The 144179-nt window shown below is 43.5% G+C and overlaps 4 protein-coding genes and 2 long non-coding RNA genes across 6 annotated transcripts; all 6 read right to left on the bottom strand.

The window, feature by feature from the left end:
* Positions 1-49471: 49471 nt before the first annotated feature.
* On the bottom strand, positions 49472-50557 carry LOC139830968 (uncharacterized). Its single transcript, XR_011744605.1, has 2 exons — positions 50422-50557; positions 49472-49864 (listed from the first exon to the last, which is right to left on the bottom strand). It is a non-coding gene; the product is annotated as an uncharacterized lncRNA (long non-coding RNA).
* A 2694-nt stretch (positions 50558-53251) lies between these two features.
* LOC127298821 (uncharacterized) lies at positions 53252-55019 on the bottom strand. The gene is made up of 2 exons (XR_007850151.2): positions 54687-55019; positions 53252-54570 (listed from the first exon to the last, which is right to left on the bottom strand). It is a non-coding gene; the product is annotated as an uncharacterized lncRNA (long non-coding RNA).
* Positions 55020-63262: 8243 nt separating this feature from the next.
* Positions 63263-67820, bottom strand: LOC127298822 (uncharacterized). The gene is made up of 11 exons (XM_051328683.2): positions 67600-67820; positions 67084-67230; positions 66848-66979; positions 66565-66704; positions 66305-66391; positions 66020-66148; positions 65225-65377; positions 64509-64610; positions 63942-64112; positions 63762-63841; positions 63263-63625 (listed from the first exon to the last, which is right to left on the bottom strand). Exons 1-11 carry the CDS (start codon positions 67664-67666, stop codon positions 63589-63591), a joined length of 1245 nt encoding a protein of 414 aa, XP_051184643.1. The 5' UTR covers positions 67667-67820; the 3' UTR covers positions 63263-63588.
* An 11322-nt stretch (positions 67821-79142) lies between these two features.
* LOC127298827 (uncharacterized) lies at positions 79143-86992 on the bottom strand. The gene is made up of 11 exons (XM_071819753.1): positions 86844-86992; positions 86462-86608; positions 85494-85625; positions 85251-85390; positions 84981-85067; positions 84722-84850; positions 81142-81301; positions 80515-80609; positions 79912-80082; positions 79733-79812; positions 79143-79567 (listed from the first exon to the last, which is right to left on the bottom strand). The coding sequence occupies exons 1-11, from the start codon at positions 86908-86910 to the stop codon at positions 79450-79452; spliced, it is 1326 nt and encodes a 441-aa protein (XP_071675854.1). The 5' UTR covers positions 86911-86992; the 3' UTR covers positions 79143-79449.
* On the bottom strand, positions 81850-83307 carry LOC139830967 (hsp70-Hsp90 organizing protein 3-like). Its single transcript, XM_071819752.1, has 4 exons — positions 83176-83307; positions 82543-82713; positions 82371-82450; positions 81850-82217 (listed from the first exon to the last, which is right to left on the bottom strand). Exons 2-4 carry the CDS (start codon positions 82681-82683, stop codon positions 82178-82180), a joined length of 261 nt encoding a protein of 86 aa, XP_071675853.1. The 5' UTR covers positions 82684-82713; positions 83176-83307; the 3' UTR covers positions 81850-82177.
* An 18632-nt stretch (positions 86993-105624) lies between the features above and the next one.
* LOC127303185 (mavicyanin-like) lies at positions 105625-106268 on the bottom strand. Its single transcript, XM_051333946.1, has 2 exons — positions 106039-106268; positions 105625-105947 (listed from the first exon to the last, which is right to left on the bottom strand). The coding sequence occupies exons 1-2, from the start codon at positions 106205-106207 to the stop codon at positions 105625-105627; spliced, it is 492 nt and encodes a 163-aa protein (XP_051189906.1). The 5' UTR covers positions 106208-106268.
* Between the last annotated feature and the right edge of the window lie 37911 nt (positions 106269-144179).

Below are 144179 nucleotides of genomic sequence, written 5' to 3'. Positions count from 1 at the left end.
TCGACGTTGGTATTCTACCTAGCCCTTCAGATTTATAATAAAGAACTTTATAATTGTTGTTTTGTTCTGGTCAAATGAAAACAATAAGTTGTTCGAGTTATGACCGTACTCCATGTACGATGGATAAGTTATTATAAATCTTAATGGTGACATTGACGCGAAAATTCCATAAGGCAAATGATTTGAATTCCACTTATTTGTGGAACCGCCATTTAGGTCATGTTAGAAAGGAACGCATGAAGAAACTCCATGCAAATGCAATTTTGGAGTTATTCCATTTTTGAATCGTTCGGCGCTTGCAAATCTCTTCTAAAGAAAATGACTAAAATATCGTTCATAGGCCAAGAGTTGAACGGGTAACTAGCTTAAGTGGAAACATACATGATGATGTATATGGCTCATTAGGCGTAGTTGTGTGCGGAAGATTCTTTTACTTCATGAAAATTTTCAACAATGAATTGAGTGTATATATAAGGATATATTTATTCAATAAGGAAGAAGTTTGAAACTTTTGAATGGATTCAAATAAATTTCAGCATGAAGTGGAACTTATCGTAATAGAAAAGTCAAATATCTATGAATGGATCATGGTGGAAATATTTGAATTACGAGTTTTAGCGAACATCTAAGAGAGTTACGAAATTGTTCCACAACTCACATTTCTAAGAACACCATAGTTATGATGGAGTATTCAAAAGACGTATCCAAACCTTGTTGGATTAATGATGAAATAAAATAAAATAAATGCCATTATATTTTGTGGTTTATGCTTTAGAGACTACCGCTTTTACACTAAATAGAGCGTCATCATAATCCGTTGAAATGACACCATATGAGTTATGACGTGGGTATAAACTCTAATAGTCCTTTCTTAAATTTCTGTATGCATAGCATAAGTAAATGAGTTTACAACCAAAACCGGATGAATGTCTTTGTTGTTGTCCCAGAGAATAAATTGGGAATTCTTTCCACTATGAAGTCAAAGATAAAAGTGTTTGTTGATGTTAATTGCTTATTTCCAAGAAATTGTTTCTAGCGAAGTATTTGAGTGGGAGGACAATGAAACTTGATAACGTTGATGAACCTGAGCATGATGATCAGAGTAGCGCAGCATCGGAAATGGTTCCGGAAGCGGCCACGACGATCATGGCTCCCATGTCTACAAAGTGTTGTAGTCATGGAGATCGAAGTACCTATTGAAACTTGCAGGTATGGTTTACTTTGTGATCAAATAAATGATTTGTGAACAAATGATTGATTTTGAACAATAATAAACCAACTACATACAAAGAATTTATGATGGACCCTGACTCCGTTAAAATGGCAGAGTGCCATGAAATCCAAGATAGGTGAATACTTTTTGAAAGTAAATGGATCTATAAAATTCATGGACTTGGATACAATATTCTTGAAGAAGCTCGACTTGTCAAAAAGTTGTTTATGACAAAGTTCAAAGAGTTGACTACGATAAGATTAGATCTTCTGTAGTGATGCTTATAGTCTATACGGATTATTCTAGTAATCACTACATATTTCTTTTATGGGATATAGGATGGCAGAAATATATTGCTTACCAGAAGTGTGTATTGAGGATGTATACAAGATACAACCAAGAGTTTTGTTGGTCCGTGGAATACTAGATAGGTATACAGACTTCAACAGGATGAAGTGAGTATCACCGAGTTGGAATCTTCACCGAATGAAATAATCAAAGAGTTTTGATTTCATCAGAAACGATTAAGATGCTTGCATTTGCAAGAAATTAAGTGGGATCGCTGAGATATAGTTATAATATTATATGTGGATGACATATCATTGATTATAAATGACGTAATTATGTACTTGATGTGATTAAAAGGTTTCATTGAGAATTAACTTCAATGAAAGGATAGGACTAAAAACATATTTAGCATCAAGATCTATGAAGATAGATTGAAGCACATAATAAGTTTAAATCTAAGTACATAGAGTGAATATTGAAGTAGTTTAATATGAAAACGTCAAGAAGGTGTTCTTTTCCATGTGGAGGTTTTAACAAGATTTGAGTGTGTTTGACACTTAATGAGTAAAAACACATGAAGTGATTTTAGATCACGAATAATATGTACACAATCAGATGTCCTATGCTCTAAAGTGTTACGAGCATATACCATAATGATTCATGTGATGATCATTGGACAACAGTAAGAATATCCCCGAGTGCTTTAGAAGAACCAATGATATATATAGTTTTATATGGGGTAATGACAAACAAATCGCTATAAGTTGTTGCACCGATATTAGTTTGGTCACATATAAAAATAAATTTCAAATCTCAATTAGGCTAAGTGTACATTAAAAGGTAGCACAATGCTAGATTTAGATGAGTTCTAAATATTGTGACAGATTCTACAAACGAAGGCAGAGTATGTCATTGTTTTGACAATGACCGAGGATGTTCGAATCAAGGAGTTCTTAGAGAACTTGGTGTAGTTCCGGTAGTGCCAGAACTTTGAAGCTATATTGTGTGTGACAATATTAGTGACATATTTCAGACCGTGGAATTAAGGCTCCACCAGAAGACTAAGCATATACGATTAATGCCGACTCATTTGGAAAATGAATGATGTGTGGAGACGCAAATGAATTGCAAAATACATACGTTTCTGAGTGTGTCAGATTCGTTGACTGAAACCTCTCCCGTGAGCAAAACATGATAAGCAACAAAAGGCCAAGGTGTTATATCTTTACAAATGTAAACTAGATTATTGACTCTAGTGCAAATGGGATACTATTAGAGATATGCCCGAGAGGCAATAATAAAGTAGTTATTGTTATATCTTAGTGTTCATGATAAATGTTTACACCCCATGCTATAATTGTATTAACCGGAAATATTAATACATGTGTGTTGTGTAAACAACTAGAGACCCTAGTAATCCTCTTGTTAAACTAGCTTGTTGATTAATAGATGATCATGGTTTCCTGATCATGAACATTGGATGTTGTTAATAACAAGGTTATGTCATTGGGTGAATGATATAATGAACACACATCCATAATAAGCGTAGCATAAGATCAAGTCATTAAGTTCATCTTGCTATAAGCTTTCGATACATAGTAACCTAGTCCTTTGACCATGAGATCATGTAAATCACTTATACCGGATGGCTATTTTGATTACATCAAACGCCACTACGTAAATGGGTGGTTATAAAGATGTGATTGAGTATTCGGAAAGTATGAGTTGAGGCATATGGATCAAGAGTGGGATTTTTCCATCCCGATGACGAATAGATATACTCTGGGCCCTCTCGGTGGAATGTCGTCTAATTAGCTTGCAAGCATGTGACAAGGTCACAAGAGATGACATATCACGGTACGAGTAAAGAGTACTTGTCGGTAACAATGTTGAACTAGGTATGGAGATACCGATGATCAAACCTCGGACAAGTAAAGTATCACGCGACAAAGGGAATTGGTATCGTATGTTAATGGTTCAGTCGATCACTAAGTTATCGTTGAATGTGTGGAAGCTATTATGGATCTCCAGGTCCCTCTATTGGTTATTTATCGGCGAGGAGTATCGATCATGTCCGCATAGTTCACGAACCGTAAGGTGACGCACTTAATGTTCGATGTCGTATAAGTAGATTCAGAATATGAGATGGAGACCGAGTGTTTTTCGGCGTCCCGGATGGGATCCAGGACATCACGAGGAGGTCCGCAATGTCCTGGAGAATAATATTCATATAAGGGAAGTTAATTTATGGGGTTCGGAAAAGTTCGGGATTTTTCCGGTGGAAGATCGAGAAGGTTCTATAATGTTCCGGAGGTTCCACGACCCTAGGAGGGGCCACATGGGCTGAGAGGGTGATGCCCAACCCTAATGGGCCGGGCGCACAAGCCCCTCAAGGCCCAGGCCGGCCACCCCTTTAGCGTTTCCCCAAAAACCCTAGGGGGGAAGAGATCTCCCCCCTCTTTTGGCCGCCGACCCTGGGCTTGGAGGAGGGGCCAAGGCAAACCCTGGCCAGCCTCCCCCCTATATAAAGAGGGGAGGGGGCGCAGCTCTCCTTCACCCTCCAACCCTGGCCGCCCCTCTCCTCCTCCACCATACCTCCTGCTCCGGCTTAGGCGAAGCCCTGCAGGAATTCTCCTCCTCCTCCACCACCACGCCGTCATGCTGCTGGGATTCCGAGGAGATCTACCACACCTCCGTTGCTCGCTGGAACGGGGAGAGGAAGGACTTCATCGACACCGTACGTGCGACCGAGTACGGAAGTGCTGCCGGATTGCAGCACCAGAACGATCAACTGCATCAACCACGAGATCTGATCTCATAAGGCTTTGGATCTTCGGGGGTTAGTCTCTCATCTCTCTCGTTGCTCCGATCTTCATAGATTAGATCTTGGCTTTTCCTAGATTGGATCTTGGTTTTCTTCTTCTTCACGGTAGAATTTTTATTTTCTATGCAACGAACCCATCAAGAAATACTTCTTTGTATCCATAAGGCCTACCCAAAAGTGTGAATCTCCTGGTTTCCAAAGAACCTAAGATAGAGCCTTCGAGTCAATGTACTTTCTTTTTAGGAGTGTTTGAAACTTCCTCCTCGGTAAGTAGCTTAGAGAGTCATTTACCAAGTAAGGCCCTATTCTTGACCTGGAGATCTTGGATGCCCAGTCCTCCATGGTCTTTGGGGCGGCAAAGCACACTTCACTTAGCTAATTGATATTTACGCTTCTCTCTATCCCCTTGCCAGAAAAATCTAGATCGGAAATAATCCAATCGTTTTAAGACCCCTCTAGGAAGTTCGAAGAAAGATATCATATACAGTACCATATTACTTAGTACCACGTTTATGTGAACTAATCTTCCTCCCAAGGATAGTAATTTTCCTTTCCAACTACTTAATCTAGCATGTAGTCTTTCCTCGACCATTTTCCATTCGGCATTGGTTAGTCTCCGATAATGAATCGGAATACCCAAGTTCCTAATTGGAAATTGGCATTGCCCACAGCCAAACAACTCAGCTGCAAGATTATCTTGGGCCTCACCAAAACAAAACAACTCACTTTTATGGAAATTAGTTTTTAGACCCGAAAGTTGCTCAAATACTGAAAGAATTAACTTTAGATTTCGAGCTTTTTCAATGTCATGATCCATAAAAAGAATTGTGTCGTCTGCATATTGAAGGATGGACAATCCTCCATCAAGAAGATGATTAGGAAGGACCCCTTCAATCTGGCCCTCTGACTTTGCATGTTCAATCATAACAGCAAGCATATCCGCCACTATATTAAATAGCACTGGCGATAATGGATCTCCCGTCTTAGCCCCTTCTTGGGTTGAAAGTATTTTCCCACGTCATCATTTACTTTAATGGCAACACTCCCTCCCGAGACAAAACTATTGATCAACGCACACCACTCATCAGAGAAACCTTTCATTCTGAGAGTTTGTTGCAAGAAAGACCACTTAACCTTATCATATGCATAGGCTTTTTCAAAGTCAATCTTTAAAATCACACCATTCAACTTATTTCTATGCAATTCATGAACAATTTCATGGAGGACTATAACCCCATCGAGGATGTTCCATCCTTGCATAAAAGCAGTTTGTGAAGGCCTAATCACATGATCTGCCACTGTGTTGAGCCGGATCATGGCCACCTTAATGAATATTTTAAAACTGAGAAGTCAAATAGGACGGTATTGTTGGATCCTTTCTGCTTCATTAAACTTCAGCAATAAAATAATTTCACCAAAGTTGAGCCTAAACAGCTCCAACTGACCAACATGAAGATCTACGAAAAGAGCCAGCAGGTCAAACTTGATGGCATCCCAGAAATTGTGATAAAATTCAGCTAGAAAGCCATCAGGACCAGGGGCTTTATTATGCTCCATTTGGAAAACAACATTTCTTACTTCCTCCTCAGTGTAAGGAGATGTGAGAAAATTATTATTCGTTTGAGAGACTTGAGGAATATCATCCGTTCTAGCCTCATCAAACGAGAAATTTCCTTCCTCGGGCGCACCAAAAAGTCCCTTATAATAGCTCGTAATATACGACTTTAGCTGTTCATGACCCTCGATAGTACCCTCATCCAGCACAAGAGTACGAATAAGTTTTTTCCTACGTCTGCCATTGGCAACACAATGAAAGTACCTTGTATTCGAATCTCCCCCCAGAATAAATTGGGCCTTAGATCGTTGGTACCACTTCAGCTCCTCTTCACGCAGTAGTTTTGCAATTTCCGCATTCAATTGGATTTTTTGCTCAATCTCTTGTGCGGAAAGAGGCCGAACTTCTGCTTTAGCTTCGAGGTCATCTAATAGATGATAGTCGTTGCTTTTATTTTTTTTAAGAATCCCAGTTGTGTGCCGTTCCCAGCCACAGAGGTGTTTGCGTACATCACACATTTTGTTATTCCACCTCTGTACAGGAGACAAACCTCCAACCGGTATTTCCCATATCCTTTTAACCATGGTCTGAAAACCATCCCGATTTAACCAACCGAGTTCAAAGGATCCAGCTATTTAGGGATGGTTTTACTTTCAATAACACATCGTTTGTTCCTTTCCTTTGTAATCCTGCACATGAACAATAAATACCATATATACACACATCAGATGGAATGGAGATAATGAGCCAAGTCGCATAGGCATAGCAACTAGCACTACACCTTCATGAAACTAACACTTTAAAGATTGCATGTCAAACTAGGTTCACTGCAAGCTTTCTTCTACCACTTCTTAAAATTATCAAGAATATACATGACTGCAGAAAGACCAACGTGTCGACAAATTGTTTACTTAACCAGTAATTACCATATGACAATCATCATGCTGCAATAACCCCTTCAACCTTCAAATACCGCGGTCTATGGCTGCAAGCTAATGGACCCATAGCTCAGAGCCTCAGACACTCCTCGACAGACTTTTCCTATTTCTCCTAATTGATTGTGGTTACCGTGGGTGTCCTCGAAATCAAGTACATGATCGTTGCAAGTGAACTTCCGATGTATGACGAGTTAATAAAGTTACACTAAAATTTATACTTTTTCATACTTACAATATTAAAGAATATATAACCTTGGTAGAATTGTTAACCACACATCAAATTTTCTAAACATTAATTGTTCCGTTCTTCGTTTTATAGTTTCAATGTAAATCAGGGAAAAAATATCGGAGTTGTTGCTAAATTTAGAGCGTACTTTGTAATAAAGCTACATTTTCTCCTTTTAAAGACATTGCCAGTTAACAAGATATTGAAATAGAATCACCATTAATACAAAAACAAAATAAAAAATCTGAATAGAACGTGTCCTTGATTTATGTTTTGACAAACGGGTGAATTATGTACTGTAATTTTTATTTCTATGTCAGTATCCTTCGCCATTTCAGTATTATTATATATATTGGCAGAGATTCAAAGCATATGCCTAATAAATATATTAATAGCGGCTGTAGTGTATGATTAGGTAGAGTATAAATTGAATTTTTGACATGATTATAAATTGAATTGAATTGTAGAAACATGTAGAGTATAAATATCTTAAGAGATTTATAGAAACATGTAGAGTATAAATATCTCAAGAGAGTTATAGAAACATGTAGAGTATAAATTGAATTGTTGCCATGATTATTTTCTTGTGGTCAAATATGTCTTACAAGCGATAATGAGTTTAGTAATAAGTTAACATGTTGACGTTGAATACTTGTTGTTCAAATGGCATGGCTTAGAGGTAAAATTGACAAACAAACGATATAGTGGGTTCTACTAGTTTTGCATATACTTCCCGTCCCTAAAAAAGCTGCTCAATTTTGTCTAGATTCGGATGTTTGTAGATATATTTTAATTATAAATACATCTGTATCTAAAAAAAATATATGCAACTGCTTTTTTAGATGGAGGGAGTATAAGATTTGATTAATTGACATGGTCACCAAAACGCTATCAATGTGGTGTTGTTAGTTTTAAACGACGATGTCCTTGTCTCTATTTTATACCCTTGATTAAATTTTTAAACAATGGGAATTTCGCTCTTACCTTTGCAATGAAGATAAACTGTTATAGAACAACTAGTTAAAAGAAGAGAGTTATTTAAACAACAAGATAGACATGAAGTTTGACTTCATCAAACACTTACACCACTTTTTAAATGGCATCCGTTAACGGTCTTGCCTTTTAATAACCAATATAAACCTTATTCATATATCTTTGAATCATGTCAGATGCTCTACTTAATCTTTGTCTTTCACTTTTCATGGCTAACCGAATTCTTGGGTGCCTCCCTTTCATACATTTTTCATGGAGCATATGTATTGAAATATCCATGATCCTTAGCTTACTCGTTGATTACTATGCACCGACAACGAGCCACAGTGCTGAATCACGGACAACGAACTTAACTCAGGTGAATCAAGCTGAATACTCCCTCCAATTCATATTAATTTTTCTCTAATATGTATGTATCTAGATGCATTTTAGTTCTAGATACATCCATATTAGCGACGAGTAATATGAATTGGAGAAATTTCAGAGGACATTGCTTGCTTGACATTCGTAGCTGGATCTACTTTTTTTTTCTCATCCGCTGAAAATTTAAGTTTATTTCCAGTTCTATCAACCTTTTTTTCTTTTTCGAATAAGTTCTATCAACCTTGTTAGAGTTCTCATCCCGCGTCTTTGAATCCGCATCATCTCCATTATCCCCATCATCTGTACGCAGCAAGAGTTGGCTGCCTAACCTTCTATATACATAACAACCTAAATTATCCGTTAGCTAAAACACGTTCAACGTGGTAGACACGTTGTTTATGGAATCATACATAGTGTCCTGCTCCCGCGCAGCGAGGTTTTTTCAGCCAATATCACCGGTCCAAGACCCGCTCCCGCCTCGGTTCATGCACTCATCCCGATCCGAAGACTACTAGGCGGGACAATATTCCCCCACCGTTCCATCTACCGCGGTCGTGCCTCACTTGTTCGCGACCATGATCATCGACGCCAGGCTCGTGGAGCGCACGGTCGCCGTGGCGTTATGGCGGCTCTCCTGCCGTCATCGCCACCGCTCAGCCACATGCGGGCGGTAACGAAGACGAGCGACCTGGAGCTAGTCCCTGTGGATGGCGGAGCCTCGATCGGGGCAGGACAGCGTGCACTCGGAACGGAGGATCATCAGGGGCCAGAGCTGTAAGCCTTCTCGTCATTGTCTCTTCTTCTCCGATCCCATGCTGCTTGTGTTGCATGATCCTCCCATTCCCGTTGAAGTAGAGCAATGGTGCACCCGGCCTCCTCGATCTCTTCGTCATAATTTTTTTAAATGCATTTTCGTCTTTTTTAGGGCGCTGACCAATATTATTCACAAGGAGATTGGTTGGACAATTAGACCCTACGTGTACATGGAGCCCACGTTTGAAAATCAAGCACGTAACCCATCTCCATCTGCCAGGTTTGACTTGGTCCTCAAAAGAAAATTCCGTATTATCAAAAACTAAATTCCGTTAAGAGTAGTTCTTCTATTCAAAAAACAAATCGACGCTGATAATATGATTCCCAACAACCATTATTCTTCCATCAAATGAAAAAAAATACTGCCAGCGATTGCTACTGTAGACGCAGATCCAGTGGGATGCCATGACACCCTTGCAAATTATAGATACTCTTTTATCTAGTAATAGTTATGGTAGTTCTATGTATATATTTTTTTGCGGGGTAAAAAAGAAGTTCTATGTATATATTAGGTACAAATAAATTGAATTGACAACTATTTGTTGTCAAAACTCTAAACTAGTGAAATACCAAATCTATTTCAGGCTAAACATGAAGTGTAATAGAGAACCAATTTAAACTTGACACCTTTATTGATATTATCCTAAATCCAAACGTCGCTGCTACAGGGCAGCGATGCATGAACGCACTTGAGATCATGCATATGCAAGGGATGTTCATGGCGAATAGCATGTTGGCTTTGGGCTTTGGCTAAGTTTTGTTTTTGTATATCCAAATACGTATGTAAACTTAACAATTAAGTTAAAAACGATTTTATTTTTCTAAACATCTTGTATTGTACATGCTCTTAGCAATCAACTCTAAAGCTATAGCAGATGTAAGCGGGCTCCTATTTTCGTAAAGTAGATGTTATCATCTAACGTTGTTGCTCGAACCAGCCACTGCCGGATTCATGCATCCTACGACACGATCGAAAAAACGGTTGAGTAAAATGCACCCACGAGGTCACACGCCACATCCTTTAAACTTGTCCCCCTCGCAGAAGAAGAAAATTGAACTTGTCAGGATGGTGCAAGTTAGTCCTCAAACTCAGAACCTATACACCAAACGTCCTCAAACATTCCACCGCAAAAACAAAAAGTCCTCAAACATTGTACTTTTTTCAATAAAGAGCATATATTAATATCTTGTATTAAACTTGCCAGGATGGTGCATTGTCAGGATGGTGCAAGTTAGTCCTCAAACTCAGAACCTATACACCAAACGTCCTCAAACATTCCTCCGCAATAGCAAAAAGTCCTCGAGCATTGTACTTTTTTTTCGATAAAGAGCATATATTAATACCGCGGAGATACCAATCACACAGCCTCCGCAACATCATGTCCTAATGACATAAATGATGCACGCATCCAAAAAAAAAAGAATTCCAGAAAAGAAAGGTACCGCTACAGAGATCTATAACTTGAAACAACAACACTCACACCACCAAGACAACACCAGAAGCTCAGCTTCTCCATAAGCGACGCCTCCAAGAAGAAAACATTGCACAAACACTGTCGTCGCCCGATCATAGATCTTAGATTTTCATCCTGGAGAAAGTCATCTCTCTCAAAACAATGCATTCAACAAGAACATTGTCAGGCATAACCAATTAATGCAAGACCTTGGATTTTCACCCTGAAAGATAAGACTCTAAACTTCTCCTGTGCAGTCGCCCCCACATAACATTCGCTATTACAAGTCATGAATCGCCAAGCAAATTTCACCTCAGCACCAAGATCCGATCATCATAGCTATTCCACCGGTCTCGGCTTGATGACCTTCTCCGCTAGCACCATGGAAAGAAAACGAGCTCCATGATATTAACAACCAACAGAGCTTTGAAGTGCCCCCTCTAAAACCAAACGACCAGATAAAAAACATGGGTGTGCACGACCGAAACCACCCAATCCAGCAATCTTCAGGCATTATTCGCACAATGAATTTCGCCGGCAGGGCCTTCCGGAACACGACAATCCACCCAGACTAGTTGGAACAAGCATCCGACAGATCTTCAAACTTGGTCCGAGAAGAATCCTAGAACCGCCACCTTTATTCTTCAACGTGGACGAACATGCCCCCACGCCGCCATCCGCCACCCGACGACGACAAATGAGGTATGCCTCGCTAAGCAATCGCCGCCAAGCCCATGGCGACTGCAGAGAAGAAGCCTCGGCAGCAGGCTGCGGTCCCCGGCCAGGAACCTGGCAGCGCTGCATGGTCCGAAGCAGAACGGCCATGCCCTCTAGGCCCAGACCGGGCCCGCGCCGTCGCTAGATCGAAGCGCCGCCGCCGCCCAAACGTCGGCGTCTCGCATCCCGCCGCCTTGTTGCCTCCTCCGCCGTGCCAAGCTCACCCGCCGCCGCACCTCCCCGCTCAGATGCACCGCCGGACTTGCCGCCTCCTCTGCCCCTCCACCGGTGACGGCAGCGTGGAGAGGGACGGGGTCGGGGTAGATGGGTCTCCTCCGAAGCCGCCAGAGGGGGAGCGACCCGGGAGGGAGAGGCGTGTCTCCCATCCCTCTGCTATGAGAAAGACGCAAGCATTGTACTTGAAGGTACCAAGAGGTACAGGTACCGATTAATTATGTCTGTTGATATTAGAAGGGTGTCATTCGCAACTAAAAAAAAGGTATGACGGGTATCCTTCTGAAGCATCACGTCTTCGCGAGGGCAAGTATGGCGTTGTTAGTGCTCCCACGAGGGAGGATGGCAAAATAGGGAAATTTTTGGAACATGGGTACTGCGGGATCCGATTAAACTTACTCTCATACTAAGTCACATAGTTATCCGATCACTAAGTTATAAAAATTTCGGAGGAGGAAGGGTGGAGGTAGGGTTTCATTAGACTATTCATCGGAAATTTGTTATTATTGCCTAAGCTACATACTTTTAAATTTGGGTATGAAAAAAAAAAACAAAGACGTAATACAGGCATCCGATCCTCTACATGCAGAAATTTTGTTTGGAATTTTTAGATAAAAATACCGATTTTAAGCCTCTCTTTTACCAGATATCATAAAATCCAGGTGCCACTACGTATTTCTAGGTAAAGATGCTAACTCCTGGCCGAATTCGTCCTCCTACAGAGGCATTGCAGTCGTCGGGTTGGTCCGCTCTCAGTCTCTAGGTCATGAATAGGGGACGTGGTGTGGCTGATAGTGCTCGTGCCGACTAGCCATTGGATTGCACTCCAGCTCAGGCCCGATGCATAGGGATGGGTTGTCCGCCTAGACGTAAACACAGTCCAAATTTTTTGGATGCATTTGGACGGACGTTCGCCGTTGCATCACGTAACCGCTCGCTTCTCCCACGAGCCTGACTGGCAGCGGGTGCAGAGCCTATTCCGAGAGCATCGTTTTCGCGGTCTTCGCTTCCGCGTCTACGTTGTAGCCTTCGTCATTAATGGCGTCACCTCGTCTTCTGCAAATGCATCAGGCCTGGGGCGGCGGCTAGCCTTCTACGCCGTTATTAATGTCATCGTGTCCCGCCGCGTTCGGCCTTTAAAAGGCGACGGGCATCATCCCTGCCATCGCCCACACCACCGCCATCTCCAGTACCACAACCACTACCATGTGTCGCCGCATCACCATGGGGAAGAAGAAGAACGACTTCGAGGCGTCCGACATCGGCATGAAGAAGGAGGAGCGGCTGAACAGGGTGTCGCTCACCGTCGACATGGCGTGGTTGATACACGAAAAAGGGATGCCCTGCGGCAACTGGCGGGACGTGCACCTGCCGGCCAGCGCCTGGCGCCTCAGCCACCGTTGGGTGTCTATCCCGCTCATGCCTGCGCGCGATCCAGAGTAGACCATGGAGATCCGGCATAGGCGGTCCTACCTGCCGCTGGACCTCCGCGCCGACTCCGCCTACGCCATCGACTCCGATCGATGTCTCAACTGGCGCATGATTGAGATGGATCCGAGGAGGAAGACGGGGTTCCTCGGTGACAGGGTGATGTGTGCATTACCCTTCGGGTAACTAGTATTGCGCTACCTCTTGCAGCCCAACCAGGGGCCCATGAAGAATATCCATCGACCAAGGTGGGCCGCTATGTCGGTTCCAAGGAAGGAGACTTGCCAATCAAGGTAAGAAGACGAAGAAACAAGGAAAGTTTAGACATAAGACTCTTTGTAACTTAGTCGTACCCGGACAAATCTCTCGAGACCTGGCTCACTATATAAGGGCCAGGAGAGGGTCTGCCGAGGAACACACAATAATAGTAAATCATAGCCACCGCAAGTCTAGAGCTAGGTCATCGTAGAACTTAGTCTCTCGACGAGATCATAGTCGATACCTTCGGTACCCCATTGTAACCCAATATTATCATAATCAAGATCAGACAGGCAGGACGTAAGGGTTTTACCTCATCGAGGGCCCCGAACCTGGGTAAATCTCTCTCCTCGCTTGTTTGATAACCGATGTCTCGTGTCATCCTACAGGATTCCATCTACCCTAAGCCCCAAACGGAGGGCATTGCCGGGGAGTACCCTCGACAATTGGCGCCATCTGTGGGAAACCTATCGGTACAAGGCATGTCATCGGCAGTCCCGGTCACGTCTGCGGCATTCGTACTGGAATCGCCAACACCGCCAAGTCCAAGAAACTCGGTTCGTTGCGGATCCTTCGAGTTCACACCGCGCACTGAAGCCTCGCATCGATCTTTTCGGAGCCGCGCGGCAGCATGGATACAACTTTCGGTGGTGTTCACTTCATCATCGACTCCAGAGGATTTCTTCGACTTCCCAGTTCAAACGCGCCAAGCCTAAGAATTTCGGTCCCAGATAATATCGCTTCACCAGCAACTTTGGCAGCCTCGCCTAGGGATAAAAGTGAGAGCAGTCAAAACAGTTTCGGTAGCAGAGAGGAGCAACGAAAGAGACGAAGGGATCTACGCCGTGAAGAAGAGGAGAGAGCTGCGAGCCGTCTTCGACAGTGCGAACGGGGATGCTGCAATATGCAGTCAAGCAAGAACCGTCTTCGCACACCTTACTTATCGGCCACGGAGCAACTTGAAGCACCGTGTTACTTGCACTCCTACATTGACCCAAAGGATAACCTCGAGAAGGCTACCCATCTGCTCAGAAATTGTCGACAGTTCCTTGAAGTCCAGCAGTTTTGCGATGACCTAAGGGCTGAGGTAACGACAAAAGCTCATTCGGCGGAGAAAAGGGCGGCAGCTTGCAGTCACCCACAACAGCAGCAATACCTACCGGAAGAAGATGTGTACATACCAACCGAAGTATACCCAGCGTCCCGGGGACAGGTCAACATGATCCATAAAACTAGCTTCTCCAAGAGGGAAGCCAAGAAGTTCTCACGGGAAGTAAAGTACGCAGAGGTTGCTATGGCGGAGGTACCCGAGTATATCGACTGGTCAGATCAAAGCATATTATTTAGCAAAGCGGATCACCCGACGACTGTTCCAAGGCCTGGTCACGCTGCTTTAGTTCTCGAGGCACATATTGGAGGATACAATATGAGCAAGGTATTCATGGATGGAGGAAGTGGCCTGAACCTACTATTTGCAAGCACAATGAAGGCAATGTGTTTAACGGTTGATATGCTAAAAGAATCTGATACAGATTTCCATTGCATTATCCCGACCCAACCCGCTTATCCCCTTGGCAAGATATCGCCGGATGTAGTCTTCGGCACATCCAGCAATTTCAGGAAAGAGAAACTCAAATTCGAAGTAGTCGATTGGGAGTCACAATATCACGCCATCCTTGGAAGGCCAGCATTTGCCAAGTTCATGGTGGTTCCTCACTATGCATACTTAAAGTTGAAGATGCCAGGCAATAACGGGACAGCCATAACCGTTCACGGAAGTTTTTCTCGTTCCGATAACTGCGACAGGAATTTTCAGAAGATCTCTTCAAAATTTGGGGTTAAGGAAGAGCTCAATGCACTCGACGTTGTCAAAGAACACACACAACCTCCTGCCGATAATCGGAGTGTAAAATCCGACGAATTCGACGTTGCCAAGTAAGCAAAGAAACATCAACCCTCTGACCCGAAGAGAACAGTCAACACGTCGTCAGATCTTGCTGTCGCATAGGAAGGCGCGCTCATCGAGTTCCTCCGTGAGGGCTGGGAAATATTTGCATGCGAACCATACGACATGTCAGTATTCCCAGGGAACTCGCTGAGCACACCCTCAATGTTGACCCTAAAGCTAAACCCGTACAGCAGACGTTACGTCGTTTCTCGGAACCAAAAAGAAAAGCTATTGGCGAAGAAGTTAATCGGCTCCACAAGGCTGGTTTTATTCGGGAGCTTAAGGAAGCCGAGTGGGTAGCCAACCCAGTCATGGTGCCAAAGAAAGATACAACAGGACTTCGTATGTGTATCGACTACACAAGTCTCAACAAGCATTGTCCAAAGGATCATTTCCCGTTGCCTCGCATCGATCAAATAGTCGACTCCACAGCCGGCTGCGATCGCCTCTCCTTCCTCGATGCTTATTCAGGGTATAATTAGATCAAGCCCAAAAAAGAAGACCAAGAGTTAACCGCGTTCATAACTCCACATGGCGTTTGCTGTTACAATGTTATGACATTTGGACTGAAAAATACAGGTGCAACTTATCAGCGGTGCATACAAGCTTGCCTTGGAGAGCAAATTGATCGGAATATTGAAGTCTACATCGATGACATCGTGGTTAAAACCAAAAACGCGGCTACACCCTCATCGATGATCTGAGAGAAACTTTCGACAATCTCGACAGATACAAAATAAAGCTGAATCCGAAGAAAATCTTCTTTGGAGTACCAGGAGGCCAAGTACTTGGGTATTTTATTTTAGCCAGAGGAATAGAAGCCAGCCCTTTAAAAATCAAAGTCATCCTCGACATGGAACCGCCAAAGAATTTGCATCAGGTGCAGCAGTTGGCAGGACGGTTAGCAGCGCTTAGCAGATTCATTGCAAAATTGGGAGAAAAGGCTTTGCCCTTTTATCATCTCATGAAGAAGTTAGAAAAGTTCGAGTGGACAGTTGAGGCACAGGAATCTTTTGATAATCTAAAGAAGATCTTGTCAACATCTCTATTACTCGTAACTCCACAGGAAAAAGAACCAATGCTTATGTACATAGCTGCAACGGTGCAGGTCTTTAGCACGGTTCTAGTTGTCGAGCGAGAAGAGGCAGGGAAAGTTCATGGTGTACAACGACCTGTTTACTACCTCAGCGAGGTACTCACACCAGCGAAGCAGCGATATCCTCCTCACCAGAAGCTGGCATATGCCATGTGGAGGACAGCGCGCAAGCTACGTCATTACTTTGCAGAATATTCGATCATCGTGGTAACCGAAGCACCATTGAAGAATATACTCACCAACCCGGAGGCTACGGGCAGAGTATCTCAATGGGCTATCGAGATAGCGCCACATGATATAACTTATGTCAATCGAACAACAATTAAATCTCAGGTTCTTTCCGATTTCTTGGCTGATTGGATTCAATCGTAAATTCTGGCAGCACCCGACATGTCTGGATCCTGGACGATGTATTTTGATGGATCGAAGCGGAGTACAGGTGCAAGAGCCGTAGTAGTATTGATCTCACCACAGGGAGATAAAATGAGATATATTCTAAGGATGAAGTTTCCACTGCCGACAAATAACGAAGCAGAGTATGAAGCACTGTTACATGGGATGCGTATGGCTAAGGCATGTGGAGCAACTCGATTGGAAATTTATGGAGATTCAAATCTTGTGGTACAGCAGTCGATGAATTTATGTGACGCGGTTAGTGACAACATGATTGCTTACCGTCAAATATACCAGTCCATGGAAGCCAAATTTGAAAGATGCGAGCTAAAATACATCGGCAAGGCTAGCAAAGAGGAAGTCGATACTTTGGCCATCATAGGGTCCACGTGTTCCCCTATTCCAGATGGAGTCTTCTATGAAGTAATTGCTCAAAGATCCATTAAAGAGAAAACTTCGGCACCTTCAGAAGTGTCGACTGATGCCTCGGATACTATGCCCCAAGGAGGTGTCGAAGGTTCTACACTGCAATCTGCAAAGCAAGTTCTTCTCCTTGAACCTCTTTGGACTGAGCCAGTTCGGTCCACCTCCGCCGCCTGCTCGCGCTACTGCGCCTCGTCGAGCACGGCAGCCCCCCTCACCTGCGCCTCCGCGATTGACTTCTACAACAAGGAGGACAAAGACGACAGCGACGACTTCGTCGGCAGCGTCTTCCACGACTGGCAGACGTGCATGGAGGAGGGCCGGGAGTTCCACCTGCCGGACACGATGACCGACAAGGAGATCTAGAGGCTCGACATCCTCGTGTCGGAGGTGCCGCACTCGCCTCTGCCCTGGTACACCACCGACTTAATGCAGGCAGGCCTCACAGAGGATGAGGCCCTTGAACAGGCGATGCAGAACTCGGCCCCACACCCGCCGCCGTCTCCACCTTCGTCGTTCAATCTGTGGGCTGCTCCACCTCCACCTCCACCACCGGGAGCACCAGCGTATGCTCCGCCGGTTGCCAACTGACCGTGGGCAATCCCGGAATTCGTTGTGATCGACGACGATGACGAGGAGTAGGCTAGGGTAGCAGGCGCTACATGGATCTTTTAGTTTTTTCCTTCATTCCCTATGTACATTATTATTTTTTTAAAGGAAAATTGATTTTTTTTGCGTCGGGCCGCATCCCCAGATGTAAACGGACGCGCAGTCGAATTCGACCATTTCGACCAACGCAAATAGACGTAGAGGTTAATTTAGACATCCGTTTTACGTCAGGCTTGGTTTGGATTTTTATCTAGAACCGGAATGGCCTTGGTTAGGATATGTGTTTGGAAGCAGTACTCTCATCGTCAAGTACAACAAATGAAAAGGAAAAAAAAGGATGCGACTACGTTTAGGACGTTCTGCATTTGGCCACTTGCCCACTTGATAGAACGTTCGGACAACCCAACCGCCGTGTCTTAATCATCTATCAGTGATGTGTCCGCTGTGTGTAACCATCTTGCATGTATGGTCACTTATTTATTTTCAGAAGTTTCATTGGAAAGAGGCATCTGTCAATTAATATTGAATCAACTCGTTGTTCACAGGAAGAACTGAAGGATTATCTTAAAAATACAGAACTCTCATTACATGAAGTAAAGAAGTTCTGTAAAATAAGTTTTGGTATGCCAAGTACACAATATCCTAGTATACTTCTTGAAAAAGAAAGCTTCCTGTAGCACATAAGCTTTGGTACGTATCATTTTCGGGCAACAAAAGATGCAATCTGCATGGTGTTAAGGCCATCTCCAACGTTACCACCTATAAATCGGTTCGATTTGTTCTATTTGGGTGGCCACACGAACGTGGGAGGAGAGGTCAGCGTCCGCATGACCATTTGGGTGACGCGCTCCACTCAACGTGGACATCCAACCCATTTGTCCCAATAAAAATAATAATTAAATATAGATAAACTAGTTTAATAATTAATATAGGCCTTAATTGGACTATATTACAAAGCTAGACCTTAAAAAGGCAAGATTAACATTAAAAAAAACACTAGCTAGTGTTTGGATGTCAATGCCGCTCGCCACAAGTGCACGGCCTACTCCCAGTAGTCCTCGCTATCGGTGTTGCTCTCGATGGCGATGACAGTGGGCTCCGCAGGGTCGTGGCTTTGGCGACTTGTGGCAGCGGATGCCGCCGGGGCCTCTAGCTAAGGAGACCAGAGCGCCTCCTCCCATGGAGACTGCGGGTTCGAAGGGGTAGCCGGCCTCCGCAGCCTCGCTAGCCGTGTCGCCTCCTTCTCCCGTTGGGCCGCCGCAGCCTCATCCTCTCCTAAAAGAGTCAGGCCTGGCACTCCTCCTCCTCCTGCGCGGCGGCACGACGAGTGGCCTCCTTCATCTCCCACACGCCATCTGGAGGAAGGCCCGCTCCTCGGCATCCTCCTGCGCCCGCCTAGTCGCCTGCTCGAGAGCGGGGCAGCGAAGCACCTCCACAAGGTGCGGCCAGACCGCCAGCTCCTCGAGGACGGACGCCTCAATGGCGACGCGTAGTTCGGTGTCCTCCTCTTCCTCGTTGGAAAGTGGCGGTGGCAAGACGGCTCGGGGCTGGCTCGTTGACGAAGAGGGTGCATGCGCGCCGGGCCGGCTCTTTGATGACGAGGGTGTGCCGGGCCGACGGTGCTCCCGGCCGATGCCGGTGGATCACGGGCGCGACACGAAGAAGGTGCGGCGGCGCGTGTTGTGCTCTGTCGTGAACTATAGGTCCCAGTGGCGAGACCCCTCGACGTAGGTTGGGTCGTTGATGATGTTCGGTGGCAGGTGCGCACACCGCCACTGGATCTCGGCTCGGCGGGCGCGGCCGGAAGCAGGCACGGGTGGCACCGGAACCTGATCTAGGCTTAGGTGCCAGCCGTGAGGGAGGTTGACGTCGCCCCACGACATTGGGGCGCCGTCCTCCCAAAAACTTCTGCGCTACCTTGACGCTGACATAGATGTTGTCGCGCTAGGCGGCCGGTGGCCGGTTCGACCCCGCCTCGTGGTCGTTCGTTGCGCCTTCTTGGGGGTCATGGCTTCTGTGTTGTTGGCGCGGAGAGCGAGCGCGTGGAGAAGTGGAGTAGGGACTGGCATGGGGACTATAAGTCTCCCGTCGGTCCCATTTAATAGGACCCACGGAATCACTCTGCCACTGAGATGTGGCCCCTCGGAGACCAGCATGCAGACAAGGGCATGTACGGCCACGCAAGGCAGGCCCAAATTTGAGCCGGCTTTGGGTATTATCTATGTGAAAATATGTACTGTTAAATGGAAATATGAACTTTATAAAGTAGCATGGAGTATAATGTATGGCTCGGATTTTCAGTTCATTTTCTAGTACTAACAGGCTGCTGTTTTGCTGAACTGAACCGTTAACTGAATTTTGTTTTTGTGTGCAGTTGTCTGTCTGAAGTGCCAGCTCCAGGACGCTACATCCTGCGTTGATCGGAGGAGGCTGTCAGAGGGTTACACCGTTACAGAGCAGCGGCCGGAGCTCGCTCCCATCCCTATCACCACGGCGGCGCCGGCGACAGTGGCAGAGCTGCGCCCAAGAAGGTGTCGAATTCTAACTGCGATGTGAGGACGAACTGATGCCATTTCAACAATGATCGCTTGCTGGCCCTTGGATTTGGATGGACGGTGAATGTAATTCATCAAGGCAAGCCGTGCTGCCTTTGTCTTCACCAAGACGCCATTCCTCGGGTGAGCTACCTAGACGAATCGGAGTCTCGGAGAGTCGGAGGAGTCAAGCACGAGAACCAACGACGCGCTCGTCCGCTGCCGCCACCGCCGACGACGATGACGATAACGAAGATGATCCTGGCCTCCTCCGCCCAACCCTTCCGCCGCCCCACCTCCGTCGCCAAGCCCCTCTGCTTCCCCCATGGCTTGGCCCGCGCCGTCTCGAACCCCGCGGCCTCCCGCCCCTCCGTCAGAGCGCGCATGGCGGTGCCGCTGCGGGCGGAGGACGTGCCGCGCCGAATCGACTTCGTTCGCCCCCTGGACACCACGCTCCTCGACGGGGAGCAATCCCCGGAGGACATCATGAGCAGCAACGAGAAGCCCCTCGCCGTCGTTACTATCAAGGTGGGCTTCTCGGTCAACTCGCCTGAATACCTCGAGGCGGTGCAATCCATGGTCATTGAGGTGGCGAACACACCCGCCGTGGACGGTGTCCACGGGGAGGATGGTCATGTGCCGGGCAGTAGGAACCCGCACATCGATATCAGCCTTGCTACCAGCAAGATCTTGAAGCTGCCTGTGCCTGTGAAGCCCGAGCACGAGCAGGTGGTGGACATGGCTAAGGAGGCTGCTTCCTTGGACGAGGCGACTATCAATGGTACCGGTGAAAGAGCCAGAAATGTTTTCTTCGACGTGGTGAGTACTGATTTTGCGCATTAATTCTAGGTCGTGATTGAACTAATTTGCATTAATTCTCACTAGTAGAAAAAGGGGCAACCGTCTGGAGCTTTCGTACCGGTTCTATTACGAACCGGTAGTAAAGGGGGGTTTTATACCGGTTTGTGTGCCCAGTCGGGCAAGGAGCATTTGTACCGGTTCGTGAGGGGCTTTAAATGCTGGGTTCGTGTTACGAACCGGTATGAAAGGTCTTCCGCCCGAATGGCAGACCCATGTGGGTCCAGGGCTGGACCTTTGGTACCGGTTCCTAACACGAACCGGTACGAAAGGGTGCCCCTATATTATTCACATCGCGCGCACAGCCTGGCCCTGCTCTTATTTTCTCCTCTCTCACATTTCTACAAAATTTGCACCTCTCACACTCCAAAAAATATCTATTTTTTCTCCACCATTTTAACATGATTAAGGGCATACATCTATCCAAGGGTTAGCAATATCATCCTTCCTTCCGGCGTTCCTAATTTAGCACATTTCTTTGGTAGTTTTAACTCGTACTATTTTTCTAGTGCTAGCAAGGTGTTCGATGAAATGCCTAAGTTAGGGATTTTATTTTTTTATATGCAATTTGAGCTGAAATTATGGTATATTTTGTAGGTTTTAATTAGTATCATCCCCGTCCTCACCGCCGTCGATCGCTAGCGTCGTCCCCTAGCCGGCACCGTACAACCTCGGTGAGCCTCTTCTTTTTTATAAAAAAATATTAGTTTTATGTGATGAACTTGAATATTAATTAAGTTGGTCACTCATATATCCACGATGTTGTGTACTGAATGATTTTTGATATACATATAAAATGCAGATGAGTCGACAATGGATGTACGGTGACCGGTGCCATCCCGAGTTCATTAATGGCATGCATTATTTTCTCAACGTGGCTGAGGCAAACAGGCGGTCGAATGGTTTCATGTATTGTCCATGTAGTTCCTGTAAGAATATGAAGGATTACTCTACCTCGAAGACCCTTCACGTCCACCTGCTGGAGAACGGTTTCATGCCCAGCTATAATTGTTGGACCAAGCACGGAGAAAGAGGGGTTATATTGGAAGACAATGAAGAAGAAGGGGATAGTGACAACTATCCCTTATTCACTGAACACAGTGATAGTAGAATGGGGGAAGACGAAGCTGAAGAAGAGCCCATTTTCGATGAGCCAATTTTTGATGATCCGGATGACGATTTGGGTCGGGCCATTCTTGATGCGAAGATGAACTGCGGAAATGAAAAGGAGAGGTTGAAGTTGGAGAAAATGTTAGAGGATCACAACAAACTGTTGTACCCAAATTGCGAAAATGGTCAGAATTAGCTGGGTACCACGCTGGAATTGCTGCAGTGGAAGGCAGAGAATGGTACTTCTGACAAGGGATTTGAAAAATTGCTGAAAATAATAAAGAAGATGCTTCCAGGGGAGAACGTGTTGCCCTCTAGCACGTACGAAGCAAAGAAGGTTGTCTGCCCTCTAGGATTAGAGGTGCAGAAGATACATGCATGCATCAATGACTGCATCCTCTACCGCGGGGAGTACGAGAATTTGAATGCATGCCCGGTATGTAGTGCATTGAGGTATAAGATCAGGCGAGATGACCCTGGCGATGTTGAGGGTGAGTCCACCCCCAGGAAGAGGGTTCCTGCGAAGGTGATGTGGTATGCTCCTATAATACCACGGTTGAAACGTTTGTTCCAGAACAAAGAGCATGCCAAGTTGTTGCGATGGCACAAAGAGGACCGTAAGAAAGATGTGATGCTGAGACACCCCGCTGACGGGTCGCAGTGGAGAAAAATCGACAGAGAGTTCAAGTCATTTTCAGATGACGCAAGGAACTTAAGATTTGGTCTAAGTACAGATGGCTTTAATCCTTTCGGGGAGCAGAGCTCCAGTCATAGCACCTGGCCAGTGACTCTATGTATCTATAACCTTCCTCCTTGGTTGTGCATGAAGCGGAAGTTCATTATGATGCCAGTGCTCATCCAGGGCCCGAAGCAACCCGGCAACGACATTGATGTGTACCTGAGGCCATTGGTTGAAGAACTTTTAGAGTTGTGGCGTGACGAAGGTGTACCTGTGTGGGATGAGCACGAACAAAAGGAATTTAACCTACGAGCGTTGTTATTTGTAACCATCAATGATTGGCCTGCTCTTGGTAACATTTCAGGGCAGTCAAACAAGGGATACAATGCATGCACACACTGTTTAGGTGAGATAATTATTTGGGAAACAAGAATGTGTACCTGGGGCATCGTCGATTTCTTCCAAAACAACATCGCGTAAGAAAGAGAGGAAAGCATTTCGGAGGTGAGGCAGATAACCGAACGAAGCCTACCCGCCCTACTGGGGAAGTTATATATGATATGGTCAAGGATTTAAAAGTGGTCTTTGGAAAGGGTCCCGGCGGACAATCTGTTCCGCATGATGTTGACGGACACGTACCCATGTGGAAGAAGAAGTCGACATTTTGGGAGCTACCCTATCGGAAATTCTTAGAGGTTCACTCGCAATCGACGTGATGCACGTGACGAAAACTATTAGCTTGAACCTGCTAAACTTCTTGGGCGTGTATGGGAGGACAAATGATACACCGTATGCACGGCAGGACCATCAAAGTAACCACGAAGGAAACAACCCGAATCCGCAGAAGTATCAAGGTCCTGCCAGCTACGCTCTTACCAAAGAGGAGAAGGAGATCTTTTTTGAAGTCCCGAGTAGCATCAAGGTCCCGTCTGGCTTCTCGTCGAATATAAAGGGAATAATAAACATGTCGGAGAAAAAGTTTCAAAACCTAAAGTCTCATGACTGCCACGTGATTATGACACAATTACTTCCGGTTGCATTGAGGGGGCTTCTGCCGGAAAATGTTCGAGTACCCATTGTGAAGCTATGTGCGTTCCTCAATGCAATTTCTCAGAAGGTGATCAATCCACTTACTCTACAAAATTTACAGAAGGATGTGGTCCAATGTCTAGTCAGCTTCGAGTTGGTGTTCCCACCATCCTTCTTCAATATTATGACACATCTCCTAGTTCACCTGGTCGAAGAGATTGGCGTTCTCGGTCCTGTATTTCTACACAACATGTTCCCCTTTGAGAGATTCATGGGAGTCTTAAAGAAGTACGTTCATAACCGTGCTAGGCCAGAAGGAAGCATCTCCAAGGGCTATGGAACAGAGGAGGTCATTGAGTTTTGTGTTGACTTTATTCCTGACCTTAAGCCGATCGGTGTTCCTGAATCGCGCTATGAGGAGACTGCGTGGAAAAGGCACGCTAGGAAAGAAATCAAGAACGTGTATGGACGGACATTCTTTCACTCAAGCACACTACACAGTTCTACATAATTCCATCTTGGTGGCTCCGTACAAAGAGGAACACAAGGATATCTTATGCTCTAAATACCCGGAGCAACGTGAAGATTGGATTGCTGGAGAACACATGAAGACTTTCGGCGGTTGGTTGCAAACACGTCTCATGAATGTCACTGATGACGAGCAGCTGTACTTGTTGGCCAAGCAACCATCTTCGACTATATCGACTTTTCAAGGGTACGAGATTAATGGGAACACATTTTACACGTTCGCCCAAGACAAAAAGAGCACCAACCAAAACAGTGGTGTCCGCTTTGATGCAAAAGATGACAATGGGAACAAGGTCACATATTATGGGTACATAGAGGAGATATGGGAACTTGACTATGGACCTAATTTCAAGGTCCCTTTGTTCCGGTGCAAATGGTTCAACCTGAAAGACGGAGTACAGTAGACCCGCGGTACGGAATGACTACAGTGGATCTCAAGAATCTAGGGTACGACACCGAACCATTCGTCCTAGCCAGTGAGGTGGCTCAGGTTTTTTATGTGAAGGACATGTCTAGCAAACCGAAAAAAAGAAAAGAAAGGCAAGAGGACACATCATACGTTGAGCCAAAGCGGCACATAGTTCTTTCAGGAAAAAGAAACATCGTGGGAGTAGAGGACAAGACAGACATGTCAGAAGATTATAATAAGTTTGATGATATTCCACCCTTCAAGGTAAAAATTGACCCAAGCATCATCTTAAATAATGAAGATTGTCCATGGTTGCGTCGCAGTCAGAAGAAAGGGAAACAGACGAAGAAAACTCGGAAGACTAGCTAGATATAGGGATCATAACTTGTGTATCTCAATATGGAAATCACTTTTACCAGCTCCCCGAGGATCATAACTCGTCGGGTTATATACCAGCTCCCTGGAGCTTCTGTTTGTTGGGTGTATACTAGCAGCTTGCGAGCGGGACTCCTAGCTTGCTTGCGGGAAGAGTTACTCGGGCGGAGCTTCCGAAGTTGTCTAAGACGGCCGTCCATCTAAGACATCTTCGAGAAACTCCGCCGGAGAGGCTGTTTCCTTCGAGGTCGCCATCGTCGGGTTATATACCAGCTCCCTAGAGCTTCTGTTTGTTGGGTGTATACTAGCAGCTTGCGAGCGGGACTCCTAACTTGCTTGCGGGAAGAGTTACTCGGGCGGAGCTTCCGAAGATGTCTAAGACGGCCGTCCATCTAAGACATCTTCGAGAAACTCCGCCGGAGAGGCTCTTTCCTTCTTGGTCGTTGCATCTTCTCTCTTTGTTCTCTCTACTCTCACCGGAGGGGCTATATATAGCGCCCCTCCCCCCAGATGAAACCACCCCAGATAAGGCAAACACCAGATAAGCCTCCCCTAGATTTAGCCCCCCCCATCTTTAGCACCGGTTCGAGCAGGGCGTCCTTATCCTGCCGACAGCTTTAGTACCGGTTGCACCCACCAGCCGGTACTAAATGTTTCCCACGCGTCCTTATCCCACCGACAGGGCGTCGTGCGCTACACACTTTAGCTCATCGAGCAGGGCGTCCTTATCCCGCCGACAGCTTTAGTACCGGTTGCACCCACCAGCCGGTACTAAATATTTCCCACGCGTCCTTATCCCACCGACAGGGCGTCGTGCGCTACACACTTTAGCTCATCGAGCATGGCGTCATTATCCTGCCGACAGCTTTAGTACCGGTTGCACCCACCAACCGGTACTAGAGGTTACCCACGCGTCCTTATCCCACCGACAGGGCGTCGTGCGCTACATACTTTATCTCATCGAGCAGGGCGTCCTTATCCTGCCGACAGCTTTAGTACCGGTTGCACCCACCAACCGGTACTAAAGGTTTGCCTCTGTCTTCCCGCCTATTTTCTTCCCGCGCTTTCCACCGGTTCCCGCCTCTGTCTTCCCGCCATTTTTTCACTATATATATGTAGACTTGGCCACCATTTACATATCACATCTAGACTCATATCTGCAAACCTCATCATTCTCTCCCATGGCTTCCATCGTATCTCTCACCCCCCGGGAGGCGGAGGCGCTTTGCGCCTCGAACTACCCCTGTCCGCCGGGCTACCGCGTCCCGACCGGCTGGTTGCTAAGCGTCGGAGGCGTACCGGTCCCTCCAGTCCCTCTAGGTGTGGCGCGCGAGATGGCCATCACGAACCACTACTACTTCGAGCTCACGCCAGAGCAGCGGAGGAATCCCCAGTGGCATCCCGACTACAGCCCGACTTGGGAAAGCTTCTTCATCAATCGGCGTGAGAGGGCGCTTGCCAGGCACGAGGAGGGCGGCCCGCCTCCTTCGAACTTCAACGAGGCCGGCCGTCGGCTGTGGTGGCGCGACCGGACTCTCCAGGGCGTCATGGCCTACCGTGGCCCCCGCCTGCGCTACCCTCAGTCCCAGCCCACGCGTGCTCACCCGCCGATGTTTGAGTACCGCGACCCCGATGCCAGCGACGATGATGACGGTGACTACGACGACTACAGTGGCGACTACTACAGGGCTAGGCACGAGTATGACTGAATGACTCCAACAGTAGAATCTGGCTGTATCTTTAATTTTCAGTTAAGCTATGTACTTTTAATTCGAGTTCAATCGTAATAAAAATTTATTCCGGCCCTTTCTTTCCCGCCTTTTTTCTCCCACGCGCGGCATCGTGGCGGGAAATTTTCCCACGCGAAAATGAACATAAAGGAAAAAGAAAAAGAAACAGAAAAGAAAAAGAAAAAGAAACAGAAAATAAGAAATAGAAATAGAAAATAAGAAATAGAAAAAGAAATAGAAAATAAGAAATAGAAAAGAAAAAGAAACAGAAAAGAAAAAGAAACAGAAAAGAAAAAGAAACAGAAAAGAAAAAGAAACAGAAAAAGAAAATAAGAAATAGAAATAGAAAATAAGAAATAGAAAAAGAAATAGAAAATAAGAAATAGAAAAGAAAAAGAAAAGAAAAAGAAACAGAAAAGAAAAAGAAAAAGAAAAAAAAGAAACAGTAAATAAGAAATAGAAAAATGAACATAAAGGAAAAAAGAAAAGAAAAGAAAAAGAAACAGTAAATAAGAAATAGAAAATAAAAAATAGAAAAAGAAAAGAAACAGAAAAGAAAAAGAAAAGAAACAGAAAAGAAACATACAAGAAAAGAAAAAAAGAACAGAAAAAAAACAGAAAAGAAAGAAGAAACATAATAGAAAAAGAAATAGAAAAGAAACATCAAAAGAAAAGAAAACAGTAAAAGAAAAAACAAAACAAAAAAAACCTTTGGTACCGGTTGGTACCACCAACCGGTACGAAAGGTCTTTCGTACCGGTTGGTGGTACCAACCGGTACCAAAGGGGTTCGCCTCAATTACACTTAGCCGCGCAGGGAAAATCCCCCAAACCAACACATCGTCGACACGCACACGAGACCGCGCCGCCGCGCCACGCCTTCGCCGCCGTCGCGCACCACGCCTTCGCCGCCGCCGCGCCACGCCTTCGCCGCTGCCGCGCCACGCCGTCGCCGTCGTCCACGCCGTCGCGCACCACGCCGTCGCCACGCCGCGCCTCTGCGGTATGTGCGGCCCCGCCCGTCGCCTCCCTCCCCTTCTCCGGCGCCATTGGCCGCCGCCGATGCGCCGCCACCGCGCGAGACCGTGGCCGCCGCCGCTACGAGCCACGCCGCCGTGAAGGAGTACTGCTGGAGGCCGTCGCCGTCTGCGCCACGCCGCCGCACACCACCGGTCGACGCCGCACACAAGGTGCTCGACGGAATGGCCAGGCGAGCGCGAGCACGACGTCGACCCAGTGGCAGGCCTCGGTGGCAGGCGCGGAGCGCCAGGCGAGCGCGAGCACGGCGTCAGACGTCGCCTTGCCGGTGTCTGCGGCCGCGGCGGCTCCCCCTCATGTCGCACGACACGCCCCGCCATTGGCACGGTGGTGGCGCGGACGAGATGTTGGTTGCGGTGGTGGTGGTGCTTGTCCAGGACGCCAGGGCCCGTGAGGGGTCGCCCATGATGAGCGACCTGAAGGACAGCAGCGCGTGGCAGTCCGCCGTGGTGGCAGCAGGCTCGGGAGCACCGTGTACCGTGTGGCCGGCGACGGAGCACGCAAGGAACACGACGACAGCGAGCAGGTGTGACGCGAGGGGTGGTGCTGCCATGGCTGTGCGATGGTGAGGTAGCAAGCTAGCGAGGTGGTGTGGAGTGTGCACTGGGCGCAGCAGAGAGCATAGCACGTATGGCAGAGATAGTAAGAGATTTGGCTTCAGTGTTGGTTGCCTATAAACACGAACCCGTGGCCACGAGCGACGCGTCGTCCTCTGCAAGAATCTTGTCAGCGAGACGATGAGTTTTCTGAGGGGCCACCTGCAGCGTCACGCGGCCCTCCTCTTGTTTCGTTTCCATGAAGACTAATGGGTCAATGGGTATTGAGTAGGATGACTACCTTGGGTCAATGGGTCAATGGGAGAGGTCTCGCGTGCTGGAGGAGGCGCCGGTGGGGGAGGGGATAGGTTGAGGAGGCGTCCGGGGGAGAGCTTGGCACGGAAGAGGCGCAGGTCGTCGGTGAGGTCAACTAGTATGTAGCTCAACTCTGAACTTGGGTGCCATTTGTGTGTTCGTAGTTACATGTGAACTCGCAAAGACTTCGGGATTAGCTCGCCAGTGTTGTGTTCGTTGTTATCCATAATGTTCATATATTGCCAAAACGCATCCATTCTACATTATTTGAGCAGTGAATTTCGAAGTTGATTTTGTCTCTGCAAATGAACTGCAAGATTTCTTAAGGGCATGCTTGTGTTTTTGTTTGGCATATTCATTTCAAAAGGAGGGCATATGTGTTTGTATTTCACATGATTATGCTATTAATTGCTTTCTTCATTTTGCAGTGACATTGAGGTATGGAGGACGGCACCTTCGTCCGAGATGAGGAGGGGGAAGAAGCGGTGCAGCAATTGATCTATGAGAGTGCCCGTGGTCCGGAACCCGACGATGGAGATGACAACGAGTACCAAGACTTTCTGAATGATTTCGGCGAGGGACTTGAGTCTGAACAAGTTAGAAAAGACAATGAAGTGTCCATCACAAACTCCGGCGAGGTGTATATCTATGTATCAATTAGTCTCGTGTTCATCGATCCCTAGATGCATTCATTTATTTGTATTGCACCTATTAACGAATAATTTTTTCTTTTAGCCTTCCGCATCATCGAGCAAGTCTATTAAAACAAAACGAGGCCCGACGAGAGTGTTAAAGGGCGAGGGCAGGTTAGCCCTCACGGCATTTAAGGCTAATGGTGAACCGGAGCATCCCAAAGAGTTCTGCCGCAAATTTACAAATCAAGCCGGAGTTCTTGTTAGGGACCATGTACCGATCAGCATTCAAGAGTGGAATAAGCCGAAGAAAGCGGGGACTGGAGCTAGTTATGTCAACGACACGATGAAAACTTTTCTTTGGGACACTCTACTGACACGATTCAGCCTACCGGAAGACATGACGGAAGGCCAGAAGAATAAAGTCAGGGGAATGGACATGGAAGAAGATGGCCATACAATTCCAGACCTGGAAGAAAAATTTATGGGATAAATATAAGAATGAAGATCCAGTTTTCGATGATACTCTAGTGAAGATAAAAGATCACTGGCCCGCATTTAAGGAGTATAAGCAATCGTCTACTTTTGTGTCCCGATCGGAGACAAATACGAAAAATGCTGCAAAGAAGAAACTTTGGCATCATTTGGGGTCAGGTGGCTACAAGACTGCCATTCCGAAGTGGACAGCGTTTGAGAATAAACTGATGGACGCAGGAATCACTCCACAGACATGGGACTGGCCCGAACGGTCCAAGTTCTGGTTGTTCGCGCATGGGGCAGGGTTGGACCCAAATACAGGGTTGATCGTTGCGAAGGGAAAATGGAAGGAAAAGATTGAGGCAATCGTACCGAAGCTTATAGATGCAATTGATAAGGTCAGAAAGGGAGAGTACATTCCCGATAGAGAGAATGACGAGCTTACACTCGCTCTGGGGAATCCTGAACACGTTGGACGGGTACGAGCTCGCCTGTGTCTCACCATGAAGGAAGCATTCCCGGAGTCCGCTGACACTTATAGAAGCCGTTCGCGGAAGAAGAAGAAGGACGCCGACATGTTAACAGAATTGTTAAATAGGGTGGAGGCGCTTGAGAAAAATCAGAGGGCACCTGATCAGCCGCTGTTTCTACAGGATCCACAAGCCGGTGCTGCCCCATCTCAGCGAAGAAGCAGTGTCGGTTCCTCGCATCTTGACGGATGTGGAGGAAGCTACCCCGTTGATTATGTCACGGAGAAGACAGATTGCGAGCTACATATGTTAATCAGGACCGCGTCCGTTAAGGTGGCGGTCGGCTATGTGTACCCAAGTGAAGATGGAGCAATGCACCATCATATGCCCATTCCACCTGGTTGTGTTCGTGTCGGGGTGGATGAAGTTGTTTCGGGTTTTGAAAAATTTGAGCTTGATATTCCTAGAGGTGAAGATGAGAGGACACTGGCCGATGTCAAGCACGGTTTCGCCCTATGGCCGAAGAAGTACGTCGTCCTTTTACAAAGGCCACCGACTCCTACACATGAGCAGCAAATGCCATCGACTCCTACACATGAGAGGACACATGAGCAGCCAAGTCCAGACCTACCTGAGAGGGACCCCAGCGTGAGTCCACCACCTCGAGATCCTCTGTGTAAGACAGCGCCCGTTAAGCGGAACGGTACGCCGCCTAGGAAGAAAGCTAGAAAGGAGAAACCACTGCCGCCTATTGAGAAGTTACCTTGGGAAAAAACTCCCAAGGAAAACCAGGCAGCCGTTCAAGCCGAGGTGAAAAAAATTTTTGCACCGAAAGTGCCAGAGATACCTTTCGAGAAGACACTAGATCCGATGAAAGTTGTGCGTACCGTTGAGAATCTATATGACCCTGTACCATCGCCGCCATCTGACTATAGGCGTTCTATTGAAAGGTCGTATGACAGCATGATCGAGGCGACAAAACCCGTTCAATCGGGTGTCAAGGAGTTAAAAGGGATACACCAAGTCTACCAGCTCGGACAACAACCCGTTCAATCGGCCCCCCATCTCGTGGTGTATGACGAGAAAGCCGTTCAAAGTTCTCGACAATACACCGATTACCCCTCAGCTGAAGTACAATATAAATATGTTCAAGGGAAAGATTTGGTCGAGAATCTCAGGAAGCTACCAACAAGAATGCGTAACTTGCATACGTGGTACCAAGTTGCCACAAAGGGAGGGATCGAGACTATCATGGTGCGAGTTAAGGAAGAGCACTACTTCCAAGAATACTCTGTGAGCGTTGACTTCTGCGACCTTTTCCAGTTATACAATCTTCGGGCCCTCGACAAATCTATCATCAGTTGCTATTGTCTGTAAGTGATTTATTTATATAATTTGAGAAGTCTTTAGCTAAGCTCCTTCATTATCTGCAAATTATAATCTTTTGTGCGCTATGTTATGCAGATCGAAGATGCTCGAATGCAAAAGGGATGAAATCACGGACATTGGGTTCATTGACCCGGACACAATGCATGTCAGGACCATAGAAGAACCCCTCTATAACAAGGATACACCGGAGACTTTGCTAAGGTTTTTGAAGCGACAACGTGACAAAAAGATAATACTTTGGCCTTACAACTTCCAGTGAGTGTTACTCTCTTATAACACATTCTATTTTGCTCACCATATGTTAAAATATTAACTGATGACTTATATATATGACACTACATATTTAAACTTGCGTAGGTTTCACTTTATTCTTATCGTCATTAAAATGTACGAAGGAGAAGTTGAAGTCTTTGACTCACTAACCAAAGAGCCTATACTATACAAGTCTTGTTTTCTTATGCTCAAAAGGTAATTCAAATTCTTATCGGTTTTTTTGTGAATTTCCTGATATCAACAGATTGATAACTCTTTTGTGCATTTTCTTTTGTCGGGCAGCGTATGGGAAACTTTCATCAAGGAAGATCAGTCCTTTCAATGGGCACCGAAGCTGATATGGCGTGCGAACAAAGTAAGTAGTAGTTACCTAGGTCCACACACCTTTATCATACTTGATTATTGTTTGACTGAATTATATTCTTGTACAGAAATGCGCGAAACAACCACAGGGGACTGATCTATGTGGATACTATGTTTGCGAGTACATCCACAGAATTGTCAGCGAGAGAGCGAATAATGAAAGAAATAAAGAGGTACGAAAACAATATTCACAAATTTATTTTGTTACCATAAGTTGTGCTGAGTTTCATGTATTCATTTGTATCTTATTCTTTTACAGTTGAGAAGAAAGCGGGAGAAGATCTCAATCGAGGAGCGCTTCAAAGCAATTGGCGAGGAATTGTCGGGATTTTTCCTTCGGGAAGTCATACCACCATCCGGAGAGTTCCACTATGCATAAAGATCTCCCGCTCCTTGATTGCTTTGTGTATCTATAGTTCGACTCGGAGTGTACCACTATGGTACATGTAATAGATAGTATTCCTCGGAGAGTACCACTACGCATGAAGATCGATCTTCATGCATGTACTACTTTATTCTGGTGCATCGACTTGATATATGCATCGAAGAGTACTACATATGCAATTACATGTGTGTTATATTATATGCACCAACTTGATATGCATCACCTTGATCTTCATGTACTACGTAAACCCAAACGCGTTTCTGGTGTATCGACGTGATACGAAACGCTCCGATACCCATAAACCCCTCCTAAAACCCTAAACCCTGAATTCTCTGCCGCGGCAGAGATTTCTGCATTTTCTCTGCCGCGGCAGACAACCTTTGGTACCGGTTTGTAATACAAACCGGTACCAAAGCTCCCTCGCCGTGCGCTCTCCTGGGCTCCCACGTGGAGGCGCCATTAATACCGGTTCGTAAGGAACCGGTACGAAAGGGGGGGGGGCCTTTTGTACCGGATCTTTTATACCGGTTCAAAAACCGGTACGAATGCCCCTTAAGAACCGGTATAGATGAGCGTTTTTCTACTAGTGTCTAGACCGTGATTATTTTGCGCATAAATTTCAGTTGCAAATTTGCAACTCATGTTACAACTTATGACTAGCACGAATTAAGATGCAAATCAAATGATGTAAGACTTAGCTAATCACAAAGTTAGTTCTCGGCTAGTTGAGGACTAGCAAACCTTAATTTTAACTTTATGTTGAGCTTTTATAGCAAGTCTAGTTAGATGTTGGCTATAAGCAATATGTCATGTCACATATATCCAATCTATAGCTAAAATATACAATAATTAGCTATAAGAATATATTAATTTATGAATACATGGTTCACATTTCACTCTCACAATGTGCCTATGAGCATGTTCTAGGGTTGGTTCTTGCATATTCCCTTCGTCCTTAAATAAGTGTATGTTAGGATATATCTTAAGTCAAAATTTATTAACTTTGACCATCTCCCTAGAAGAATGTAGCAACATTTATGATTCTAAATTAAGATCATTAGATTTATCTTGACGTGTTGTTTCAAAATATAGCAATTTGATATCGGTAAAAGTTTAATCAAACTTGAAAATATTTGAGTTCCAAGAAAGGGAAACGTACACTTATTTGCGGACGGAAAAAGTAATAGCTTACTTACCTTCTATCTTCTCTTCTCTTTCTTCCAACTAAACACTAATATACTGAACTTTATTGTACTTGCTCTTATAATGAAGAGTTTTTTAGGCCTTTCACAATGTAGTTTTCATATGAACAATTAACGGGAAGTAGCATAGAGTAATATCATGCATATGTTTATACTAGTACTTTCATAGTATCATAGTACATGGATGAATTAATTAGCTTGTAACTAATTTATCTTGAAAAGTGTGAGGTAACATAGTTACTACTCCACCACAACAACCTCTCTCTTTATATAATGACATGTTATGTCATCAAATGTTTAGTTAGCAATTCACTATTTCCTTTGTTCACAATTAGTTCACGTTCTGAGTTTAGTCAAGGTTAAACTTTGTAAAGTTTAACAAAAAAAATAGAAAAAATATCAACATCCATAATATAAAAGTTATAGTAGTTAAATCACCATAAGCTATATTTTCATACTATGTGCATTTGGTGTTATAATTATTGGTATTTTCTACTATAATTTTGGTCAAATTTAATGCTGCTTGACTTTAAAATGTGCAAAACGCAATCTAATAAACAGAGCGAGTAGTTGCATGTTACTAATTTATTTACTCCCACTATTATGTCTTTCACACTGCATTGTTTCTTAGCTATGCATGTTAAGAGAGAAGTACCCCCAATGCATTGTTTACTAGTGTTATATTTAAATTTTAATGATTTTTGGCTCATGCATGCACGTTATTGGGCTATTAATATCTTTTTCTACGACCTTGTGTAAGTATTGTATCTTAGCTAAGATACAACACCACTTTCTATCATCATTTAATATGGTTCCACATGAGCAAAATACCTAGTATATCGCACTAAGAAATACCCATTGTGAAATACTTGAGTATTCTTTCTTAAATGTTGTTTCTTAGAATGGTTGAATTTAATGATTTCACTCTCATGCGGGTGTGTGATTTGACTAACCAATATTTTTTTGCTTATAACCACACATGCAAGGTTGTATTATAGTATATGTTACTAATTTCATAGCGCATAGTAACATAGATGTAGCATACCATGCATTAGTGCATTAATTAGCTTATATATTTATTTTATCTTGAAAAATGTGATGTTATGATAACATATCTTAGTCCACAATCATCTCTCTATTCATTTAATGACATGCCATGCTATCAAAATTCCTAGTTGGCAATGCATATAACTATCTTAGTTACTCTTGCTATGAGTAGTCACTTAGACTGCTCATAGTGGGAGTAACTTAGGTAGTAACGTCACATACTCCAAGGTATTTTGGTGACATAGCATAACAATAAATGAAGGAAGAGAGGGAGGTGGTAACTAGCTATGTTACCATAACATCACACACCCCAAGACAAAATGAGTCTACAAATTAATAAATGAGACTTTGCATGATACCACCTCTAGGTTACTTTCCACTATGAAGATAGTAACATGGATTAGTAACTTATGCATGACACCACCTTATGTTACTCCCCACTATGAGTAGCCTTACCGCATTAGCAAACTAGCTAGGATACCGGGTTAAGAATCACTCATTTGAAAGACCTTAATTATTGGGTAGTGAAAAGATATGAGTGTGACATGATAAGGCATTACTATTTGCTACATAGATAGTAATATGTATTGATTACTCTTCAGGTTGTCATTGAAATTAGATGTTGCACTGGAGTTAATATCCGAGAATGTAGTACTATGACAAGCAAAATGGTACATATTGCTGTCTTTCATCTTGTACCTTTTCTGTTCTGTTGTCATTTACACTTCTCGGGCAACTTGGATTTTCGGTTAACATTGTGTAACTATACTAGGTACAAGAGCAGAGTGGACTTCATGCACAGACACATAAAACCACCATTGGTGCCAATGCCATTACTAAAGAAAGTGGAATCCATCAGGTACCTGAATCTGCAGTCTCTTTCACCAGTATTACCATTGAGTTCTGATTGGCCTTTTAATGGAGATGGTTAGTTTTCGCTTTCATGGCGTGGAACCATTTGGTTTTGTTCACAGTGTTTTCGTTGCTGTATTTTACCTGTTCACATATCAAGCATTGTATAATAGAATTGTAAAGTTTCTGTTTTATTTCATTTGCAGGATTTAAATGCGATGCGTACATTCAAAGGAACTACTGAAGCTGGTTCAACACATGAAATTGTGTTCGACAATGGCAAGCTCAGGTAGCATGCAAATCTATCTTTGCCCCTTAGTTGATGTTCTGCAAAATTTCCATGTGATGTATCATAATTCATAAGTATATTTTTCTTTTCTCTTGAACTATATGCTAACTTGATATGGTATGACTGTATCTTATCTTCCAACTAATAAACCTGAAATATTTGGATTTTTAATATGCAAATAAATATGGGCACTATCAAATTCATGTACAAAGGCCACACCGCTGCGCTTTTCCTTGGTACTATAATTTAGTCAACCTAAATCATTAGCCCAGTGGTGGGAATACCGTGTGTCTCCCTACCAGCCAGAGTTTGAGTCCCAGTGGCCAATAGCCTGACTTAAATTGGGTGGGTGGAACTCTCCCTCTCTTAAATCTCTTATCCATTCTTCCCTCATATACTTCTGAATTCATTCAACTAGAGGTTCCAACTGTACTTCTTCTAAAATATGAGACTGATTTGCTTGTCATCCGTTCCCTCCTTACTCAGCTTAACCTGATATAGAAATAATGTTTGAATACATTTGGATAAATTATACGATTGTAATTTAGGCGATTTGAGATTCCTAACAATAATTGGTGTATATTTTGTTGCAGCGGAAGTCATACTTTTGGAACTAAACTAGTGGAGGTATTTCTCGGATAATTTGGTCTTGTTTCTAGTTTATTCTTCACCATTTATTTTTCTTTTCTAGAGTACCTCTGCTAGGTAATTACCTGCAAATTCTATTGGGCTCGTAGTTGTTTGTTTAATTTTTAAATTCTGTGTTGTGCAGCCACCCGCGTCGTTGGATTCGCACCTTCACACCATTTTCAATTTCATTGACCTTGTGGTGGGGGTGATTTGCCGTTGCTGGTTCATCACTGGCATCGTGCAGCAATTGCCTTTTAGTTTCATATGGCAGATGGCGCAGCCATGCCTGCGGGTCATCGCCTTCTCCGGGCTTGGCATCACACTTGCTCTAGGCTTCGCAGCGATGTGTCATGGGATGATGGTGGTCCTTAAGGCGAAGTCCACGTCCCACTCAGCATAATGTCCATGTATGTCGCCAAGTCAGCCTGTCATTGTTGTGTTGTTGTATCATGTATGTGTGAAGTATCCTGTGCTGTTGTAACCAATGTTGTCTCTGTGATTTGTGGCCAAGCTAACTATTCAGTAGATGGAATATGTGGAATACAACGGGAAGAGAGTAACAAGGCGTAGTACGCACAGGTGGCCACTAATTCTGCTGTGAAGGGCATTGTGTAATGTGCCATAAGGAACACTATGTATGTTTCAATATATGTGATTTGCGAGCAATATTGTCGTCTCGAACCATGTAGCCTATCTGTGGCATTTGTGATCAATATTAGAGTTGCAGGCAGATTAGTTCCAGTCCATTAGAGTGGAATTAAAGGCATCTGCAGCTTCGCACAACCCCGACACAAAATGCCATAACCTGAAAATGGATCTGCAGCTTCCCACAGCCTCAACACGTGCACAACTTAGTTCGTCGCAATCTAATATACACTCAGTATATACAATTGCCCAAGTTCATCAGAAATTCAAATCCATTTTCTCTCAAGATTCACACAGCCTGAACACCTAGATTAACGTGAAACTTTCAGAGCTCTAATCCAAAGCTAGCACGAGATGATCTTGCAACAATCCCTAAAACCGACGAGTTGCTGTTGAGGGAGGAGAGGATGATGGGGATGAGGGAGTATTGTGGTGACCGTGGATGAAGAGGAACGCGGGGTGGTGGTGGGCGTCAGCGATGACCTTGAAGATGGGGGATTGGGGGCAGAAGCAAAGGATCTTGGATAACAGCTGTTGTATGTGTGAAATATTCTGAAATAATCGATGTTGTCGACATTAACTGTCAGTGAGATCTTGGTGTCGATGTCATGATTGTGACCAGGTTTGCGTTCACTCAGCCTATTCATTCGAAATGCCCACATCTGTCTCTGTCAATCACATCACATCACTTATATACATTGTTCGAAATTAAGGAAGAATTTCACTAAGAAGTCGTTTGGTATCCATTATTTGGGCTTGAAATCCTAGAATTCATTTTGAAATTCCATAGGTGGGCTATTTGGTTGCCACAGAATTGGGCCATCATTTCATTTAGGAAATCCAGCAAAATGACGCCATAGGTAAACACGATTCCGAGCTGAGACCTGTCATTTGCGTTTCTCTATGGAAGCCATTTACAAATTTAATATTAAATTCTGCTGTCATTTGCAATTCCTGTGGCAACCAAACAAGTGTCCATTTCTGAAATTACAATGTAAATAAAATAAATACATGTATTTATTTCAAAATGCTACAAACGAAATGAAAGCATGACTTCCAAACGACTTCTAAGTTCATGTGGGACATAGGGACCCCCCATCAAATCATCATGATTGTGTTCAGACAAGTTCATGATTTGTGTTTAGATATCTTACTACAACTGTATCTTACTACAACTGTACTAGCACATATTACAACACAGCCTCTTTCTAAGCTAGGTTGGATAATGGCTTAAAATTATGGCACGCGCTAGGCGTCGGTTGCTTGATCCACGCCCCATGATCGTTTTCTCCAGCGTCCGTTGGATCAGAATCGTACAATCAGGCTGCTTCCTCACGTCTCTTTCTCTGCTACCGCTTGCATGTTGTGTGAGTCGCGATGGCACGCCGCTTTTGGTGCTGCTTGCATGCCCGTTGCTAGCCAAAGTAGATGGAGCCCAATCATGTGTAACTCCTCTGCCTCTATTGCATTAAAGAAGTAAAACTGCTATTTCTACATGCATAAGCTACACATAAAAAGGATGACATCCACGTTAAACAAGCTACACACCCATGGCTTGAGAAACAGAGTAATAAAATAAAAACTCCCATGTTTTGTGCAATAATAAATCATTAAACAACAATTATTTTTTTGCAAAAATGGTAGACAAAAAAAATTAATAATATTATTAACAACATAATTGAGCAATTACAACAAAAAATCATATGTTTGCGTCAATGAAAAGTGGTTAAACAACAATTAATTTGCTACAAATTGAATTACAACCAAAAAGTCGCAAACTATTTCAACAAAATTCCTAAATGATTACAACAACAAAAATCATGTGTTGCACCATTTTTTTTTTAACAAGGAAGGTCCCGAAGGACCGAGAGCTGCATTAAGTCAACACGGTTACAGACCAAATTACAGAAAGGGCCTCGAAATAACATGAAATAACAGACCAGCCCTTCAATTTTGCATACAGGACCCTAACGTAAAAACTGAAAACGCGATCAGGTCCCTGGTCGTCGCCGGAGAACGGGCTTCGCCATCGACTGCCTTCCACGCCACCGGGGAACAAGCCACTTGGGGCGCAGATGGCCGGAACTGTCGACGACGAGCCGGAGAAAAGCCTCCCTGTGGAGGAAGATCTCCTGGAGAAGGGCCGCCCTTCGGCCATATGATGCAGAGGCAGGGCGATGACGCCGGCAGAAGTCCCCCGCTGATGAGCATCCCAGGAAGAACACCACCTCAACGGCGGTGCTGATGAAGCAAACGTAGCTCCAAAGAACTTGATACACCGCCGCCAGTACAGGGAAGCGGCAACACCATCGCTGCCCTCGCCCTCGCCGCCACAGCCGGCCGAGAGGAACAGCTTTGGCGCGCTACCTCCGCACCAGCAGCAGCAAGGATAAGACCTCCATGAAGTTGACGCGTTGGTGACGGCGCGGCTGAGCTCTTCCTCGCCTCCACGGCCGGCCAGGAACTCCTCCACGACGTTGATCGCCGGCGTGCATGCGCTTTCCCCCTCGCCTCCAAGGCCGGCCAGGAAAAAACACCGCCCACCACCGTCGCGTTGCGGCAGAAGGTACACCGCCACTCCTTTATTGAAGGGAGCGTCAATCTTCTTCTCCGCTCTCCCCTCCGACCACCGGAGAAGAAGAGGAAGCAAGAGAGACCCTACATCGGCTGAGATCCAGGCGGCCAGATCCCTTCCACCGCTCCTACTACCGGGCATCAAGCCCTCTACCGGCATATAGCCACTAAACCTAGCTACTCTATCTACTCCGGCACCTCCCCTCCACCCATCTCTACCGGCGGCGCCGGCGAGATCGGCTTTGGTTTGGCCCAGCCCCTTTGAGGGAGCTCTAGCGAGGAGAGAGGAAGAAAGGGGGGAAATGAATGCCTTTGTGTTGCACCATTTTAAAAGCATATAAACATCATCGAAAAATAGGATGAAAACACAGCTTGTGGAAATAGCCATAAAAGATTACAACATCTCACGTCTTTTTTCACAACAAAATTTATACGAGTTTGTTATATTTTTTAGCCACTTATGTAAGGTTAGAAAAATCAAGGAAAATATAAATTATAGTAAACGACTGTATAACAATGGCAACATCATGTGTGTACTTTTACATCAAAATGCACACGAATTTGCTATAAATCTTAACACACATATACATATAACTTTTGTAACATCTGGCGTCTGCTTTCTCAACAAATCTCATACAGGTTTGTTACATTATTAGATAACTTATGCAACATCCAATAATCTGGGAAAATAAGCTTTTGTGTCAAACGCTTAGATAAACACTACAACTTCTTCCTATGCTTTTTCCACAAAACTTGTACGCATTTGTTACAAAAATAACTAAATTAAACTTAACAATGTGTGGACATAGCAAAAAATTAACACTACATGCATAGAAGTACATTGGTTCTAGCCCACTGCAAGCATGGATGCTGCCACTAGTGGCAGAAGAAAAAACTCATCCATCAAATTTTGTCGGGTCAACCACGTGAAGGCCATAGCAGTGTCCAGACTAGTTCTGCATGCATGCTGGTAGTAGGAGCAAAAGAACCTTAGTCATAAGACTAGTCACAATGGAAAGTATCATACACTAGTATCATGCACATGATACTAGTTTATGATACTACCCCACAATGCATAGTATCATAACATAGTATCATAGTATCATTATATTTAATATTTTATAGAATCTCATGCAAATTTGTGTACATGACGTGTTTGCCATTAAGTTTTTCTAGTTTTACGTGCTATGCTACGGTATCATATTATGATACCACTGTCATCTCGCACCTCATTAATTGGTGCGCCACATCAGATTTTTGTCAACATGGCATGCATGATATTACCTATGATACTCCTACTGAGGCTAGTCTAAAACAGTGGTCAGGTCCACCACGTGAATGCCAAAACGTTGCATGCAGGATTCTTCCAGCTAAAGAGGAATTGCAACATTTAATTAGCAAAAGTAGCGTGGGGTCCGCCAGGGAAACAATGCGTACTGGAGGAAGCGCGGGCTCGCGGCGACCGATCTTTTTCGCCCGGTCGGTGGGCGGATTGTAAGCATTTTCCTTATGGCAATAATGATTTGTGTTGTGGACCATGCAGATCCATATCAGAATAAATCACGCCTAGAGAAGCATGTCTTTTTTTTGTAGATAAGAGGGACAAGGCTAAGTTCAACAACTATTTTCTATGGGACACCTTTTGTGAATCCTAAAAATATTTCCAAAACCATCTTTGGTCAGGATTTGCGGGTTTGCTTGTTCGCATATGTCATGGGAGAGTTTTTGCTTCACGATTCATTGTCTGGATTTAGACGGATCGGTTAATCATGAAGACAAAGAGTTGCAATAGATATCGAAGATGAAAGCAATAAGGACTTCGGTGAAACAACCGACATTGGATCACATGCACAGGGTCACCCGGTGATCCACTAACCCTAGATGATGTGAAAGCAGCGTGAGTTTCCCATTTTTCATGGCTCCACAAATTGCTTGTGACACCCGTGCATCTACCTTGAGGTGGCACCCATGCTTTTCATAGGTAAACTAGTTCCGCTCTTGTGTGGTCAAAGAGTGACATACAACGTGGCCATTGTACCCCATTGTCGGTTAGTCTTAGATTGATTTGCGAACCCAACTGAGTTAAAGGATTCGCAAATTGATCTAATACTGGTTTTATCAACCCAAAAGTCAAGACTTCGTAAAAATAACCACTTAAAAACTTTCGCAAATTAACACCAGTTTTAAATTATAGCATGACAAAATAAAACATTGATTGGTTGGATTAGTTGTGCTAACAGTCTTTTTAACAGCCAGACCCACTGTTAGACATGGCGCTAGATAAGGGTCAAAGCCGGACCCACTATCAGACAGGGCGCTTGATAAGAGCCAAATCCGGACCCAATGTCAGACATGGAGCAGTATTTTTTTCCTTGTTTTTCATCGACGGGGCCATGAGGCAATGACGGTGCAGCACCATCATTGCCATCGATGGGGGTTGTACCTACCTCCACCTCGCCGCATGGGAGAGAAAAACTGGTCGTTGCACATGAGCTGCTCGACCAAATGCACATGAGAGATAGTCTAGGTGGAGATGCTGATGGGTGGGCCCTACCGTTAGTTGAATAGTAAAATCTAATGGTGTTACAAGTTCCTGCCACGTAAGCACTTACAGTAGACCCAACCAGTCATAAACGGTGTCCAAACTGGTTTACAAATGGATTAGTGCTTTCTTCACAGTGTAAGTCAAAATCGGTGGCAATTTGCGAAAATTTTGAATAACGGTGTTTTGTATACGAAAAGCTTGTAATCATGGTGGTTTTTTGCATTTTTCTTGCTTTTAGAAGATGTACTCTTTAAATATGTTTGCAGTCCCCTTCGCAAAAAAAAAAAAATGTTTGCAGTCCGTTGCCGAGGAGAAGGGCTAGCAACGGGCATGCAAGCAGCGCCGAAAGTGACGTGCCATCGCACCTCACACATCATGCAAGCAGTAGCAGAGAAAGAAACGTGAGGAAGCAGCCTGATTGTATGATTCTGATCCAACGGACGCAGGAGCAACCGATCATGGGGCGCGGATCAGGCGACCGACACCTAGCGCGTGCCTTGCTATAACCTTGAAAAGGTTGCAGAACTTCACCTATTCCCGCTTGTCTACATAAAAGTGAAAAACACATGCTCGTCTTGATTTATACGTTGGTCTCCTTGTTTCTTTTTATACCATTGTTGTATACATATGAAATTGGCTGTAATTCGAAAATCTGCTGGTTTTGTATGATTTGTTCCTCGTTGTTTGCTCTCCCATATTATTCATCAGCGGATGGTTTATCCTAAAGCCAGCAAATAGTTGGTTTAGCTCCAAACAACTGGTAATGCAGACAAGATAGAGCGAAGTTCATGATGCTGATGCTGCCGGAATAGATAGGAGTAGTTGCTACTTGCTAACCTCCTGGCCCAAACTTGCAACATCTGAGGTGAGCACGGTTGGAAACTAGCCAGTCCATTCATCGGTCTGATGCATACTATCGACTTACCCTAACAGTGCCCCTTGCCACCGGCTGCTCTTCTGACGACTGCCTGACACAAGATCAACCAGAAACGCATATTCACGGCTCCAAGGATCCAATCCCTTGGACCAACAGTTCGGCGTGATTTTGCAGCGTGTCATAATCCTGACAATAAACATGTGGCTTTCCTTTATTGAATCACTTGGCAATGCTGGCAAAACATGTTTGGCGGTTACTATGTGAACCTGATTTTTTATGCGTGAGAGTTCTGTGAGGAAAGTGTTAAGCGGATGGTAAATTTTTTGAAGGCCGAAATGATGAGTGGAGCTTCCTTTACTTAGAAAAGTATTTTGGTCGGCATTCAAACTTTCAATAAGGTTCAAAGGTTGCATATGGCGAGTGGGAGCTTTGGTTTCGGCAAAGGTAGAAATATCAGCATGGAAATCTCTTCATGATATTGTTGCTTGCCATGGCGTGTTGGGATTCGCCCACGGATTAATCACATCAAACTAGACGAACAAACGCGGAGACAAAATTTATCGCCAAGGGTGCGTGTCGCACCCTCTAAACTATTCTTTATTGATTTTCTGATTTTCTTCTCGGTACAACTTGCGGTACAAACGTTCAGCCAGGACGTGTATATATACACGCACCACCTGACCCAGGACCTAAACCTCCTAAACCTACTTAGACACGAACTACTACATCGACACGAACACACCATCCAGCTAGCTTATGTGCAAGCCGAGCCTGACTCTAATAGATCGACTAAACTAGTACTAGTGCTTCACGTGGGACTAACCAGCCTTGCCTGCTAACACTACCGACTCTAATTAATAACTCCAACTCTATTAAACTTTCCTAATTAGACTCTAATACACTAAGGAAAGATTATTATTTCTAACAATCTCTCCCTAATCTTTACTCTTGTATCTTCCCGTGCTCCTCAGATCAAGATTACCGCAGCTTCACGTCACATCTTCATAGTCTTCATTGTCATGTCCGTACAGTCAGTATGACCACGCAGGAAACATGCAGTGCACTTCCTTTGCTCTGCAATGTTTTGCCACCGCCATTGCCGGCCATCCCGCACTCGGTTCGCACATAGTGCCAGCGCTATTGCGGTCCTCGCACTCGGTTCGCACCATACTCCTCTTGTACTTGTTTACAGTAGCTTCTCCTCCTACTGCACACACACCTCCTCGCTTTACGGTAGCTTTCCCTACCACCGTCCGCCTTTGGCATCGCACCGAACCCTGCTGGCCGCAACCAGGACGCTCCACGAGGACATGGACATAACTCACGGAACACCGTGCACACCTCACACACTTGACGTGCTTCAACTGCAACAAATCTTCACGGAGACGAGCACTTGGACACAACGACGACACTGACACGACGACGACCGCACGTGTAGACGTGCACACACTTGACTCTTTGACTCATCCGACTTCTCCGAAGATGATCTTGACGAGGCTCCCGGCACCGCAACTCGGCACCACCTCTCCCGTCAACAATCATCCACCTCCACCGTCTCGCCAATGACAACACCCTGTCGCCCCTTCCATGTCGCTCCACCAAGCGACGATCGCCCGCCGCCATGCTGACGACAGCTTGCTTGCCCTCTCCACCCGGCCGCTCCGCCGAGCGACGGTCGCCCGCCCCGAGGCGCTAGTAGAGTCGCCTCCCCGGGGCAAGCGTAGCTTCAAATCTTCGACCTCGCTCTGATACCAATTGTTGGGATTCGCCCACGGATTAATCACATCAAACTAGACGAACAAACGCGGAGACAAAATTTATCGCCAAGGGTGCGTGTCGCACCCTCTAAACTATTCTTTATTGATTTTCTGATTTTCTTCTCGGTACAACTTGCGGTACAAACGTTCAGCCAGGACGTGTATATATACACGCACCACCTGACCCAGGACCTAAACCTCCTAAACCTACTTAGACACGAACTACTACATCGACACGAACACACCATCCAGCTAGCTTATGTGCAAGCCGAGCCTGACTCTAATAGATCGACTAAACTAGTACTAGTGCTTCACGTGGGACTAACCAGCCTTGCCTGCTAACACTACCGACTCTAATTAATAACTCCAACTCTATTAAACTTTCCTAATTAGACTCTAATACACTAAGGAAAGATTATTATTTCTAACATGGCGTTCCTGCAAATAGACGTATACCAGTATCTAGTCAATGCCCACGATGTGACATTCAATGTGAAGATATACGGCATACTATATTGGTTGTGATCATGCTTTGGAAGTTTGGAGGGAACTTGGACTAGCATATAAGATAGAAGATACACTGCTAGTTGACAGAGTTGGATGTGTTATTTTTGAAGAATTGATAGTGAATGAGAAGGCGCAAGATACAAGGGGGTTGATTCTTACGGCATCCTGGTATATATGGTGGATGCCGCTAACTTGTGCATTGTGAGAAAGCTTCTACAAGTCAATTGATGTGATGTTAAGAATTATTTTCTCTTGCGGTTTATCTACAGATGTACCGCTACGTTCCGTTTGTGGTCTGCGCTGCAGAAGATGGAGAATCGCGACCTCTTTACGGAGGTATGTACACGGTTGGAGGACACGACGAGGGATACTTTTTCCCTACATGGGTAACAGCATAATCTACGGATTGGGCATCCACCTTCTTCTTAGGCATTTTACAGTTGCTCATATTTTTGATATGTAATTCGCCTTATTAGCTGCCACATCAAACTTTTGAGACTACTTAAACGGCTGTGTGCATCTTAGCTATGCAGAGGTCGGGTGTAATTGCTTTCATAAGTAATAAAGCGTCCATTACGAAAAAAAAATGATGTGATGTCCATTCAAGTAATTACATCAAATAATATAAGCGAATTGACAAAGAATTCGATGAATAATAAGAGTGTGTGGACGAAAGTGAAACCTATGGATGGTGGGCGGTGCCAGGGCTCTACGTCGGCTACCTTTACATGCTAGATCTCATGGCGATAATTTAGCCCAGAACCTGTAGGCCTAAAAAGTTAGCCTTGTACAGTTTTTTTTTTTTGTTTTTCCCTGAACTTCTTTGTAGCCTTGCTACACCTTATATGCTCCCATCTTCTCGACGGCTTCTTCTAATATATAATGACGCATGCTTAGGTATGTGTTCGATAAAAAAAAAGTGAAACAAAGACATGTGATGGTCAAAGTCGATGCAAGTTCTAATCTAAAAAAAATCATACAGGTGTAATAGGATTGGTCATCAGAGATGATCATGGGTGATTTGTCACTCCATGCAATGATCTGGTCCAATATACCATCGATGCAATCAGCAGAGGCATTGCATTAGCCAATGAGGTGGGTTGTACATATTATTATTCAATTCGATTGTTCACAAGTGATTTTGAAACCCTTTGGACATGAAGTTTTCCTTTACAGTGGTGGCTACTCTTTTTGATGATATATACATCCAAGCACTACATTTTCTAGTTGTGAGTTCAGTTTCTGTATTAGGGAGATGGGTGATCGTTGATGATATCTACACCCGAGTACTAGGTTTTCTAGTTGTTAGTTTAGTTTATGTAATAGGGAAATTGGTTATCCAGAGAGACAGATTCACTCGCTCTAATGTGTTTGGGTGAGATCTTTTACGGTAGGGACAGAGAAGCGTCAACCGTCCAACCACCCAAATCTAAGCGCTGAGATTGATCAATACTTGTCACGTAAAGGAGTAGTATTTTTTTAGAGAAGAGTAAAATAGGTAAATTCCTGCCCACTAAAGGCTACTTTCAGGATATAGAAATTTGTCCACCCGGTTAGGTTTGAACCCCGATCCTATTTCATTTCTGCTGACAAACGGATTCCTTTTTTGCTCTCTTGACTTGCCATCTATTTTCGTGTCAAAAAATTAGAAAATGCCACGCGGCCATGGAAAACTGCCTCAATGGAGACTCTGCGTGAGCTTTCACGGCTCGCCGCCGACGCAGACTGAGATCGCCATGAAAATGCGCTGTTCCTTTGCCCTTTCTTCCTAAAGGCATCTCTAACGGGAGACGTAAACGGAAACTGGGTGATCATTTGCGTTCGCGTGGTCGAAACGTCTGGGACCAGGTTCAGCAGCTCGACGCATAGTGTGTGAGCTGTTCGCAGAGATGCAAACCTGGCGCAAATATGAGCGTCGGATCCGTCACTACGGACGCCGCCGAGTGTCTGCTCGCGTCTGACGAACGTTTCGTCGGGCCCGTCTGGCAGCGACCCTGGCTCGATGCGTCTTATCAGGCGCGCTAGTACTGACGCCGAGACATCGCTTCGGCAGTCTACGACATGTTAATGGCGATGTCTCGCGTGCCGAGCGGCCGCCGCCCACCTCTACGCACGAAGTAATATCGATGCCACGCGTGCCGTGCCCGTCGCCTGCCTCCGGCGTACATAAAGAGGGGCGCGCACATCTCATCTCCTCCCACACAAAATCCTAGTCGCCGCACAACCTCCAACGTAGCCCCGCCGCCGCACAACCTCCACCGTAGCGCCGCCTCCACACAGCCCTCCGCATTTGCCATGAGCAGCGTCGGGCGCGGCCAGGCTACTGCGCCTCCACATCCGACTCCACCTCCCCTAGTCGAGAGCTCCGACGAGGAGTCGAAGGACGACGAAAGCACGGACAACGTCCTCGACGCGGCCATGGACACGAAGTTCATGGCTGATGCGGAGCAGGAGGCAGAGGAGGAGCGGGCGTCCCACGCGGCGTTTGACGCCGAGATGGAACGCCACAGGGAGGCAACCGCTGAGAGGACGACTCCTCCGACATCGATTGGTCCTCTGATGACCTTGATGAGCCTACCCCGAAGGAGAGAGCGGCGGAGTAGAGGGCGTTAGTTGACTCCTTCGAGACGCTCAAGAAGGCCGAGGATGCCGCGAACGAGACGCTGCAGCAGCGTCTGCTAGAGGACGCGGCAGCTCACTAAGCTCTAGCGGCTGCACGGCGGGCGGCAGAGAAGCAGACGAGGGAGGAAGTAACGATGGGGCCGGGTTGTCAGGCAACAAGTAGCCTAGGGGTTGTATCTCCTTTTAGTTTGTAGTACATTATGCTTTTTTACTTGGTGAATGAAAAATATTATTCAAAACAAATGGATCGTCCCGCTAGAAACACATCTAGAAGAAAACGGACACGCGGTCACACATGACGACGTAAACAAACGCGCGCGGCCACTTTTAAGCATCCAATATGGGTCGCCCTAACAAGCTAGTTTGGCGAGCTGGTCGCCACATAGGGGCAAGGAGAATTCGCCGAGCGAAGGCGCGCCGTGATTGGCGCGAAAGGTGCGGGCGGCGAGAGGAGTCACGATACGGCAGTTGAAAGCCATTACGGGATACATTGCCCAAGATTTTTTTTACACGAATTGACTATGGCTGAGGTGGTCGTTCGGTTTTCACGTGGAAGAATCGATCGTTACCCCTAATCCTGGCCAAGACAATGCCGAAAGATTACCTGCCTAAACTACCTTTGCCCAATACTACTCGTTCATAGGACTAGTAATTTGTACCGTAAAAAGCCCCGTTTGGGTAGAGGATCCACCGAGTTTTGTCATTTCCCTGCTAACTGGTGATGTATACTATCATTCGATTAGTACAACTCGCAGCAGAGTCGATGAAGGTTAAATCTTCAAGGGTTGTCTGATCTCATGAATTTGACCACGGAGAGTATGATTGTGGAGGGGATTCGCAGGGAGGTGGACAAACGCGAAGAACACGATAAAAGCATATGCACGTAAATCTGGTTGTTCTCGTTGGCCCGAACCACCAACTCGATAAAATTGCAAGACAAAAACCAAAAGGTAAAATCCCTTGCAAAAGATCAACAAACTCAAATAGACTTCCAAAGAGCTAGAAATCAATTCAAGATGGAGTTGCGAAAGCAAGAGACCTTCAATTGATAGTGTTACTAGAATGAAAAAGATCTAGGTGAGGAGTACCACTTGATGCAATAAATTAAAAATCAAAGGAGGGGTTTTCCCTAATTCATAAAGGGATGATATGCGTAAGCCAAGTTTCATCTTAATTCATCTCTAGGGTTTCCAGGTGGGAGGGGGATAATAGGCATAAGGCAATCTGGTTCGGCGAGCATTTCGGCCGCCAGCTCGTGCGCAGGTCGGCTTCGGCGTGGGGTCCGGCGGCGCATGTTTGTGCGCCGGTTTCACCAGCTCTTCTTCTGTCTCCTCTTCTATGCCTCCATGACCTCAACCTTGAGTTCTCGAGCATCCGGGGCATCCTCCCTTCCCTTCATACCTGTCGATGCATCCCTATCATAGACATATAACGGAGTATCAAGTAGCATATCATTCCATATAGGGTTGTATCAAGAGCCCTATTGTTTCCCATTAAAGGAAAATGTGCCTTTTCCTTAAATACAATTATATTTACAACTTGCCTAAGTTAGGACCAATAATGTTCACATTTTCCCAACTTGTAATTAATCTGGACAAGTACTGAATAAGATAAAATTACAGTCTGGAGAGTAAACAATGTTGAATCTAGATAGCTCACAAATATAAAAAAAAAAAGTCAGCTTCTACTAAATCTAGGAAATATTCAAGGGATAGATTCAAGCATCTGAGGACTCTCCTATGGTGCAATGGTGGGCACAAGCGGTTGTGAACCCACCAACCTAGGTTCACATTCTTTACATTACAAGCATCTGAACAAAAAGGTCAAAGTTTGACAGAGCACAAAACAATCTTGACATAACATATTTACATTATTTGAATCAAACAAAATGCATGCCCTTTCCATGTGGTTTTCCTCGGTTAACTAGGAACCACAATTCTCCTACTCTATATGAATTGCATGAGTGTCTTGCCTTTCGAGGTTCTCCGCGGAAACAAAGCTAAATAGCTAATTGCCTTCAGTTCTGGCAGGCCGGCCTCTGCTCACAGACTGGTTCCCTATTTCCTTCTGTATCTTCGATTTAAATAGTTCAGATTCCGTTACTGCATATTTCAGAAAATGGTGTCAGAACAAAATCGTATAAACTGATGTAACATGAAAATTTAACACTCAACACTTCAAAAACATCTACTGCGAATAGTGTTTTCTTCTAGAGCACCGAGCATATATCTTCCAGCTATTAAATGTCTATGGTACTCCCTACTCCACTTGTCATGTCTTTCAAACTAGTTCAAAGTTTCTAATGATATGTACCATATGATCATGAAATACCTCCTGTAAAGATGGTGTAAATCACAATATCAAAGGCTCATATTAAGAAATAAAGGACAAATAATGAGAAATAGTGTAGCCAAACCAGGTGATAGCTTATTTGCAACAAACCAAAGAAAAAAAAACTCGAGGGAGAACTGTTTATGTAACACTACAAAAATCACCCTATGTGGATGCATTCAGTGGTTCTTACATTTTTGTACTTGTCTCGTTGACTGAAATAAACTATTTTACCATCTTTGCTAGCTGAAAGCCGAACAGTGCTTTATATTTTATATGAACCATAGCAGGCTTATGCTTGAAAAAAAAAGAGTATATTAGTGCAATCACATACTGATGGTCAGTTGGTAATGGTTGACAAGAGGTTCACGAGTATGTCATGGGAACAGAATGTGCAGATGATTTTTATGAATCGATGAACTATTGAGTTGCAAACACTGCATTTAGATAATGTAGTTAACTGATAATTCCTGTCTCCATAAATCTACAAGATGGTCTTGCTACAACAAAGTTGATTTAATTCAAACTGCATCAAAACAAGCTCAAGCAATGCAGTAGGCTTCTATATGAACAGAACAGTGATTACTGCTGCATGGGGTTTGATCAGGAGCTCTGCGACTTAGTGAAAACTTACATGTACAAGTTTCGAAAAACTACAGAAAACATTCATGCATGTAAGGATAGGTATACACAGTACATATGAAATTTAGTACAAAAATATCAATTGCGAGCCAGGAGGAAATCACAGCTGTAAGACAAGGTACAGTAAGCCACAGTAACGTGATGTAAAAAAAACAAGTTACAGTCCACATACAATCATTTTGTTTTAAAAAATCCACATGTATTTGTTTCAACTTTCAACCTGTCCTATACATGTACATATGTTTTCATAGTTTTTAAAAACTGCTAAATAGGATTTTCATGAAGTTACAAATATCATAAATCATGTGATACTGCTACCATATTTCTATTTATCATCTTCACACATAATCATAATGCTAACAGAAGATGACGTGTTGACGTGGTACATGGGATCTTTGCATTTGTTGGTGAAAAATGGCAAAGATAGAGATACGTGCATACCTTCATAATGGGAATCTAGATTTTTGCTGCTGATACTGCCCAGTTGTTGCTGCAGGCATCTAGGGAGCTTCTTTGTAGCAGGACAGCCTTTAATTACAGGCCATTGTTCAGCAGTGGTACATCTTTCTCTGGCCAGTAAGCATCATATCACATGTATCAATTTCAAATCGTCAAGATACACAAAATAGTCCCACATCTAGTGCGCCTGATCCGGGGAATGAGAAGCAACATTCTCACATCATAACTGTAAGAGGGGATTTCTGGTTCCATTTCTCCTTGCTGTCCAGTGGTACAATTAAAGCGCACCCAGTCTCTGATATTTTTTGGTTGTTCTCTAGCTGCAATATCAGATTGGTCAACGAAGACAAACCTGTACTGAGTGGAAGATCTCTTGCTCACCATCTTCAATTGTTAATACACTGAGTTTTGGTGCTTCGGGTAAATATACAAGCTTTTGGCACTTCTTGATTGATAGTTCTTCAAGCTGAAGAAACAATATGTGTTCTCCTTGTGTCTCTTTGATTACAACGCATCTCTGGAAGCTCTCCAAGTTCTTCGATTTGAGCAACTTTAGAGCAGGAAAGCTTCAGCATAGTAATCTAGAACCACCTCCACTACATGGTACTTCAAGTAATGGTCTTCCAGCAATGCTACCAACTTCCCACATTACCTAATACACAACTTCTCAAGCAGAAGAAATACTACTCCCATTTATTTCTGACCATTTCCCAAAATCTCATTTATTTCCTCTTGCCTCTCATTTATTTCCGACCATCTCCCAAAATCCACTACATGATTTAGTGTAAGCTGCTTCAGTTTGGAAAAGTTAAAGATGTACCGCAGCTGAACCAAAATCGCAATCTTTCACAATGAAGATGGACCTCAACCATGTTTTGCAACATACACATGCACTTTCTCCATAAAAAATATCTTCAGAACTTGCAGCCCATCATGAGGTTCGAAATTGTTGAGCACCTGGTTGTCACAAACAGAAGTCCATCTTGATGTCAGTTCTCTCAGATCCTTCTTCTTTCCATGATTTGCCACTCTTGCCTCTGCTTCTATACCAATACTCTCTGCCTGATATAGCTCTAGCTGATCACCAAGGTTTAAATGCTCCAGCTCTGCAACATCAGTGGCGCATAACTGCTGCTACAAAGTGTGTAAGAGTCTGCATCTTAGTCTGCAACATCAGTGCTTTGCTTGAACAAAGAAATTACTGAGGCTAGAGCATTTAGTTTGAAGAAATAAAAGCCTTCCGGGCTCGTCAAGATGTTTGGTGAGATTGTCAAGAGATACTCTGGCTCTTCAATAGCTGCAATCACACTCGGCTCTTCTTTGCACTGAAACGAGTGTGGGTGAACAGAAGGCAATATCATCTAGAAGGATTTGCACCAAGAAAACTAGAATTTTGCCAATGCTAAAGCTTAGCTACAACGTCTTGCCATCACAAATAAAGCAGTGTTTCGCTTTTTGTGTTGTATTTCCCACGGATTACAAGATTGATGTGGATAAGCTGATCCAACTATGGATTGTAAATAGCTTTATCCATGAAACCAAGAAAGATAGTTTTGAAACCATTGGAAAGAATATTTTCGATGAGTTACCCTCAAGGTCATTCTTTTTGGACATAGATGATTTTTAAAATTTAATGACGTTAGAGAGTTTTTTTTCCAGAACTACATGCAAAATCCATGATCTTATGCATGATATTGGAATTTCCATTATGGAAATAGAATGTGTTGTTGCAACTAAGGAACCAATTCAATCATATACTTCATCTTCAGAACCAAATCGCTATTCTTCAATACGAATCCGCATCCTAGCCACGATAAGCACAGTTGTTTGTTCTTGCAGCACCGCCTTCTTCCTGTTTTCAAGAATGCAGATTCGGTTCGAAAGATGAAGTATATGATCTGACTTGGCCCCTAAGTTGCAACAACGCATTATTTTTCCTTAATGAACATTGCAATATCACGCATAAGGTCATGGATTATGCATGTAGTTCCGAATAACACTCATTGGCGTCATTAAATGTAAATTCATCTACGTCTAGAAAACGTAGCCTCGAGGCCATCTCATAAAAGATATGCTTCATAATGGTTTCAAGACTATCTTCCTCGAGGTCAAGGTTTTTTTTTTCTTTGAACTAAATGATGTAGCCTCACTAATTTCTTGTATCAAGCTATCCTCCAAAACATTAAGATTGTGGGCTCTATCTGCAGTTCTGCGCCTATTATTTCAGCAACTTGGTTACCACGAGTTGCTGCACTACCACGCCTTTCCCACTTATGGACCTCTTTACATCATCCAACGCAATGAGGTACCTCTGCTGACTGACCAATTTCTCAAGTCTGCCCGGTGGTGGTTTGTCTGTATCCTCATTCTTATTGGAAGATGCTCCACCTACACCCTTAGCCATAGAGTTCAAATCAAAGATGTCAGACACACAGACCAAGGGCAGCAACTGGGAATGCTTCTGAATTTCACTGTATATGAGCTGCGTTATCAGTTGTGGTCTTGCTAAGGTCCCCCCATTCCAACGATGGGTACAACGGCGAGATCTGCATTGTTAGCTCGACGAAGCAGTGTGTCAACAATATTTCCCTACACCAGTGGCCCGATCGCCATGGTGACCAGCATCCCCGTCAATGGAACGCTCGCAGGAAACTCCGGCAAGACACGAGGAAGAACACGTGCTCACTCGCTGCAGAATCAACGGAGAGGAGAACGGTGTGAGCCAGACGTGTTTAGACAGTTTGAGAACTGAAATCTGTTCTCGAAACAATGACAAGTCAAAATACAGTTTGCAGCGACCGTTACCAGATCCGTTGGAACAGCATCGGGCGGGGCCGGCAATGCAGCAGCGGCAAGTAATACGTGGACGGCGGACCTCACCGGAAAGTGGACGCCACCTCCGGCTTTGTAGAGGCAGCAGCCATCGAGCCTGGCCGGCCGACGACTAGACGGGGTTGTGGCGGCCGGCGCCGCGCGGGTGCGTGGGCGGGGATGTAGGCAGGCCCTACTCCGATGAATGGGAGCTGGGAGATCTGAGATCTAGAAGAAGCTTGAGAATGGGTGCGTATGGGATTTGGGAGCGAAGGAGGTGGAGAATCTTTGTAGGAGCCGTGGTGTCGCTGTGGGCAGTGGGCTGTGACTGTGTGTGCGCGTCTCGATAGATCTGGGGTCAACTGATTGACATGTGGGCCTCCTCTAATCCAACATCCAACATTTATTAATGGGAGAAAAAAATGCATGCATCTGATCAAATACTATTTGTAATAAATAAATAAATAAAAAACTAACTCTTAAAATGAGCGTTAGAGTTGTGATTCAAAAAGGCTTTTGGATTTGTTTTTTAATTTGAGGGAAGCTTTTGGATTTGTTGTGGCTAGCTCTAACGACACTTTTTGGTTTCCGCCCAATATTTTTCCATGTAAAATTGGTAATTTAATAATATTATTACCTTCTGTTATAGATTTGGTGGGACGACAGAGACCCAAGCTACAAAGGGGACCCATGAGGAAATGGATAGCTGCGCATGTCAAATATAGAGTGACCATGAGCCACCCGATTCACTGACATCTTCGATCCAACGGCGCTCCTCACTTCGCCACGTCACCAAGCCCTTCCGAGCCACATCTACTTAAGTTCAGAAAGTCCTTGGTCGTAACTGCTTTTGAAAGCACGATCGAACTATACTTGCTATGTATCCCTCTCCCCTCTGCTTACCCCCCCTCCCCCCTCGGCACACAAACTAAAATTGTACTTGTTGATGTGAATGGTAGGTGTTCATATCATCTTCTGTAATGTAGTACATTTTAGAAAACTAATTGCCGAGTAAATTTTCTAAAGGAAAAGTATTTCCTTCTATTGGTTGTAGCGTCGTTGCCAAGGAGAGAAGCGTGTCGTGCAAACTGAGCTGGGTCAACCCGTCACAAAAGGCAACAGAAAGGCATGCCCCGACACCTCCACTCCTCCTCTGACCTGCCTCCCTCTCCTCCTGTCTCGGCGGCAGCGCCCTCAGTCTTCTTCCACACACCTCTCATGTGTCACGCATCAGAGTGGTTGCTGTGGCGCAACCACATTTGACATGTGAAGTCAAATGACTACACCGTTTTTTAAACAATACAAACTGAAAGTGTGCAAAAAATCATTATAAATTTATAGAAATACTTGTATTTGACTACACAACATTAAGCTGACAACACGGGGTTGTTGTGCTTGCTTCGCCACTAGAAGAGAGGCACCATCGGCCTTTGCCCTCGTTGCTTCCTACGTGGCCGCCGGTACTCCTCCCACCGGACGCAGCACCGAACATGGAAGACATGGGCTTGCTAGACGAATTTTTCAGCAGCACCTGCCTTTGAGTTGATCCAACGACTCCTGTGTCACACTTATGTCCAACTCACTGTTGTTGGATACAAATGGAGTTCGTCCGCCATGGACAGCGTGATTGATTTGTTGTCGGCGAGCTCAAATCGTGCATGGTGGTGTCTCCATGGACGATGACGAGGGCAGTTTTGGAGATTGTTTTGTCGATGTTGCATTTAGTGTTTTGTTTTGCTACACATGTCCATCGTTTTTTGTTCTGTTAGTATGGTCAAATCGCTACAATGATTTAGTGCATATGATACAAAGAGATTGCACCAATGGTACATATGTCATCGTGTAATGTTGGATAAAGTAGGCAAAAGTATCATATGTATTGCAAAGAAATATTGTAGGACAATATCACATTTTTGAAGAAGTTACATACGCCAGAGCTTTTTATAAAATTCAAGATCTTTTTGTACCATTGATGTATTTTTGCACCATTATTCCGCAACTTTAAAAAACTATAGGAAAAAATATTAGGAACCGATGTTACATAAGGTGCCTTTTATACCTGCTGAACCTATTCTTCACGAGACACCACGCCCAGCGCATGCCGTGCCAGGTTGTATGTTTCTATTGTGTGTCTTATCTATTCTTGTGTACCGTTGTTTTTTCCAAGAAGGATATTGTGTACTGTTATAACATGAGCCATGTACCGGTAGAAACATCATGTATGTACGTACAAAAAACACAGCTTAGGGCAGGTAGTTTTCGAACCACAAAAGACTCAGGTCAATCTGATCATCACTCATGCCAGAGTAGTTAGTCTCCAGGAAGGCTGTAACCTCTGGGTGTTGGTCAGTTTCAAACAAGAAGTAATCATCAAACAGTGGTACATTCAACCCTGTGGTAGGGTCTTTCTTGAATAGTTCAACCATTTTAGGGTCTCTGTCCTTAATGTGGTCGAGTTGTCCATTGAACTCCTCTTGAACAGGATGGATGAGTTTCATTCCCTTGAACTCACAAGCAAAGCATCCACCTGATGATTACCAAGAAAGAAAAATTAGCTTGGATCGCAATGCAACAATGCACTTACCAGTAAAATGATGTATTATATTTTTCAAAATTTCATATTCAATGGAGGATATACACAAACTGTCACCTTGTTTTAAGATCAGTTGGAATATAACTGTACTAAACATGTTCCCTACAAACTTAGATGTTTCGGCAAAAATGTGCTTGCCACGCAATTAATCTTAGAAAAACATAAGTAAAAAATTGATGGCATGAGTAAATCCGTTACAATATATGGTCTTACAAAACTCTAGGTCCCGTCTAATGTGAAAGTGAAAGTTCAGTTGCTAATACTCAAACCCAATTACATAATCTGAAATTAGAAACTCCCTATTCAATACAAAATTAAATTCAGTGTAACTGCAGTATTGACCTGTGTTATTTCTAATTTCTGCCTACTCTTCTCATTTAGAATCAGAAATGCGTTCTGTAAAAGTAATCCTACATAAACAGGCTATCTACAAAGCTATACTTAATCTTAGAAAAACAAAAACAAAAATCATGTCGCGAGTAAACCTGTTGCAAATTTTTGGTCTTAAAAAATAAGTCCTGATGAAAGTTCAGTTACTAATTAATACTCAAACCATATATTAGATAATCTGAAATTAGAAACTCCATGTTCGATCCAAAATGAAATTCAATGTAACTGCAGTTAATTGATCTGCGCATTTTTACTTCTAATTTCTGCCCACTCTTCTCTTTTAGTATCAGAAACCCATTCTGTAAAAGGAATACTAAATAAACACCTAAACAAGCTCTTTACAAAACAACAAATAACTTGGCATACCAGTTCTTCCTGACAATGCCACGGGACAGCACAAGGTCACGTCATCCACACCCTTAAGTGAAGCACGGACTTCGGCGAAAAACAGCTGATTAGGCTCTCCTTCGCGGGATGCCAGGAAGTTGACGTGATAATAGCTACCAGAACGCAAAGTGAGCAAAGTTTGGCCACATAGCAGATGAATCTGATAAGTTTCCTGAACAATGCAGATTAACACCATGTTACGTACAGATGCAGCATACAGAAGAGAAAGTAAGATCTAAATAAATCAGCCACAAAGAAAAAGAAAATAAGGGAACGAGTAAAGTAATATCACCCCAAACTGAGAGAAAAGCTTGGCAATTGCCAGGTTCACTATATTGAGGCAGAACTCCTGGTCCATTTTGAAACCATGCCTCTTGATCCTCAACGCTCTATATGCTCCTCTGCTTAGGCTTGACGAGCTTGACGCCGGCGGTGTAAGAGCTAAACTGGACGCGGCAGACTTCACAAAGTCGCTTATTACAGTCGATGCATTGCTATGCGAGCTCAGGTCAGACAATCCAAAGGCCAATGGGTGGCCACAAATTCCATGCTTTGCCAGGAAAGCATCAGGAGGAGCGCAGTTAACCATGAACCAAAACTGGGCCTCGCGAGCTGCGTCGCTAGGGAGACGCGCATCCAGAATCGCAGCCCTGAATGCGTCATCCATGCTCATCGCGTGTTTGACACCTTCCCTGTCGAGAAGCATGGCGGTCTGATAAAGACTTCCATGGCTTCTGCTCAGGTAGGAGATGGCCTCCTCGGCAGACAGGCTGGGCGCGTACGTCCTCATGAAAGCGACGAGGCCGTCGAGGGAGCGGCGAGCCAGCCGGAATATGGCCTTGCAGCTCAGAAACATGGGCTGAACTAGCGGCTGGCTCGAGGAAGCGGCCGGGAACACCGCGTCGTACCAGAGAGAGTTGGCGACGATGTTGGAGACTGGGTCATGGAGGCCGTAAGCGTAGCCTGCGAGCACCATGCCTCGCGCGTGCGAGCTGACCATCTCGCGGTCCATCATGGCGAGCGCCTGGAGGTAGTGAAGGTGAAGGGTGTCGAGCAGCTCCGCCTCGAGCGGGCTCGGGGCTGTCAGCCGGCGGTGACGCTGCGTCGCGCCGGCGATAGGAACCGGTGGGGGAGGCACCTTGACGATCCTGCCGGGGCCGAGGCTCACATAGTCTAAGGTTCCGGGGGTCACTCCATACTTGTTCGCCAAATCCATCATCACGCTGCTACTCTCCGGCGCCGGCGAGAAATCGGTTTGCATCGCCGACGGTGGAGGGGGAGACGGCGAGATTGATACCTAGGGTTTGAAGATCTGGTGGAAGCGGGGGCGGAGCAGTATCGACGCAAAGGGGAAATCGACTCGGATTACTCCGTACAAGAAAGAAGTCCAAATAAGAGACGGAGATTTGGGGCACTAGTAATCTCATCTTTAACAAAAAAAAAATCATATTTTTGAGTTTTAAGCTACACAAAAATGACAAACTATAGATATGAGTAGTACATTTTCAAATCTCCAAAACATATAAGATTTTGTCTGTTTTATCTAGCACAAAATTTAAAAAATATTAGGTTTAGATTTTGCAAGATTGCGAGATGTATCACTCACAATCTCTAGAATTATTTTCAGATTTTTTTATAAATTGTAAAAATGCCTTTTTAAAAATGGCAAGAGCACAGGGTGAGTTTGGTTGGGCTGTGGCTTATCCAAAAGTAGTTGCTGTAAGAAAGCCATAAAGCTATTTGGCAAGTGGTTGTCTGGACTGTGGCTGTGAGGGTAAATATCTGTAATACCCCTAAAGAGATTAGAAGGACCCCATTGACATATTATAAGTTATATTATAAATTGATATATTATAAATCTAACCATAAATAATTATATTTTTACTAATTGATATATTATAAGTTAATTGTTTTCAATAGACTTTCTGGCCAATTGACACATTATCTAGTTATAATTATTTCATAGAATCATTTACTAGATAAATTAGCACACAAATAATAACTTGATTAGTTAGTCCTCGGCAACATTAACCACTTGGGAAATTTGATACAGAATACAACCAGTACTTATGAAAGGAATAATCAACTTTCGTCATTTACACCAAGTTGTAGCTAATCAACTTACGTCATTTACACCAGTACTTCTCAAAGGAATAATCAACAGTATTCTCTCAAGGTTGATCTGAAGTGACAGCGAGAAACGGGAGAAGACGAATTGGTGTTGGAAGCAGTTGGGAGCCATGACAAGATGCCCGTCCTCCATCTCCAGGGGTGGATTCGCAGGAGACGTCTGGGGAGCAGCTGTAGAGGAGGAAGACGGCTGCTGCGGTCCAGCGCAGAAGCTAATGCAGCCAAAGTAGGGGAGTTGTTGAACGGGCGTCTCCTAAGGCATCCCGTCGTCGCGCTCGATCTCTTGCCACGGCCGGTCATCACGCTCGATCTCCTGGCGCGGCCGGTCGTCGTGCCCGAGATCCTTCGGCAGCCGGTTGACGTGCTCGAGCTCCAGCAGCAGCCTGTCGTCGAGCTCGATCTTGACCAGGGCGGCGGTGGTCCAGCGGGAGAGAGAGCTGTGGGGGAGTCTTGCAACGGGGAACGAGAGGAGATTACGTTCGGGTCCATGGGTGGTAGGAGGTGGGTAAAACTACACCAACTTCAGCGGCAAAGCCGGAAATGCTGGTAGCCAAAGCTGGAAAAGCACCTCCCCGCATGCTTCAGGGGGTGTTTGTTTGAGCTTTTTTCGGCTTTCCACTAAAAAAAGCAGGCAAATCGAACCAAACGGGGTACTTTGAAAACTGGCTTTTCCAAAGCCAAAGCATGCTACAGGCAGATACGGGGAAGCACGTTTTGAGGTGCTTCCCGCAGCTTCCCGCATAACAGGCTAACCGGTACATGTGATTGCCCATTTCGTTTGCAATATTTACAGCTGAATGCCACCGCCTGGCCGAACCGTTTTCCTGCTCCTTCTCTCTCTCTGGACGTCAAAACTAGATCTTTTTTCTTTTCTTCCCCAACGCACACAGCCAGGCCATGAATTCCCCATGCGCGCCCAACCCCCGAGCCGGTCGCCGGCCACTAGTCCCGTCGGCTTCAGCACACCTCTTCCGCCCGACATCACCCGCCGCCTCCATCCTCCTCCGCCCTCCCCCGAGTCCGCACGCTCCTGGTCCGCTCCCGCCCGACGCCGCCCGCTCCCGGCAGATCGACCGCGCCAAGCTCCTCCAAGCCGACCACTCCCCCGCCGGAAGACGACCTCCCCGGCCAACCTCGATTGCGCTCGCTGCTCCCCAGCTCGGTTTCCCGGCGGACGTTTTCCCAACTCCCGAGGCCCCGATGCGTTGTGATATTGTGATGAGCTGATGCATTTGTTGCTGTGATGGGTGTGATGCTTTCTAATGTATGCATGTCCGAGAATCGAATTGTTCGTTGAATCTAGTGTGCATGATCATGCTAATGATATATTGCATGATACTTTCACTTGCGAACCCAATTTTGAGCATCAGATTGATTGCAGCAAGCACCAAGAACAAGAGAGGTGTATTTTTTATAAAACTATATATTTAACCAATTATTGATGTGTATACTGTTGTTATACACAAATACATGTTCACGAAACTCAGGGTATTTTAGACAATTCATCTACTCACAGGCAGACAGCCAGCCAAGTTACCAAACAGTGAAATTTGGAACAACAGCTTTCTCTGCACAGCAGCTTTTCCTGCACAGCAGCTTTCCCTACACAGCCAGCCAGCCACAGCCCAAACAAACAGGCCCTCACCCGGGACACTAGTTTTCGCGTGGCTTCGCTACAAAGCGTGTTTGGTCCAATTATTGTTTGGTTGGGCTTATGGCTTATAAGCCGTGAAAGCCACAGCAAAAGCCCAACCAAACACACCCTAAACCTCGGGAGCCAATAACACTTTTCGCCAAATAAGCATCTACGTATCATGTTTAGGACGCTGATCCTCTAAGACTAGTCATAGTGAGGAATAATATAAAGTAGTAACATGGTGCCTTCATAGTGTATAGTTACATACGTGTGGTGTCATGCATGTTATATTTGATTGTAGACTCATCTTGTTTTGAGAAATGTGATGTTATGGTAACATAGCTAGTTACCACCTCAATCTCTATGTTCATTTATTATCGTATCATGTCACTAAAATATTTTGGGATGCGTGATGTTACTCCTTATATTACGTTCACTATGAGACTAGTCACAATGGAGGTATCATAGGTAGTATCATGCATGCCATGTAGGCAAAAATCTTATGTGGCATATCAATTAATGAAGAGAGAGGTGAGAGTAGTATCATAGGTAGATACGGTATCATAGCACGTAAAACTAGAAATTTTAGTGGCAAACACATCATGTACACATATTTGCATTGATTTCTACAAAATATTAAATAGGATGGAACTATGATACTAATTCATGATACTATGCATTGTAGGTGTTGTATCATAAACTAGTATCATATGTATAATACTAGGCTATGATACTTCCCATTGTGACTAGTCTGAGTAGTCTAACTTTAAACTGAGCAGTTAACTAGCCATTTGTTTATACTTTTTTTGTTTAGTGGGTTCGTAATTAGTTATGATGCATAGGAGGTGTTAGATTATCATTTATATGATGAGATTCTATAAAAGATATAGAATATCAGAAACTCAAAACTAATTCCGGGTGAATATGCACCTAATATTTACAAAACATACTTTAAAAAAATTGAAAAAATGTAAATAAAAAATCACATTTAGAACATGTTCTATGTATGCACGTAAAGTTTCACATAAAACCGACATCTTTATCTTTTTAGTACCAAAATCTATCTTTTTTACATATGGCACAAAACATGTCAAAATTTGCTGAAATAACTTCATGAGCATGTAACATGTCAAGATATACAAAGGATATTTTTTTATTTTTTTAACATTTTTAAATATGTTAAAATGCATTTTAAATAAAGGGTGGACCCGGTTGGATATGCACCCAAGTGAAAAAAGCACCCTGATGCTCATTTCAAATTAAAAGTTAAATTTGAATTTATTTGAGATAACTAATTAATAATGTATACATGTTTTTAAAATAAAAATAAAATTTCATAGTATCATCATGATACTACGGTACTATACAGCTAACAATTAAACAGATGCTACATGGTATCCTGATACTAACAACCTTGGAGCAAGTCCAGTCGGCTAGCTATGCAACTTTTCACCTTTCACTACCATCATTCTCATTCCAAAGGAACATTCCAACGACTTGTTACATCATACTATCCATGATCCATCTATATATACAGCACAAGAGGTCTCGGCACCATAACCTGCCAAAATCGAGACCTCTGATCGAGCAGTCATAACTAGTAACTACTGGTACTATTTGGGTAGCATCCGGTATTCCGGTAAAGGGATATATATACAGCAGGGTCGTTACAGAGATGCGAAAAGAACTAAGCGAACTAAGCGAGAAAGTTTTCCGTTCTTCCTTCCCTTCGAGCAACCCGGTATCACCAGTTTCTTATATTACACGTGCAGATCCTCCATAGCCTTGATGGCCTCCCTGCAAGCAAGTCGCAACAATCAAAAGGTCTCAGATAACAGTTCCGCCATCGGCAGATTTTAGAGGGAGTCAGATGTTCATCTTCCTCCATGAAAAGATGCACTCGGCCACTCGGGAATGTGACCATCATTGCTACCTTAACGCTTCGGTGATCTCGTCGCTCTTGGGGTCGAATTGACGTGCTATCATGAACGCATCAGCTGCTCCTTTGTAATCCTGCACATCGAAAAAATACCACGAGAGGGCATGTTACAGTTGGAAATACTGAATCAGGTTGCTGAGCGTAGAATTCGACATATAACAGCTAGCTATATACCTCCATGAAACTGAGAGCTTTGCCCTCACGGTACCATGCCTTGGACCAACTGGGCTGTATCATTTTGCACTGTCGCGCATCTTCCAAAGCTCTGTCCCCTTCGCGCATCCGCAGCCAGCATAGGCTCCGGTTGGCATACATTGTGGCATCAAGTGGGTCTATCTCCATTATCTGCAATTACGATCCACATGATCAGCTTTGTGTGTCTGGTTGGTGTCGCGGTAAGTGAATCTAACAGGCTCTACCAAGCATACTGCATGTCAATGCCTTTCCATTAGTTTAACATCTCATCTGATCTAACAAAACTACAGATAAGTTGATGATGGTTCCAGATAAAGTGGTAAACATTTGGTCTATCCTATTAGGTGCAATGTTATCACCAAACCATCTGCCGTAAGGCAACTATACTTCTACAGAAATTTGGACATGAACCACCAGTCAGTCCAATGAACCATCATTCAGCAAATCTAGTACTCGTAAAACAAATCTAATAGAAACTACAAGCCAACACATGTTCAACCCCAAACCTGATTTCAAAACATATAATAGATGATTCAGAGCATTTACCAGGCCATAGAAATAAATCGCTGTAAGGTAGTCCCCCTTTCCAAACGCTTCCTTTCCTTGTGCCTTCAAATCAGCTATTCGCTGTTCCATGGGAAGTGCGTCCTGAACACAGTACCATGTTTAAGTATAGACACGTATAGTGTAAGACAGGTTCCAACAGCACAATAAGTGTTACAGTTAAAAAATGAAAGTAACACTCTTTGTCTGAAATCAAGCAATAATAAGCATATACACTGTTTGCACTAAGCTTTGCAAATTTGGATTAACAAAAACGACAAATCAAATTTTAATACATAAATCTATCTAGGTGTAACATCGCCCATCCTATATGCAGATAATATACTTAGTGATCAGTGCCTGTACCACTGGATTCTTACAAATGCAGACAATATACTTTCTTTTACCAGTTCTAAAATTTTCACCAAGAACATGCAGGCTTGCAGAACAAACAGGGGCTAAAGTTTCCCCAATGTCATCATAGTTTATTGCCCTGTTTTTCTAGCGATATCAGTGGAAAAATTTAATGGACCAATGATACATCGTAAAATAGGTCGGATCCATGCATGTAAACATGTATCATGAGTGTGGGTACTGCCAGGAAAATGGGCGCATCATAACAAATTACTGCAATTTAAATATAATAAAATAGGAACAGAACATGCAATTTCACTAACAGGCTATGGTAGAATGAAGTAACGAAGAAATCATCTACACACCTGAGGCTCGATATGTGGAAATATATCAGTATTCATTATCCCATCAACACTCCAAACTGGTAGAGATGGAATTGGTTTTGTCCTAGGAAACAGCATTTCAACAAGCTCACGTTGGCCACGACCTGCTGCTACCTTGATTGGAATTGCGCCATGCTGTATCGTCAAACATAACAGAAGATGTTATATAATCAAGCATGAGAAGACAAAAGTGATTAACCTCATTAGATTATTGGTTTTTTGACCAAAAAAAAGTACTAAGAGAACGATATATTCTTGAATTCATCCGGGTGGTAGTAAAGTTCTAGACACTGCTAATGAACTTATCTGAATTTAAAGGAAGGCTAGACAAAGAATCCCTCATGAATCCTAGTCTGTCTGACCAGTACTAGCAATAAAAGTACACGGGATTACACAAAAACTTTTTTGTATGAAACACCTGCAATATAATAAAACCAGAAGGATGGACAAGACTCCACACACAGTGCGACTCGGTTTACATTAAAGGTCACAAGGACAAATAAAAAGATAGTACATGTGCTTGGAGAAAACAAAAAAAAAAGAATTCCAGTGGCATACTAGTATCATGATTCTGGTGAGTTAACTGTGAGCTGCAATCTTGGATGTCTTGCTAGGCTAGGTGCAGTCTGAAATCTGAAGCTAACCAAAAGGTATGCACTCGAATACAGACCTACTGAACAGTGTTTGCTTGACATATGCAAGGAGAGTGGTCAAGGATGGAACTCTAGAAGCATAAAAAATAGTAAACAGAGAAATGTGGACAGAACTGTAAGTTACCTGGTTAGGAATGTTAGGGTCAGCTCCAGCCTCAAGCAGCAGCTTGACAAAGTCGGTTAAGCCATCATCAACTGCCTCTGTCAACGCAGTTGGTCCAGAGTAACCATGAGCATTCACATCAGCACCAGCCTATGAATAAAAGCAACAAAAGCTTTAGAGATAGGATTTACAGAAGTAACCATAACACACTGAACCAGAAAAAAAAACAAGTTGCTCTTCAAAATCAGGACAGGTTCAAACATACAAAAACACAAGATATTACATCAAGCAGGTAAGTTATTGTACCTCAATCAGCAGCTTCATGCATTTCAAGGACTGCCCACAAATAGCCATCATGAGTGGTGAAAAGACGTGATTAGCCACTCTGCTGGGCTGAAAATAGAAATAAGCCGTAGTTTTGAAAGGAATCAGTTCCTACGAAGTACGATGATGCGCATCCAAGAATAAACAATTACATCATCAATTCAGAAATAGTGCATCCCACTTGGCTTTCCCATTTACAGCATGCATTTGACTAGCTGAAGATGGGATATAGACAAACTTACGTCAGCACCATGCTCCAGCAGAACCTTCACGACCTCAACGCGGTCCTTTGAAGCCGCCAAATGCAATGGCGCGCCCCGATGATCCATAGGATCGACATGAACTCCTTTGGACAGCAGTAGCCTTACAGCCTCCAAGTGTCCTGGAGGCACATCAAACATAGCGCAAACCCAAATAGATCAGAACCAGAGCATTTACAGAGTAACTCCTCCCCACGCAAGCAACACCATCCTCTAAATTCCAAGTACCAAGAGAGCAAACTGAAGGATGCATGAGAAAGCCCACCTTCCTCCGCTGCATTATGCAGCGGCGTGGAGCCCCTCTCTTGAGGCATCGCGGGGCCGGCGCCATGGTCGAGAAGGTACCTCATAACCTGGACCTTCCCCCCAAGCGCGGCGTAGAACATTGGTGTCTCACCTACAGGGGGAACACAGCATTTTCTTTTTCTTAGTAGTACTACTTGTAGAAACAAGCATTCCTGGAATGGATGCACGGGACTTGAGATAGGCGTACGTGCGCACCTGTTTTCCTCGGAGAGTTGACATCGAGCCCTGATTCCTCCACGAGGAACTTGCACATGTCCAGGTGCCCGTTGCCGGCAGCGAAATGAAGCGCGGTCTGGCCTTCCGCGTCCTTGGCTCTCCGCAGGTCCACCTTCTTCGCCATTCCTGTCACAAGAACGAACAACCGAGAGTCAGACAGCACAATCTAGGGTTTCTCCAAACTATTTTGCGAATTGAGTCTGCTGAGTCTCGAATCTAGCCATCTAGTGTTTCTTCCTTCAAAATATTTTTTCTGGAGTTTCGTCCTAAATTAACAGACAGATCGAAGTTTTCTGAGAAAAACCGGCAACCGCCCCACCCCACCCACCCCAAATCCGAAGGAAATGGTAATATATTTGCATCCAACTCACCCCCAGTTCGTCCGTACGTCGCACGCACCACGCGGACGTTGGAAAGAACGGAGGCAAATCCATCGTACAGGCTACAGCGCTCCATCAACGGAGAGAGAGAGAGAGAGGCCGCGGCGGCGCTTACTCTTGAGGAGGCGGATCTTGCCGTCGAAGGCGGCCTTGAGGGCAACGTTGGACGGGGAGGAGGCCATGGCTGCTGGCCTGCTGCTGCGGCGGCGGAAGGTTCTACAGTTCTAGGGTGGGGTTTGGGGGAGAACGGAAGGGGAATGTGGTGGGGAAGGAGGCGATGTATCTGGCGCGAAACGGGTCCAAAATGGCGCCAGACTACCCACGGCCACGGTGGGATGGGCAGAGCGAACCTCCGCCTGTCGTCGTTGCTGCGATGGCATTTGGGAGACGGTTTGCGGCAACGTGACTGGAGCAACGGGCAGTGTCCATTTCCGTCCGTTGTGGTTATTCGCAATCGCGTGGCCTACTACTGGCCGCCGGAGGGGCCAGCGCTGTCGTCGAATCGGGAGTGCTTGACGCACTCCGTGCATGCCGGCGATCGGACATCTCATCCAGTCATCCTGCCGCCAGCGGCGTTTGAGGGCATCGGCCAGAGAAGAGTCCCACATGACTCTGGCCAAAGAGTTGCCCGCCTCCGCTGTCGCTGCCTCCACCGCCGCCGCCTGGCCCACCTCCGCCGCCTCCAACATCGCCAGCTGGGCGTGGAAGTGGGCCCTATCCCTAGCCGCCTCCGCCACCGCTTCGTACCTGGTGGCGATGGCGCCCTCCAGCTCCCGGTTCTCCTGCTCGACCCACGCGGGAGAAGCCCCCCCCCCCCCCCCCGCTGGAGTGAATCCAAGGTGGAGCACATGTACCCCCGAGCCATGGCGACCGCATAGCTGTGGGCTTCCTCCTCCGCTACCTAAGTCCGACGACGTTGGGCGTCCCCAGCTAGGGTCTCGAAGGACGTGACCAGAATCCGCTGGTCGCCGGTGATGGCGTGTATTTCACACGTTCGTTGGGCAACCCCAAGAGGAAGGTATGATGCGCACAGCAGCAAGTTTTCCCTCAGAAAGAAACCAAGGTTTATCGAACCAGGAGGAGCCAAGAAGCACGTTGAAGGTTGATGGCGGCGGGATGTAGTGCGGCGCAACACCAGGGATTCCGGCGCCAACGTGGAACCTGCACAACACAACCAAAGTACTTTGCCCCAACGAAACAGTGAGGTTGTCAATCTCACCGGCTTGCTGTAACAAAGGATTAACCGTATTGTGTGGAAGATGATTGTTTGCGAGAAAACAAGAGAACAATATTGCAGTAGATTGTATTTCAGTAAAGAGAATTGGACCGGGGTCCACAGTTCACTAGAGGTGTCTCTCCCATAAGATAAACAGCATGTTGGGTGAACAAATTACAGTTGGGCAATTGACAAATAAAGAGAGCATGACCATGCACATACATATCATGATGAGTATAGTGAGATTTAATTGGGCATTACGACAAAGTACATAGACCGTCATCCAACTGCATCTATGCCTAAAAAGTCCACCTTCAAAGTTATCATCCGAACCCCTCAGTATTAAGTTGCTAACAACAGACAATTGCATTAAGTATGGTGCGTAATGTAACTAGTGACTACATCCTTGAACATAGCACTAATGTTTTATCCCTAGTGGCAACAGCACATCCGTAACCTTAGTGGTTCTTGTCACTCCTCCAGATTCACGGAGACATGAACCCACTATCGAGCATAAATACTCCCTCTTGGAGTTACTAGCATCAACTTGGCCAGAGCATCTACTAATAACGGAAAGCATGCAAGATCATAAACAACACATAGCATAACTTTGATAATCAACATAACAAGTATTCTCTATTCATCGGATCCCAACAAACGCAACATATAGAACTACAGATAGATGATCTTGATCATGTTAGGCAGCTCACAAGATCCGACAATGATAGCACAATGGGGAGAAGACAACCATCTAGCTACTGCTATGGACCCATAGTCCAGGGGTAGACTACTCACACATCACTCCGGAGGCGACCATGGCGGCGTAGAGTCCTCCGGGAGATGATTCCCCTCTCCGGCAGGGTGCCGGAGGCGATCTCTGGATCCCCGAGATGGGATCGGCGGCGGCGGCGTCTCTGGAAGGTTTTCCGTATCGTGGCTCTCGTGACCGGGGTTTCGTCACGGAGACTTTTTATAGGCGGAAGGGCAGGTCAAGAGGCGGCACGGGGGCCCCACACTACAGGCCGGCGCGGCCAAGGGGGGGGCCGCGCCGCCCTATGGTGTGGCCCCTCCGTGGCCCCTCTTCGTCTCTCCTTCGGACTTCGAAGCTTCGTGAGAAAATAGGCCCCCGGGCTTTGATTTCGTCCAATTCCGAGAATATTTCCTTACTAGGATTTCTGAAACCAAAAACAGCAGAAACAAAGAATCGGCACTTCGGCATCTTGTTAATAGGTTAGTTCCAGAAAATGCACGAATATGACATAAAGTGTGCATAAAACATGTAGATAACATCAATAATGTGGCATGGAACATAAGAAATTATCGATACGTCGGAGACGTATCAGCATCCCCAAGCTTAGTTCTGCTCGTCCCGAGCAGGTAAAACGATAACACAGATAATTTCTGGAGTGACATGCCATCATAATCTTGATCATACTATTTGTAAAGCATATGTAGTGAATGCAGCGATCGAAACAATGTATATGACATGAGTAAACAAGTGAATCATATAGCAAAGACTTTTCATGAATAGCACTTCAAGACAAGCATCAATAAGTCTTGCATAAGAGTTAACTCATAAAGCAATAATTCAAAGTAGAGATATTGAAGCAACACAAAAGAAGATTAAGTTTCAGCGGTTGCTTTCAACTTGTAACATGTATATCTCATGGATATTGTCAAAATAGAATAATATAATAAGTGCAATAAGCAAGTATGTAGGAATCAATGCACAGTTCACACAAGTGTTTGCTTCTTGAGGTGGAGAGAAATAGGTGAACTGACTCAACATTGAAAGTAAAAGAATGGTCCTCCATAGAGGAAAAGTATCGATTGCTATATTTGTGCTAGAGCTTTGATTTTGAAAACATGAAACAATTTTGTCAACGGTAGTAATAAAGCAAATGCATCATGTAAATTATATCTTATAAGTTGCAAGCCTCATGCATAGTGTACTAATAGTGCCCGCACCTTGTCCTAATTAGCTTGGACTACCGGGTCATCACAATGTTGTTTTTACCAAGTGTCACAAAGGGGTACCTCTATGCCGCCTGTACAAAGGTCTAAGGAGAAAGCTCGCATTGGATTTCTCGCTATTGATTATTCTTCAACTTAGACATCCATACCGGGACAACATAGACAACAGATAATGGACTCCTCTTTTATGCATAAGCATATAACAACAATTAATAATTTTCTCATTTGAGATTTGAGGATTGTTGTCCAAAACTGAAACTTCCACCATGGAGCATGGCTTTAGTTAGCGGCCCAATGTTCTTCTCTAACATATGCATGCTTAACCATATGGTGGTAGATCTCTCTTACTTCAGACAAGACGAACATGCATAGCAACTCACATGAAATTCAACAATGAAAAGTTGATGGCGTCCCCAGTAAACATGGTTATCGCACAACAAGCAACTTAATAAGAGATAAAGTGCATAATTACATATTCAATACCACAATAGTTTTTAAGCTATTTGTCCCATGAGCTATATATTGCAAAGGTGAATGATGGAATTTTAAAGGTAGCACTCAAGCAATTTACTTTGGAATGGCGGAAAATACCATGTAGTATAGGTAGGTATAGTGGACACAAATGGCATAGTGGTTGGCTCAAGTATTTTGGATGCATGAGAAGTATTCCCTCTCGATACAAGGTTTAGGCTAGCAAGGCTTATTTGAAACAAACACAAGGATGAACCGGTGCAGCAAAACTCACATAAAAGACATATTGAAAACATTATAAGACTCTACACCGTCTTCCTTGTTGTTCAAACTCAAAACTAGAAATTATCTAGACCTTAGAGAAACCAAATATGCAAACCAAATTTTAGCATGCTCTATGTATTTCTTCATTAATGGGTGCAAAGCATATGATGCAAGAGCTTAATCATGAGCACAACAATTGCCAAGTATCACATTACCCAAGACATTTATAGCAATTACTACATGTATCATTTTCCAATTCCAACCATATAACAATTTAACGAAGAAGAAACTTCGCCATGAATACTATGAGTAGAAACCAAGGACATACTTGTCCATATGCTACAGCGGAGCGTGTCTCTCTCCCATAAAGTGAATGCTAGGATCCATTTTATTCAAACAAAACAAAAAACAAAAACAAACCGACGCTCCAAGAAAAAGCACATAAGATGTGATGGAATAAAAATATAGTTTCGGGGGAGGAACACGATAATGTTGTCGATGAAGAAGGGGATGCCTTGGGCATCCCCAAGCTTAGACGCTTGAGTCTTCTTGATATATGCAGGGGTGAACCACCGGGTGCATCCCCAAGCTTAGAGCTTTCACTCTCCTTGATCATGTTGCATCATACTCCTCTCTTGATCCTTGAAAACTTCCTCCACACCAAACTCGAAACAACTCATTAGAGGGTTAGTGCACAATATAAATTGACATATTCAGAGGTGACACAATCATTCTTAACACTTCTGGACATTGCATAATGCTACTGGACATTAATGGATCAAAGAAATTCATCCAACATAGCGAAAGAGGCAATGCGAAATAAAAGGCAGAATCTGTCAAAACAGAACAGTTCGTATTGACGAATTTTAAAATGGCACCAGACTTGCTCAAATGAAAATGCTCAAATTGAATGAAAGTTGCGTACATATCTGAGGATCATGCACGTAAATTGGCTTAATTTTCTGAGCTACCTACAGGGAGGTGGACCCAGATTCGTGACAGCAAAGAAATCTGGAACTGTGCAGTAATCCAAATCTAGTACTTACTTTTCTATCAACGGCTTAACTTGGCACAACAAAACACAAAACTAAGATAAGGAGAGGTTGCTACAGTAGAAAACAACTTCCAAGACACAAAATAAAAAGAAAGTACTGTAGGTAAAAACATGGGTTGTCTCCCATAAGCGCTTTTCTTTAACGCCTTTCAGCTAGGCGCAGAAAGTGTGTATCAAGTATTATCAAGAGACGAAGTGTCAACATCATAATTTGTTCTCATAATAGAGTCAAAAGGTACCTTCATTCTCTTTCTAGGGAAGTGTTCCATACCTTTCTTGAGAGGAAATTGATATTTTATATTACCTTCCTTCATATCAATAATAGCACCAACAGTTCGAAGAAAGGGTCTTCCCAATATAATGGGACAAGATGCATTGCATTCAATATCCAAGACAACAAAATCAACGGGAACAAGGTTATTGTTAACGGTAATGCGAACATTATCAACTTTACCCAAAGGTTTCTTTGTAGAATGATCAGCAAGATTAACATCCAAATAACAATTTTTCAGCGGTGGCAAGTCAAGCATATTATAAATTTTCTTAGGCATAACAGAAATACTTGCACCAAGATCACATAAAGCATTACAATCAAAATCTTTAACCTTCATCTTAATGATGGGCTCCCAACCATCCTCTAGCTTTTTAGGAATAGAGGCTTCGCGCTCTAGTTTCTCTTCTCTAGCTTTAATGAGAGCATTTGTAATATGATGCGTAAAAGCCAAATTTATAGCACTAGCATTAGGACTTTTAGCAAGTTTTTGCAAGAACTTTATAACTTCAGAGATGTGGCAATCATCAAAATTCAAACCATTATAATCTAAATCAATGGGATCATCATCCCCAATGTTGGAAAAAATTTCAGCAGCTTTATCACAGGCAGATTTAATAGTTTTAGCAGTTTCAGGCAGTTTCTCGCGCTTTGCATTAGAAGTGGAAACATTGCTAACACCAATTCTTTTATTAGTATTAGTAGGAGGTGCAGCAACATGAGTAGCATTAGCATTACTAGTGGTGGTAATAGTCCAAACTTTAGCTATATTCTTCTCTTTAGCTAGTTTTTCATTTTCTTCTCTATCCCACCTAGCACGCAGTTCAGCCATTAATCTTATATTCTTATTAATTCTAACTTGAATGGCATTTGCTGTAATAGTAATTTTATTATGATGATTCTCATTAGGCAAAACTTTTGATTTCAAAAGATCAACATCAGCAGCAAGACTATCGACTTTAGAAGCAAGTATATCAATTTTCCCAAGCTTTTCTTCAACAGATTTGTTAAAAGCAGTTTGTGTACTAATAAATTCTTTAAGCATGGCTTCAAGTCCAGGGGGTGAACTCCTATTATTGTTGTAAGAATTCCCATAAGAATTACCATAGCCGTTGCCATTATTATAAGGATATGGTCTATAGTTGTTACTAGAATTGTTCCGGTAAGCATTGTTGTTGAAATTATTATTTTTAATGAAGTTTACATCAACATGTTCTTCTTGTGCAACAAATGAAGCTAACGGAACATTATTAGGATCAATATTAGTCCTATCATTCACAAGCATAGACATAATAGCATCAATCTTATCACTCAAGGAAGAGGTTTCTTCGACAGAATTTACCTTCTTACCTTGTGGAGCTCTTTCCGTGTGCCATTCAGAGTAGTTGATCATCATATTATCAAGAAGCTTTGTTGCTTCACCAAGAGTGATGGACATAAAGGTACCTCCAGCAGCTGAATCCAATAAATTCCGTGAAGAAAAATTTAGTCCTGCATAGAAGGTTTGGATGATCATCCAAGTAGTCAGTCCATGGGTTGGGCAATTTTTAACCAGAGATTTCATTCTTTCCCAAGCTTGAGCAACATGTTCAGTATCTAATTGTTTAAAATTCATTATGCTACTCCTCAAAGATATAATTTTAGCAGGGGATAATATCTACCAATAAAAGCATCCTTGCATTTAGTCCATGAATCAATACTATTCTTAGGCAGAGATAGCAACCAATCTTTAGCTCTTCCTCTTAATGAGAAAGGGAACAATTTTAGTTTAATAATATCACCATCTACATCTTTATATTTTTGCATTTCACATAATTCAACAAAATTATTAAGATGGGCAGCAGCATCATCGAACTAACACCAGAAAATTGCTCTCGCATAACAAGATTCAAGAAAGCAGGTTTAATTTCAAAGAATTCCTATTGTAGTAGCAGGTGGAGCAATAGGTGTGCATAAGAAATCATTATTATTTGTGGTTGTGAAGTCACACAACTTAGTATTTTCAGCGTTGGCCATTTTAGCAACAGTAAATAAAGCAAACTAGATAAAGTAAATGCAAGTAAACTAATTTTTTTGTGTTTTAGATATAGCAAACAAGATAGCAAATAAAGTAAAACTAGCAACTAATTTTTTTTGTATTTTGATTTAGTGCAGCAAACAAAGTAGTAAATAAAACTAAGCAAGACAAAAACAAAGTAAAGAGATTGAGAAGTGGAGACTCCCCTTGCAGCGTGTCTTGATCTCCCCGGCAACGGCACCAAAAAAAGAGCTTGATGGCGTGTATTTCACACGTTCGTTGGGCAACCCCAAGAGGAAGGTATGATGCGCACAGCAGCAAGTTTTCCCTCAGAAAGAAACCAAGGTTTATCGAACCAGGAGGAGCCAAGAAGCACGTTGAAGGTTGATGGCGGCGGGATGTAGTGCGGCGCAACACCAGGGATTCCGGCGCCAACGTGGAACCTGCACAACACAACCAAAGTACTTTGCCCCAACGAAACAGTGAGGTTGTCAATCTCACCGGCTTGCTGTAACAAAGGATTAACCGTATTGTGTGGAAGATGATTGTTTGCAGAAAACAGTAGAACAATATTGCAAAGATTGTATTTCAAGAAAGAGAATTGGACCGGGGTCCACAGTTCACTAGAGGTGTCTCTCCCATAAGATAAACAGCATGTTGGGTGAACAAATTACAGTTGGGCAATTGACAAATAAAGAGAGCATGACCATGCACATACATATCATGATGAGTATAGTGAGATTTAATTGGGCATTACGACAAAGTACATAGACCGTCATCCAACTGCATCTATGCCTAAAAAGTCCACCTTCAGGTTATCATCCGAACCCCCTCCAGTATTAAGTTGCTAACAACAGACAATTGCATTAAGTATGGTGCGTAATGTAACTAGTGACTACATCCTTGAACATAGCACTAATGTTTTATCCCTAGTGGCAACAGCACATCCGTAACCTTAGTGGTTCTTGTCACTCCTCCAGATTCACGGAGACATGAACCCACTATCGAGCATAAATACTCCCTCTTGGAGTTACTAGCATCAACTTGGCCAGAGCATCTACTAATAACGGAAAGCATGCAAGATCATAAACAACACATAGCATAACTTTGATAATCAACATAACAAGTATTCTCTATTCATCGGATCCCAACAAACGCAACATATAGAATTACAGATAGATGATCTTGATCATGTTAGGCAGCTCACAAGATCCGACAATGATAGCACAATGGGGAGAAGACAACCATCTAGCTACTGCTATGGACCCATAGTCCAGGGGTAGACTACTCACACATCACTCCGGAGGCGACCATGGCGCCGTAGAGTCCTCCGGGAGATGATTCCCCTCTCCGGCAGGGTGCCGGAGGCGATCTCCTGGATCCCCCGAGATGGGATCGGCGGCGGCGGCGTCTCTGGAAGGTTTTCCGTATCGTGGCTCTCGGTACTGGGGGTTTCGTCACGGAGACTGTTTATAGGCGGAAGGGCAGGTCAAGAGGCGGCACGGGGGCCCCACACTACAGGCCGGCGCGGCCAAGGGGGGCCGCGCCGCCTATGGTGTGGCCCCTCCGTGGCCCCTCTTCGTCTCTCCTTCGGACTTCTGGAAGCTTCGTGAGAAAATAGGCCCCTGGGCTTTGATTTCGTCCAATTCCGAGAATATTTCCTTACTAGGATTTCTGAAACCAAAAACAGCAGAAAACAGCAACTGGCACTTCGGCATCTTGTTAATAGGTTAGTTCCAGAAAATGCACGAATATGACATAAAGTGTGCATAAAACATGTAGATAACATCAATAATGTGGCATGGAACATAAGAAATTATTGATACGTCGGAGACGTATCAGCCGGCGCACTCGAAGCGGCAGGGTACATCATCGGCGGCGGCGATGTCATGGATGACAGCGTCCGCGGGGGGGGGGGGGGGCGGAGGGGCCGCCAACGACTCCGCGAGCGCCGCCCTGGCCTCGGCAAGCTAGGCCCTGGCACCGGTGATTTCCGCTCTGGCCGCAGCGAGGCCCTCATGGAGTTGCGTGCGCCTTGCCGCCTCCGCGACCTCCGCCTCCGTCGCCTCTAGGCCCAGCTAGTTGGCCTGAAAAGCATCATTGACTAGCTGCTAGTCCTCCGGATGGGCTTGGCGGCACATGTGAACAACCTCATCCCAGCTAAGGTTGTGCTCGGCCATGGATGGATGGTAGGGTTTAGCTTAAGGTGTGCCCGTCATCCCCGCCAGTGTCCACCATATATAGCCACAGCGGGGCGGGAAACGGCGTTGGCGTGATGGTCGTTTCCCGCGCACGCGAAAGGCCGACGACCAATGTATCGGGCAAGCGCGGGAACGACCATCGTCGCGCGGGAACCGGTAATCGCCGGCGGCAGGCCTCGACGGGACGTTAAACCACCATTAACGACCTTGACGTTGTCTCCGCTAAAAAAATGCGTCCGCACCGCTGGAGATACCCCCGACGCAAACGGTCGCCCTGGGCCGCATGGCGTCCGCGGGCCGAACCGAACGTGAAAATGGTCGTTTTTTCCGTGTGTTTGTTTGCACTTGGGGTTGCCTCCAGCGACCTGACACATATTATTTTTCTAACTTTTTTTTCTCTTTCTCATTTAAACATAGTTGTAAACATTACACAAACTAATACATAACTGGGAACATGGTTTTACAATACATAGTCTCCAACAGGGTTTACACAACCTAATACATAGTTAAAACATTGCAAAATGAGAAAATATAACTAGTGTTGGCATCACAGATTTCATTTGCTGCCAAGAAAGAACACTCTCAGGCACTCTCAAGTCACCCAAACTGGAAAATCCAGATTCTAGCGGTAGCCCTGTTGGTCCTTTCGAGGACGCCACTAGCGGCTTCAATTGGCCCATGGCCATATTCGCTGCAAAGAAAGAACACTCTGACGGTTCTAACTGTCAGTGTCCGAGCCGGACTCGCTAGTGTGGTAGTGCCTGCGGCAGGATGTGTCGTCGAACACCTTGACGATCATCTCGTCGTCCCCCTCGTAGAGGAAGGTGAGCTGGCAGCCGGGCTCGAGAGCAAGGTCGCGGGCGAACTTGTCTCACCTGGTGTGCAGGTACATCTTGCCCTGCCCCTCGAACAAGACCTCGACAGGCCACCGGCAGAAGTTGCAGCTGGCCTCCCGTATCGACGAACTCTGCGGACTTGTCTGGGAGCCGCTTGATGCCAAGGGGGTCCTCGTCGATGCGGGGGAGGAACTCGAAGCACCGGTCCTCTTGCGAAGATGACGACGACGCAGACGATAGCGACCGTGGGGCCGTAGCTGCTCCACCTCGGTAGCCCCGGCCCGGGGGCGGCCACGCCCACGGCCTTGACCACCTCGCCGGCCTCCTGGACCTGCCCTGGAGTTCCTCGCGAGGCTGGTTGCATCGCAGGAAGAGCTAGGCGGCGCTACGGTGGAGGTTGTGGCGGCTAGGGTTTCTGAGGAGTGGATGAGGAAGACGAGCGCGTGCCCTCTTTATATATGCCGGAGGCAGACGAGGGGCGTGGCACACGTGGCATCGCCATTACTTCGTTGGCAGAGGTGGGCGGCGGCCGCTCGGCAGGCGAGGCATCGATATTAACGTGGCCGTAGACTGCCGAAGCGACACAGCGGCACCAGTCACTGGTGCGCCTGAGAAGACGCATCGAGGCAGGGTCGCTGTTAGGGCCCGACGAAACATCCGCAAGATAGGAGCGAACACTCGGCACGTTCACGCAGCGTCCACAGAGACGCATCCGAATCGCATATTTGAGTCAGATTTGCGTCTCCACAGATAGCTCGATACTATGTGTCAGACAGCCAGAGTGGATGGAGTTTATTTCCTTTTTTGGACATGAAACCAGTGAATTGGACAAAAGAATAGTTGAATCGGTCTATTAACAAGGGGTATTGTGAACGGTTCTCAGAGTTCAGGATTAATATTTTTAACCAAATCAAAGTTTAGGATTATGAAGTAAACCATAGGAAGGGAGAAGGGCGGTAAAGTAGGTGAGCACAGTTTGAAACTTTGCAGAAGTTGATAGCATCTGTACAAACGAGAGCACCTGTCCTTAACTCCTAATAGCAACCGCTAAACGGGGATCGATCGCACACACATCGCAACTTGATCACAACTTCACAAGGGTTCTACTTTTGGCTTCAGCGTGCTGCGTCCACAGACTACGTAAATGCAAGAACCCCATCAGTGATCAGTCAAAGCTGGGCCGAAAGAGACTGAGATTCAGATGTTCAGGCAACTAGTGTGCATGCGTCTAGTTTTAGATATTTTGTCTTCAAGAATTCTCAAATCGATCACCGTGAATAGGTTTTCCAGATGGGTTGTCAACCTGATGAAAGGCCCAGATGACCGATACATAGAGCTGGAACAGAAACTCTACTTCGACAATTAGCACTAGCTATGCATTTTTCACCTGAGCTAACACTGTTCTCAGACGCAAAATACAGAGAAATGTTTGGCGACTCTCAGGATAGTATAGCATCCACCTAAATCTACAACAGATCATCCTACATAACTAAGATGCCAAAAGCATGAGGTCTCCGTCGCTGTAACCTGCCAAAATCGAGACCCATGATCGAGCACACAGTTTGAAGCTGGTTTAGCTTGCGAGCGCAAGACATCCTAACACACGAGCAGTCCTAGCTATTACAACTAGTAGGGTACTTAGTAGCCGTTAAAGGGATGTCTCAGGGATATGTGAGAGGAAACAAGCTAGAGTTTTCTGTTGTTCCTTCTCTCTGAGCAGCCCGGTATCGGTGGTTGCTTACACTACATGCGCCATGACTCCTCCGCAGCCTTCTCGGCCTTCCTGCAACCATGTCACGGGGATCAAAAGGCATCAAAAGTTCAAAACTGCACCTCCAACCGCAGATCGAGCTACAAGGGGTTTAGGTATGTCCCTCTTCCTCCGCTTATGATGGATTCAATCTGGCATGGTAATAACCAAAGACAAGCAAATGTCATTGTTACCTTAGCGCTTCCCTAATCTCTTCACTCTTGGGGTCCAGCTGCAGCGCCTCCCAGAACGCGTCGGCGGCGCCATCGTAGTCCTAAGCATTGAGAAAATATCAATACCATGAGAGGGAGGTATATACAAGTTGGGAGAATGAGTCCGATTGCGAGGGTAGAATCAATAAAAGCAGTTGTACCTTCATGAAGCTGAGGGCTGCACCTTCACGATACCAGGCCTTGGACCAACGGGGCCGTATCATTTTGCACTTGTGTGCCTCTTCCAGAGCTAGACCCCCATGTCTCATATGCAGCCAGCAGAGGCTCTTGTTGGCATGCATCGGGGTATCAGATGGGTTTATGTCAAGTACCTGCATTTACATTTTACAATGAGCAATGTGCGCTCTGTTTATCTCAAACAGGTTGCTGCAACAATGATGAATGGATCTACAAACAGGCTCTGTGGAGCATATCGTTGCCTTTCCGTCAGTTTATTTCCTTATGTAATAAAACTACGTACAGAAGTTGTTCTCTGACTTAAGCAAAAAAATGGCATCTCAAGATGAAGTGCTAAATTCTAAGTGTCGTCGTTGTACGAGAGAAAAACACTTCAAGTGCCGTTATATCATCATCAGGTGTAAGGCAGGAACAGCTCTATCGATATTGACACGCTGTCGGGCTACACAGAAAACAATGACACCACACTTTAAATCTTGAGCGGTTGAGCCTGATGTTCTAGAACTATTTGTTCCGCATTCTTTGCGATTGTTCCAAACAAGTACTACATAGGCTCATGCACTTACCTTATCGTAGCAGGAAATTGCAGTAAGGTAGTCCCCCCTTGCAAATGCTTCCTTTCCTTGCGACTTCCAATAAGAAGTTCTTTCTTCCATCGAAACTGCTGCCTGAACACAATAACATGCTCAGTTACAAGGTTACCATCGCTTGGACAGCACAGCAGCAGTTTAAAGTTAGAAATTAAAATAATGTGCTGCTTGATCCAAATTCCTTCAATCATAATCTTGTTAGCTCTAAAAACTTGGCTGGGGCAGTACCCATACAACCATCACGACTGAAATCTGTCAGAACTTTCTTATTGAGCAAAACATCAATTCAAATTTGAATACATAGTATATTTAGGTACAAGTAATAACACCTTCCATCCCAATACATAAAGGGTGTCTGTACAAGAACTTGCCCTAAGAAGGAAATCAAAGTGGAAAACAACTGAAGACCAAAGAGATCCATGCATGTAAACAGAGGTGATGAGTATGTCTACTGTGTTAAACTTTGATTTTGTCATGGAGAACGACGTCATAAGCTATCTAGAAGAGAACAACGAATCATTGTGGTCTACGTAGAAAACATGAAGCAATTACGCATTAAGCTTCATGAGATAACCTGGAATGAAGTAATAAAAAAATATCTACATGCCTGAAGAGGATTGATGCGCCAATAATTCACTGTTCTTATTATCCCATTGACACTCCAATCTGGAAGACATGAAATTGGTTTTGTCCAAGGAAACAGAACTTCAACAAGCTCACGTCGACGACGAACTGCTGCTTGCTCAATTGGAATTAGACCTTGCTATATTGCAAAAATAAACATAAGATGTTATATAATCCAGAATGAGAATGACAAAGCCATCAACATCATTAGATATTCTTTCGACAAAAAAAGTTTTGAGAAAATGAGATATTCCTGAATCCGCAGGCAGTGACAGTTTTAGACACAGTACTGCCTCTTGAGCCATAGTACATGGACTCGGAGGAATGCTAAAGTATAATACCGAATTGTGATTTTTCTGCACAATGTTGGAATAAGCTCGGTATAAATTGGAATCATCAGTGCAACAGAATTGAAGCAATTATTCAAGCGAAAGATAATTTCCATGGTGGCCTTTCTCTAGAGATTTTTATCATTGCTGCCTGGGGATATGGAAAGAGCGCAATAATCTTATCTTCAAAGGTATTAGGCCAACAAGAGTTGCGTGGAGAGGTAGAGTCACTTTAGATCTGCAATTACTTAGATATAAGGTTTCTCAAGACCTTAGCCCGTATATTCTTTCTGTGATAGATAAAATTTAATTTAACCTTTTGAACAATGGCATGAGGTTTGCAACACATCTGCAGTGAAATGTTTAGCAGCTCTCAGGAGTCAAGATAGCATAATATCCACCTACATCTGCAACACATTGCCTTACATAGCTAAGATGCCAAAAACACGAGGTCTCGTTGCCGTAAGCTGTCAAAATGGAGACCCATGATCGAGCACACAGTTTGAAACTGGTTTAGCTTGCGAGCGCAAAACATCCTAACACGCGAACAGTCCTAGCAATTAGTAGTACTAGTAGGGTACTTAGTAGCCGTTAAAGGGATATCTCAGGGAGACGTGAGAGGAAACAAGGCAGAGTTTTCCGTTGTTCCTACTCTCTGAGCGGACCAGCATCGGCGGTTACTTATATTACACACCCCGCGACTCCTCCGCAGCCTTCTCAGCCTTCCTGCAATCAAGTCACAGAGATCAAAGGGCGTCGAAACTACATCTCCAACCGCAGATGGAGCTACAAGATTTTTGGATATGTCCATCTTCCTCCGCAGATGATGGATTCAATCTGTCATGATAATATCCCAAGACAAGCAAATGTTGTCATTACCTCAGTGCTTCCCTAATCTCTTCACTCTTAGGGTCTAGCTGCAGCGCCTCTCGGAACGCGTCAGCGGCGTCCTCGTAGTCCTGGACATTGAGAAAATACAACAAGGAGGTATGTACGAGTGGGGGGGATGAGTTAGAATGCGAAGGTAGAATATCAATACAAACAGATGTACCTTCATGAAGCTGAGGGCTGCGCCTTCACGGTACCAGGCCTTGGACCAACCGGGCTGCATCATTCTGCACTTGCGCGCTTTTTCCAGAGCAGGACCCCCATGTCTCATACGCAACCAGCAGAGGCTCTGGTTGGCAATCATGGAGGCGTCAAGTGGGTTTATGTCAAGTACCTGCATTTACAATGAGAAAACGTGCACTCGGTCTACCTCAACAGGTTGGTGTAACAATTATGAATGGATCAACTAATAGGCTCTGTGGAGCATATTGTTGCCTTTAATTAGGTCATTTTTTCTCAAAAAGGAGGCTTAGTCCATGGACACTGCATCATTAGTTTAATTAATTAATGTCTGACCAGATACAAGTTCTTTTCTAACTTGAGCAAACAAAGGACATCTCAAGATGGAAGTGCTAAACTCTGTGTGTTGTTGTACCAGAGAAAACACTCCCACGTGTCTTGATATTGTTTATATTATTTGTTTAGGTTGCTCACCATGTGGTCATTATTTCATCATCGGGGGCAGGAATTACTCATACTGAGTTCATCATTAACCATTTTGAGCCTGATGTTCTAAACTATTTGTTCTGTCATCTTTGCGATTGTTCCAAACAAGTAGATAGGCTCATGTACTTACCTGGTCATACGAGGATATTGCTGTAAGGTAGTCCTCCTTTGCAAATGCCTCCTTTCCTTGTGACTTATAATAAGCAATTGATTCTTCCACCGAAAATGCATCCTGAACAGAATATATTGTTCAGTTACAGGCGTACCGAATAATCGTTTGAACAGCAGAATAACAGTTTAAAGTTGAAAACTAAAATTATGCGCTGCTCGATCCAAATTCCTTCGATCAAACTTGGATGGGGCAGTACCCATACAACAGTCGCGACTGAAATCTGTTAGTTTCCCATTGAACAAAACGTCAATTAAATTTCAATACGCAGGTCTATATTTAGGTACAAGTAATAAAGTAATAACATCTACCATCCCAATACATAAAGGGTGCGTGTACCAAGATTTTATGAAGAACACACATGCTCTCAGATAGAACAAGGACAAGGAGGCTACAATTTCACAAATGTTAACGCACAAGCTCTCAGATAGATCAAGGAGGCTACAATTTCAAAAATGTTATCCAGAATACAGTTTTCCCTACTATGCATACTGTGTAAACATCAAAGTAGAAACAATTGAAGACCAAAGAGATCCATGCATGTATACAGAGTTCATAAATTATGCGTACTGTGTGTTGAACTTTTGAGTTAGTCAAGGAAAACACATCATATGCTATCTATAAGGGCACAACCATTTATTGTGGTCTAAGTAGAAAATACGAAGCAATCATACATTAAGCTTGATGAGTATAACCTCGACTGAAGTAACAAAAGTTATATACATGCCTGAAGAGAATTCACAGTTCTAATTATCCCATCGACACTCCAATCTGGCAGAGATGGAATTGGTTTTGTCCTAGGAAATAAAACTTCCACAATCTCACGTCGACGATAAGATGCTGCTTTCTCGATTGGAGTTACGCCATGCTATATCATAAAAAACCAACATAAGATGCTATATAATCCATCAAGAAAATGACAAAGCCATCAATGTCATTAGATTTTCTTTTGGCAACAAAGTGCTGTGAAAAAAGGAGATATTCCTGAATTCATCGCACTGGCAGTAAGCTTTGAGACAATGTTAAATGAACATAACATAATTTGCAGCAAAGCTAGACAGAGTACCCCCTCTTGAACAATACTATCCTAGTTACATGGACTACTAGGAGGAACACTAAAAAATGATACGGAATTGTTAGTGACCTACTAGTAGCATAGCATGATTCTGAGAAGAGATATGTAAGATCTGTCATACCACTTAGCACTAGAGCTCCAAACTTGGGATGTTTTCCCAAGCCCAGTCTGGACTCTGATGGAGACCCAAACAGATCCACTTGAATAAAATGTACTGTACAGTATTTATTTGAACACGGACAAAATAAATATTGTACTTGTATCATTTAGTTGAGCACGAACAAAATAAATATTGTACTAGTATCTCAAGAGACCTTAGGTAGATTCCACCCTGTATTAGATGCAAGGAGAAAGGGGCCAAGATTGCAAATCAAAAAGCTTACAAGATAGTAAAAGGATGTCTCAGGGAGAAGAAGAGAGAGAGATACTTGCCTGGTTAGGAATGTTAGGGTCAGCTCCAGCCTCTAGAAGCAAATTGACAATATCGGTTAAGCCATCTTCAACTGCTTGTGTTAAAGGAGTTTGTGCAGAGTAACCAGAAACATTCACATCAGCACCAGCCTATGCATAACAGTAAAGTAGCTTTAGACACAGAACTTGCACAAGTTAAACATAAGCTACTCTACAAAATCAGGACCCAGTTAAACATAAAAACCATAAGAAAATACATGAAGTCAGCAGATTACTGGACCTCAATCAGTAGTTTGATGCATTTCAAGGACTTCCCACAGCAAGCCACCAGGAGGGGTGAAAGGATGTGATTGGCCACTTTGTTGAACTGAAAAGGGAAACGAATCACAGCTTTGAAAAGAGCTATCTAGATCACATAATAATATTTCTATGAACCCACCAAGTATTCAAATGCACCTCCAAGAATAAACCATTAGATCATCAAGCCAAGTGCACTTTATCACATCTGCATTTCCAATCCAATTTGGTGATGATGGTATAGAGAACTTACATCAGCAGCATGCTCCAGCAGAACTTTCACAACCTCAACATGGCCTTTTGAAGCAGCCATGTGTAATGGCGCCCCCCGATGATCAACAGGATCCACAGGAAGTCCTTTGGACAGCAACAGCCTTGCAGCCTCACAGTGTCCTGGAGGCACAACAAAGACACTACAAATCCATATAGATCAGACCAGATCCTCTACAGAGTATACATAGACTGCAGAACACACTATTTGTAAGAGAAAGCGCACCACGCAGTGCTGCGTGGTGCAGCGGAGTGGAGCCCCTCTCGTCAGGCATGGCAGGGTCGCCACCGCGGTCGAGAAGGTACCTCATAACCTGGACATTCCCCTCTAGAGCGGCATACGACATCGGTGTTGCTCCTACAAGGGGGAATAGAACATCTCAGTCTTAAAAGAAACTGTTTTTTTTTTCCTGCCACAGACGCACACAGGATTTGAACCATGTGTGTGTGCACGGGCGTGCTTCGGTGTCCCCCCCTTCCAACCAAACTTGAAGGGGGTAAACGTGCGTTTGGTTCGTGACTAGAAAATATGGATGATCCCATCCCAAAAACTGAATATTTCTGAGAAAGACGGGACCATATGATCCGTGAATTTCATGACTAATCTCACTAGCCACCTGAGAATCCATGGCCGTCGACGCGACTCCGACACCTACCACCGTCGTATGTCTGGCTCCCCAGCTCGGCGGCGGCCACCATGTCGCGGCGAGCGGTGGGCTTATTTTTCCGCGTGGCTCCCCAGCTCGGCATCAGCAACCTCCAGGGCGTGGTGAGCGGCGGGCTTGATTTTCAACGTGGCTCCCTAGCTCGACGGCGGCGGCCTTCATGGCATGGCGAGCAGCGAGCTTGCTACATCTGCGCCACACCCAGTCGACAGAAACGGCCTCGCTAAATACGTGCGGGCAGTGACCTTGCTAGGCATGGGTAGGCGGCCGCTCCGCTAGGTCCGGCCTCTGCCACGAAGGAAAAAAGGACCCGTTAATTACATATTAACCGGTGTGTTAATAGCCTATTATCCTTTTCTATTAATCGTTAATTAAACATATTTTATCACATCCCATCCCGTACAGATTTGCCCATGAACCAAACACACACGTTAAGTCAACCCACGAAGGGGTATCCGCAGATCCTAGCCGTCTAAATAGAACAAAGTTTAGAGAGGGGGGGACACCGGAGCAATAGCCGTGTGTGCACCTGTTTTTGACACTGAATTGACATCAATCCCAGATTCTTCCACCAGGAACCGGCAGCTCTGCAGATAGCCCTTGAAAGCAGCCAAATGAAGCGCGGTATTCCCCTTGGCGTCCTTGGCTCCCCGCAGGTCCACCTTGCTCGCCATCTCTGAAATCGCAGGAACAGCTGAAATCAGACAGCACATACGCGAAATTGCACAGATAAGACTCAAATCGGGGTAACTAGGGCATTAAAAAAACGCCTCAAAAAAGATTGGGGTTTCTTCTCCCTTCAAAATGTCTTTGGGGGCTTCTGCCCAAAATCAAACCCGAAATTCGTCCGTACAACAGAGAGAGAGAGAGAGAGAGAGAGAGAGAGAGAGAGAGAGAGAGAGAGAGCTTACTCTTCAGGAGGCTGAGGTTCCCGTCCAAGGCAGCCTTGAGGGCGATGTCGGAGGGGGAGGAGGCCATGGTGGCGGCAACCCTAGACGCAAGGTTCTGGCTGAGCTCCGCCTGCGCGCTTGGCGTAGGGTTTTGGGAAGGGACGGGAGGCGAGGCGATGCGTTCAGGGAATTGGGCTGCGCCGTGTTTGTATGTGTATGGCGCCAAAATGGGAGACAGAGCAAGGGAGAAGGGTTGGGAAAGCCTTTGGCCGAATTTCATTTAGATAGAGGGAAAAATATTTTACTCATACGTCCTCCATTCCAAAATATAAAGTGTTAAATCCCAAAAGTATGAACAAATACTTACCGAAAAATATAAACATCTACAGTATTAAATAGATATGTTAAGAAAACATACTTTACGGTGAATCTATTGATATTAATTTAGTATTATAGATATTCGTATTATTTTGTATACACTTTTTTTGGCGGGTAAAACCAGACCTTTATTAATAAGAAAAGGATTACAAGGGACTCAACATCAAGTGCATGTACAACACACTCAGGACCTGAGCCGAGCCGAAACGGCGTGATGTTATCTGCCCTTGCCAAGTTAACAAGGCAGTGACTAATCATCACCTGACTACGGTCTACTTTTACAAAACTGCACACTCCGCTACCACTAGCTAACACTTTAATCTCAGCGATACTATGAAGAAAGGGCGAACGATGTTGGTCCTTGGCCAAAACAGCTGAGATCAACTAGGAACAATCCGATTCAACCATGATCGGTAGCTGACGGTGAAGCAACCCAAGTTCGAAGCCCTTCCAAGCAGGCCAGGACTTCCGCTTCAAGAGGCTGCTCGCATGACAGAAGGGATCGACAAGCTGAAAAAATTATTGTACCAGCGGAGTCACCCAACACCATGCCAGTACCCGCAGAACCATTCTCACTTTTAAAAGAACCATCTATCGATAGCTTCACCCAACCCGGAGGGGGTTTAAGCCAGGGTATATCCGGTGGCTTCTTTACTGAACTCGACAATCTTGGCTCAACGCCTGCTAACAGCACCGGCCGCTTTCCTTTTAAAATTTGGTCAGTTGGAGTATCTTTGATTGATCCCAGAATCTTCATATAGTTACATAGGAACTTCTTTGAACTCTCCTCTGTGGACGGAATCGGTTTATCATGGGTTACCTTATTTCGTTCATGCTAGGCCCTCCATGCCACCAACATAGTCTGATCAATCATTTGAGTTGGCACTGAGAGAAGAACCAACCGAAACCAGGACAAGGAGGACACCTACAGAGCGGCCTCCTGTGGGAGGAGCCAACAATCTCTCATGGAATTCCAAAGACGGCGAGCATGGGGTCAGTGTGCCAATGCATGCGCCTCATCTTCCACCGATGTGTTACAGATCTTGCAAGGACCAGGGACGCGCATTTTCCATCTAAGCTTATTGCCCTCCGTAGCTAGAGCATTGGAGGCGGGTCTCCATGCGAAGGTTTTAACTTTAGGCGGAACAGAGGAGCCCCAAATTCTTACCCAACAAGGATCCTTACCATCTGGGTGTGCACTTGAGCTGCCAAAGGTGCACTGCTCCAGGAGATTATTGATGGCCAAGTGATATGCAGAACGTACGTAAAGATCCTAGAGCTCTCTGGTTGCCATGCAAGGGCATCAGCAAAACCCCCCCTTGATGGTTTGATTCTGAGGATGGCATCAGCATCTATAGGATAGAAGGTAACCCGAATAAGTTGTGTCTTCCAACAATCCTGCTCGTCTAGCAACTCATAAACCCATTTTATACGCTAATTTCTCTTGGGGGTAAGAACTTGGCCGTTCGAAATTCTGGGCAACAAACAGTCACGCCAAATTCGGATGCTTCTGCCATTTCCAATGATGTCTACTCACGCTTCTTTTCCTGTAGACAGTGTTGGGCCTCCAAGAGCAGAGGTTTGTAGAACAGCAGCAAGTTTTTCCTTAAGTGGATCACCCAAGGTTTATCGAACTCGGGGAGGAAGAGGTCAAAGATATCCCTCTTATGCAACCCTGCAACCACAAAGCAAGAAGTCTCTTGTGTCCCCAACACACCTAATACACTTGTCGGATGTATAGGTGCACTAGTTCGGCGAAGAGATAGTGAAATACAGGTGGTATGAATATATATGAGCAGTAGTAATGGCACCAGAAAATAGCTTGATGCTACAACTGGCGTGTGGTTGATGGTGGTAATATTGCAGGCAGTACAGATGCAGTAGAACAGTAAACAAGCAGCGATAGCAGTATTTGGGAACAATGCCTAGGGATTATACTTTCACTAGTGGACACTCTCAACATTGATCACATAACAGAATAAATAGATATATGCTATACTCTACACTCTCTTGTTGGATGATGAACACCACTAATTGTGTAGGATTACACGAACCCTCAATGCCGGAGTTAACAAGCTCCACAATATTCGATATTCATGTTTAAATAACCTTAGAGTGCATGATAGATCATTGCAATTACACCAAGTACTAACATAGCATGCACACTGTCACCATCACACTATGAAGGAGGCATAGATCACATCAATACTATCATAGCAATAATTAACTTCATAATCTACAAGAGATTACAATCATAACCTACGCCAAGTACTACACGATGCACACACTGTCACCATTACACCGTGCAGGAGGAATAGAGTACTTTAATAACATCACTAGAGTAACATAGATGAATAGTGATATAAAACTCATATGAATCTCAATCATGTAAGGCAGCTCATGAGATCATTGTATTGAAGCACATAGGGAGAGAGATTAACCACATAGCTACCGGTACAACCCTTAGCCTCGAGGGAGAACTACTCCCTCCTCATGGGAGACAACAGCGGTGATGAAGATGGCGGTGGTGTCGATGGAGAAGCCTTCCGGGGGCACTTCCCCGTCCCGGCGGCGTGCCGGAACAGAGACTCCTATCCCCCAGATCTTGGCTTCGCGATGGCGGCGGCTCTGGATGGTTTCTCGTACCGTGGCTTTTCCGTATCGAAGATTTAGGTCAGGGACCTTTAAATAGGCGAAGAGGCGGAGTCGGATGGCTGACGAGGCGGTGTCACCATAGGGGGGCGCGGCCCACCCCCTGGCCGCGCCAGCCTGGTGTGTGGGGCCCCCAGGGCTCCCCTCTGGCGGCTCTCGGGTGTTCTGGAAGCTTCGTGGGATTTTAAGATTCTGGGCGTTGATTTCGTCCAATTCCGAGAATATTTCCTTACTAGGATTTCTGAAACCAAAAACAGCAGAAAACAGGAACTGGCACTTCGGCATCTCGTCAATAGGTTAGTTCTGGAAAACGCATAAAAACGATATAAAGTGTGAACAAAACATGTAGGTATTGTCATAAAACAAGCATGGAACATAAGAAATTATCGATACGTCGGAGACGTATCAGCATCCCCAAGCTTAGTTCCTACTCGTCCCCGAGTAGGTAAACGATAACAAAGATAATTTCTGAAGTGACATGCTACTTACATAATCTTGATCATACTATTGTAAAGCATATGAGATGAATGCATCGATTCAAAGCAATGGTAAAGACAATGATTAAACAACTGAATCATATAGCAAAGACTTTTCATGAATAGTACTTTCAAGACAAGCATCAATAAGTCTTGCATAAGAGTTAACTCATAAAGCAATAAATTCTTAGTAAAGGCATTGGAGCAACACAAAGGAAGATTAAGTTTCAGCGGTTGCTTTCAACTTTCAACATGCATATCTCATGGATAATTGTCAATACAAAGTAATATAATAAGTGCAATAAGCAAGTATGTAGGAAACAATGCACAGTTAACACAAGTGTTTGCTTCTTAAGGTGGAAGGAAGTAGGTGAACTGACTCAACATAAAAGTAGAAGAAAGGCCCTTCGCAGAGGGAAGCATTGATTGCTATATTTGTGCTAGAGCTTTTATTTTGAAAACATAAAGAGAGCATAAAAGTAAAGTTTTGAGAGGTGTTTGTTGTTGTCAACGAATGGTAGTGGACACTCTAACCCCCTTGCCAGACAAACCTTCAAAGAGCGGCTCCCATGAAACATTTTTATTTTTGGGTGGCACTCCTTCCAACCTTTACTTTCACAAACCATGGCTAACCGAATCCTCGGGTGCCTGCCAACAATCTCATACCATGAAGAAGTGCCTTTTTTATTTTAGTTTTATTTAGATGATACTCCTCCCCACATTTGCTTTCTCAAGCCATGGCTAACCGAATCCTCGGGTGCCGTCCAACAATCACATACCATGGAGGAGTGTCTATTTTTTGTAAAATCATGAAAGTTAATTAATTGGGGACGGGGAATCCCATTGCCAGCTCTTTTTGCAAAATTATTGGATAAGCGGATGAAGCCACTAGTCCATTGGTGAAAGTTGCCCAACAAGATTGAAAGATAAACACCACATACTTCCTCATGAGCTATAAAACATTGACACAAATAAGAGGTAATAACTTTTGAAGTGTTTAAAGATAGCACTCAAGCAATTTACTTTGAAATGGCGGAGAAATACCATGTAGTAGGTAGGTATGGTGGACACAAATGGCATAGTTTTTGGCTCAAGGATTTTGGATGCATGAGAAGTATTCCCTCTCAATACAAGGCTTAGGCTAGCAAGGTTGTTTGAAGCAAACACAAGTATGAACTAGTACAGCAAAACTCACATAAAAGACATATTGCAAGCATTATAAGACTCTATACCGTCTTCCTTGTTGTTCAAACACCTTACCAAAAAATATCTAGACTCTAGAGAGACCAATCATGCAAACCAAATTTAAGCAAGCTCTACGTATTTTTTCACTAATAGGTGCAAAGTATATGATGCAAGAGCTTAATCATGAGCACAACAACCAATTACTACATGTAGCATTTCCCGTTTCCAACCATATAACAATGAACGAAGCAGTTTCAACCTCCGCCATGAACATTAAAAGTAAAGCTAAGAACACATGTGTTCATATGAACCAGCGGAGCGTGTCTCTCTCCCACACAAGCATTTATTCAAACAAAACAAAAACAAGAAACATACAGACGCTCCAAGTAAAGTACATAAGATGTGACCGAATAAAAATATAGTTTCAAGAGAAGGAACCTGATAATTTGTCGATGAAGAAGGGGATGCCTTGGGCATCCCCAAGCTTAGATGCTCGAGTCTTCTTGAAATATGCAGGGATGAACCACCGGGGAATCCCCAAGCTTAGAGCTTTTACTCTTCTTGATCATATTGTATCATCCTCCTCTCTTGACCCTTGAAAACTTCCTCCACACCAAACTCGAAACAAACTCATTAGAGGGTTAGTGCATAATCAAAATTCACATGTTCAGAGGTGACACAATCATTCTTAACACTTCTGGATATTGCTCAAAGCTTCTGAAAGTTAATGGAATAAAGAAATCCATCCAACACAGCAAAAGAGGCAATGCGAAATAAAAGGCAGAATCTGTCAAAACAGAACAGTCCGTAAAGACGAATTTTATTGAGGCACCAGACTTGCTCAAATGAAAATTCTCAAATTTAATGAAAGTTGCGTACATATCTGAGGATCACTCACGTAAATTGGCAGAATGTTCTGAGTTACCTACAGAGAATTCATCCCAGATTCGTGACAGCAAGAAATCTGTTTCTGCGCAGTAATCCAAATCTAGTATCAACCTTGCTATCAAAGACTTTACTTGGCACAACAATGCAACAAAATTAAGATAAGGAGAGGTTGCTACAGTAGTAACTACTTCCAAGACTCAAATATAAAACAAAATTATTGTAGTAAAATAAACACATGGGTTATCTCCCAAGAAGTGCTTTCTTTATAGCCATTAAGATGGGCTCAGTAATTTCAATGATGCACTCCCAAGAAATAAGAGTTGAAACAAAAGAGAGCATCAAGAAGCAAATTCAAAACACATTTAAGCCTAACCCACTTCCTATGAAAAGGAATCTTGTAAATAAACAAATTCATGAAGCATAATGCAACAAGCATAGAAAGATAAAATAAGTGCAGCTTCAAGATTTTCAGCAAAAAGAGAGGTGTTTTAGTAACATTAAATTTCTACCGCCATACTTTCCTCTCTCATAATAATGTCCAGTAGCATCATGAGCAAACTCAACAATATAACTATCACATAAAGCATTCTTATCATGAGTCTCATGCATAAAATAATTACTACTCCCAACATAAGCATAGTCATTCTTATTAATTGTAGTGGGAGAAAATTCAACAATGTAGCTATCATTATTATTCTCATCAAGTGTAGGAGGCATAGTATAATCATAACAAAATTTACTCTCCATAGTAGGTGACACCAAAATACCACTATCATTATAATCATCATAAATAGGAGACAAAGTATCATCAAAGAAAATTTTCTCCTCAATGCTTGGGGGACTAAAAATATCATGCTCATCAAAACCAGCTTCCCCAAGCTTAGAATTTTCCATATCATTAGCAACAATGGTGTTCAAAGCGTTCATACTAATATGTTCCATGGGTTTTTTAATTTTCGCATCAAAGCATCCATGTCTTAACTCAGGAAATAGATTAAAAAGCTCCATATTGCTTTCCATTATGCCTAACTAGTGATAAACAAGAAACAAAAAGATGCAATTGCAGGATCTAAAGGAAATAGCTTCGATCACTTACCATGGCACCAGAAAATAACTTAGTTACCTGGGACCGGAGTGTGAGTGCCTTTTACCTTTCCTCCCCGGCAACGACGCCAGAAAATATGCTTGATGTCTACTCGCGCTTCTTTTCCTGTAGACAGTGTTGGGCCTCCAAGAGCAGAGGTTTGTAGAACAGCAGCAAGTTTTCCCTTAAGTGGATCACCCAAGGTTTATCGAACTCAGGGAGGAAGAGGTCAAAGATATCCCTCTCATGCAACCCTGCAACCACAAAGCAAGAAGTCTCTTGTGTCCCCAACACACCTAATACACTTGTCGGATGTATAGGTGCACTAGTTCGGCGAAGAAATAGTGAAATACAGGTGGTATGAATATATATGAGCAGTAGTAACGGCACCAGAAAATAGTTTGATGCTACAACTGGCGTGTGGTTGATGGTGGTAATATTGCAAAAAGACAGATGCAGAGAACAAGAAACAAGCAGTGATAGCAGTATTTGGGAACAAGGCCTAGGGATTATACTTTCACTAGTGGACACTCTCAACATTGATCACATAACAGAATAAATAGATATATGCTATACTCTACACTCTCTTGTTGGATGATGAACACCACTAATTGTGTAGGATTACACGAACCCTCAATGCCGGAGTTAACAAGCTCCACAATATTTGATATTCATGTTTAAATAACCTTAGAGTGCATGATAGATCATTGCAATTACACCAAGTACTAACATAGCATGCACACTGTCACCATCACACTATGAAGGAGGCATAGATCACATCAATACTATCATATCAATAATTAACTTCATAATCTACAAGAGATTACAATCATAACCTACGCCAAGTACTACACGATGCACACACTGTCACCATTACACCGTGCAGGAGGAATAGAGTACTTTAATAACATCACTAGAGTAACATAGATGAATAGTGATACAAAACTCATATGAATCTCAATCATGTAAGGCAGCTCATGAGATCATTGTATTGAAGTACATAGGGAGAGAGATTAACCACATAGCTACCGGTACAGCCCTTAGCCTCGAGGGAGAACTACTCCCTCCTCATGGGAGACAGCAGCGGTGATGAAGATGGCGGTGGTGTCGATGGAGAAGCCTTCCGGGGGCACTTCCCCGTCCCGGCGGCGTGCCGGAACAGAGACTCATGTCCCCCAGATCTTGGCTTCGCGATGGCGGCGGCTCTGGATGGTTTCTCGTACCGTGGCTTTTCCGTATCGAAGATTTAGGTCAGGGACCTTTAAATAGGCGAAGAGGCGGAGTCGGAGGGCTGACGAGGTGGTGTCACCATAGGGGGCGCGGCCCACCCCCTGGCCGTGCCAGCCTGGTGTGTGGGGCCCCCAGGGCTCCCCTCTGGCGGCTCTCGGGTGTTCTGGAAGCTTCGTGGGATTTTAAGATTCTGGGCGTTGATTTTGTCCAATTCCGAGAATATTTCCTTACTAGGATTTCTGAAACCAAAAACAGCAGAAAACAGGAACTGGCACTTCGGCATCTCGTCAATAGGTTAGTTCCGGAAAACGCATAAAAACGATATAAAGTGTGAACAAAACATGTAGGTATTGTCATAAAACAAGCATGGAACATAAGAAATTATCGATACGTCGGAGACGTATCATCCAACACACCATAGAATACCTTTCTTCGGTAACTCCAGCCCATAGGAGATGGCCGTCCATGAGGAGGACGGGTTCCCGGTGAAAATAGTAGCAGTGATATTTCCTCTTGGATAATAGCCGGCCTTGAAAGGTGATTAACCTCCAAGCTTGGCGAGCCAATAATGCCTGATTGAAAAGACGCATATCTCTAAATGCCATACCACCTTGTGCTTTGGAATGAGTCATAGTATTCCAGTTCACCCAGTGGGTTTTACGCTTACCTCGCTCAACACCCCACCAGTAGTCACAAATCATCTTGGTAATCTCATCACACAGAGAGAAGGGAAGTTTGAAAACCCCCATGACATAAGCTCGAACGGCCTACGCAATGGCCTTGATCAAGATTTCCCTAGAACTTTGGGACATAAGGCTATCTCCCCAAGCCATGAGGTGTTGGCAAAGGCGCGATTGTAGATTAATGAATCATCCCTTGTGCATCCGACCATCTGGGGTGGGCAATCCCATATACTCTCTTCAAAATCAGGATTCACAACATGAAGGATATTGCGGACCTCTTCTTGTGCCTCTTGTGGGCAGGAAGCACTAAAGATGATAGAGCACTTAGAAGGATTAATAAGTTGGCCAGTACCATTTGCATACACATCAATTACTTGTTTAACTCTTGTTGCTTCATCAACAGAGGCTAGAAACAATAACAGGGTGTCATCCGTAAACAAGAGATGGGATACTCCAGGTGCTCCTCGACATACCTTGATTGGAGAGATCCCATTAGTTTCAACTTCTCTTTGCAAGACAGCAGAAAGACCATCAGCCACGAACAAGAATAAGAAAGAAAGGTGACAGAGGGTCCCCTTGTCTTAAACCTCGTGTAGGAGAAAATGCTTCCAAAAGGGTTCCATTAAATTTAACTGAATACCTCACCGTGGTAACTGATGTCTACGTTCCCCCTCCTTTCCTGTAGACAGTGTTGGGCCTCCAAGAGCAGAGGTTTGTAGAACAGCAGCAAGTTTTCCCTTAAGTGGATCACCCAAGGTTTATCGAACTCAGGGAGGAAGAGGTCAAAGATATCCTTCTCATGCAACCCTGCAACCACAAAGCAAGAAGTCTCTTGTGTCCCCAACACACCTAATAGGTGCACTAGTTCGGCGAAGAGATAGTGAAATACAGGTGGTATGAATATATATGAGCAGTAGCAACGGTGCCAGAAAATAGCTTGCTGGCGTGTAGTTGATGGTGGTAGTATTGCAAAGAGGTAATGTAACGCAAAGAAACAAGAAACAAGCGTAGTAACGCAGCAGTATTTAGGAACAAGGCCTAGGGATTACACTTTCACTAGTGGACACTCTCAACATTGATCACATAACAGAATAGATAAATGCATACTCTACACTTTTGTTGGATGATGAACACATTGCGTAGGATTACACGAACCCTCAATGCCGGAGTTAACAAGCTCCACAATAATGCTCATATTTAAGTAACCTTATAGTGTAAGATAGATCAACAGACTAAACCAAGTACTAACATAGCATGCACACTGTCACCTTCATGCATATGTAGGAGGAATAGATCACATCAATATTATCATAGCAATAGTTAACTTCGCAATCTACAAGAGATCATGATCATAGCATAAACCAAGTACTAACACGGTGCACACACTGTCACCTTTACACACGTGCAGGAGGAATAGAACTACTTTAATAACTTTGCTAGAGTAGCACATAGATAAATTGTGATACAAACTCATATGAATCTCAATCATGTAAAGCAGCTCATGAGATTATTGTATTGAGGTACATGGGAGAGAGATGAACCACATAGCTACAGCGGAGCCCTCAGCCTCGGAGGTGGATTACTCCCTCCTCATCATGGAAGCAGCGATGGCGGTGAAGATGGCGGTGAAGACGGCGGTGGAGATGGCTCCGGGGGCAATTCCCCGTCCGGCAGGTGCCGGAACAGAGAGAGTTCTGTCCCCCGAATTGGAGTTTCGCGACGGTGGCGGCGCCCCTGGAGTCTTTCTGGAGTTTCGTCGATTCGTACTGCGTTTTTAGGTCGAAAGGGCTTTTATAGGCGAAGAGGCGGCGCAGGGGGGCACCTGGGGGCGCCACACCCTAGGCCGGCGCGGCCAGGGTCTGGCCCGCGCCGCCATGTGGTGTGGTGGCCCCCTGGCCCCTCTCCGACTCTTCTTCGGTGTTCTGGAGCCTTCCGGGAAAAATAGGAGGTTTGGCGTTGATTTCGTCCAATTCCGAGAATATTGCCCGAACAGCCTTTCTGGAACCAAAAACAGTAGAAAACAGGAACTGGCACTGTGGCATCTTGTTAATAGGTTAGTTCCGGAAAATGCATGAAAATGATATAAAGTGTGAACAAAACATGTTGGTATTGTCATAAAACAAGCATGGAACATCGGAAATTATAGATACGTTGGAGACGTATCAGCATCCCCAAGCTTAGTTCCTACTCGTCCTCGAGTAGGTAAACGATAAAAGATAATTTCTGAGGTGACATGCTACCAACATAATCTTAATCATACCATTGTAAAGCATATGAGATGAATGCAGCGATTCGAAACAATGTAAATGCAATGAGTAAACAAGTGAATCATATAGCAAAGACTTTTCATGAATAGTACTTTCGAGACAAGCATCAATAAGTCTTGCATAAGAGTTACTCATAAAGCAATAAATTCATAGCAGAGACATTGAAGCAACACAATGGAAGATTAAGTTTCAGCGGTTGCTTTCAACTTGTAACATGTATATCTCATGGATAGTTGTCAATGCAAAGCAATATAACAAATGCAATAAGCAAGTATATAAGAATCAATGCACAGTTCACACAAATGTTTGCGTCTTGAGGTGGAGAAAGATAGGTGAACTGACTCAACAATAAAAGTAAAAGAATGGTCCTTCAAAGAGGAAAGCATCGATTGCTATATTTGTGCTAGAGCTTTTATTTTGAAAACATGAAACAATTTTGTCAACGGTAGTAATAAAGCATATGTATCATGTAAATTATATCTTACAAGTTGCAAGCCTCATGCATAGTATACTAATAGTGCCCGCACCTTGTCCTAATTAGCTTGGACTACCGGATCATCACAATGCACATGTTTTAACCAAGTGTCACAAAGGGGTACCTCTATGCCGCCTGTACAAAGGTCTAAGGAGAAAGCTCGCATTGGATTTCTCGCTATTGATTATTCTCAACTTAGACATCCATACCGGGACAACATAGACAACAGATAATGGACTCCTCTTTTATGCATAAGCATGTAACAACAATTAATAATTTTCTCATATGAGATTGAGGATATATGTCCAAAACTGAAACTTCCACCATGGATCATGGCTTTAGTTAGCGGCCCAATGTTCTTCTCTAACAATATGCATGCTTAACCATAGGGTGGTAGATCTCTCTTACTTCAGACAAGACGGACATGCATAGCAACTCACATGAAATTCAACAATGAATAGTTGATGGCGTCCCCAGTGAACATGGTTATCGCACAACAAGCAACTTAATAAGAGATAAAGTGCATAATTACATATTCAATACCACAATAGTTTTTAAGCTATTTGTCCCATGAGCTATATATTGCAAAGGTGAATGATGGAATTTTAAAGGTAGCACTCAAGCAATTTACTTTGGAATGGCGGAAAATACCATGTAGTAGGTAGGTATGGTGGACACAAATGGCATAGTGTTGTTTGGCTCAAGGATTTGGATGCATGAGAAGTATTCCCTCTCGATACAAGGTTTAGGCTAGCAAGGTTGTTTGAAGCAAACACAAGCACGAACTAGTACAGCAAAACTCACATAAAAGACATATTACAAGCATTATAAAACTATACATCGTCTTCCTTGTTGTTCAAACATCTTACTAGAAAATATCTAGACTCTAGAGAAACCACTCATGCAAACCCAAATTTTAACAAGCTCTATGTATTTCTTCATTAATGGGTGCAAAGCATATGATGCAAGAGCTTAATCATGAGCACAACAATTGCCAAGTATCAAGTTATTCAAGACATCATACCAATTACTACATGTAGCATTTTCCGTTTCCAACCATATAACAATTAACGAAGCAGTTTCAACCTTCACCATGAATATTATGAGCTAAGAACACATGTGTTCATACGAACCAGCGGAGCGTGTCTCTCTCCCACACAAGCATTTATTCAAACACAAACAAAAACAAAAGCATACAGACGCTCCAAGCAAAGCGCATAAGATGTTATGGAATAAAAATATAGTTTCAGGGGAGGAACCTGATAATGTTGTCGATGAAGAAGGGGATGCCTTGGGCATCCCCAAGCTTAGACGCTTGAGTCTTCTTGATATATGCAGGGGTGCACCACCGGGGCATCCCCAAGCTTAGAGCTTTCACTCTTCTTGATCATAGTATATCATACTCCTCTCTTGATCCTTGAAAACTTCCTCCACACCAAACTCGAAACAACTCATTAGAGGGTTAGTGCACAATAAAAATTAACATATTCAGAGGTGACACAATCATTCTTAACACTTATGGACATTGCATAATGCTACTGGACATTAATGGATCAAAGAAATTCATCCAACATAGCAAAAGAGGCAATGCGAAATAAAAGGCAGAATCTGTCAAAACAGAACAGTTCGTATTGACGAATTTTAAAATGGCACCAGACTTGCTCAAATGAAAATGATCAAATTGAATGAAAGTTGCGTACATATCTGAGGATCATGCACGTAAATTGGCTTAATTTTCTGAGCTACCTACAGGGAGGTGGACCCAGATTCGTGACAGCAAAGAAATCTGGAACTACGCAGTAATCCAAATCTAGTACTTACTTTTCTATCAACGGCTTTACTTGGCACAACAAAACACAAAACTAAGATAAGGAGAGGTTGCTACAGTAGTAAACAACTTCCAAGGCACAAATATAAAACAAAGTACTGTAGCAAAATAACACATGGGTTATCTCCCAAGAAGTTCTTTCTTTATAGCCATTAAGATGGGCTCAGTAGTTTTAATAATCCATTCGCGGGAAATAGTATTTGAAGTAAAAGAGAGCTTCAAGAGGCAAATTCAAAACAAATTTAAGTCTAACATGCTTCCTATGAAGAGGAATCTTGTACACAAATGAATTCATGAAGAACAAAGTGACAAGCATAAGAGGATAAAACACGAGTAACTTCAAGATTCTCAACATAAAGAGGGGAAACTTAATATTATTAAGATGCATATAACCATATTTCCCTCTCTCATAATAACTTTCAGTAGCATCATTGATGAAATCCACAATATACCCATCACTTAAAACATTCTTATCATGGTTCATATGCATAGAAGTATCATTAATTTTGGCATAAGAAGAGTTATTCTCATTAATAGTAATTGGAGCAAGATTATTATCAAGAATTTGAACATGGTAAACACGTTGCATATTAAAAGAATTGTTTTTGGTAATCCAATCATGACTATGACAAGTTTCATAAGGATAATTATAACCTATATCATAGCATTCTTTATAATAATCATCAAAGACCGGAGGCACAGTGTCATCATAAGAAATAGAATAGTTATCTTTCACAGTCGGTTTATCTATGACCATACCATCATTGTTATTAGAAGGAGATGTATCAAACACATAATGATCAGTAGCAAAAGGATTTTCAAACACCTCTTCCCCAAGCTTACAGCTTTCTATATTATTATGGGAGGAAGCATGGATAGCACTGACACTATGGCAATTATTATCATCATTTTCAGAATTAGTTTCCCAGAGATTTGCAATATCAAAAGTAGTGTGTTCATTCAAATCATGATTGCTAATGTATGTAAAGGGCATAGGAAGATCATCGTATTCAGATTCATTATCACAATAATCATTAGGAGCAACATACTTACGGTTACCTAGCGTTATCTCATTCACGCGGGGATACGCTGTTACCTCTTTCTTTTTATTCTCCTTCTTCTTCTTCTTCTTCGTTCCCTTCTTCTTCTTCTTCTCTTCCTTCTCCTCGTTCCCTTCTTTAGGAGGAAGAGGCTTGAAGGGTGGCTCGTCCGCATAACCTGATTTACTTTCAGAAACAATAGAAGAAACTTGGGAGGATCCCTCCTTTTCATTAATTAGTTGAAAACACACAGCGGTCCTATCATATTTTGGCAAGGTGTCATCTTCTAAAATATTTTGTATGTAAGTATTTGTATGGCTATTATCAATGCAATAAGAAAAACACCCATGCAGGACATCATCAATATCAAGATCACTCATATGTAACAAAGAGATTTTTCTCGACAGTTCTTCACACCCCAAAAATAAAGTAAGTTCATCATGCTGATTAGGAGTAATTTCATCATCACAATACAAATTTGCAGCACTCATTGGGTTCAAATTATCATTGGAGGAGCATTGAAAATTAAAATGACCCACTTCATGGCAAACTTCACAAATAAAAGGATAGAGGGCACAAACTTTTTTACCAAGATCATCTAGAGCCCTAAACCACTTTCTAGTTTTTTCATTAATATGATGGATGCAATATTCATCTTCGATTTGATTAATTCCACAAGGTCTATGCATTCCACAAAAATTAACATGCTTATAAGAAATAGCATTCTTAGGAGTTTGAGCATGCGCATTGCAATAATTAACAACTATTTCATTCTTCATGCAAGCCTCTTTAAAAGGTTCATGATACTTATCAAAATTCTTTTTAGGCAATTCAAAATGAGAAGCAAAGGCTTTATAAAGATTTGCAGCAATTTGAGAGTCAAGACCATAAGTAGCACTCATATTTCGAAATTCATCGGTATCCATAAAGGCTTCAATGCATTCATAATCATAATTTATACCTGACTCTTTACCTTCATTGTTCTCCCATCCTTCAGCGTTCTCCTTAATCCGATCAAGAAGATCCCACCTAGCTTCAACCTCCTTGCTTGTGAAAGATCCCTCCGAACACGCGTCCAGATAGTCCTTGTGTTGTCCTGAAAGCCTCGCATAAAAATTGTTAACAATAACATTACGGGGGAGCTCATGAATGGGACATTTGAGCATTAGCGACTTCAGTCTCCCCCACGCTTGAGAAATACTCTCTCCATCACGAGGATAAAAGTTATAAATATAATTCCTATCAATATGCACTTCATGAGGAGGATAAAATTTAGAATAAAAGAGAGATGCAATTTCCTCCCAACCAAGAGAATGTCTATTCTCCAACAATTTATACCAATGCGCCGCTTTACCGTGACAAATAAACAGAGAATAGCTTCTTCCTCACTTCATCCATAGAGATACCTGCACACTTGAATAACCCGCATAATTCGTGCAAAAACAGTAAATGATCTCTAGGATGGACAGTTCCATCCCCTTTATAGTGGTTGTCCATAACACGTTCAATAATTTTCATAGGTATTTTATACGGAATACTTTCAGCAGGTAGATTTAAAATATCAGAAGCATCATTAGAGTTATCGCATATGGGAGATAAAGCATTATCAGAGCAAAATATTTCTTCCAAAGCTGAGGAGCAAAAAAGATTATTTTTATATAAACTAGCTTCCCCAAGCTTAGACTTATCCATAGTATTAGCAGTAATTGCATTCATACTAATAACATCGCTACTAGCATGCAAATAAGGTTCCATAGGTTTTTTAATTTTCGCATTAAACAATTCTAAATCAGGAAATAGATTAAAAAGCTCACCAATTTTTTGGTTGTTTTCCATTATGCCTAACTAGTGTAAACAAGAAACAAAAAGATGCAATTGCAGAATCTAAAGGAAATAGCTTCGAGTACTTACAACATCGGAAAATAGCTTGGTAGCCGAGGTCCGGAGTGTGAGTACCTTTTACCTTTCCTCCCCGACAACGGCGCCAGAAAAGTGCTTGATGTCTACGTTCCCCCTCCTTTCCTGTAGACAGTGTTGGGCCTCCAAGAGCAGAGGTTTGTAGAACAGCAGCAAGTTTTCCCTTAAGTGGATCACCCAAGGTTTATCGAACTCAGGGAGGAAGAGGTCAAAGATATCCTTCTCATGCAACCCTGCAACCACAAAGCAAGAAGTCTCTTGTGTCCCCAACACACCTAATAGGTGCACTAGTTCGGCGAAGAGATAGTGAAATACAGGTGGTATGAATATATATGAGCAGTAGCAACGGTGCCAGAAAATAGCTTGCTGGCGTGTAGTTGATGGTGGTAGTATTGCAGCAGTAGTAACGCAGTAAAACAGTAAACAAGCAGTAGTAACGCAGCAGTATTTAGGAACAAGGCCTAGGGATTACACTTTCACTAGTGGACACTCTCAACATTGATCACATAACAGAATAGATAAATGCATACTCTACACTTTTGTTGGATGATAAACACATTGCGTAGGATTACACGAACCCTCAATGCCGGAGTTAACAAGCTCCACAATAATGCTCATATTTAAGTAACCTTATAGTGTAAGATAGATCAACAGACTAAACCAAGTACTAACATAGCATGCACACTGTCACCTTCATGCATATGTAGGAGGAATAGATCACATCAATATTATCATAGCAATAGTTAACTTCGCAATCTACAAGAGATCATGATCGTAGCATAAACCAAGTACTAACACGGTGCACACACTGTCACCTTTACACACGTGCAGGAGGAATAGAACTACTTTAATAACTTTGCTAGAGTAGCACATAGATAAATTGTGATACAAACTCATATGAATCTCAATCATGTAAAGCAGCTCATGAGATTATTGTATTGAGGTACATGGGAGAGAGATGAACCACATAGCTACAGCGGAGCCCTCAGCCTCGGAGGTGGATTACTCCCTCCTCATCATGGAAGCAGCGATGGCGGTGAAGATGGCGGTGAAGACGGCGGTGGAGATGGCTCCGGGGGCAATTCCCCGTCCGGCAGGGTGCCGGAACAGTGAGTTCTGTCCCCCGAATTGGAGTTTCGCGACGGTGGCGGCGCCCCTGGAGTCTTTCTGGAGTTTCGTCGATTCGTACTGCGTTTTTAGATCGAAAGGGCTTTTATAGGCGAAGAGGCGGCGCAGGGGGGCACCTGGGGGCGCCACACCCTAGGCCGGCGCGGCCAGGGTCTGGCCCGCGCCGCCATGTGGTGTGGTGGCCCCCTGGCCCCTCTCCGACTCTTCTTCGGTGTTCTGGAGCCTTCCGGGAAAAATAGGAGGTTTGGCGTTGATTTCGTCCAATTCCGAGAATATTGCCCGAACAGCCTTTCTGGAACCAAAAACAGCAGAAAACAGGAACTGGCACTGTGGCATCTTGTTAATAGGTTAGTTCCGGAAAATGCATGAAAATGATATAAAGTGTGAACAAAACATGTTGGTATTGTCATAAAACAAGCATGGAACATCGGAAATTATAGATACGTTGGAGACGTATCTGTAACACATGCCATAATCCATTGTATCCACTGATGAGAAACCCCATTTTATGCATTGTAGACTCAAGGAATTGCCAATCTACTCTGTCATAAGCTTTTGACAGATCCAACTTATAAGCACAATAGGAAGAATTCATAGATGTGCCATGTTCCATAAAATGCAAACACTCATATGCTAGGAGAGCATTGTCCGTGATCATCCGTTCAGGAACGAAGGCACTTTGATTTTCTGAAATGATATCACCCAGCAGCGGCCTCAATCTATTAACCAGACATTTTGAAACTACCTTATACAAAACATTACACAACTCAATGGGACGGAAGTCTTTCAACTCACATGGATCGTCAACCTTTGGTATGAGAACAATTGAGGCATCATTAGTTCCTTGAGGCATGAATCCCGTAGAAAAGAAATATCTCACCGCCTTAATCACATCCCTCTTCAAAATGTCCCAAATTCGCTGATAAAAGCGTGCGGGAAACCCGTCCGGGCCAGGAGCTTTTATGGGACCAATCTGAAAAAGGGCATCAAAGATTTCCTCATCTGAGAAATCCTTACATAAGCTATGATTCATAGATCCTGTTCCTGGACCAAATCAGTTAGCAAGTGGGGATGACAACACAAGAAAAATTCAGTGTCTAAACTTGCAAGATGAAAACCTAAGGTCTGCCTTAATTGGTTGTGATTGACAATGACCTGGTTGAAGGCATTGTTTTGTGAGTGCGGACTTTCTCTGGGGTAAAAACCTGTGGTCATTGATCAGGACGTTGATAGCGCTTATGCACTGTTTCCATCTTGAAAGCGTCGCTTTTGAAGTTGATGGATTTCTGGTGCTGTTTTGGTGGTATTTGATACGCTATTACAAGGAACTGGTTATTGTAGAGGAACTTTCTTTTATACAATTTTTTTTATTTCTTTGGCCATGCGAGCATTTGTATTGCTATTAGTGCTTTTGTTTTGGTATGTTCGTGATATTAATATATTCCTTTTTATAAAAAAACAATTACGAGCTGCACTAACAATCCAATCGAACCAACAAAACAAAAGGTCTCCCAGTCCGGGTACACCGGTCATCAATCGATCATCGTATCTCAAGTGTCAACAACTAACAGTCACATCATGAGCACTGTTGCAGCCACCGCGCCCACTGCCGCCATCACCTGTGAAACCGCTCCGCTAAGGAAAGAGGCCGAAGACGACGGCGGGGAAGCCGGGGCCTGAGCGGTGGCGTCAACAACGGTGACGAGGAGCTTCATACCCATACTGCAGTGGGGGCCCACGCTGCAGATGAACCACCTCCGCCCCGCCTTGTCGAGTGTGACCGTGTCGCTACCGGAGTTCCAGGTGCCGATTGTGTTCCCCGTCACGTTGCACGCTCTGAAGTCCGCGCCGCCAACCTCCATCACGTTGTGCTTGTCGGCGGGGTACATGAACACTGCGAACAAGCACCAATTTATTAGCAATTCGGATATGAGTAATTGGGTATTGGGCTGGCTAAGAGCCGAGGATCGACACTGCAAGCATACTTAGGCTGTCGCCGACGACGAAGGTTTTGCCGTCAGTCCAGGTGGCAGGGTATTTGAGGGTCCAGCCAGGGGTGTCCCCGACCATGAAGACCTCGGCGGAGGCCGGTGCCAGGAGGAAGGTGGCGGCGATGGCCGCGGTAGCCAAGAGCAGCACTTGTCGGGAAGCCATTGGGTATATGGTGATGCTCTTGTGTATCACAGCCTCTCTGTTTCTCTTAGTTCGTTGAAGATCGATTTGTAGGCTGTAGCTATATGGCTTGGCAAGATCAGTGCCAATCCGAGTGTATTTATACAGACAGGGATAGTGACCTAGCCAATGGATCCTGTGGTGATTTGAAAGCGGACGCAGCTGCAGGCTCATGGCGGCATTAACTGGTGAGTGACAGGGATGCTTATCCCATGAGAAAAAACAACGTTTGGCACATTGTTGTTGCCCCTGCCGGCGACGCAATACTCGGTCAGGGTTACGATTTCTCCGGCTATTTGGTTGTAGGGTAGAAAACGTATAGTGACCCGCAGATTGCGTACTTGACCTCCAAATGTACGAAAAACGGCTAGGTTTGGGAAAATGCCTACTTAATTCATCTGGCTATTAGCAGTTCCCTATCTTGGTTTATAGCAAAATGATCCGACTTCACTGGTGTCAGACCAAAGAAAGTGAAACAAACACGAAGACCAATATATTTGGTAAAAATTAGAGCTTGCATCAATAACTTTCGACCTTTCGTATTTAGCTCCTAATTTTTGCATCTCGGCGTTCATCGTATCTCCACTGAGGATATTACATAAGATGGATTAGCCTCAAAAGTTTTTGAATTTAAACATCCGCGTCAGCTTTCCTTCCCAACACTAGTAAATGTTCACGTGCAACGCACGTCTTGATCAATGAAAAAAATATGATCATAAGAATTTGTAAAGTATGGCCATGTAATAACCCCGTATGTAATTTTTTTGCATGGGTATAAACATGGATCTATCAATAATGAATTATAATTTAAAATGTCATCAATGCAGTAAGTTGGAAAACAAAGGAAGATCACCATTAAACTGAGGATCGGGGTTACTCATTTTCTGATCTGTGTCTATTGAGCAAGGTGTCAGGTCATAATTGGGGTCCAAAAAATCAAGGCAACGGTGAGGAATGGAACATATGGATAAAAGAAGTCAGTGCATGATCGTTAATGGCATCCTCTGATATTTACACATTTTGTCACGCAATATCGATATATCATGCCTGTCCTATCTAACAATAACAAGCAAAATGCTAGGTTAAACTGTTTTCGAAGTTTTTAAATGAGATATTTTGGAAGAAGATCTATTAAATGGGGCAATATATATGTGTCACAAATGTACAACTACAAGGTAAAATATGAAATTCACTCTTTTAAATCATTCACAATTTTTAATATTACAAAACCACATCCGATAGATTAAATAAATCAAACGACGCTCAGCAGCATGGTCATTTTTCATTTCAGGCACACAAATTTATAGATCATAATGATCTCGCATAGTACTATTCATAAGTAGACATGTAACATCAAAACATCTATGCTTGTATTCTTTCAAGTACTTACTGAATTTAACCTCAAAAACTGCAAGTAGGCCGAGCTACATGTAGCCCTTTATTTTAAAAAATTCTAAAATCATAGTTTGAAGTTTCAAAAAAATCTAAAAAAAAAACTGGATGTAGACAATGATGAAATCTACAAACATGCAAAATCTCAACGTGAAATTTTTAGTACTTTAGGCTTTGTAGCCAAAGCATTTCCTCATTGTAAAGGAGTTCATTCATCATATCACTCGTAGCATGAATTTCCGAGGAGGGGGGGGGGGGGGCATTATTTTCATGTATGGTTTTCAACTTCTCGTGAAGTCAATTTAATTCTCTTGTAACATTGCCAGACTTTTTCCTACCTCATGTTGGAGATATGCCCAAGAGGCAATAATAAATGGTTATTATATATCTTTGTATTTATGATAATGTTTACATACCATGCTATAATTGTATTAACCGAAACATCGATACATGTGTGTTATGTGAACAACAAGGAGTCCCTAGTAAGCCTCTTGTATAACTAGCTTGTTGATTAATAGATGATCATAGTTTCATGATCATGAACATTGGTTGTTATTAATAACAAGGTTATGTCATTATGTGAATGATGTAATGGACACACCCAATTAAGCATAGCATAAGATCATGTCATTAAGTTATTTGCTATAAGCTTTTGATACATAGTTACCTAGTCCTTTCGACCATGAGATCATGTAAATCACCTATACCGGAAGGGTACTTTGATTACAGCAAACGCCACTGCGTAAATGGGTGGTTATAAAGATGGGATTAAGTATCCGGAAAATATGAGTTGAGGCATATGGATCAACAGTGGGATTTGTTCATCCCGATGACGGATAGATATACTCTGGGCCCTCTCGGTGGAATGTCGTCTAATTAGCTTGCAAGCATATGAATAGTTCATAAGAGATGACATATCACGGTACGAGTAAAGAGTACTTGTCAGGAGACGAGGTTGAACGAGGTATAGAGATACCGATGATCAAACCTCGGACAAGTAAAATATCACGTGACAAAGGGAATCGGTATCGTATGTGAATGGTTCAGTCAATCACTAAAGTCATCGTTGAATATGTGGGAGCCATTATGGATCTCCAGATCCCGCTATTGGTTATTGGTCGGAGAGAAGTCTCAACCATGTCTACATAGTTTGCGAACCGTAGGGTGACACACTTAAGGTTTGATGTCGTTTAAGTAGATATGAAAATATGGAATGGAGTTCGAAGTTTTGTTCAGATTCTCGGATGGGATCCAGGACATCACGAGGAGGTCCGGAATGGTCCGGAGAATAAGATTCATATATAGGAAGTCATTTTCTAGGTTTGAAAATGATCCGGTATTTTTTCTGGAAGGTTCTAGAAGAGTCCGGAAGAAATCAGCATGGAAGGACTCCACCCACCTTGGCTGGCCAGCCTAAGGGAGGAGGAGTCCCAAGTGGACTCCTCCCCATGGTGGCCGGCCACCCCACCAAAGGAAAGGGGGGAGTCCCACTCCCCCTAGGTTTGGTCATATGGAAGGTTTTATGTTGGGGTCTTATTCAGAGACTTTTGACCTAATCTTTGGGGATTTCCACCTATATAATGAGGAGGAGAGGGAGGGGTGATACGTCTCCGACGTATCGATAATTTCTTATGTTCCATGCCACATTATTGATGATATCTACATGTTTTATGCATACTTTATGTCATATTTATGCGTTTTCCGGAACTAACCTATTGACGAGATGCCGAAGGGCCAGTTGCTGTTTTCTGCTGTTTTTGGTTTCAGAAATCCTAGTAAGGAAATATTCTCGGAATCGGACGAAATCAACGCCCAGCATCCTATTTTTCCCGGAAGCATCCAGAATACCCGAGAGTCGCCAGAGTGGACCCACAGGGGGCCCAGATGATAGGCCGGCGCGGCCCAGGCCCTGGCCGCGCCGCCTTATGGTGACATCGCCTCGTTGACCCTCTGACGCCGCCTCTTCGCCTATTTAAGCCCCTCGACCTAAAACCTCGAGACGAAAAAAGCCACGGTACGAGAAACCATCCAGAGCCGCCGCCATCGCGAAGCCAAGATCTGGGGGACAGGAGTCTCTGTTCCGGCACGCAGCCGGGACGGGGAAGTGCCCCCGGAAGGCTTCTCCATCGACACCGCTGCCATCTCCACCGCCATCTTCATCAACGCTGCTGTCTCCCATGAGGAGGGAGTAGTTCTCCATCGAGGCTAAGGGCTGTACCGGTAGCTATGTGGTTAATCTCTCTCCTATGTACTTCAATACAATAATCTCATGAGCTGCCTTACATGATTGAGATTCATATGATGATGCTTGTAATCTAGATGTCATTGTGCTAGTCAAGTGGATTTTACTTATGTGATCTCCGGAGACTCCTTGTCCCACGTGTGTAAAGGTGACAGTGTGTGCACCGTGTGGGTCTCTTAGGCTATATTTCACAGAATACTTATTCACTGTTATGAATGGCATAGTGAAGTGCTTATTTATATCTCTTTATGATTGCAATGTGTTTTGTATCACAATTTATCTGTGTGCTACTCTAGTGATGTTATTAAAGTAGTTTATTCCTCCTGCACGGTGTAATGGTGACAGTGTGTGCATCGTGTTAGTACTTGGCGTAGGCTATGATTGTGATCTCTTGTAGATTATGAAGTTAACTATTGCTATGATAGTATTGATGTGATCTATGCCTCCTTTCGTAGCGTGAAGGTGACAGTGTGCATGCTATGTTAGTACTTGGTTTGGTTATGTTGATCTGTCATGCACTCTAAGGTTATTTAAATATGAACATCGAATATTGTGGAGCTTGTTAACTCCGGCATTGAGGGTTCGTGTAATCCTACACAGTTAGTGGTGTTCATCATCCAACAAGAGAGTGTAGAGTCTAGCATCTATCTATTTATTCTGTTATGTGATCTATGTTGAGAGTGTCCACTAGTGAAAGTATGATCCCTAGGCCTTGTTCCTAAATACTGCTATCGCTGCTTGTTTACTGTTTTACTGCATCTCTATTGCCCGCAATATTACCATCATCAACCACACGTCAGCAAGCACTTTTCTGGCGTCGTTACTACTTCTCATACTATTCATACCACCTGTATTTCACTATCTCTTCGCCGAACTAGTGCACCTATTAGGTGTGTTGGGGACACAAGAGACTTCTTGCTTTGTGGTTGCAAAGTTGCATGAGAGGGATATCTTTGAACTCTTCCTCCCTGAGATCGATAAACCTTGGGTGATCCACTTAAGGGAAACTTGCTGCTGTTCTACAAACCTCTGCTCTTGGAGGCCCAACACTGTCTACAAGAATAGAAGCTCCCATAGACATCAATCACTTTTCTGGCGCCGTTGCCGGGGAGGAAAGGTAAAAGGCACTCATACTCCGGTTCCAGGTAACAGTACTTTTCTGGCGCCATTGTGTTTGTGCTCGAAGCTATTTCCTTTAGATCCTGCAATTGCACCTTTTTGTTTCTTGTTTACACTAGTAAGGCATAATGGAAAACAACAAAAATATGAGAGATCTTTATGAACTTTATCTTGAATTAGGACATGATGTGTTTGAAGAGAGAATTAAAAAACCCATGGAACTTTATATGCATGCTAATGGGAATGTTATTAATATGAATGCTTTGAACACTATTGTTGCTAATGCTATGGAAAATTCTAAGCTTGGGGAAGCTGGCTTTGATGAGCATGATCTTTTTAGTCCCCCGGGCATGGAGGAGAAAATATACTTTGATGATACTTTGCCTCCTATTTATGATGATTATAATGATAGTAGTATTTTGTTACCGCCTGTTATGGAGGATAAATTTGATTATGGCTACAATATGCCTCCTATATTTGATGATGAAAATAATAATGATAGCTACTTTGTTGAATTTGCTCCCACTATTACTAATAAAATTGATTATGCTTATGTGGAGAGTAATAATTTTATGCATGAGACTCATGATAAGAATGCTTTATGTGATAGTTATATTGTTGAGTTTGCTCATGATGCTACTGAAAGTTATTATGAGAGAGGAAAATATGGTGGTAGAAATTTTCATGTTACTAAAACACCTCTCTATATGCTTAAAATCTTGAAGTTGAGCTTGTCTAGTTTTCCTATGCCTGTTGCATTATGCCTACATAACTTGTTTATTTACAAGATTCCTATGCATAGGAAGCATGTTAGACTTAAATGTGTTTTGAATTTGCCTCTTGATGCTCTCTTTTGCTTCAACTACTATTTCTTGCGAGTGCATCATTAAAACTGCTGAGCCCATCTTAATGGCTATAAAGAAAGAACTTCTTGGGAGATAACCCATGTGTTTATTTTACTACAGTATTTTGTTTTATATTTGAGTCTTGGAAGTTGTTATTACTGTAGCAACCTCTCCTTATCTTAGTTTTGTGCATTGTTGTGCCAAGTAAAGTCTTTGATAGTAAGGTTCATACTAGATTTGGATTACTGCGCAGAAACAGATTTTTTGCTGTCACGAATCTGGGAAAAATTCTCTGTAGGTAACTCAGAAAATTATGCCAATTTACGTGAGTGATCCTCAGATATGTACGCAACTTTCATTAAATTTGAGCATTTTCATTTGAGCAAGTCTGGTGCTTCAATAAAATTCGTCTTTACGGACTGTTCTGTTTTGACAGATTCTGCCTTTTATTTCGCATTGCTTCTTTTGCTATGTGGGATGGATTTCATTGTTCCATTGACTTCCAGTAGCTTTGAGCAATGTCCAGAAGTGTTAAGAATGATTGTGTCACCTCTGAACATGTGAGTTTTTGATTATGCACTAACCCTCTAATGAGTTTGTTTCGAGTTTGGTGTGGAGGAAGTTTTCAATGGTCAAGAGAGGAGGATGATATACTATGATCAAGGAGAGTGAAAGCTCTAAGCTTGGGGATGCCCCGGTGGTTCATCCCTGCATATTTCAAGAAGACTCAAGCATCTAAGCTTGGGGATGCCCAAGGCATCCCCTTCTTCATCGACAACATTATCAGGTTCCTCCCCTGAAACTATATTTTTATTCCGTCACATCTTATGCATTTTACTTGGAGCGTCTGTGTGCTTTTGTTTCTGTTTTTGCTTGAATAAATGCTTGAGTGGGAGAGAGACACGCTCCGCTGGTTCATATGAACACATGTGTTCTTAGCTTTTAATTTTCATGGCGAAGGTTGAAATTGCTTCGTTAATTGTTATATGGTTGGAAACGGAAAATGCTACATGTAGTAATTGGTATGATGTCTTGGATAATGTGATACTTGGCAATAGTTGTGCTCATGTTTAAGCTCTTGCATCATATACTTTGCACCTATTAATGAAGAAATACATAGAGCTTGCTAAAATTTGGTTTGCATAATTGGTCTCTCTAAGGTCTAGATAATTTCTAGTAAAGAGTTTGAACAACAAGGAAGACGGTGTATAGTCTTATAATGTTTACAATATGTCTTTTATGTGAGTTTTGCTGCACCGGTTCATCCTTGTGTTTGTTTCAAATAGCCTTGCTAGCCTAAACCTTGTATCGAGAGGGAATACTTCTCATGCATCCAAAATCCTTGAGCCAACCACTATGCCATTTGTGTCCACCATACCTGCCTACTACATGGTATTTCTCCGCCATTCCAAAGTAAATTGCTTGAGTGCTACCTTTAAAATTTCTATTCCTCTACCCTTACAATATATAGCTCATGGGACAAATAGCCTAAAAACTATTGTGGTATTGAATATGTACTTATGCACTTTATCTCTTATTAAGTTGCTTGTTGTGCGATAACCATGTTCCTGGGGACGCCATCAACTACTCTTTGTTGAATATCATGTGAGTTGCTATGCATGTCCGTGATGTCTACGGGAGCTTCTATTCTTGTAGACAGTGTTGGGCCTCCAAGAGCAGAGGTTTGTAGAACAGCAGCAAGTTTCCCTTAAGTGGATCACCCAAGGTTTATCGATCTCAGGGAGGAAGAGGTCAAAGATATCCCTCTCAAGCAACCCTGCAACCACAAAGCAAGAAGTCTCTTGTGTCCCCAACACACCTAATAGGTGCACTAGTTCGGCGAAGAGATAGTGAAATACAGGTGGTATGAATAAATATGAGCAGTAGCAATGGCACCAGAAAAGTGCTTTGCCCAGGACTGTAAACAAGCAGTAGTAACGCAGCAGTAGTAACGCAGTAAAACAGTAAACAAGCAGCGATAGCAGTATTTAGGAACAAGGCCTAGGGCTTAGACTTTCACTAGTGGACACTCTCAACTTTGATCACATAACAGAATAGATAAATGCATACTCTACACCCTCTTGTTGGATGATGAACACCACTAACTGTGTAGGATTACACGAACCCTCAATGCCGGAGTTAACAAGCTCCACAATATTCGATGTTCATATTTAAATAACCTTAGAGTGCACGACAGATCAACACAACTAAACCAAGTACTAACGTAGCATGCACACTGTCACCTTCACGCTACGAAAGGAGGCATAGATCACATCAATACCATCATAGCAATAGTTAACTTCATAATCTACAAGAGATCACAATCATAGCCTACGCCAAGTACTAACACGGATGCACACACTGTCACCATTACACCGTGTAGGAGGAATAAACTACTTTAATACTAACGTAGCATGCACACTGTCACCTTCACGCTACGAAAGGAGGCATAGATCACATCAATACCATCATAGCAATAGTTAACTTCATAATCTACAAGAGATCACAATCATAGCCTACGCCAAGTACTAACACGGATGCACACACTGTCACCATTACACCGTGTAGGAGGAATAAACTACTTTAATAACATCACTAGAGTAGCACATAGATAAATTGTGATACAAAACACATTGCAATCATAAAGAGATATAAATAAGCACTTCACTATGCCATTCATAACAGTGAATAAGTATTCTGTGAAATATAGCCTAAGAGACCCACACGGTGCACACACTGTCACCTTTACACACGTGGGACAAGGAGTCTCCGGAGATCACATAAGTAAAATTCACTTGACTAGCATAACGACATCTAGATTACAAGCATCATCATATGAATCTCAATCATGTAAGGCAGCTCATGAGATTATTGTATTGAAGTACATAGGAGAGAGATGAACCACATAGCTACCGGTACAGCCCCGAGCCTCGATGGAGAACTACTCCCTCCTCATGGGAGACAGCAGCGTTGATGAAGGTGGCGGTGGTGATGGCAGCGGTGTCGATGGAGAAGCCTTCCGGGGGCACTTCCCCGTCCCGGCGGCGTGCCGGAACAGAGACTCCTGTCCCCCAGATCTTGGCTTCGCGATGGCGGCGGCTCTGGAAGGTTTCTCGTACCGTGGCTTTTCCGTATCGAGGTTTTAGGTCGAGGGGCTTCTTATAGGCGAAGAGGCGGCGTCAGAAGGTCAACGAGGCGGTGACACCATAGGGCCGCGCGGCCAGGGGGTGGGCCGCGCCGGCCTATCATCTGGTGGGCCCGTGGCCCCCCTCTGGCGACTCTCGGGTGTTCTGGATGCTTCCGGGGATTCTAAGATGCTGGGCGTTGATTTCGTCCGATTCCGAGAATATTTCCTTACTAGGATTTCTGAAACCAAAAACAGCAGAAAACAGCAACTGGCCCTTCGGCATCTCGTCAATAGGTTGGTTCCGGAAAACGCATAAATATGACATAAAGTGTGCATAAAACATGTAGATATCATCAATAATGTGGCATGGAACATAAGAAATTATCGATACGTCGGAGACGTATCAGCATCCCCAAGCTTAGTTTCTGCTCGTCCCGAGCAGGTAAACGATAACAAAGATAATTTCTGGAGTGACATGCCATCATAACCTTGATCATACTATTGTAAGCACATGTAATGAATGCAGCGATCAAAACAATGGTAAATGACATGAGTAAACAAATGAATCATATAGCAAAGACTTTTCATGAATAGTACTTCAAGACAAGCATCAATAAGTCTTGCATAAGAGTTAACTCATAAAGCAATAATTCAAAGTAAAGGCATTGAAGCAACACAAAGGAAGATGAAGTTTCAACGGTTGCTTTCAACTTATAACATGTATATCTCATGGATAGTTGTCAATGCAAAGTAATATAACAAGTGCAATATGCAAGTATGTAGGAATCAATGCACAGTTCACACAAGTGTTTGCTTCTTGAGGTGGAGAGAGATAGGTGAACTGACTCAACATAAAAGTAAAAGAAAGGTCCTTCAAAGAGGAAAGCATCAATTGCTATATTTGTGCTAGAGCTTTGATTTTGAAAACAAGAAACAATTTTGTCAACGGTAGTAATAAAGCATATGTATCATGTAAATTATTTCTTACAAGTTGCAAGCCTCATGCATAGTATACTAATAGTGCCCGCACCTTGTCCTAATTAGCTTGGACTACCGAGATTATCGCAATGCACATGTTTTAACCAAGTATCACAAAGGGGTACCTCTATGCCGCCTGTACAAAGGTCTAAGGAGAAAGCTCGCATTGGATTTCTCGCTATTGATTATTCTCAACTTAGACATCCATACCGGGATAACATAGACAACAGATAATGGACTCCTCTTTTATGCATAAGCATGTAGCAACAATTAATTTTCTCATATGAGATTGAGGATATATGTCCAAAACTGAAACTTCCACCATGGATCATGGCTTTAGTTAGCGGCCCAATGTTCTTCTCTAACAATATGCACGCTCTAACCATAAGGTGGTAGATCGCCCTTACTTCAGACAAGACGAACATGCATAGCAACTCAAATGATATTCAACAAAGAGTAGTTGATGGCGTCCCCAGGAACATGGTTATCGCACAACAAGCAACTTATAAGAAATAAAATGCATAAGTACATATTCAATACCACAATAGTTTTTAAGCTATTTGTCCCATGAGCTATATATTGCAAAGGTAGAGGATAGAAATTTAAAGGTAGCACTTCAAGCAATTTACTTTGGAATGGCGGAGAAATACCATGTAGTAGGTAGGTATGGTGGACTCGAATGGCATAGTGGTTGGCTCAAGGGTTTCGGATGCATGAGAAGTAATCCCTCTCGATACAAGGCTTAGGCTAGCAAGGCTATTTGAAACAAACACAAGGATGAACCGATGCAGCAAAACTCACATAAAAGACATATTGTAAACATTATAAGACTCTACACCGTCTTCCTTGTTGTTCAAACTCAATACTAGAAATTATCTAGACCTTAGAGAGACCAATTATGCAAACCAAATTTTAGCAAGCTCTATGTATTTCTTCATTAATAGGTGCAAAGTATATGATGCAAGAGCTTAAACATGAGCACAAACATTGCCAAGTATCAAATTATTCAAGACATCATACCAATTACTACATGTAGCATTTTCCGTTTCCAACCATATAACAATTAACGAAGCAGTTTCAACCTTCGCCATGAAAATTAAAAGCTAAGAACACATGTGTTCATACGAACTAGCGGAGCGTGTCTCTCTCCCACACAAGCATTTATTCAAACAAAAACAAAAACAAAAACAAACCGACGCTCCAAGCAAAGCACATAAGATGTGATGGAATAAAAATATAGTTTCAGGGGAGGAACCTGATAATGTTGTCGATGAAGAAGGGGATGCCTTGGGCATCCCCAAGCTTAGACGCTTGAGTCTTCTTGATATATGCAGGGGTGAACCACCGGGGCATCCCCAAGCTTAGAGCTTTCACTCTCCTTGATCATGTTGTATCATCTCCCTCTCTTGATCCTTGAAAACTTCCTCCACACCAAACTCGAAACAACTCATTAGAGGGTTAGTGCATAATCAAAATTCACATGTTCAGAGGTGACACAATCATTCTTAACACTTCTGGACATTGCACAAAGCTACTGGAAGTCAATGGAACAAAGAAATCCATCCCACATAGCAAAAGAAGCAATGCGAAATAAAAGGCAGAATCTGTCAAAACAGAACAGTCCGTAAAGACGAATTTTATTGAGGCACCAGACTCGCTCAAATGAAAATGCTCAAATTTAATGAAAGTTGCGTACATATCTGAGGATCACTCACGTAAATTGGCATAATTTTCTGAGTTACCTACAGAGAATTTAGCCCAGATTCGTGACAGCAAAGAAATCTGTTTCTGCGCAGTAATCCAAATCTAGTATGAACCTTACTATCAACGACTTTACTTGGCACAACAATGCAACAAAATAAGATAAGGAGAGGTTGCTACAGTAGTAACAACTTCCAAGACACAAATACAAAATAAAAGTACTGTAGCAAAATAAACACAAGGGTTATCTCCCAAGAAGTTCTTTCTTTATAGCCATTAAGATGGGCTCAGCAGTTTTAATGATGCACTCGCAAGAAATAGTATTTAAAGCAAAAGAGAGCATCAAGAAGCAAATTTAAAACACATTTAAGTCTAACATGCTTCCTATGCATAGGAATCTTGTAAATAAACAAGTTCATGAAGAGCAAAGTAACAAGCATAGGAAGATAAAACAAGTGTAGCTTCAAAAATTTCAGCACATAGAGAGGCATTTTAGTAACATGAAAATTTCTACAACCATATTTTCCTCTCTCATAATAACTTTCAGTAGCAACATGAGAAAACTGAACAATATAACTATCACATAAAGCATTCTTATCATGAGTCTCATGCATAAAATTATTACTCTCCACATAGGCATAATCAATTTTATTAGTTATAGTGGGAGCAAATTCAACAATGTGGCTATCATCAAATATAGGAGGCATATTGTAATCATAATCAAATTCACTCTCCATAGTAGGCGGCACCAAAAGACCACTATCATTATAATCATCATAAATAGGAGGTAAAGTATCATCAAAGTAAATTTTCTCCTCCATGCCCGGGGGACTAAAAAGATCATGCTCATCAAAACCAGCTTCCCCAAGCTTAGAATTTTCCATAGCATTAGCAACAATAGTGTTCAAAGCATTCATATTAATAACATTCCCATTAGCATGCATATAAAGTTCCATGAGTTTTTTAATTCTATCTTCAAACACATCATGTCCTAATTCAAGATAAAGTTCATAAAGATCTCTCATATTTTTGTTGTTTTCCATTATGCCTAACTAGTGTAAACAAGAAACAAAAAGATGCAATTGCAGGATCTAAAGGAAATAGCTTCGAGCACACACACAACGGCGCCAGAAAAGTACTTTACCTGGGACCGGAGTATGAGAGCCTTTTACCTTTCCTCCCCGGCAACGGCGCCAGAAAAGTGCTTGATGTCTACGGGAGCTTCTATTCTTGTAGACAGTGTTGGGCCTCCAATAGTAGAGGTTTGTAGAACAGCAGCAAGTTTCCCTTAAGTGGATCACCCAAGGTTTATCGATCTCAGGGAGGAAGAGGTCAAAGATATCCCTCTCAAGCAACCCTGCAACCACAAAGCAAGAAGTCTCTTGTGTCCCCAACACACCTAATAGGTGCACTAGTTCGGCGAAGAGATAGTGAAATATAGGTGGTATGAATAAATATGAGCAGTAGCAACGGCACCAGAAAAGTGCTTTGCCCAGGACTGTAAACAAGCAGTAGTAACGCAGCAGTAGTAACGCAGTAAAACAGTAAACAAGCAGCGATAGCAGTATTTAGGAACAAGGCCTAGGGCTTAGACTTTCACTAGTGGACACTCTCAACTTTGATCACATAACAGAATAGATAAATGCATACTCTACACCCTCTTGTTGGATGATGAACACCACTAACTGTGTAGGATTACACGAACCCTCAATGCCGGAGTTAACAAGCTCCACAATATTCGATGTTCATATTTAAATAACCTTAGAGTGCACGACAGATCAACACAACTAAACCAAGTACTAACGTAGCATGCACACTGTCACCTTCACGCTATGAAAGGAGGCATAGATCACATCAATACCATCATAGCAATAGTTAACTTCATAATCTACAAGAGATCACAATCATAGCCTACGCCAAGTACTAACACGGATGCACACACTGTCACCATTACACCGTGCAGGAGGAATAAACTACTTTAATAACATCACTAGAGTAGCACATAGATAAATTGTGATACAAAACACATTGCAATCATAAAGAGATATAAATAAGCACTTCACTATGCCATTCATAACAGTGAATAAGTATTCTGTGAAATATAGCCTAAGAGACCCACACGGTGCACACACTGTCACCTTTACACACGTGGGACAAGGAGTCTCCGGAGATCACATAAGTAAAATTCACTTGACTAGCATAACGACATCTAGATTACAAGCATCATCATATGAATCTCAATCATGTAAGGCAGCTCATGAGATTATTGTATTGAAGTACATAGGAGAGAGATGAACCACATAGCTACTGGTACAGCCCCGAGCCTCGATGGAGAACTACTCCCTCCTCATGGGAGACAGCAGCGTTGATGAAGATGGCGGCGGTGTCGATGGAGAAGCCTTCCGGGGGCACTTCCCCGTCCCGGCGGCGTGCCGGAACAGAGACTCCTGTCCCCCAGATCTTGGCTTCGCGATGGCGGCGGCTCTGGAAGGTTTCTCGTACCGTGGCTTTTCCGTATCGAGGTTTTAGGTCGAGGGGCTTCTTATAGGCGAAGAGGCGGCGTCAGAAGGTCAACGAGGCGGTGACACCATAGGGCCGCGCGGCTAGGGGGTGGGTCGCGCCGGCCTATCATCTGGTGGGCCCGTGGCCCCCCTCTGGCGACTCTCGGGTGTTCTGGATGCTTCCGGGGATTCTAAGATGCTGGGCGTTGATTTCGTCCGATTCCGAGAATATTTCCTTACTAGGATTTCTGAAACCAAAAATAGCAGAAAACAGCAACTGGCCCTTCGGCATCTCGTCAATAGGTTAGTTCCGGAAAACGCATAAATATGACATAAAGTGTGCATAAAACATGTAGATATCATCAATAATGTGGCATGAAACATAAGAAATTATTGATACGTCGGAGACGTATCAGTCCGTCTTGTCTGAAGTAAGGGAGATTTACCACTAGAATGGTTAGAGCATGCATAATGTTAGAGAAGAACATTGGGCCGCTAACTAAAGCCATGATCCATGGTGGAAGTTTCAGTTTTGGACAAATATCCTCAATCTCATATGAGAAAATTAATTGTTGTTGAATGCTTAAGCATTAAAGAGGAGTCCATTATCTGTTGTCTATGTTGTCCCGGTATGGATGTCTAAGTTGAGAATAATCAATAGCGAGAAATCCAATGCGAGCTTTCTCCTTAGACCTTTGTACAGGCGGCATAGAGGTACCCCTTTGTGACACTTGGTTAAAACATATGCATTGCAATGATAATCCAGGTAATCCGAGCTAATTAGGACAAGGTGCGGGCACTATTAGTATACTATGCATGAGGCTTGCAACTTGTAAGATATAATTTACATGATACATATGCTTTATTACTACCGTTGACAAAATTGTTTCTTGTTTTCAAAATCAAAGCTCTAGCACAAATATAACAATCGATGCTTTCCTCTTTGAAGGACCTTTCTTTTACTTTTATTGTAGAGTCAGTTCACCTATTTCTCTCCATCCCAAGAAGTAAACACTTGTGTGAACTGTGCATTGATTCCTACATACTTGCATATTGCACTTGTTATATTACTTTACATTGACAATCCATGAGATATACATGTTATAAGTTGAAAGCAACCGCTGAAACTTCATCTTCCTTTGTGTTGCTTCAATACCTCTACTTTGAATTATTGCTTTATGAATTAACTTTTATGCAAGACTTATTGATGCTTGTCTTGAAGTACTATTCATGAAAAGTCTTTGCTATATGATTCAGTTGTTTACTCATGTCATTTACATTGTTTTGACCGCTGCATTCATTACATATGCTTACAATAGTATGATCAAGGTTATGATGGCATGTCACTCCAGAAATTATCTTTGTTATCGTTTACCTGCTCGGGACGAGCAGAAACTAAGCTTGGGGATGCTGATACGTCTCCGACGTATCGATAATTTCTTATGTTCCATGCCACATTATTGATGATATCTACATGTTTTATGCATACTTTATGTCATATTTATGCGTTTTCCGGAACTAACCTATTGACGAGATGCCGAAGGGCCAGTTGCTGTTTTCTGCTGTTTTTGGTTTCAGAAATCCTAGTAAGGAAATATTCTCAGAATCGGACGAAATCAACGCCCAGCATCCTATTTTTCCCGGAAGCATCCAGAACACCCGAGAGTCGCCAGAGTGGACCCACAGGGGGCCCAGATGATAGGCCGGCGCGGCCCAGGCCCTGGCCGCGCCGCCTTATGGTGACACCGCCTCGTTGACCCTCTGACGCCGCCTCTTCGCCTATTTAAGCCCCCTCGACCTAAAACCTCGAGACGAAAAAAGCCACGGTACGAGAAACCATCCAGAGCCGCCGCCATCGCGAAGCCAAGATCTGGGGGACAGGAGTCTCTGTTCCGGCACGCCGCCGGGACGGGGAAGTGCCCCCGGAAGGCTTCTCCATCGACACCGCTGCCATCTCCACCGCCATCTTCATCAACGCTGCTGTCTCCCATGAGGAGGGAGTAGTTCTCCATCGAGGCTAAGGGCTGTACCGGTAGCTATGTGGTTAATCTCTCTCCTATGTACTTCAATACAATAATCTCATGAGCTGCCTTACATGATTGAGATTCATATGATGATGCTTGTAATCTAGATGTCATTGTGCTAGTCAAGTGGATTTTACTTATGTGATCTCCGGAGACTCCTTGTCCCACATGTGTAAAGGTGACAGTGTGTGCACCGTGTGGGTCTCTTAGGCTATATTTCATAGAATACTTATTCACTGTTATGAATGGCATAGTGAAGTGCTTATTTATATCTCTTTATGATTGCAATGTGTTTTGTATCACAATTTATCTGTGTGCTACTCTAGTGATGTTATTAAAGTAGTTTATTCCTCCTGCACGGTGTAATGGTGACAGTGTGTGCATCGTGTTAGTACTTGGCGTAGGCTATGATTGTGATCTCTTGTAGATTATGAAGTTAACTATTGCTATGATAGTATTGATGTGATCTATGCCTCCTTTCGTAGCGTGAAGGTGATAGTGTGCATGCTATGTTAGTACTTGGTTTGGTTATGTTGATCTGTCATGCACTCTAAGGTTATTTAAATATGAACATCGAATATTGTGGAGCTTGTTAACTCAGGCATTGAGGGTTCGTGTAATCCTACACAGTTAGTGGTGTTCATCATCCAACAAGAGAGTGTAGAGTCTAGCATCTATCTATTTATTCTGTTATGTGATCAATGTTGAGAGTGTCCACTAGTGAAAGTATGATCCCTAGGCCTTGTTCCTAAATACTGCTATCGCTGCTTGTTTACTGTTTTACTGCATCTCTACTACCCGCAATATTACCATCATCAACCACACGCCAGCAAGCACTTTTCTAGCGCCGTTACTACTTCTCATACTTATTCATACCACCTGTATTTCACTATCTCTTCGCCGAACTAGTGCACCTATTAGGTGTGTTGGGGACACAAGAGACTTCTTGCTTTGTGGTTGCAGGGTTGCATGAGAGGGATATCTTTGACCTCTTCCTCCCTGAGATCGATAAACCTTGGGTGATCCACTTAAGGGAAACTTGCTGCTGTTCTACAAACCTCTGCTCTTGGAGGCCCAACACTGTCTACAAGAATAGAAGCTCCCGTAGACATCAAGGGGGTAGCCACTCTTGGCCGCACCACCTAGGGCTGCCCTTGGCCGGCGCCCTAGCCACCCCCTCTCCCCAAACCCTAGCCTCTCCTCCTCCACATAATACTCCCGCAGCGCATAGGCGAAGCCCTGCCGGAGTTCTCCACCACCACCGCCACCACACCGTCGTGCTGCCGGGATTCCGAGGAGGATCTACTACTTCCGCTGCCCGCTGGAACGGGGAGAAGGGCGTCGTCTTCATCAACACCGAACGTGTGACCGAGTACGGAGGTGCTGCCCGATTGTGGCACCGTCAAGATCTTCTACGCGCTTTTGAAAGCGGCAAGTGATCGTCTACCGCAGCAACGAGAGCCTCCTCTTGTAGGCTTTGGAAATCTTCAAGGGTTAGTCTCGTTCATCCCCTCGTTGCTCCCGTCTTCTAGATTGCATCTTGGCTTGGATTGCGTTATCGCGGTAGGGAATTTTTTGTTTTCTATGCTACGAATCCCATCAGTGGTATCACAACCGTGTCTATGCATAGATGGTTGCACGAGTAGAACACAATTGTTTTGTGGGCGTTGATGCTTTGTTGTCTTTAGTTCGAGTACTTGCATCTTTGTGGCATGGTGGGATGAAGCGGCTCGGGCTAACTTTACATGACCGCGTTCATGAGACTTGCTCCATGTTCGACATGCAACTTGTATTGCATAAGTGGCTTTGCGGGTGTCCGTCTCTCCCACCATAGTGAAGATTCAATTTACTCTTTCTATTGACAACACTAGTATCACCGTTGTGGTTCATGTTCGTAGGTAGATTGGATCTTACTCGAAAACCCTAAACCACGTAAAATATGCAAACCAAATTAGAGACGTCTAACTTGTTTTTGCAGGGTTTGGTGATGTGATATGGTGATACGTCTCCGACGTATCGATAATTTCTTATGTTCCATGCCACATTATTGATGATATCTACATGTTTTATGCACACTTTATGTCATATTCGTGCATTTTCTGGAACTAACCTATTAACAAGATGCCGAAGTGCCAGTTCCTGTTTTCTGCTGTTTTTGGTTTCAGAAATCCTAGTAACGAAATATTCTCGGAATCGGACGAAATCAACGCCCAGGTTCCTATTTTACCCGGAAGCATCCAGAACACACGAGAACCGCCAGAGAGGGGGCACAGGGCCACCAAACCCTAGGCCGGCGCGGCCAAGGGGGGGCCCGCGCCCCCCTATAGTGTGGGCCCCCCAGAAGTCCACCGACCTTGCCCTTCCGCCTATTTAAAGCCTCCGTCGCGAAAACCCTGATACGTTCGACGAAACCAGAGAAAACCTTCCAGAGCCGCCGCCATCGCGAAGCCAAGATCTGGGGGATAGGAGTCTCTGTTCCGGCACGCCGCCGGGACGGGGAAGTGCCCCCGGAAGGCTTCTCCATCGACACCACCGCCATCTTCATCAACGCTGCTGTCTCCCATGAGGAGGGAGTAGTTCTCCATCGAGGCTCGGGGCTGTACCGGTAGCTATGTGGTTCATCTCTCTCCTATGTACTTCAATACAATAATCTCATGAGCTGCCTTACATGATTGAGATTCATATGATGATGCTTGTAATCTAGATGTCGTTATGCTAGTCAAGTGAATTTTACTTATGTGATCTCCGGAGACTCCTTGTCCCACGTGTGTAAAGGTGACAGTGTGTGCACCGTGTGGGTCTCTTAGGCTATATTTCACAGAATACTTATTCACTGTTATGAATGGCATAGTGAAGTGCTTATTTATATCTCTTTATGATTGCAATATGTTTTGTATCACAATTTATCTATGTGCTACTCTAGCAATGTTATTAAAGTAGTTTTATTCCTCCTGCACGGTATAATGGTGACAGTGTGTGCATCCGTGTTAGTACTTGGCGTAGGCTATGATTATGATCTCTTGTAGATTATGAAGTTAACTATTGCTATGATAGTATTGATATGATCTATGCCTCCTTTCTTAGCATGAAGGTGACAGTGTGCATGCTATGTTAGTACTTGGTTTAGTTGTGTTGATCTATCTTACACTCTAAGGTTATTTAAATATGAACATTGAATTGTGGAGCTTGTTAACTCCGGCATTGAGGGTTCGTGTAATCCTACGCAATGTGTTCATCATCCAACAAGAAAGTGTAGAGTATGCATTTATCTATTCTGTTATGTGATCAATGTTGAGAGTGTCCACTAGTGAAAGTATGATCCCTAGGGCTTGTTCCTAAATACTGCTATCGCTGCTTGTTCTTGTTTCTTTGCGTTACTACCGCTGCGTTACTACGCTTGTTTCTTGTCCTGGGCAAAGCACTTTTCTGGTGCCGTTGCCACTGCTCATATATATTCATACCACCTGTATTTCACTATCTCTTCGCCGAACTAGTGCACCTATTAGGTGTGTTGGGGACACAAGAGACTTCTTGCTTTGTGGTTGCAGGGTTGCTTGAGAGGGATATCTTTGACCTCTTCCTCCCTGAGTTCGATAAACCTTGGGTGATCCACTTAAGGGAAAACTTGCTGCTGTTCTATAAACCTCTGCTCTTGGAGGCCCAACACTGTCTACATGAAAAGGAGGGGGGCGTAGACATCAAGCTATTTTCTGGCGCCGTTGCCGGGGAGGAAAGGTAAAAGGTACTCACACTCCGGATCTCGGCTACTAAGCTATTTTCCGGCGCCGTTGTAAATACTCGAAGCTATTTCCTTTAGATCCTGCAATTGCATCTTTTTGTTTCTTGTTTACACTAGTTTGGCATAATGGACAACAATGAGCTTCTTATTTTATTTCCTGATTTAAGACATGGATGGTTTGATCCGAAAATTAAAAAACCCATGGAACATGTTAGCATGAATACTTTGAACACCATTGTTGCTAATGATATGGAAAATTCTAAGCTTGGGGAAGCTGGTTTTGATGAGCATGATATTTTTAGTCCCCCAAGCATTGAGGAGAAAATTTACTTTGATGATACTTTACCTCCTATATTTGATGATGAGAATAATAATGATAGCTACTTTGTTGAATTTGCTCCCGCTATTACTAATAAAATTGACTATGCTTATGTTGGGAGTAGTAATAATTTTATGCATGAGACTCATGATAATAATTCTTTATGTGATAGTTATATTGTTGAGTTTGCTCATGATGCTACTGAAAGTTATTATGAGAGAGGAAAATATGGTTGTAGAAATTTTCATGTTATTAAAATGCCTCTCTATGTGCTGAAATTTTTGAAGCTACACTTGTTTTATCTTCCTATGCGTATTACTTTGCTCTTCATGAACTTGTTTATTTACAAGATTCCTTTTCATAGGAAGCATGTTAGACTTAAATTTGTTTTGAATTTGCTTCTTGATGCTCTCTTTCGCTTCAACTACTATTTCTTATGAGTGCATCATTAAAACTGCTGAGCCCATCTTAATGGCTATAAAGAAAGAACTTCTTGGGAGATAACCCATGTGTTATTTTACTACAGTACTTTGTTTTATATTTGTGTCTTGTAAGTTGTTTACTACTGTAGCAACCTCTCCTTATCTTAGTTTTGTGTTTTGTTGTGCCAAGTGAAGCCTCTAATCGAAGGTTGATACTAGATTTGGATTTCTGCGCAGAAACAGATTTCTATCTGTCACGAATCTAGGCTGTTTTCTCTGTAGGTAACTCAGAAAAATATGCCAATTTATGTGCGTGTTCCTCAGATATGTACGCAACTTTCATTAGTTTTGAGTTTTCTGATCTGAGCAACGGAAGTATTTATTAAAAATTCGTCTTTACGGACTGTTCTGTTTTGACAGATTCTGCCTTTTATTTCGCATTGCTTCTTTCGCTGTGTTGGGTGGATTTCTTTGTTCCATTACCTTCCAGTAGCTTTGAGCAATGTCCAGAAGTGTTAAGAATGATTGTGTCACCTGTGAACATGTGAGTTTTTGATTATGTACTAACCCCTCTAATGAAGTTTATGAGAAGTTCGGTGTGAAGGAAGTTTTCAAGGGTCAAGAGAGGAGGATGATATACTATGATCAAGAAGAGTGAAAGCTCTAAGCTTGGGGATGCCCCGGTGGTTCACCCCTGCATATATCAAGAAGACTCAAGCGTCTAAGCTTGGGGATGCCCAAGGCATCCCCTTCTTCATCGACAACATTATCAGGTTCCTTCTCTTGAAACTATATTTTTATTCGGTCACATCTTATGTGCTTTACTTGAAGCGTCTGTATGATTTTATTTTTGTTTATGTTTGAATAAATTGGATTACATCATGCTTGTGTGGGAGAGAGACACGCTCCGCTGTTGCATATGAACACATGTGTTCTTAGCTTTTAGTATTCATGGCGAAGTTTCTTCTTCGTTAAATTGTTATATGATTGGAATTGGAAAATGATACATGTAGTAATTGCTATAATGTCTTGGGTAATGTGATACTTGGCAATTGTTGTGCTCATGCTTAAGCTCTTGCATCATATACTTTGCACCTATTAATGAATAAATACATAGAGCTTGCTAAAATTTGGTTTGCATAATTGGTCTCTCTAAAGTCTAGATAATTTCTAGTATTGAGTTTGAACAACAAGGAAGACGGTGTAGAGTCTTATAATGTTTACAATATGTCTTTTATGTGAGTTTTGCTGCACCGCTTCATACTTGTGTTTGTTTCAAATAGCCTTGCTAGCCTAAGCCTTGTATCGAGAGGGAATACTTCTCATGCATCCAAAATCCTTGAGCCAACCACTATGCCATTTGTGTCCACCATACCTACCTACTACATGGTATTTCTCCGCCATTCCAAAGTAAATTGCTTGAGTGCTACCTTTAAAATTCCATCATTCACCTTTGCAATATATAGCTCATGGGACAAATAGCTTAAAAACTATTGTGGTATTGAATATGTACTTATGCACTTTATCTCTTATTAAGTTGCTTGTTGAGCGATAACCATGTTTCTGGGGACGCCATCAACTATTCTTTGTTGAATATCATGTGAGTTGCTATGCATGTTCGTCTTGTCTGAAGTAAGAGAGATCTACCACCTTATGGTTAAGCATGCATATTGTTAGAGAAGAACATTGGGCCGCTAACTAAAGCCATGATCCATGGTGGAAGTTTCAGTTTTGGACATATATCCTCAATCTCATATGAGAAAATTATTAATTGTTGTTACATGCTTATGCATAAAAGAGGAGTCCATTATCTGTTGTCTATGTTGTCCCGGTATGGATGTCTAAGTTGAGAATAATCAATAGCGAGAAATCCAATGCGAGCTTTCTCCTTAGACCTTTGTACAAAGTGCATAGAGGTACCCCTTTGTGACACTTGGTTAAAACATGTGCATTGCGATGATCCGGTAGTCCAAGCTAATTAGGACAAGGTGCGGGCACTATTAGTATACTATGCATGAGGCTTGCAACTTGTAAGATATAATTTACATGATACATATGCTTTATTACTACCGTTGACAAAATTGTTTCATGTTTTCAAAATCAAAGCTCTAGCACAAATATAGCAATCGATGCTTTTCCTCTATGGAGGACCATTCTTTTTACTTTTATGTTGAGTCAGCTCACCTATTTCTCTCCACCCCAAGAAGCAAACACTTGTGTGAACTGTGCATTGATTCCTACATATTTGCATATTGCATTTGTTATATTGCTTTGCATTGACAACTATCCATGAGATATACATGTTACAAGTTGAAAGCAACCGCTGAAACTTAATCTTCCTTTGACAGCTTCAATGCCTTTACTTTGAATTATTGCTTTACGAGTTAACTCTTATGCAAGACTTATTGATGCTTGTCTTGAAGTGCTATTCATGAAAAGTCTTTGCTATATGATTCACTTGTTTACTCATGTCATATACATTGTTTTGATCGCTGCATTCACTACATATGCTTTACAAATAGTATGATCAAGGTTATGATGGCATGTCACTCCAGAAATTATCTTTGTTATCATTTTACCTGCTCGGGACGAGCAGAACTAAGCTTGGGGATGCTGATACGTCTCCGACGTATCGATAATTTCTTATGTTCCATGCCACATTATTGATGATATCTACATGTTTTATGCACACTTTATGTCATATTCGTGCATTTTATGGAACTAACCTATTAACAAGATGCCGAAGTGCCAGTTCCTGTTTTCTACTGTTTTTGGTTTCAGAAATCCTAGTAACGAAATATTCTCGGAATCGGACGAAATCAACGCCCAGGTTCCTATTTTGCCCGGAAGCATCCAGAACACACGAGAACCACCAGAGAGGGGGCACAGGGCCACCAAACCCTAGGCCGGCGCGGCCAAGGGGGGGCCCGCGCCCCCCTATAGTGTGGGCCCCCCAGAAGTCCATCGACCTTGCCCTTCCGCCTATTTAAAGGCTCTGTCGCGAAAACCCTGATACGTTCGACGAAACCAGAGAAAACCTTCCAGAGCCGCCGCCATCGCGAAGCCAAGATCTGGGGGACAGGAGTCTCTGTTCCGGCACGCCGCCGGGACGGGGAAGTGCCCCCGGAAGGCTTCTCCATCGACACCACCGCCATCTTCATCAACGCTGTTGTCTCCCATGAGGAGGGAGTAGTTCTCCATCGAGGCTCGGGGCTGTATCGGTAGCTATGTGGTTCATCTCTCTCCTATGTACTTCAATACAATAATCTCATGAGCTGCCTTACATGATTGAGATTCATATGATGATGCTTGTAATCTAGATGTCGTTATGCTAGTCAAGTGAATTTTACTTATGTGATCTCCGGAGACTCCTTGTCCCACGTGTGTAAAGGTGACAGTGTGTGCACCGTGTGGGTCTCTTAGGCTATATTTCACAGAATACTTATTCACTGTTATGAATGGCATAGTGAAGTGCTTATTTATATCTCTTTATGATTGCAATATGTTTTGTATCACAATTTATCTATGTGCTACTCTAGCAATGTTATTAAAGTAGTTTTATTCCTCCTGCACGGTGTAATGGTGACAGTGTGTGCATCCGTGTTAGTACTTGGCGTAGGCTATGATTATGATCTCTTGTAGATTATGAAGTTAACTATTGCTATGATAGTATTGATATGATCTATGCCTCCTTTCTTAGCATGAAGGTGACAGTGTGCATGCTATGTTAGTACTTGGTTTAGTTGTGTTGATCTATCTTACACTCTAAGGTTATTTAAATATGAACATTGAATTGTGGAGCTTGTTAACTCCGGCATTGAGGGTTCGTGTAATCCTACGCAATGTGTTCATCATCCAACAAGAAAGTGTAGAGTATGCATTTATCTATTCTGTTATGTGATCAATGTTGAGAGTGTCCACTAGTGAAAGTATGATCCCTAGGCCTTGTTCCTAAATACTGCTATCCCTGCTTGTTTACTGTTTCTTTGCGTTACTACGCTGCGTTACTCCGCTTGTTTACTGTCCTGGGCAAAGCACTTTTCTGGTGCCATTGCCACTGCTCATATATATTCATACCACCTGTATTTCACTATCTCTTCGCCGAACTAGTGCACCTATTAGGTGTGTTGGGGACACAAGAGACTTCTTGCTTTGTGGTTGCAGGGTTGCTTGAGAGGGATATCTTTGACCTCTTCCTCCCTGAGTTCGATAAACCTTGGGTGATCCACTTAAGGGAAAACTTGCTGCTGTTCTACAAACCTCTGCTCTTGGAGGCCCAACACTGTCTACAGGAAAAGGAGGGGGGCGTAGACATCATATGGCCATGATGTGATGATGAATATGTATGAGATGATCATTATTGTATTGTGGCAACCGGCAGGAGCCTTATGGTTGTCTTTAAATTTCATGTTGAGTAGTATTTCAAAGTAGTTGTAATAGTTGCTACATGAGGTGAACAACCATGAAGACGGCGCCATGGACCTTGACGCTACGCCGACGATGATGGAGATCATGCCCGTTGATGATGGAGATCATGTCCGTGCTTTGGAGATGAAGATCGAAGGCGCAAAGACTAAAGGGCCATATCATATCACATATGAATTGCATGTCATGTTAATCCTTTATGCATCTTATTTTGCTTAGAACGCGACGGTAGCATTATAAGATGATCCCTCACATTAATATCAAGATAATAAAGTGTTCTCCCCTCGTATGCACCGTTGATATAGTTCGTCGTTTCGAAGCATCTCGTGATGATCGGATGTGATAGACTCAACGTTCACATACAACGGGTGTAAGCCATGTTGCACACGCGGAATACTTGGGTTTGCTTGACGAGCCTAGCATGTACAGAATGGCCTCGGGACAACGGAAACCGAAAGGTTGAACACGAGTCATATGGATGATATGATCAACATGTTGATGTTCACCATTGAAGCTACATCATCTCACGTGATGATCGGTTTTGTTGTAGTGGATGTGGATCGTGTACCACTTAACAACTATGAGGGATGTTGTATTAAGTGGGAGTTCATTAGTAATTAGATTAAAACATGAACTAATTATCATGAACATAGTCTGAGTAGTATTTTGAATTAATTTTGTAGTATTGGCATCCGTTTTCTACCATGCGCTAGTCTTGTAATTGAGATAGAAATACTGTTAAGTCTGACAAGAAACTTTACGGACTGGTACCGTATTGTTAAAGAATCAAGAAATGATTAAGTCCTATTTGCAAAACTTTTAGTAAAACTCACATTGTTGATTCAAAGAGCTATGGTTTCAATTAGTACCTAAAGTCATCTTGTCTCCGTGAAACTTGAAGTTCAAATCTGTTTGAAAAGGAAGGAGCTGAAAATTTAGTTTTCAGAAATAATCAAGGTATGAGATATATGTGATATCTAAGACCTTATTGCAAGATGATAGAATATAATTTGGTGAGACTACATAAACTCATAAGTTTTATGGGAATGTACGAAGGTTGAAGACGCAAGGCGTCCCAATCCTCCAACTATTGGGGCACTAACGATATTCACATATCCATGAAGTGATCATCCTTAGTATGCACCGTTGCTAAGACTCGTCGTTTCGAAGCATCACGTGTTGATCGGGTGTTATAGATTCTACGTGTGCATACAACGGGTGCAAGTCAGATTTGCACATGCGAATACTAAGGTTAAACTTCATGAGCCTAGCATGTACAGACATGGTCTCAGAAAGTCATCATGAATTGATGGATAAAATTATGAGTGAAATTGTTCATCATATTACAGAGTTACTAATAATGAAATCTAGAACACTTGTCATATGATGATCAACTTCAAAGTAAGAACCTCAAGGTTATTGGTATTTGACCAACAAACTTAGAAGTTATTAAAGATGAAGTGTTTTTCTGAATAATGAGGAAAGCTAAAATAGAAACTACAAAAGATTATTGGCAGAAAGAAAGAAAGAAAAGACTAGAAAGTCTAGCTCAGGTGTATATAAATGATATACATGTTATGGTTGTATTCCTAGTTAGGTCACACAATGAAATTCTTGGGTATTAGTACCATATTGGTTGGTATGAAGTGTCATACAAAACAACGCAATACAAGAATACAATGACCTAAGTGACTGATAAGGAATATGGTAATAATGCACATCTGGAACATAATAAAGTGTTGTTATGTTTATTGTTGGCATTCTACCTAGCCCTTAGAATTTATAATAAAGAACTTAATAATTGTTATTTTGCTCTGGTCAAATGAAAACAATGAGTTGTTCAAATTATGACATTACTCCATGTACGATGGATAAGTTATTATAAATCTTAATGGTGAAACACACATACATAAACACTGACGCTAAAATGCCATAAGGCAAATGATTTGAATTCCACTTATTTGTGGAACCGCCATTTAGGTCATGTTAGAGAGGAACACATGAAGAAACTCCATGCAAATGGATTATTGGGGTCATTTGATTTTTTAATCATTTGGCGCTTGCAAATCTCTTCTAAAAGACTGACTGAAATACCGTTCATAGGCCAAAATTTGAACGGGCAACTAACTTAGTGGAAACATACATGATGATGTATATGGTTCACTGGGCATAGTTGTGTGCGGGAGATTCTTCTACTTCATGAAAACTTCCAACAATGAATTGAGTATATATATGTGGATATATTCGATAAGGAAGAAGTATGAAACATTTGAATGGATTCAAACAAATTTCAGCATGAAGTGGAAATCATCGTAATAGAAAAGTCAAATATCTATTTTTGGATCATAGTGGAAATATTTGAATTACTAGTTTTAGCGAACATCTAAGAGAGTTATGAAATTGTTCTACAACTCACATTTCTTGGAGTATCATAGTGATGATGAAGTATCCGAGAGATGTATCCAAACCTTGTTGGGTCAATGATGAGATAAAATATTAATGCCATTATAATTTTTGTAGATTATGCTTTAGAGACTACCGCTTTTACACTAAATAGAGCATCATCATGATCCGTTGAAATGACACCATACAAGTTATGGCATGGGTATAAACCCTAATAGTCCTTTCTTTAAATTTTGGTCTAAGAGTTTACAACCAAAAACGGATGAATGTCTTTGTTGGTTATCCCAAAGAATTGATTGGGAATTCTTTCCACTATGAAGTAAAAGACAAAAGTGTTTGTTAATTGCTTATTTCCAAGAAATTGTTTTCTAGCGAAGTATTTGAGTAGGAGGATAATAGAACTTAATAAGGTTTATGAACCTGAGCATAATGATCAGAATAGCGCAGCATCGGAAATGGTTCCGGAAGCGACCACGACGATCATGGCTTCCATGACTACAAAGTGTTTTAGCCATGGAGATCGAAGTACTTATTGAACCTTATAGGTGTGGTTTACTTTGTGATCAAATAAATGATTTGTGGACAAAGGATTGATTTTGAACAATGATAAAGCAACTACAAACAAAGAAGTTATGATGGGCCCTGACTCCGTTAAAATGGCTATACACCATGAAATCCAAGAGATGAATACTTTTTGAAAGTAATGGATCTATAAATTTGATGGACTTGGATGAAATATCCTTGAAGAAGCTCGACTTGTCGAAAAGTTGTTTATGACAAAGTTCAAAGAGTTTACTACGATAAGATTAGATCTTCCGTAGCAATGCTTATAGTCTATGTGGATTATTCTAGTAATCGCTACATATTTCTTTTATGAGATATGCTAGTAGGATGGCAAAATACATTACTTAACAGAAGTGTGTATTAAAGGTGTATACAAGATACAACCAAGAGTTTTTGCTAGTCCGTAGAATACTAGATAGGTATACGAACTTCAATTGGATGAAGTGAGTATCGCGGAGTTGGAATCTTCACTGGATGAAACTGTAACATCCCAAATTTCAATAAAAGAAAGTTAGAAGAATTCCAGAGAGCAAAATTTCAAACCAACAAAAACTTTTTAAATTGCATATAGTGCCATGCATAGGACTTGTGCATTTGATTGATATGCCATGATGATTGATATTATGTGTATAAGCTAAACCCTAAAACCCTAATGTGATCATGAGAAGATCACCAACCAAATAAAGCAAAAAGAGAAAGAAATCAAATAAATGAAAAACCCTAAAACCCTCACATATGCCCTATGGCATTTTTATAAATTTTGACCCTAGACCAATTTGGTCTTCACCATTAGTTGAATAATGTTACTAAACACTTATTACAACTTTTGGAATCAAAGAATCACAAATCAAATGGATTTCAAATACAAAACTTGCTCACATATGATAATGGCCAAATCTGCCAATTATAGTCTGGTCACCACTTTGAGCCTTTGCAATTCAAAATTTTCAAACTAAACCTTGCTATCTCTTTGCACCACATCCAAGTCAACATCAAGGTGGACACTTTTTGTAAAGATCACCATGCCAAATTCTTTCTTGATCATTAGCTATGCTCAACCAAAGTTGCAATATTTTAATAGATGCAACAATCTCACACTTAGCCAAATTTGCAAAACTTTGAATTTAACAATTCCACCACCACACTCCATCATGTCTGGTCATTTCTAACTAAATGAAATAATCACAATTCAAAACTTGCAACCATTTGAATTGAATCAAATTTAAACAAAATTCACAAAAAGCATCTATGTAACTATTTGACACTATTTGCTATAGTGATCTACCTCATCTAATCTATCTCACACCTAGTCCAAATGGTCCCCTGGTCCCCTTTAACCATCAATGAGGCATAGCAACCCTAAGGGAGAGGAGGAGCAAGGCTAGGACATGGCCATGCCGGCCATGTCGCCAACCCGACGACCTCCCCCTCTCTTCTTTCCTTCCCCAACCTGGCCACCTCGCCAACGCTCGCCACCACACCCTACTGGACATGCTAGAGCAAGCCCTGGTCGAGGAGGAGCTCGACAGCTGCCGGAACACGCGCGCCCAGTGGTGGCCACGCCATGCCGAGGACGTCGTGAGTGAGCGCCGCAGACGCGCCCTGGACACGCGCCGTCCCACGCAATCACGCAAGCCCTGGACCCCCTGCGAGTAGGTTGAGCACCACCGTGCCACCGCGGACGCGCCAGACACGCTCGCTAAGCCAACCCGTGCCCGCCGTCGCCGGAGAAGGAAACCCTGACCCGCCGCAGACGCGCTCGACACGGAAGCAACGCGACCAATCCAGCCACCGCCCGACCGCGCTGTCGCCGCCAAACGCTTCGCCAGGAACCGCAGAAAAGCGCCGCGCCCTTGCCTAGCTCGCTAGCTCGCCAGAACCGCCACGCCATGGTCGACTTCTTCACTGCCCCGCAGCACCCTCGCGTCCCTATAAATAGAGCACTCCTCTGAGCAATCCAAGCACACCATCGCCTTCCCCTCTTCTCACTCGACCACCAGAGCCACTCCACTGCCTCGATTAGCCACCGCCGCCGCTCAATTGCTACACCACTGCCCGTGACCACCGCCGAAGCTCGCCGTCGATTGGAGCCGCCCCAGGACAAGCCGACGGTACCAGGAGCTTCGCCGTCATCGACATCGTCCCCGAGCACACTGCCCACCCTAGCTGGAGCCACGTTGAGCGCTCCGACCCCCTAGTGTCGCCGCGCCAGTGAGCTCCTCTCGCCGGCGACGACGATGAACGAGCGCCGTTGGATTAGATTCTAATCCAACGCCTCTGTTTAAAACATACCGCTTCGGTAGCGCTGAGTCGCTGACGCGCGGACCCCACCCTGTCAGCACGCCGCGCGTCTGTGGACCGTGGCTGGGCTGGACTGGGCCGTTTTAATTCGAATCTGGCCCAGTTTCATTTCCCGCCGGCCCTATTAATTCAAACTCCATTTAAACAATTCCAAATAATTTCAATACTGCCCAAACTTTGAAAATCCATAGATTCAAATTGGCTTAACCAAATTCAATGAATTTTATATGGTTGGAAAGCTAGTAAAAAGATCTAAATAATGCCACTGGTCCCATGTCAAGATTTGCTGTAGAATTAATCTGATAAAAAGAAGAAGGCAGGGACTTTTCCCTATTCAAATAATTATTAAAAATCAACCAAAATAAATATTAAGTTAATTCCAACTCTAATAGCTCACATTTGACTTACACTAATTGTTTATGCAATAAAATGGTGTGGTCACTTTGCATGATCATGCCTTAGTTTAATTAATGGACAATATGGCTAGTTTATGTAGTTGATATTGTCCAAAACTATTAAGTAAATCATATGAAGTATTATACTTCATTTAAACCTTGTCTCAAATGAATTCATGTGATGTTTGGACCCCTGGCCAAACTCACTTATATGAATTACTTGGAGATTTAAATCATATGTAGCATTATTAAATGGTATGAGGTGGTCTACCTCATTTAAATCATTTTCTCAAATAATAATGATGAATGTTTGACTTAGGTCAATATAAGTTCATATATGATTGTTTGAGAAATTAAATCTTAAGAAGATTTCAATGAGAGGAAATTATTTCTCAAGAACCCTATGGAAACTATCATTTACATATTAAATAAAAAGAAGTAAATTCTCCTCAAGCCACACAACCAATGCACCCAAATTAGATTAATTGTGTGTATAGAATAGTTTGTGTGATTATATGTGATGTATGGAATAGCCATTGAAATAGTGAGTAATTATACTCGTATTCAAATTTAGACGCTAGCACCGGAGAGTACACGGAAGAAGAAGGTTGCTACCAGGAGGAGGAGGAGAACTTTGAGAACTACCAAGGCAAGCTAATATTCTTGCAAAGTGCAAAGCCCCTCTTGGGGCAAGGCACCATGAATCTTATCTTTTCTTACATAAGCCTATCCCAAGTTTATACATTACAAGTTTTTACTTGTTTTCTCAAGAAGTTGCTTTTATAGTTAACTTTGGTCAAAGTAAGGAAGTTTACTAGAGTAGTAAAGTTAGTCTTACTCAAGCAAAGCAAGATAGCACCCCTCATGTTTTGGAGCTAGTGCTAATGAATAAAACTTGACTACTCTAGATGGGAACAATGTGACTTGAAATGAATTTGAAAACTTGGAATGATGAAGCATTCCATTGAATGATTTTTGAAGGTGAATATGACAAAGAGAAGATGGTGATTTTTGACAAACATGATATTGGTTTGAATGCGATACCTTTCCAATATTGAGTACCCCCACAATACCTGATTATGGGTAGGGCTTAACTGGAAGTTTATGCATCTTAGTATGGGTTCCCTCTGAACACACATGATAGGGGTTATGCTTGAGGCTGCCTCCGTTGTTGAGAAAAATGTGAATTGAGGTGAATTGTACGGCCAAGCCCTGTGCAGTTCCCAAGTTGACAGTTGGTCTTCACTGGGAGGCCAAGCTCATGGGGAGAGGTGCTCATACTAGGATTTGTAAGTGAAAGGTTATGGTTGATGATCCGTGTACTGTGTTACGATGATTCGGGGTAATCCCGACGGATGAAATCAAATGTTGTGGCACAAGTGTGCAACCTCTGCAGAGTGTAAACCTATTCGAATAGCCGCGTCCACGGTTACGGACGGTTGGAAAGGCCATACAGTTTCCGATGTCATATCTTTGAAAATGATGTTGAAAGAAGATGGTGAAATGACTTGTGGTGAATTGAATTGAAATCACCACTTGAATGGTGGGAATGACACTAATGTTCCCACTTGAATTAGTTAGCACTGGAATAAGCTTTTCTCAAATACTTATGAACTAAAACTGGCTTTATGCAAATAAACTAGAGCTTAGTAAACATGACTAGATTTTGTCTAGCACTTACACTAGTGTAGTTTGCGAGTACTTGAAGTACTCACGGCTTTGTCCCTGGCTATTCAAATGGCTAGAATATGAAGAGGAACAAGGAGATGACCAGCAGGACGCCTACGACAACTAGGAGTCTTCCGACGTCAAGCGTTGGCCTGTGGACTAGAGAGTCCTTGTATCTTACGCTTCCGCTATGAACTTGTGTGTGTCCGTTGATCAATAGATCAACTATTCGTGTAATATGGATGATGTGATTCCAAGTTGTAAGACATTATGGTTTGTAATGAATGATGACTGTGATACTTAACTATTATGCCTCGCAACAACAATATTCCTGGGATTGCGATGTATGACATAATAGGCATTCGGACTTAAAAAACCCGGGTGTTGACAAGTTGGTATCAGAGCCATTGTTTGACCTTAGAAGACCTTAGTTAGAATGGGCGTTCTGAAAAACTTAACTTTGAAAACAAATGAAGAGAATATTTGTGAAAATTTACTTACACTCTTGTCTTTGAGACTTTTCTAAAAATTTGATGAATCATGTTCTATCTTATTTGAATCTACTTAAAATTTTGCCACACTTTGCACTCTCTAACCTACTCATCCAATTCTCTTTCAGATGGAGCCGAATGAACCCATCAACACCAAGTTTTACCAGCTTGGGAACGGAGGGAGCTTGATCTTCGAGCACGACCTCAACGCCGTCTCTGACTTCCTTGGGTGCCCACACCCCGAGTTCCACGGGGTTCGGTTGGATGACACGCCCGGAGGAGAGTTGCAGTGGGTGATCACTGCCGACTTGAGGGGCTAGATGGAGCCTCCCACCTCGGAGAGGATCCTCTTCTCCTTCCGCGAGAGCAACTGGCTCGATGGACTCGCACGTGGCCTTCAGGAGGCACTTGCGCGCCTCTGTGGACAGAACGTGGTGCGCATCCTCGCTTCGCGCTTCGCGCATCTTGTGAGGCGTGATGCCATGGGAGTGCCCATGGAGCTGCAGCCGCACCCGGAGTTGAGGCACCATGCTGAGCACCTGGACTTCATGCTCTACCAGACTCAGAAGGACCTCGACGCCACTCGCGCTTACGCGAACCAGACCCATGCTCACATCATCGAGCAGGGTGAGGCGATCAAGCTACTCAACAACGACCGCAAGAGCCTTCGCCAGCAGCGTGCCAAGAAGGATGCTACGATTGTGCGCCTTCGCGCCAAGATCGCGTCACTTGAGGCCACTGTCAAGGCCCAGGAAGACCAGCTCAGAGAGATGGAGGATGACGACGGAGGTATTGACCTTCAGGGAGGAGGAGCCTTCCTGAGCGACGACGACGACTTTGAGGAGGATGAGTTCACCGAGGAGGAGGACTACGAGTTCCTAGAGGCAGGACCCGATGACTACGTCCCGATCGACGTCGAGGATGAGGAGTAGTTGCACTAGTTTCACTTATGTAGGTGTGAGTTGTATCCCGTCCTTTGTATCGTAGCGTGAGAATGGTTCTTAAAACCATTGGAGTATGAGTGTGTTAGTTTGGACTATGTGTTGAATGAATGAATGTTATGTTTGCCATGAAAAGATTACCAATTTCAAATGTTTTCAAACTTACCCAAATAAACCATAGAATGTTCCCTCTTATCTCATGATCTTCCATATCTTCAGATGGCCCCTCCCAATCGCACCAAAGACACGATGATGCAACTGCTGCAAACCCTGCTGGCCGATAGGGAGACAGAAAGAGCCGAACGCCAAGCCAACCTCACCGCTTTGCAGAACATTGCCAACCAAGGCCATGGAAATCATGACCACCCCGGATCCAAGCTCAAGAACTTCCAGAACACCAACCCTCCGGTGTTTAGCAAGACCGAGGAACCCCTCGATGCCGACGACTGGCTCCAGACTATGGAGAACAACCTGGAAGTAGCCGGAGTAGAAGCCAATGAGAAGGTCTTGTTTGCCACCCACTATCTCGCTGGACCAGCCCGCGCTTGGTGGACAAGCACCCGTGCCATGAACGAAGGACAGTTCATGACTTGGGAGGATTTCAAACTAAAGTTCAGCAAGTACCATGTACCCCCGGGTCTTATCAAAAAGTTGAGGGATGAGTTCTGTGAACTGAAACAAGGTCGCATGACGGTGGTAGAATACCGCGAGAAGTTTCTCACACTGTCGAGGTACGCCCCCGATGAGACCGACACCGTTGAGAAGAGGAAGGAGAGATTCCTGAACGGACTGCATGATGAGATGCAGACTGTCCTCGTCAACATCCCCTTCGCCGACCTTGAAGCCCTTGTTGACTCCGCCATCCAGATGGAGGGCAAGCTGAACCAAGCCAATGAGAACCGCAAGCGCCGCATGGCGAATCAAAGTGGGTCTAGCCATACTCAGAAGTATCGCCCCAGCTCAAGTGGAGGTTTCACTCCAAGAAACAACAACAAACCCCCGATGCAGAACTCGCGCCCCGGTTATCAGAACCGGAGTGGAGGCAACTCCAAGCCAGGAGGCTACAACAACAACAACTACAACCGCGCTCCGCCCCGAGCCCCCAACAACAACAACAACAACACCAACACCGCTCCTAGAACCGGAAGCAACACCGTCCCCGTTGCGACCAAGGACAAGGCCACCATCACTTGTTATGAGTGTGGTGTAGTGGGGCACTACTCCAACGAGTGTCCCAAGCGACTCGCCAAGCTCGCCGGCAACACCGCAGCACCTGCTCAGCAGCAACGCCGTGTCTCCACCGGCAAGAAGTTCGCCCCCAACCACCCCAATAACCGCAACGGCCGCCTCTACCACATGAACGTCGAAGAAGCCCAGGAAGCACCAGATGTTGTACTGGGTATGTTTTCTGTCAACCACATTCCTGCCAGAGTGTTGTTTGATTCCGGAGCATCTCATTCTTTTGTCACTGAAGACTTTGCATCAACAAGTAAAATTCAACCCCTCAGTTTGAAGCATGTTATGATAGTTCAAATTCCCGGATCAACCACCAAAGCCAGAAAATTTTGCAAAAATGTACCTATCAAAATCCATGATGTAGATTTCTATGCCAATCTAATCATTCTGGGAACCAAAGGTTTGGAAGTCGTACTAGGAATGGACTGGATGTCCAAGCACAATGGATTGATAGACTGTGCCAAGAAAGCCATAACCATGACTAGCAGCACCGGTATCGTAGTAGAGCACGTCTCTGAAAAACTACCCAGAAAATTCACCTGCAACCAAAGTGTATCCAAGCCAACTCTGGATCAAATCAGGGTCGTTTGTCGCTACCCTGATGTGTTTCCGGATGATCTACCCGGTATGCCCCCGGATCGGGATATCGAGTTCATCATCGAGTTAATCCCCGGAACTGGACCCATAGCCCAGAGAGCCTACAGCATGAACGCAACAGAGCTTGTGGAGCTGAAGAAACAAATAGATGATATGTTAGCCAAGGGTCTGATTAGACCTAGTGCATCCCCCTGGAGATCACCAGTTTTGTTTGTGGACAAGAAGGACAGTGCAAATCGTTTATGTACGGACTATCGTAAGCTTAACGATGTCACCATCAAAAACAAATACCCCTTACCCAAGATAGAGGACTTGTTTGATCAACTCACCGGAGCCAGAGTTTTCTCCAAGATAGATCTTACAACTGGATATCATCAGCTGAAAATCCGAGCCACCGACATTCCAAAAACGGCCTTCACAACCAGATATGGGTTGTATGAGTACAACGTCATGTCGTTTGGACTAACCAATGCCCCCGCTTATTTCATGAATCTCATGAATAAGATCTTCATGAACTTTTTGGACAAGTTTGTCGTTGTCTTCATCGATGACATCCTTGTGTACTCCAAGTCCGAAGAGGAACATGAACAGCATTTGGAAACTGTCCTAGAAACCCTTAGGCATCACCAGTTGTATGCCAAGTTCAGCAAGTGTGAGTTTTGGTTGGAAGAAGTTGGATTCCTGGGACACATCTTGTCTGCAGGAGGAATTGCCCGTAGATCCCGCCAAAATCAAAACTGTTATGGAATGGCAAGCCCCAACCACCCAAACCGAGATCCGCGCTTTTCTTGGATTAGCCGGATATTACCGCAGATTTGTAGAAGGCTTTTCGAGCATCGCTCAACCAATGACCCAACTGTTGAAGAAGGACGAGAAGTTTGAGTGGACCGACAAATGTGAAGAGAGCTTTCAACAGCTCAAGAGTAGACTGACAACAGCCCCAATCCTGATCATGCCAGACATCGCCAAGCCCTTTGACGTATATTGCGACGCCTCCAAGACTGGTCTTGGATGTGTGCTTATGCAAGAAGGCAAAGTTGTATCCTACCTTTCAAGACAACTAAAGCAACATGAACAGAACTACCCAACCCATGACCTCGAGCTTGCCGCCGTGCTCTTAGCTTTGAAAGTTTGGCGTCATTACCTCATGGGTAATCGATGCGAGATCTACTCCGACCACAAAAGCCTGAAATACATATTCACCCAGAAGGAGCTGAACATGAGACAACGCCGATGGATCGAATTGATCAAGGATTACGACATGGAGATTCACTATCACCCCGGCAAGGCCAATGTGGTAGCGGATGCTTTGAGTAGACTGCCGTGTCAGTTGAATTCCATGCTCGCAACCGAACAGCCCAGCTTGCATCAAGAGTTTGAACAGTTCAGACTTGAACTTGTTAGTGAAGGATTCCTAGCCAGCATAGAACTGCAACCCACCTTGGTTAGCCAGATCAAGGAAGCCCAGAAGGACAACGCTAGCATTGACGGAATCAAGAAACAGATAGCCGCAGGAAAAGCCCCTGGATTCACCATAGATGAAGCCGGAGTTCTTTGGTACAAAGAACGCCTCTGCATACCATCGGACTCAGACTTGAAGCAAGTCATCTTGCAAGAAGCCCATGACACCCTTTATTCAATCCACCCCGGAGGTACCAAGATGTACCAAGACCTGAAGGAGCAATTCTGGTGGCATGGAATGAAGAGAGAAATCGGCAGCTATATCGCCAAGTGTGACATCTGTCAGAGAGTCAAGGCAGAACATCAACGACCCGCCGGACTGCTACAACTCCTCCAGATTCCAGAATGGAAATGGGACTCCGTAGGAATGGACTTTATCACCGGACTGCCCAAATCCAGCAAAGGCAATGATTCAATATGGGTAGTTGTCGATAGATTGACCAAAGTCGCCCATTTCATCGCCGTCAAGACCACCTACCAAGGCCCAAAGTTAGCTGAATTGTACATCTCCAGAATAGTCTCCCTGCACGGAACCCCGAAGTCGATAGTGTCAGATAGAGGATCACAGTTTACCTCAAGATTCTAGCAGAAAGTGCATGAAGGACTAGGCACCCGTCTAAATTTCAGCACCGCCTATCACCCTCAGACCGACGGACAGACTGAGAGAGTCAACCAGATACTGGAGGACATGCTGAGAGCATGTGTACTGGAATACGGATCCAAGTGGGAAGACTGCCTGCCTTACGCAGAATTCTCTTACAACAACAGCTATCAAGCTAGCCTACAGATGGCCCCCTTTGAAGCCTTGTACGGAAGGAAGTGCCGTACCCCCCTGAACTGGTCGGAAGTCGGAGAAAGCCAAGTTTTTGGCCCAGATGTTCTTCGTGAAGCCGAAGAGAAAGTACACAAGATCCGAGAGTACCTCAAGACGGCGCAATCAAGACAGAAGAGCTACGCTGACAAGAGACGTCGGGAGATGACCTTCGAGATCGGAGATTTTGTCTATCTCAAGGTATCCCCCTTGAAAGGAATGCAGAGATTCCAGCTGAAAGGAAAGCTCGCA

Source organism: Lolium perenne, chromosome 5 (assembly GCF_019359855.2).
Source record: "Lolium perenne isolate Kyuss_39 chromosome 5, Kyuss_2.0, whole genome shotgun sequence".
Lineage (NCBI taxonomy): Eukaryota > Viridiplantae > Streptophyta > Magnoliopsida > Poales > Poaceae > Lolium > Lolium perenne.
Note: the sequence above shows the minus strand (reverse complement) of the source record. Positions and strands in the feature narration are given on the sequence as shown.

Coding starts and splice junctions, on each gene's coding strand:
- LOC127303185 (XM_051333946.1), bottom strand. CDS start 106,207: ATGGCTTCCCGACAAGTGCTGCTCTTGGCTACCGCGGCCATCGCCGCC. Junction 105,948..106,038: donor CGTCGTCGGCGACAGCCTAA/GTATGCTTGCAG, acceptor GCTTGTTCGCAG/TGTTCATGTACCCCGCCGAC.
- LOC127298827 (XM_071819753.1), bottom strand. CDS start 86,910: ATGGCCTCCTCCCCCTCCGACATCGCCCTCAAGGCTGCCTTGGACGGG. Junction 86,609..86,843: donor GAACCTCAGCCTCCTGAAGA/GTAAGCTCTCTC, acceptor CTGCGATTTCAG/AGATGGCGAGCAAGGTGGAC. Junction 80,610..81,141: donor CATCAATCCTCTTCAGGCAT/GTAGATATTTTT, acceptor TTCAGGCAGCAG/TTTCGATGGAAGAAAGAACT.
- LOC127298822 (XM_051328683.2), bottom strand. CDS start 67,666: ATGGCCTCCTCCCCGTCCAACGTTGCCCTCAAGGCCGCCTTCGACGGC. Junction 66,705..66,847: donor GCATAATGCAGCGGAGGAAG/GTGGGCTTTCTC, acceptor ATGTGCCTCCAG/GACACTTGGAGGCTGTAAGG. Junction 64,611..65,224: donor TTCCACATATCGAGCCTCAG/GTGTGTAGATGA, acceptor TACTGTGTTCAG/GACGCACTTCCCATGGAACA.
- LOC139830967 (XM_071819752.1), bottom strand. CDS start 82,683: ATGATTGCCAACCAGAGCCTCTGCTGGTTGCGTATGAGACATGGGGGT. Junction 82,451..82,542: donor CAGCCCTCAGCTTCATGAAG/GTACATCTGTTT, acceptor CTCAATGTCCAG/GACTACGAGGACGCCGCTGA. Junction 82,218..82,370: donor GAGATTAGGGAAGCACTGAG/GTAATGACAACA, acceptor ACTTGATTGCAG/GAAGGCTGAGAAGGCTGCGG.